This window comes from Pongo abelii, chromosome 18 (assembly GCF_028885655.2).
Source record: "Pongo abelii isolate AG06213 chromosome 18, NHGRI_mPonAbe1-v2.0_pri, whole genome shotgun sequence".
Taxonomy (NCBI): Eukaryota; Metazoa; Chordata; class Mammalia; order Primates; family Hominidae; genus Pongo; species Pongo abelii.
The window spans coordinates 33,443,980-33,565,875 of record NC_072003.2 but is presented as its reverse complement, the minus strand read 5'-3'; the positions used below and the strand labels follow the sequence as shown (position 1 = coordinate 33,565,875).

The 121,896-nt window shown below is 43.9% G+C and overlaps 1 protein-coding gene and 1 pseudogene across 1 annotated transcript; one reads left to right on the top strand and one right to left on the bottom strand.

Annotated features, from left to right (window-relative positions):
- Positions 1 to 13,510: 13,510 nt before the first annotated feature.
- Positions 13,511 to 91,672, bottom strand: ITGAM (integrin subunit alpha M). The gene is made up of 30 exons (XM_024233586.2): positions 91,559 to 91,672; positions 89,809 to 89,914; positions 85,902 to 86,005; positions 85,518 to 85,588; positions 85,252 to 85,369; positions 80,245 to 80,375; positions 79,337 to 79,482; positions 77,860 to 78,013; positions 75,650 to 75,800; positions 74,594 to 74,667; positions 74,290 to 74,419; positions 73,233 to 73,375; positions 49,523 to 49,663; positions 49,223 to 49,435; positions 24,854 to 24,984; positions 24,598 to 24,761; positions 21,744 to 21,898; positions 21,518 to 21,649; positions 21,269 to 21,342; positions 20,899 to 21,040; positions 20,681 to 20,803; positions 19,366 to 19,445; positions 18,052 to 18,135; positions 17,028 to 17,103; positions 16,426 to 16,533; positions 16,167 to 16,250; positions 15,910 to 16,023; positions 15,726 to 15,827; positions 15,096 to 15,206; positions 13,511 to 14,732 (listed from the first exon to the last, which is right to left on the bottom strand). Exons 1-30 carry the CDS (start codon positions 91,584 to 91,586, stop codon positions 14,661 to 14,663), a joined length of 3,462 nt encoding a protein of 1,153 aa, XP_024089354.1. The 5' UTR covers positions 91,587 to 91,672; the 3' UTR covers positions 13,511 to 14,660.
- Positions 83,888 to 83,943, top strand: LOC112129458 (U7 small nuclear RNA; annotated as a pseudogene).
- Positions 91,673 to 121,896: the final 30,224 nt, after the last annotated feature.

Below are 121,896 nucleotides of genomic sequence, written 5' to 3'. Positions count from 1 at the left end.
AGCAATCCTTCCACCTCAGCCTCCTGAGTAGCTGAGACCGCAGGTGTGCACCAGCACACCTGGCTAATTATTCTTATTTTTTTTTAAGATGGAGTCTCACTCTTGTTGCCCAAGCTAGAGTACAATGGTGTGATCTTGGCTCACTACAGCCCCCGCCTCCTGGGTTCAAGCGATGCTTCTGCTTCAGCCTTCTGAGTAGCTGGGATTACAGACACCCGCCACCACTCCCAGCTAATTTTTTGTATTTTTAGTGGAGACAAGGTTTTGACATGTTGGCCAGGCTGGTCTAGAACTCCTGACCTCAGGTGATCCACCAGCCTCAGCCTCCCAAAGTGCTGGGATTACAGGTGTGAGCCACTGAACTTGGCCTTTTTTTTTTTTTTTTTTTTTTTTTTTTAAGAGACAGGTCTTGCTATGTTGCTTAGGCTGGTCTAGAATTCCTGGGCTCAAGCAATCTGCCCCTCTTGGCCTCGCAAATGCTGGGATTACAGAACTGCACCACTGTGACTGCCCTCCAATTTTTCTTTTTTTATTATTATTATTATACTTTAAGTATTAGGGTACACGTGCACAACGTGCAAGTTTGTTACATATGTATACATGTGCCATGTTGGTGTGCTGCACCCATTAACTCGTCATTTAGCATTAGGTATATCATCTAATGCTATCCCTCCCCCCTCCCCCCACCCCATAACAGTCCCTGGTGTGTGATGTTCCCCGTCCTGTGTCCATGTGTTCTCATTGTTCAGTTCCCACCTATGAGTGAGAACGTGTGGTATTTGGTTTTTTGTCCTTGCGATAGTTTGCTGAGAATGATGGTTTCCAGCTTCATCCATGACCCTACAAAGGACATGAACTCATCATTTTCTATGGCTGCATAGTATTCCAGGGTGTATATGTGCCACATTTGGTTAATCCAGTCTATCATTGTTGGACATTTGGGTTGGTTCCAAGTCTTTGCTATTGTGAATAGTGCCGCAATAAACATACGTGTGCATGTGTCTTTATAGCAGTATGATTTATAATCCTTTGGCTGGGTCAAATGGTATTTCTAGTTCTAGATCCCTGAGGAATCACCACACTGACTTCCACAATGGTTGAACTAGTTTACAGTCCCACCAACAATGTAAAAGTGTTCCTATTTCTCCACTTCCTCTCCAGCACCTGTTGTTTCCTGACTTTTTAATGATCGCCATTCTAACTGGTGTGAGATGGTATCTCATTGTGGTTTTGATTTGCATTTCTCTGATGGCCAGTGATGATGAGCATTTTTTCATGTGTCTTTTGGCTGCATAAATGTCTTCTTTTGAGAAGTGTCTGTTCATATCCTTCACCCACTTTTTAATGGGGTTGTTTGTTTTTTTCTTGTAAATTTGTTTGAGTTCTTTGTAGATTCTGGATATTAGCCCTTTGTCAGAGAAGTAGGTTGCAAAAATTTTCTCCCATTCTGTAGGTTGCCTGTTCACTCTGATGGTGGTTTCTTTTGCTGTGCAGAAGCTCCTTAGTTTAATTAGATCCCATTTGTCAATTTTGGCTTTTGTTGCCATTGCTTTCGGTGTTTTAGACATGAAGTCGTTGCCCATGCCTATGTCCTGAATGGTATTGCCTAGGATTTCTTCTAGGGTTTTTATGGTTTTAGGTCTAACATGTAAGTCTTTAGTCCATCTTGAATTAATTTTTGTATAAGGTGTAAGGAAGGGATCCAGTTTCAGCTTTCTACATATGGCTAGCCAGTTTTCCCAGCACCATTTGCTAAATAGGGAATCCTTTCCCCATTTCTTGTTTTTGTCAGGTTTGTCAAAGATCAGATAGTTGTAGATATGCGGCATTATTTCTGAGGGCTCTGTTCTGTTCCATTGGTCTATATCTCTGTTTTGGTACCAGTACCATGCTGTTTTGGTTACTGTAGCCTGGCAGTACAGTTTGTTTGTTTTTGTTTTTGTTTTTTATCTTTTGAGATTTTATTTATTTATTTATTTATTTTTTGTCAGACAGCTTGATGTTGGGTTTTGTTTTGTTTTGTTTTGTTTTTTAAGTATTTATTGATCATTCTTGGGTGTTTCTCGGAGAGGGAGATATGGCAGGGTCATAGGATAATAGTGGAGAGAAGGTCAGCAGATAAACACATGAACAAAGGTCTCTGGTTTTCCTAGGCAGAGGTCCCTGCGGCCTTCTGCAGTGTTTGTGTCCCTGGGTACTTGAGATTAGGGAGTGGTGATGACTCTTAAAGAGCATGCTGCCTTCAAGCATCTGTTTAACAAAGCACATTTTGCACCGCCCTTAATCCATTTAACCCTGAGTTGACACAGCACATGTTTCAGAGAGCACGGGGTTGGGGAAAAGGCCATAGATCAACAGCATCCCAAGGCAGAAGAATTTCTCCTAGTACAGAACAAAATGGAGTCTCCTATGCCTACTTCTTTCTACACAGACACAGTAACAATCTGATCTCTCTTTCTTTTCCCCACATTTCCCCCTTTTCTTTTCAACAAAACTGCCATCATCCTCATGGCCTGTTCTCGATGGTTGCTGTCTCTTCGGAGCTATTGGGTACACCTCCTAGACGGGGCGGCCAGGCAGAGGCGCTCCTCACTTCCCAGACGGGGCAGCCAGGCAGAGGTGCTCCTCATCTCCCAGGGGGCGGCCGGGCAGAGGCGCTTCTCACTTCCTCCCAGACGGGGTGGCGGCCGGGCAGAGGCGCTCCTCACCTCCCAGACGGGGTGGCTGGGCAGAGGCGCTCCTCACTTCCCGGACATTGGGAGGCCGGGCAGAGGTGCTCCTCACCTCCCAGACGGGGCGACCGGGCAGAGGTGCTCCTCACTTCCCAGACGGGGCAGCCGGGCAGAGGCGCTCCTCACATCCCAGACGATGGGCGGCCGGGCAGAGACGCTCCTCACGTCCTATACAGGATGGCGGCCGGGCAGAGGCGCTCCTCACTTCCCAGATGGTGCCGCCGGGCAGAGGGACTCCTCACATCCCAGACGATGGGCGATGGGCGGCCAGGCAGAGACGCTCCTCACTTCCTAGACGGGGTGGCGGCGGGGCAGAGGCTGTAATCTTAGCACTTTGGGAGGCCAAGGCAGGCGGCTGGGAGGTGAAGGTTGTAGCGAGCCGAGATCACGCCACTGCACTCCAGCCTGAGCAACATTGAGCATTGAGTGAGCGAGACTCCGTCTGTAATCCCAGCACCTCGGGAGGCCGAGGCGGGCAGATCACTCGGGGCCAGGAGCTGGAGACCAGCCGGGTCAACAGGGCGAAACCACATCTCCACCAAAAATACAAAAACCAGTCAGGCGTGGCGGCCCGCGCCTGCAATCCCAGGCACTCGGCAGGCCGAGGCAGGAGAATCCCGGGAGCCCGAGGCAGGGAGGTTGCAGCGAGCTGAGATCACGGCAGTACAGTCCAGCTTCGGCAACAGAGGGAGACCGAAGAGAGAAGGAGAGGGAGACCGGAGAGGGAGACCAGAGAGGGAGAGGGAGAGGGGGAGGGGGAGGGGGAGGGGGAGGGGGAGGGGGAGGGGCCTGGTAGTATAGTTTGAAGTCAGGTAGCGTGATGCCTCCAGCTTTGTTCTTTTGGCTTAGGATTGACTTGGCAATGCGGGCTCTTTTTTGGTTCCATATGAACTTTAAAGTAGTTTTTTCCAATTCTGTGAAGAAAGTCATTGGTAGCTTGATGGGGATGGCATGGAATCTATAAATTACCTTGGGCAGTATAGCCATTTTCACATTTATTCTTCCTACCCATGAGCATGGAATGTCCTTCCATTTGTTTATATCCTGTTTTATTTCATTGAGCAGTGGTTTGTAGTTCTCCTTGAAGAGGTCCTTCACATCCCTTGTAAGTTGGATTCCTAGGTATTTTATTCTCTTTGAAGCAATTGTGAATGGGAGTTCACTCATGATTTGGCTCTCTGTTTGTCTGTTATTGATGTATAAGAATACTTGTGATTTTTGCACATTGATTTTGTATCCTGAGACTTTGCTGAAGTTGCTTATCAGCTTAAGGAGATTTTGGGCTGAGACAATGGGGTTTTCTAGGTATACAATCATGTCATCTGCAAACAGGGACAATTTGACTTCCTCTTTTCCTAATTGAATGCCCCTTACTTCCTTCTCCTGCCTGATTGCCCTGGCCAGAACTTCCAACACTATGTTGAATAGGAGTGGTGAGAGAGGGCATCCCTGTCTTGTGCCAGTTTTCAAAGGGAATGCTTCCAGTTTTTGTCCATTCAGTATGATATTGGCTGTGGGTTTGTCATAGATAGCTCTTATTATTTTGAGATACGTCCCATCAATACCTAATTTATTGAGAGTTTTTAGCATGAAGGGTTGTTGAATTTTGTCAAAGGCCTTTTCTGCATCTATTGAGATAATCATGTGGTTTTTGTCTTTGGTTCTGTTTATATGCTGGATTACGTTTATTGATTTTCATATGTTGAACCAGCCTTGCATCCCAGGGATGAAGCCAACTTGATCATGGTGGATAAGCTTTTTGACGTGTTGCCGGAATCGGTTTGCCAGTATTTTATTGAGGATTTTTGCATCAATGTTCATCAAGGATATTGGTCTAAAATTCTCTTTTTTGGTTGTGTCTCTGCCAGGCTTTGGTATCAGGATGATGCTGGCCTCGTAAAATGAGTTAGGGAGGATTCCCTCTTTTTCTATTGATTGGAATAGTTTCAGAAGGTATGGTATCAGCTCCTCCTTGTACCTCTGGTAGAATTCAGCTGTGAATCCATCTGGTCCTGGACTTTTTTTGGTTGGTAAGCTATTAATTATTGCCTCAATTTCAGAGCCTGTTATTGGTCTATTCAGAGATTCAACTTCTTCCTGGTTTAGTCTTGGGAGAGTGTATGTGTCGAGGAATTTATCCATTTCTTCTAGATTTTCTAGTTTATTTGCGGAGAGGTGTTTATGGTATTCTCTGATGGTAGTTTGTATTTCTGTGGGATCGGTGGTGATATCCCCTTTGTCATTTTTTATTGCGTCTATTTGATTCTTCTCTCTTTTCTTCTTTATTAATCTTGCTAGCAGTCTATCAATTTTGTTGATCTTTTCAAAAAACCAGCTCCTGGATTCATTGATTTTTTGAAGGGTTTTTTGTGTCTCTATTTCCTTCAGTTCTGCTCTGATCTTAGTTATTTCTTGCTATCTGCTAGCTTTTGAATGTGTTTGCTCTTGCTTCTATAGTTCTTTTAATTGTGATGTTAGGGTGTCAATTTTAGATCTTTCCTGCTTTCTCTTGTGAGCATTTAGTGCTATAAATTTCCCTCTACACACTGCTTTAAATGTATCTCAGGATTCTGGTATGTTGTGTTTTTGTTCTCATTGGTTTCAAAGAACATCTTTATTTCTGCCCTCATTTTGTTATGTATCCAGTAGTCATTCAGGAGCAGGTTGTTCAGTTTCCATGTAGTTGAGCGGTTTTGAGTGAGTTTCTTAATCCTGAGTTCTAGTTTGATTGCACTGTGGTCTGAGAGACAGTTTGTTATAATTTCTGTTCTTTTACATTTGCTGAGGAGTGCTTTACTTCCAACTATGTGGTCAGTTTTGGAATAGGTGTGGTGTGGTGCTGAAAAGAATGTATATTCTGTTGATTTGGGGTGGAGAGTTCTGTAGATGTCTATTAGGTCTGCTTGGTGTAGAGCTGAGTTCAATTCCTGGACATCCTTGTTAACTTTCTGTCTCGTTGATCTATCTAATGTTGACAGTGGGGTGCTAAAGTCTCCCATTGTTATTGTGTGGGAGTCTAAGTCTCTTTGCACGTCACTAAGGACTTGCTTTATGAATCTGGGTGTTCCTGTATTGGGTGCATATATATTTAGGATAGTTAGTTCTTCTTGTTGAATTGATCCCTTTACCATTATGTAATGGCCTTCTTTGTCTCTTTTGATCTTTGTTGGTTTAAAGTCTGTTTCATCCAAGACTAGGATTGCAACCCCTGCCTTTTTTTGTTTTCCATTTGCTTGGTAGATCTTCCTCCATCCCTTTATTTTGAGCCTATGTGTGTCTCTGCACGTGAGATGGGCGCAGAGAATGCAGCACACTGATGGGTCTTGACTCTTTATCCAATTTGCCAGTCTGTGTCTTTTAATTGGAGCATTTAGTCCATTTACATTTAAAGTTAATATTGTTATGTGTGAATTTGATCCTGTCATTATGATGTTAGCTGGTTATTTTGCTCGTTAGTTGATGCAGTTTCTTCCTAGCCTTGATGGTCTTTACAATTTGGCATGATTTTGCAGTGGCTGGTACCGGTTGTTCCTTTCCATGTTTAGTGCTTCCTTCAGGAGCTCTTGTAGGGCAGGCCTGGTGGTGACAAACTCTCTCAGCATTTGCTTGTCTGTAAAGTATTTTATTTCTCCTTCACTTATGAAGCTTAGTTTGGCTGGATATGAAATTCTGGTTGAAAATTCTTTTCTTTAAGAAGGTTGAATATTGGCCCCCACTCTCTTCTGGTTTGTAGAGTTTCTGCCAAGAGATCAGCTGCTAGTCTGATGGGCTTCCCTTTGTGGGTAACCTGACCTTTCTCTCTGGCTGCGCTTAACATTTTTTCCTTCATTTCAACTTTGGTGAATCTGACAATTATGTGTATTGGAGTTGCTCTTCTCGAGGAGTATCTTTGTGGCATTCTCTGTATTTCCTGAATTTGAATGTTGGCCTGCCTTGCTAGATTGGGGAAGTTCTCCTGGATAATATCCTGCAGAGTGTTTTCCAACTTGGTTCCACTCTCCCCGTCACTTTCAGGTACACCAGTGAGATGTAGATTTGATCTTTTCACATAGTCCCATACTTCTTGGAGGCTTTGTCCATTTCTTTTTATTCTTTTTTCTCTAAACTTCTCTTCACACTTCATTTCATTCATTTCATCTTCCATTGCTGATACCCTTTCTTCCAGTTGATCACATCGGTTACTGAGGCTTGTGCATTTGTCACGTAGTTCTCGTGCCATGGTTTTCAGCTCCATCAGGTCCTTTAAGGACTTCTCTGCATTGCTTATTCTAGTTATCCATTCGTCTAATTTTTTTTCAAAGTTTTTAACTTCTTTGCCATTGGTTTGGACTTCCTCATTTAGTTCGGAGTAGTTTGATCTTCTGAAGCCTTCTCTCAACTCGTCAAAGTCATTCTCCATCCAGCTTTGTTCCATTGCTGTGAGGAGCTGCATTCCTTTGGAGGAGGAGAGGTGCTCTGATTTTTAGAGTTTCCAGTTTTTCTGCTCTGTTTTTTCCTCATCTTTGTGGTTTTATCTACCTTTGGTCTTTGATGATGGTGACATACAGATGGGTTTTTGGTGTGGATGTCCTTTCTGTTTGTTAGTTTTCCTTGTAACAGTCAGGACCCTCAGCTGCAGGTCTGTTGGAGTTTACTGGAGGTCCACCCCAGACCCTGTTTGCCTGGGTATCAGCAACGGTGGCTGCAGAACAGCAGATATTGGTGAACTGCAAATGCTGCTGCCTGATTGTTCCTCTGGAAGTTTTATCTCAGAGGAGTACCCAGCCGTGTGAGGTGTCAGTCCGTCCCTACTTGGGGGTGCCTCCCAGTTAGGCTACTCGGGGGTCAGGGACCCACTTGAGGAGGCAGTCTGCCCATTCTCAGATCTCAAGCTGCGTGCTGGGACAACCACTACTCTCTTTAAAGCTGTCAGACAGGGACATTTAAGTCTGCAGAGGTTATTGCTGTCTTTTGTTTGTCTGTGCCCTGCCCCCAGAGATGGAGCCTACAGAGGCAGGCAGGCCTCCTTGAGCTGTGGTGGGCTCCACCCAGTTCAAGCTTCCTGGCTGCTTTGTTTACCTACTCATGCCTGAGCAATGGTGGGTGTCCCTCCCCCAGCCTGGCTGCCACCTTGCAGTTTGATCTCAAGACTGCTGTGCTAGCAATGAGCAAGGCTCTGTGGGCGTAGGACCCTCCGAGCCAGGTGCGGGATATAATCTCTTGGTGTGCCATTTGATAAGCCCATTGGAAAAGCGCAGTATTAGGGTGGGAGTGACCCGATTTTCCAGGTGCCATCTGTCACCCCTTTCTTTTACTAGGAAAGGGAATTCCCTGACCCCTTGCACTTCCTGGGTGAGGTGATGCCTCACCCTGCTTTGGCTCATGCACGGTGTGCTGCACCCACTGTCCTGCACCCACTGTCTGGCATTCCCCAGTGAGATGAACACGGTACCTCAGTTGGAAATGCAGAAGTCACCCGTCTTCTGCGTCACTCACGCTGGGAGCTGTAGACTGGAGCTGTTCGTATTCGGCCATCTTGGCTCCACCCCCCACTGGCCTCCAATTTTTCAAGAAAAGCTATAAATACAGATTTCTCTCAGAAATCTCTCAATTTTAAAATGTCAGCAACTAATCAAAAACAAACAAGCAAAACCACGTGGGTCAAATAAGACCTGACAGCTGGATTTGGCCCAAAGGCTGCAAGTTTGGAATCTCTTTTCTGAATTGGAAGTGATTACAAGCTAAGAATCTCCAAAAACAAAGCCTGTGTGTTTTCCCTGGGAAATGGAAATCCACACCATCTGGGCACACGTCTCTCGGGAATCACTCCAGAGAGGGAGGGAAGCACCTTTCCAGTAGCTTTCTCATGCATCTGCACGGGGACAAGTCACAGCCTATTTCTCTATCAGGTCATCCTGCCACCACGTGGGAAGGAATGAAGGGAGAGGACCCACCCCACAGTGCTCTCAGAGGTGGAGGGTCAATCCCTAGAGACCAAGCCACATGGGCTTATCAAGAAAGGTCCTACACATGGAGAAAACATAACTGCACCTGTGACCATCTTGGGGACCCTCTATTTTGAGTTCTGGCCTTATCATGAATAGTGATAAGAGGAAAGGAATTGAAATGCTAGGAGCTGGGGTAGCTGCACCATCAAGAGGCCTTCAGAGGCCAGGAGTGGCAGCTCACACCTGTCATCCCAGTGCTTTGAGAGGCCAAGAAGGAAGGATCACCTGAGACCAGGAATTCAAGACCAGTTTGGGTAACATAGCAAGACCCCGTCTCTACAAAAAGAAAATAAAACAATCAGCCAGGCATGGTGGCACATGCCTGTAGTTAGTTCCACCTACTCGGGAGGCTGAGGTGGGAGATCACTTGAGCCCAGGAGCCCAAGGTTGCAGTGAGCTGTGATCACACCACTGCACTCCAGCTTTGGCAACAGAGTGAGACACTGTCTGAAAAAAGAAAAAGAAGAAGAAGAAGACTTCAGGCTTTACCGCAAGTAGGAGAACAGAATCTTTGGGAAGGTGGTGATATTAGTTACAAAACAGATAAACTGCTGTATCGGAGGCTCTGAGTGATAGTGTTTTCAACAAGACCAGTGTTCTCATCTCTCTCCTATAATGGCATGAGAATATGGACTCCAGGGCTGACATGGTGCCTCCGCAGAGGCGGGACCCAGCCTCCTCTGTTCCACTCTTGAGTTCTTCGATGTCAAACTCATCTTCAAGGTCCCAAATGGTGCACCGTGATGCCAACACTCCAGCCAGCGGGAAGATGGTGAAAAGAAAGGACACTTCTTCCCTCAAAGGACCTGGCTCCAAAGTTGCCCACTTCACTGCTGCTCACATCCCATCAGCAAGAACCTTGCCAGGCAGCCACGCCAGCTGCACAGGAGGTGGGGAGACGCGCCCTTTAACTAAGGGGCTATACGCAATATCCACTGGAGCATAACAAACCACCACACAAGACTGAGACATCAGCAATTGATTATTTCTCACAGTTGCATGAGGTGACAATCCAGGCAGTTCTGTGGGACTCTCCAGTGGCTGCAGGTGTTGGACAGCTGGATGGAAGAACCACAGTGGCCTCATGCATGCACAGTGGCAGTGGCCTCCGCTGTCTCCTCCATGAGGCCACTCATTCTCCAGTGTGCCGTATGGATCACGGCGTGGTGGCCTCAGTGTTCCGAGGGGTGCAGGGCAGGAGCTGCTGTGCTCCTAAAGGTCTAGGCTCCAGAACTCACATGACCACACTCCTACTGTATTCTATTAATCAAAGCAAACCACAGGACCAGCCCAGATTCAAGGAGATAGACAGGCGGCACCATGTGACGTCAGGGGCAGCAATGTCACACTGCAAGGGTGTGGGGCTGGGAAGCACAATTCACTGGGAGTCAGAACTGTAACCATCTCCCATGTGGCCCAAATTAAGATTCTACTCTAAGTAGGAAAAGGAGAGGGGATACTGAAGGGATTCATTTATTCTGAAGTGAGAAATCCCCAAAAATAAAAGCAAGCAGACGTTCCTGGACTTGGCCACTTATCACCAGATTTATGGTCCTGTTTATTAGTCACTTTGTGGTCATGCTAGGGAAATTTGTCGCTTGAAATGATTTACTTTTCTAACCTGTCATAAAGCTCCTATCTGGCTGAATTCAACACAAGCTTCCATTTGAAGATGCGGAGGTGAACTCTGAGCTCACAGGACTTCAACTGCCCTGCAAGGATGGCAGCTGCAGGCATGGAGCCTGCAAGGACAGGCAACTACAGGTATGGAGCCTGCCAGGACAAGCAACTAGGTACGAAGGCTGCAAGGACCAGCATGGAGGCTGCAAGGACAGGCGACTAGGTACAGAGGCTGCAAGGACAGGCGACTAGGTACAGAGGCTGCAAGGACAGGCGACTAGGTACAGAGGCTGCAAGGACAGGCGACTAGGTACAGAGGCTGCAAGGACAGGCGACTAGGTACAGAGGCTGCAAGGACAGGCGACTAGGTACAGAGGCTGCAAGGACAGGCGACTAGGTACAGAGGCTGCAAGGACAGGCGACTAGGTACAGAGGCTGCAAGGACAGGCGACTAGGTACAGAGGCTGCAAGGACAGGCGACTAGGTACAGAGGCTGCAAGGACAGGCGACTAGGTACAGAGGCTGCAAGGACAGGCGACTAGGTACAGAGGCTGCAAGGACAGGTGGCCACAGACATGGAGGGTGAAAGGACAGGTGACTAGAGGTATGGAGCTCTCTCTGTTCCTGGAGCAATTCAGGACTTCTGCAGATATTGGGGACTTTTATCTTTCAACATAAGGAAACAGAGAAATTCTTAACAGAATTTATTTAAGTCAGGAGAGGAAATAGCAAAGAACCGTCTGAAGGTGACTGTGTTTTGTGTCACCCCCACAGATACAAAGGGCCATTGTCTCATCAGCCACCTTTTGAGGGCATCTCACTTCACTTTGAGTGAAATTGAAACTACTTGCTCTGGCTTACAAAGCACTCGTGCCCAAGCCCTGCCCACTCTCCCAGCCTCCCCGCCCTCCTTTCTGCCTGGAGGGCTTCTGGCCCTGCTTCAGTCAGGTGTCACCTCCCTTGGGGACCCTTCCTTCACCTCCCTAAGGAGTAAGCCCTCTCTCCTCCTGCCACATGTGAAACAAGTGTCCCTCTAAGCCATGATTTTCTTGTATTTCAATGAAGATCATGAAATTACCATTTTTTGGCCGGGCACAGTGACTCACACCTGTAATCCCAGCACTTTGGGAGGCTGAGGCAGATGGATCACCTGAGGTCAGGAGTTCAAGACCAGTCTGGCCAACATGGTGGAACCCCATCTCTACCAAAAATACAAAAAAAAAAAAAAATTAGCTAAACATTGTGGTGCACGCCTGCAATCCCAGCTACTCAGGAGGCTGAGGCAAGATAATCACTTGAACCCTGGAGGGAGAGGTTGCAGTGAGCTGAGATCACACCATTGCACTCCAGTCTGGGTGACAGAGTGAGACTCCATGAAAAAGAGGAAAGAAAGAAAGAAAGAGAGAAAAAGAGAAAGAGAGAAAGAGAGAGAGAGAGAGAAAGAAAGAAAGAAAGAAAGAAAGAAAGAAAGAAAGAAAGAAAGAAAGAAAGAAAGAGAAAGAAAGAAAGAAGGAAAGAAAGAAAGAGAGAGAGAGAGAAAGAAAGAAAGAGAAAGAAAGAGAAAGAAAGAAAGAGAGAAAAAGAGAGAAAGAAAGAAAGAGAAAGAGAGAAAGAAAGAAAAAAGAGAGAGAGAGAAAGAAAAGAACAAACCATTTTTGTCCAAAAACATGTCATCAATTTCACATGCTTTAACCCAATATCATAACAGTTAAATAACAGCCACCCTCTCCCCACACTCCCTCATGCCTGTTCTGGGGCCATGAGGCTGTCAGGACAGTAAAAGAGAAAACTTTAGAGCTAGGCAGAGCTGGGATTAACTCCTAGCTCCATTCCTTCCCAGCTGTATGACCTCAGGCAACTGGTATGATCTATCTAAGCCTCGGTCTCCTCATAAGTGAAATTCATATAAATACCAAGGACTGGTGTGAGGATTAGAGAGGATGTATATTCAGGCCAGGGTAGTGTTTACTGTGTTTGCAAAGTACGAGGGACAGGCACTGGGCGTCCTCTCTCTGAGGAAACAGACACCAAAATGTCACCTGCACACACCTTGGCAGCAAGTGCTCCTGGTGCCCTGACCTGAACCAAAGAGGCCGTGTCAGGGGCTGTGTTCACCTGTCAAACATCCAGCCAGCAGCACTGGTATCACTTTCTCTGGCCACTAGAGCCCGCTCTCCCCACACTCAGGGCAGGCCAAAAGTGGTAGGAAATTAACACTCTCTCCCTACCAAGAGCAGCCCTCATCCAATAGCTAAGTGGAATCGGTGTCTACCCGCTCCAGCCTTCTCCCCTGGGTGGGGTGATACTGAGGTGCGTGTTCTGCACTGCCTCCCAGAACCGCCCAGTGGGATGAAGCTCCAGGAACTCACAGCAGCTTCTCTGTGGATGATACACCTGTTATTGGCAGCCTTCCCTTCCTCGGTATTTCCTGGAGCCATCTCTTTATTTTATTTTATTTATAATTTTTTTAAAGATGGGGTCCTGCTCTGTCGCCCAGGCTAGAGTGCAGTGATGCAATCATATCTCACTGCAACCTCTACCTCTCAGGTTAAAGCAATTCTCCTTCCTCAGCCTCCCAAGTAGCTGAGATTACAGGTGCCTGCCAGCATGCATGGCTAATTTTTTTGTATTTTTAGTAGAGACGGGGTTTCACCAAGTTCGACAGGCTGGTCTCAAACTCTTGACATCAGGTGATCCACCTGCCTCGGCCTCCCAAAGTTCTGGGATTACAGAGGTGTGAGCCACCATGCCCGGCCTTCATTTTATTATTTTATTTTTGAGACAGGATCTCACTCTGTCACCCAGGCTGGAGTGCAGTGGTGCGATCATGGCTCACTGCAGTCTAGACCTCCTGGGCTCAAGTAATCCTCCTGCCTCAGCCTCCGGAGTAGCTGTGACTACAGGCACGTAACACCAGGCCTGGCTAAATTTTTTTAATTTTTCGTGGAGACAGGTTCTCAATATGTTGCCCAGGCTAGTCTCAAACTCCTGAGCTCAAGCAATCTTCACACCTTCACCTCCTAAAATGCTGGGATTTCAGGTGTGAGCCACCGTGCCTAGGCTGCCACCTCTTAAATACGCTTGTTTCACCCAAATTCTTGGGTTTGCTTCTGGGAGAACCCAAACTTCCAGGAACATATCCTATAAATTATCCTTGCATATATGCAAAAATGACATATATTTGATTTATTAACTCAGCATTGATGCAATAACAAGAGATTAAAAATAATACATCAAAAGAAGACGGGTTAAATACATTGTGATACACTCACATAATGGAATACTATGCAGTGGTATAAAAGAATGAAAAAGTAATTTATGTCTTAATATGAACCGATGTCTGAGAACTATTAGTGGGAAAAAAGCAAGATACAGACCAATATAAAGCATGCTACCATTTGTGTAAAAAAGCTTGTGTGTGTGTATGTGTGGTGTGTGTATGTGCACACGTGCATACATTTGCACATCGCCTGGAATCTGTCTGAAGGAAACCTCAAAACACAATCTTGACTACCTTTAAGGAGATGACTTGAATATCTGGAAAGGGAGACTTTTCACTGTACACTCTTGAATGCCTTGTGATTTTTGTACCGTAGACAGGCTTATCCATCCAAAAAATTAAAGTCACAATGAAATAATAAATGAATCCATAAAGGAAAATTCATCATTCCTCAGTGGGCATCTTTATTGGGCATCAGCGCTGGTGTGGAGGAGGCTCCTGGTTCCACCCACGGCTTCTCACGGAGTCTCCATCCAAGCTGCGCAGGCTCCACCAGGCCGCAGGCTCGCAGGCGACGGGAAGTCCCACTTCCTTCAGTGGAGAGGAGCTGCTGCGTTTCCCTCTGTGTTCACCCACAGGATTGACCGTCCCCTCTCCCGGAGGAAAACCCAACAGCCGCTTCACCCACGCACAAGGGAGCCCAGGTAGTTCCCTTCTGCCGGAGAGGCTGCGCTGCCGTCACCTACCCACACGCCAGAGACATCTGAGTCACACACGTGAGCCATACGCCCGTGAGCACACACATGCACACATGCACACACTTACACACACTTGCACACACGGACACACGCACACGCACACTTGGACACACATACTTGCACACACTCACACATGAACGCGTGCGTGCACATGCACGCACACACTTGCACACACACACACATGCACATACACACTTGCACACACACAAATGGAAGCCCAAGCCCGTCCTGTCTGGGGGAGACTTTGCTGTCCGACGTGTGCAGCAGCCTGGGGGCTGCGTGTGGTCTGCGTGTGCCAGAGTCCTGCTGGCCACGGAGAGGCAGCTCTGTCGGGAACGAGCCGCTACTGGGGTTCGGCCCCCGGGGGACCCCCTTCACTCATCATGTCCTTGTACTGCCGCTTGAAGAAGCCGAGCTGCGGGGCAGAGAAGGGCAGTGAGAACGACAGCAGCCAGGGAGCGGGCGGCTCCGCAGACCAGGGGGAGGGGGCGGGAGGGCCGGCGGAGACAGAAGGGACCCAGGAGGGCGGGGCGGGAGGGGAGTGACATCCGCGTCGGGGCCTGGAGAGAAACAGAAACTACAACAAGGAGGGCGAGTCGTTCTCAGCGCGCCTCGCGCATGAACCCGGCCACCCTCCCTAAGAGACTGAGGCGCAGAGAGGCTCCCGGACTCGCCCCAGCCACACAGCTGGCAGCCCCGCCGGGGAAACCGAGGCACGGAGCTGCAGCGCGAGGCCTGAGAGGATGAAGGGAGGGGGTGGGGGAGCGGCGAGGAGCACCTTGTACAGCGCGGCAGTGATGAGGGCCAGGAGCATCAGCCCCCCGACAGAGCTGCCCACGATGAGCGGCAGGGGGTTGGGGACCTCGAACGGCTCCACTTTGGTCTCCGTCTGGGGGAGGAAGGAGGGGCGTCAGGGGAGACGACTCTGGATTTCTGGGGGTTCCCCATTAACACCGTGTGCACCCCTGAATCAAGTGGGGAACCCCTCCTCATGTCCCCCAGAACCCCAGCCCTCAGTCCTCTTCCCCCACCTCTTCTCCCTCCTCTCCCTCCTCCGTTTCTCTGTCCTCTATCTCTCTATCTCTTTCTGCCTCTCTCTGTCTCTCTATCTCCATCACTCACTGTCTCTGTCTCTGTCGCGCTCTGTATCTCTCTATCTCTATCTCTCTATCTCCATCTCTCACTGTCTCTGTCTCTGTCTCTCCTTTGTGTCTGTCTCTATCTGTTTCTCCCTCTGTCTCTATCTCTCTGTCTCTGTCTGTCTCTCTCCTTACGTCTCTGTATCTCTGTCTCTCTGTCGCTTTGTCTCTCTCTCCCTCTCTCTTTGTGTCTCTCTCTCCTCCCCCAGAAATCTCCACAAGCCCAGCCCCTCTCCCTCCAATAGTTCCTCAGCGCCCAAGACAGGTACCTGGGACCTCACAAACGCCCCCTGTCCCGGCAGCAGGGTGAACACGGAAACGTTAAACAAGATCTCAGCTGTGCTCACGACCAGGAGGTGGTTATGCGAAGTCTGTGGAAGACAGCGGGTGGGCACTGCACCTGGCCCCTGAGCACCACGCCTGTGCCCGGCGAAGCCTCAGGACCCCACACACCTTGATGTACCAGTCAAACGAGAGGTTGCCTTTGAGGGTAGCATTGAATTCTTCCCGGATGCCAAAGAACGGGATGTCACACTGGATTCTCTGGCAGACAGCGATGGAGCAGTTCTGGGGAACGCAGGAGGGGAGGGGACGGGTAAGGAGGCCGAAGGCAGAGAACACCCCTCCCCGTTTGCTCAGAGACCATACAGGTTCCAGCAGGGAAGCACTCTGGGTCTCTGTGTGGCCCTGGGGCTGACTTAGCTTCTCACCACCACGGGGGCCTTCCGAAGCTCAGGCAGAAAGTCGGGGTGAGCGGGCAAGCGCTCCGTGGTGTTGCACGTACTCGAGAGGTTCTGAGAAAAGAGACGCACTGAGAAGGGGCAGATATGAAGGCTCCAGAGCCTCATCTCAGGAGGTGAGATGGCCTGGGTCCAGGAGAGGGGCGGAGCGGCTCCAAAACCCAACAGCATTAACAGAGGTGAGAGGAAGGCGCAGGGCCATGCAGGAGTCAGGTCCAGCTCCGCTCACCTCGGAGAAGGTGACCTGGGGGCGGTCCCATATGATAGCCTGGTTCAGCCGGACGGGCACCAAGAACACCAGGCTGATGGGGAGGCTCCTCTGCCCCAGGTTGCTGACCTGCACCGGGGAGGGCGGGATCAGGGCTCTGGCCTTCCTCCCCCACCAGCCTGGAGAATCAGCCTCCCCTCCCCACGGGGCAGGCCATAGGCCCGGGCGTCCTGCCCCTTCCTGTTTGAGAGAGTAGAGTGTACACCTAATACACATTCCAGTGCCACACGGCCTGGTCTCCAGTCCTAGCTCTCCCACTTACTCGGTGGGAGACCTCGGACTTGTTCTGTAAACCTCTCTGAGCCTCAGTGTCTTCATCTGTAAACTGGGGATCATGTCAGTGCCCCACAGAGTCGTTACGAAGGTAACACAAGATAATTACGTGCGTGCATGTCACATACATACGTGCGCGTATGTGTGCATACTGAGTGATAGCAGCGTGGAACCAAGCCTGGCACACCACAGGTGCCTTGCGCACATTTCCCATCCCTGTTTCTGCATTTTCTACCATCGATTTTCCTCCCCAGCCTCCTTCTCAGGACTCAGACGTCCCAGCTCCCCACCTGATATTGATGCTGCATGACCCGACTGGTATTCTCTGAGGCCGTGAAGTTGAGATATTTAGTGGAAACCTCATGGCTGAAGGGAGAAAAAAGGGACAGGAGGTGACAAAACATGAGGGGTGCCCTGGGAGGGTGTCTCAGGCTAAGTGTGTAAGGAGCGAACAGGCACATGGGTAATAGGTATGAAGGCCTGGGGGGTGGAGATGGGGTGGGGTGCAGGGGGATGGGGGAAGCAATGTGTGCTGGACACACAGTGCGTGCCCATTTGGGCCACTCACACACACGTGCACAAATGCACGCCCATGAGCACATACACACATGCACACAGACCCTCAGACACACACACGCACAAATACACACCCATGCACACACACATGCACACAGACCCTCACACACACATGCACAAATACACACCCATGTGCACACATGTACATAGACCCTCAGACATACACACGCACAAATACACACCCATGCACACATACATGTACATAGATACTCATACACACATGCACAAACACCCATGCACACATACACATGCACATAGATCCTCAGACACACACACATGCACACATACCCATGCACAGACACACATGCACATAGATCCTCACCCACACATGCATAAATACACACCCATGCACACACACATGCACATAGATCCTCACACACACGCACAAATACACACCCATGCACAAGGATCCTCACACACATGCACAAATACACACCCATGCACACACACGCGCACATAGATCACACTCACATGCACAAATACACTCCCATGCACACATACACACATGCAGATAGATCCTCACACACATGCACAAATACACATCTATGCACACAAACATGCACATAGATCATCACACTCACACACCCATGCCCAAATACACACCCATGCACACATACATGCACATAGATCCTCAGACTCACACACACACAAACATGCACAGACTCATGCACACAGATACACAATCAGCCATGTCCAGCCCAGAAGTGGAGGCTCAGCTAAAGTCCTGGAAGCCAGCACCTGGTGACCACCATGTAGACAGCGTATTTCACCGGCAGCTCCAGTTGGAATTCGGTTTTGTTGGTTCTGGGCATGTTGTTCTCACTGGAGAGAAAGAAAGAGCTCCAGCCGGCTCTTGAGAACTGACAGTTAGTCTTTCCTCCTCCCTCTCCCTCACTCCCTGCCTCCAATCAGCCACCAAGTTCTGTTATCTCTGCATCTGAAACCCCACTGTTCTCCAACCCCTGCCCCCGCCTAGCCCAGGCCCATCCCTCTCTACCTGGGTGTCTGCAACCACCTTCTTCTAACTGGTCCCCTGAGTTCACACCTGCTCCCACCCCAATCGCCAGCCCTCCTGAAGAGTGATCATTCTGACATGCAAATATGATTATGTCACTCCCAGAGGCAAAACTGCAAATCCCAAACAACACCCGTCAGTCATTTTGGGACATGGCCTGAATCTAACCACCACCAACTCCTTCAACCCTGCAGTTCATGCTGAGGCCACGCTTCTTAAACACACCCTGATCTTCCCATCCCTGTTATCTGCTTCCTGCCTTCTGTCTTCACGCCCGCCCTCAGTTCGTGCCTTTGCTTTGTCTAAATAGACTTTCTTTTTTTCCCTTTTTTTTAATTATTATTATTATTATTTTGAGACTAGGTCTCACTCTGTTGCCCAGGCTGGAGTGTAGTGGCACAATCTCAGCTCACTGCAGCCTCAATCTTCCAGGCTCAAGCAATTCTCGTGCCTCAGCCTCCTGAGTAGCTGGGATTACAGGCATGCACCACCATGCCTGGCTAATTTTTGCTTTTTTTTTTTTTTTTTTTTGTAGAAACAGGGTATTGATATGTTGTCCAGGCTGATTTTGAACTCCTGGGTTCGAGCAATTGTTTTGCCTCAGCCTCCCAAAGTGCTGGGATTGCAGGCTTGAGCCAGCACGCCCAGCTCCTAAATATATTTTCTTTAGGAATCTTCTCTGAACACCAAACTCCCAAGAACACTGGCCATCCCCCATCTAATCTTGCATCTCATACTGGATTTGAGATGCAAGATTAATGGCTAGTTTTCTTTGTCTGTCTTTGCCACTAATTTATCATCTCCGAGAGGGCAGGAACCACCATCGACTGATCCACCACCGTCCCACCAGCACTCAGCACAAGGCCCAGCAAGTGGTGGGTGGTCAGTGAGCATTTGCTGAGTGAACAAATGAGTTGAAGGGAGAACCAGTGGGCAAAGGGCAAAGGCCCACCATGGGCCAGGGGCTGGGGCCTCAGATGGGCAACTGCCTGCGGAAGCCGGGCAACTGCCTGCGGAAGCCTGGCAGCAGAGAGCACCTGGTCACATTGGCCTTGAGGAGCAGTTTGTTTCCAAGGGAAGCCTTAGAGTCTACATCAAACGTGATATTAAAGGTGACCTGGAGTGAGAGAAAGGAGAGACAATGACAGAAATAGGAGATAGGAAATAACCCAAATGCCCGTCATCTGACTAATGGAAACATGAAATATGGCCCATCCATGCAACAGGATATTGTTCACCAAATAAAAAGCAATGAAGGCCAAGTGCGGTGGCTCACACTTGTAATCCCAGCACTTTGGGAGGCTGAGGCAGGTGGATCACCTGAGGTCAGGAGTTCGAGACCAGCCTGGCCAACATGGCAAAACCCTGTATCTACTAAAAATACAAAAATTAGCTGGGTGTGGTGGCAGGCACATGTAACCCCAGCCACTTGGGAGAGTGAGGCACAAGAATCGCTTAAACCTGGGAGGCAGAGGTTGCAGCGAGCCAAGATTGCACCACTGCACTCCAGCCTGGGCAATGAAGTGAGACTCCATCTCAAAAAAATATATAAAAAATTTAAAAACAATTTGTTTAAAGCAATGAGGTACTGACATATACTACGACATGAATGATCCTTGCTAAGTCCTTGCTTAATATTATGCTAGGGAAAGGATCACGTACGGGATTATTTCATTTATATGAAATGTCCAGAATAGGCAAATCTACAGACACAAAGTAGATTAGTGGTTGCGCAGGGCTGGGGGATATGGGAGGATTGGGGCTGAGGGCCAACGGGAACAGAGGCTCTTTGTGAGGTAATGAAAATGTTCCAAAATGGATCATGATGACGGATGCAAGACCCTGTGAATTCACTCAAAGCCACTGAACTGTATACTTTATTTTATTTTATTTCATTTTATTTATTTTAGAGACAGGGTCTCACTCTGTCGCCCAGGCTAGAGTGCAGTGGTGTGATCATAGCTCACTGCAGCCTCAACCTCCCAGGCTCAGACGATCCTCCCACCCTAGCCTCCCGAGTAGCTGGGACTACAGGTGTGCACCACCACACCCAGCTAATTTTTACATTTTTTGTAGAGACAGGGTCTCGCCATGTCACCCAGGCTGGTTTCAAACTCTCGGGCTCAAGCGATCTTCCTGCCTCGACCTCCTAAAGTGCTATGATTACAAGCATGAGCCACTGTGCCGGGCTTGAAATGTATGCTTTAAATAGGTGAATTGGATGGTATGTGAATTATATCTCAATAAAGCTGCTTTGTACAAAAAGGAACCACTACTAAAGAAGAGAAGAAGAAGAAAAGAATCCCCAAAGAAATCAAAGAGAAAAGGAGGGGAGGAGCCCGGAGTTCTGACCTCTGAGTTTTCCGGGAAGATGGGGTGGTTTATGCTGCAGCTGGCACTCTTCAAGGCTCCAGACACTTCGGTGGAGGAGGCAGACTCACAGGCCAGGCGCCAGGATCGCCGTGAGTACTGGTTCTGGAAGGCAGGGGAGGCAAAGGCGGTGATATCCACCTCTAGCCATGAGGATGGGGAAGCAAAGGTCAGATAGAGCCTGAGAAGGATGTGGCTACCTGGAGCCTGGACACCTTCCGGTAGGACAGGCCAAGTGGGAAGAAGAAGGTGACCTGTGTCCTGTAGGAGTCCTCACCATCATTTCTCACAGTCACTGTCACGTTGAACTCCCGGGGCCCACCCACCACGAGGCAGTCCAGGCTGTGGGAAGAAGAAGACAGGCCAGGGGATGGGGCGCTGGGCTTCCCTGTGGCAAGCCTGCTCCAGCAGAACAGAGATGCAGGCACTTGATGAAGAGACAACAGTAGAGGGGCAGCCACACCAGACCTTATAGCCCAGGAACACCCGGCTCCCTTGGGGGCCAGGAGAACAGAGCGGGTCATGGTACGGGTCCTTCTCTGGAGGAGATGAGGAGGAAAGGAAACTCACCTCATGAAACTGAAAGTGATGCTGAGGTCATCCTGGCAGATGTTGTCATTGCCACAATTCTTCTCAAAGGGAAACTTTTAAAAAATAAATATGATCAAATGAAAGGAAAGGAAATAACCAAGTATTGTGAAATTAAACAATAAAATCAAATGTTGAAGTAAAATTAGATGCAATCAAATAAAATGAGTTTCAACCACCTTGGTCTCTGGTCTCTTCCACACCCACGCAGGACCCCAACTCCAGACTCACCAAGGCTGTGAAGAGTCTCTGAGCATCCTCAGCCAGCACTGGCTGGAGGTTCCCAAAAGCAGACAAGGGCGTTCCCACCAGAGAGAAGTTCAGGCGCAGCACAATGGGGCTCACTGGGTCCTCGATGCAATTCTAAGAGATAGCCGGGATTTGGGGATCTGCCCTCAGCTCCCCAAGCCCACTCCATGCTTGGAGGACCCAAGGGTCTGGCCACTAGCCTGCTCACCGGCAACTGTAATTTCAGGGTCTCACAAGTCTGGGTCAGCCCCAAGACCTCTGTCCGTCTGCGTGTGCTGTTCTTTGTCTCACTGAAGACGGCACGGGAACGTGGGCGACCGGAATCCAGAGCCAGGTCATAAGTCACAACACTCTGGATCTGCCCTGAAGGGACAGGGTGGCACAGCGGTGAGGGGTCTGAGCCTCTGAGCCCAGCAGATGGGAGTTCGAGGCCCAGCTCCTCTGCTTCTCAGCTGTGCGACTTGGGGTATGTTATCTGACCTCTTTGAGTCTCCCTTCCTTCCTTTTTCTTTCTTTCCTTGCTCCCTTCCTCCCTTTCCTTCCTTCCTTCCTTTCTTTTTTCCTTTCCTTTCCTTCCCTCCTTTTCTTCCTTCCTTTCCTTCCTTCCCTTCTTCCTTCCTTTCTTTTTATTCTTTATTTTCTTTTTTGAGACAGAATCTCGCTCTGTTGCCCAGGCTGGAGTGCAGTGGTGCAATCTCAGCTCACTGCAACCTCTGCCTCCAAGGTTCAAGCATTTCTCCTGCCTCAGCCTCCCGAGTAGCTGGGATTACAGGCACGTGCCACCACGCCCTGCTAATTTTTGTATTTTTAGTAGAGATGGGGTTTCACCATGTTGGCCAGGCTGGTCTCAAACTAATCCACCTGCCTCAGCCTCCCAAAGCGCTGGGATAAAAGGCGTGAGCCACTGCGCCTGGCCTCCATTCTTTATTTTTAAAGTGAGGATAATAATGATAATAATGATAACCTCCCAATGGTAAAAAGGAAATGAAATAATGCTTATCAAGTATTTAGCACAGTGTCTTTTATACAATAAGTGCTCAATAAATGGTAGCTATTCTGTTACTCACTAAAAAATTTATTGTATTTTTCTGACTACTTTAAATTTTTTTCTCTTTGTCTTTGGTCTTCAGCAGTTTGATTATAATGTACATTGATATAATGTCCTTCATATTTATCCTGCTTTGATTTTGTAAAGAATCTTGATGTCTTTCATCAGTTTGGGGAAATTTTTTTTTTTTTCAATGGAGGTTCGCTCTTGTCACCCAGGCTGGAGTGCAATGGGGCGATCTCAGCTCACTGCAACCTCCGCCTCCCAGGTTCAAGCAATTCTCCTGCTTCAGCCTCCTGAGTAGCTGGGATTATAGACGCACACCACCACACCTGCTAATTTTGTATTTTTAGTAGAGATGGGGTTTTACCATGTTGGCCAGGCTGGTCTCAAACTCCTGACCTCAGGTGATCCACTTGCCTCGGCCTCCCAAAGTGCTGGGATTACAGGCGTGAGCCACCATGACTGGCCAGTTTGGGGAAATTCTTTAACTACTGCATCTTTCCTATTCCATCCTATTCCATCTTTCCTATTCCATCTTTCCTATTTTCTTTCTCTGGCTCCCTCTCTCTCTCTCTCCCCTCCCCCACCACCACTTTCTGTAATTCCAATTACGTGTGTTAGATCTTTCACCATATCCCACACATCTTTTATGATGTTTTTCTGTATTTTTCATTCTTTTTATCGCTTATTTATCCAGATACTTTCAAATGACTTGTCTTCTTGTTCACTAATTCTCTGTTCTGCTTCTAATCTGCTGTAAATCTATTTACTGAATTCTTCATTTCAGTCATTGCGATTTTTGGTTCTAGAGTTTCCATTTGACTCTATTTTATGAATTCCAGGTTTTCGCTGAAGTTCTCATCCTTTCCCTTTTTTCTTGAAGATATTAATTATAGTTACCTTTTAAAAATTCCTATCCAATCACTCCAATTTCTGAATCACCTGTGGGTCTATTTTTATTGTATATTGTTTCTCTTGGTTGCTAGTCAGTTGTCTCAATAGTAAGACCAAGGTATTTACCAAGGCCTCTCAAATCTCTGTCTCCCCAGCACTGAGGAGCTGCTGAATTCTCTGATCAGCTCTTTGGCTTTTCAGTTGCTGTTTGCTACTGGGTTTCTTGGAGTACTGACCTAGGCATTCGTGTCTTAGGAGTCAGCCAAAGAGTAGAGGGGGACTTCTGTGTAGGTTTGAGGGTACCTTTTCTTCAATTCCCTACTCTCTAACATTTTGCTCTTAATTTCTAGCCATGCTGGCTGCTCTCATATCTGGAATGCTATCTCCTCAGCACAGGAAAACTGTTCCTAGAAAGGTAATCATTTTTTAGGGATGGGTCTTGCTATGTTGCCCAGGCTGGCCTCAACCTCCTGGGCTCAAGTGATCCTCCCATTTCAGCCTCTCAAGTAGCTGAGACTACAAGAACATGCCATCATGCCCAGCTAATAATTTTACCTTTAAAGAGGATACAATTCTTTCTAGTACTGTTATTACTAGAGACAGTTATTCCTAGTGCTGTCATTACTAGAGACAGTTATTCTTAGTGCTGTCACTACTAGAGACAGTTATTCTTAGTACTGTCATTATTATTCTCCCACCCCAAACACAGTTCTACTCTTTGAGAATAGGAACAAGAGAAGTCGTCACTGGTGATAAAATGCATATGTGAGTGCTTTGTAAATCTCTGTTTAGCTTCATCAATTCAATCTCCCCAAATAGATTTTCTCTCCATTTATTAAAAAACAAAAACATGGTTTGTTCACAGGCATGGGGCCTTCAGTTCTCTGCAGAACTGAGGGAGTAAGGAAGTGCCACATGCTCACCTCTTTAGGGAGGTCCACTGGACTTCCCTACCCAGCAGGGCGATAGCCTGCTCACTCAGGTAAGGCTTGGAGAAGGTTGTCAGAGCCTGTGAGAACTCAGTTCAGGACAGCCAGAAGGCTGGGCAGAGTGGGTTGCAGCACCCATTCATGTCCTCGGTCGTTTAACTTCTTGAGACTCACCCACCAAGCCTCACCTTCTCTTAGCCGATCCCGTGTGCTTTTCTGGACATGGAGGCAGACTCTGACTTCCCCGGCTTCCTTGCCTTTCACCACCTGATCATTACACTCAAATACATTCCTTGCCACTTCCCTGGGATTGAACTCCATGATTGCCTTGACTCTCAGTACTGGCTGGGACCTGCAGGGACACCAGAAAACCATCAGGGACCTTCAAACAAGAAACATTCCTTCAAGGGAGAATGTCTGGTTGACTCCAAAAGGCATTCTCACCTGAGCAGCAGCACATGCCCCTGGGCTCCTACAGTCAGGTCCACTAGTCCATCCATTGTGAGGTCCTGGCCCCCACTCAGTGACTGACCAAAATACTGGAGCCTGGGAGAGAGCTTGGAGCCTGCTATCCGCTGAGGGTAAAAATGAGGTGGAGAGAGAAGGGGGTAGGAAAGACAGAAGATGTATAACTCAGTCATCCAGCATGGCCCAGACAGAGGTTCTCTAAGCTCTACTCAAGTCTCATCTCTTGCAACTAACCAAGGAACTAGGACAGCTTAGAACTTATCAAGGAATTATTCACCTTTAGACCACAACCTCAAGAGGGTACCTACAATTTCTTTTTTTAAAACACTTTTAAAATAAAAACAGGGTCTCACTTTGTGGCCCAGGCTGGTCTTGAACTCCTGGGCTCAAGCAATTCTGCCCTATCAGCCTCTCAAGTGCTAGGATTATGGGTGTGAGCTACCATGCCCAACCCCAAGTTTCTATTAATTACCTGCATTTCCCTGGGTACAGGGAAAAGTAAAAGTATATTATTTGGATCAGCTGAATTTCATTTACATAGTCAGAATAATGCAAACACTGAATGTTGATCTAACCAAAATGATCACATAAACATGAGGAGTGAATGGGGGGTAAAAGAGTGCTACTATGTGGCAAAAGGAAAACTGAAAGAGAGATCAATTTCCACCTTCCATGGTGGGAAGTCAGTGGTAAAACAAAAATCAAAAAGTAGCAAAATTATTATTATGTAATTTGAACAAATAGAGAATTGAAAGAGCTGAAAGTGGTTCCCTCAAGAGCAAGGGAAATGAAGCCAAAACCATACTGTATGTGGAAATTGTTTTTTTACAGTGAGCTTTTTGGAACTATTTTGACTCTTTAAAGTATGTGCAAGAGTAATATTGAAAAAAATGTCTGGGAAGTGAGGAGCGCCTCTGCCCGGCCGCCCACTCTGGGAGGTGAGGAGGGCCTCTGCCTGGCCACTCCGTCTGGGAAGGGAGGAGCGCCTCTGCCCGGCCGCCCCGTCTGGGAGGTGAGGAGCGCCTCTGCCCGGCCGCCACCCCATCTGGGAGGAAGTGAGGAGCACCTCTGCCCGGCCGCCCCGTCTGGGAGGTGAGGAGCACCTCTGCCTGGCCGCCACCCCGTCTGGGAGGAAGTGAGGAGCGCCTCTGCCTGGCTGCCCCATCTGGGAAGTGAGGAGCGCCTCTGCCCGGCCGCCCACTCTGGGAGGTGAGGAGCGCCTCTGCCTGGCCACTCCGTCTGGGAAGGGAGGAGCGCCTCTGCCCGGCCGCCCCGTCTGGGAGGTGAGAAGCGCCTCTGCCCGGCCGCCACCCCGTCTGGGTGGAAGTGAGGAGCACCTCTGCCCGGCCGCCCCGTCTGGGAAGTGAGGAGCGCCTCTGCCTGGCCGCCACCCCGTCTGGGAGGAAGTGAGGAGCGCCTCTGCCTGGCTGCCCCATCTGGGAAGTGAGGAGCGCCTCTGCCCAGCCGCCACACCGTCTGGGAAGTGAGGAGCGCCTCTGCCCGGCCACCCCGTCTAGGACGTGAGGAGCGCCTCTGCCCGGCCGCCCAGTCTGGGAAGTGAGGAGTGCCTCTGCCCGGCCGCCCAGTCTGGGAAGTGAGGAGTGCCTCTGCCCGGCCGCCCTGTCTGGGAGGTGAGGAGCGCCTCTGCCTGGCCGCCACCCCGTCTGGGAGGAAGTGAGGAGCGTCTCTGCCCGGCCGCCCCGTCTGGGAAGTGAGGAGCGCCTCTGCCCGGGCGGCCCCGTCTGGGAAGTGAGGAGCGCCTCTGCCCGGGCGGCCCCGTCTGGGAAACGAGGAGCGCCTCTGCCCGGGCGGCCCCGTCTGGGAAGCGAGGAGCGCCTCTGCCCGGGCGGCTCCGTCGGGGAAGTGAGGAGCGCCTCTGCCCGGCCGCCCCGTCTGGGAGGAGAGGAGCGCCTCTGCCCGGCTGCCCTGTCTGGGAGGTGTACCCGACAGCTCCGAAGAGACAGCGACCATCGGGAGCGGGCCATGAGGATGATGGCGGTTTTGTTGAAGAGAAGGGGAGGAAGTGTGGGGAAAGGAAGGAGAGATCAGATTGTCGCTGTGTCTGTGTAGAAAGGGGTGGGCATAGGAGACTCCATTTTGTTCTGACTAGGAGAAGTTCTTCTGCCTTGGGATGCTGTTGATCTATGGCCTTTCCCCCAGCCCCATGCTCTCTGAAACATGTGCTGTGTCAACTCAGGGTTAAATGGATTAAGGGCGGTGCAAGATGTGCTTTGTTAAACAGGTGCTTGAAGGCAGCATGCTCTTTAAGAGTCATCACCACTCCCTAATCTCAAGTACCCAGGGGCACAAACACTGCAGAAGGCCGCAGGGTCCTCTGCCTAGGAAAACCAGAGACCTTTGTTCATGTGTTTATCTCCTGACCTTCTCTCCACTATCATCCTATGACCCTCCCATATCCCCCTCTCCGAGAAACACCCAAGAATCATCAATAAATACTTCATAAATTAAAAAAAAAAAAAAAAAGAAAAAAAAGAAAAAAATGACAGCCAAATAATAAATTTTAAAGAAATTTTAAAAGTGATTTTGTCATGTCCTTAATGCCAGTGAATTGGACACTTTTAATTATGGTATAAAAGTTATAAGACAAAGATAGTAAAAATAACTATAGCTAAAATTATGTTACTGGATGCACAATATAAATAACTGTAAATTGTGAATCAATAACATAAAACGTGTAGGGGGGAATAAAAGTATAGAGTGCATGTGATTTAAGTTCAGTTGTTATCAGCTTAAAATAGACCATGATAATTATGAGATGTTTTGTGGAAACCACAAAGAAAATACCTTTAAAAGTTATATACACAAAAAAAGGGCCTGATGTGGTGGCTCAAACCTGTAATCCCAGCACTCTGGGAGGCCGAGGCGGGCGGATCATGAGGTCAGGAGATCGAGACCATCCTGGCTAACGTGGTGAAACCCGCTCTCTACTAAAAATACAAAAAATTAGCCGGGAGAGGTGGTGGGCACCAGCTACTCGGGAGGCTGAGGCAGGAGAATGGCCTGAACCCGGGAGGCAGAGCTTGCAGTGAGCCGAGATCGCTCCACTGCACTCCAGCCTGGGCGACAGAGTGAGACTCCGTCTCAAAAAAAAAAGTACAAAAAGAGAACAGAAGGAAGCATATTAATACAAAAATTAACAACAATAAAACACAAAGGAAGACAGCAAGAGAAGAAAAGAGGGACAAAAGACCTACATGACTAACAGAAAACAATTAACAAAATGGCAGTAGTAAATCCTTCTCTGTCAATAATTACTTTAAATGTAAACAGAAGTAAACTCTCAAAACAGAGTGGCAGAATTAATAAAAATACAAAATCCAATTATATGCTATCTACAAGATACCCACTTTGTATTTACTGACACATAGGCTAAAAGTAAAGGAGTAGAAAATGCTATTCCATGAAAATGGTAACCAAAAGAGAGCAGGATGACATGCTAATATCAGACAAAATAGACTTTAAGTCAAAAAACAAATAATGATATTATATAATGATGAAATGGCCATTTCACCAGGAGTTACAACAATTAATTATATACACACCCATCAGACATCTAAATATATAAAGCTAATAATGACAGAACTGAAGGGAGAAATAGACAGCAATTTAATAGTAAGGAACTTCAAAATCCTTTCAATAGCAAATAGAACAACTAGACAAAAAAAACAAGAGAGAATGGACCAAATGGACTTAACAGACATATACAAAATACACAAGCCAACTACTGCAGAATATACATTCTTCTCAAGTGCACATGGACCATTCCCCAGGACAGACCACATGTTAGGTCACAAAACAAGTCTTAACAAATTTAAAATGATTTAAATTATATCAAGAATCTTTTCCAACCACAATGGAATGAAACTAAAAATCGATACCAGAAGAAAAACTGGAAAAAACATACATATGTAAAAATTAAACAATACACCCTTGAACAACTAATGGATAAAAAAAGAAATTAGAAAATAACATGAGATAAATGAAAACAAAAACGCAATATACCAAACTTAATGGGAGGCAGCAAAAGCAGTACTAAAGGGAAGTTCAGAGTGATAAACACTTAATTTTAAAACAAAAAGAAAAATTTCAATTACAAAACCTAACTTTACACCTCAAGAAATGAGAAATAAAAGAACAAACTAAACCTAAAGTTAATAGAAGGAAGAAAATAATAAAGATTACAGGAAAATAAATCAAATAGAGAATAGAAAAAAAAATCAATGAAATTAAGTTGATTTTTTGAAAAGATAGAATTGACAAGCTTTGGCCAGGTGCGGTGGCTCACGCCTGCAATCCCAGCACTTTGGGATGTCGAGGCAAGTGGATCACCTGAGATGAGGAGTTCAAAACCAGCCTGGCCAACATGGCGAAACCCTGTCTCTACTAAAAATACGAAAATCAGCCAGGTGTGGTGGCATGTGCTTGTAATGCCAGCCTGAGGCAGGAGAATCACTTGAACCTGGGAGGTGGAGAATGCAGTGAGCTGTGATCATGCCACTGCACTCCAGCCTGGGCAACAGAGTGAGACTCCATCTCAGAAAAAAAAAAAAAAAAAAAAAAGAACTGACAAGCTTTTAGGTAGACCAAGGAAAAAGGGAGAAAAAACAGAAACAACAGATAAGTAAAATTATAAATGAAAGAACGTACAACAGATGCCATAGCAATAAAAAGGATCATAAGAGACTACTATGAACAATTATATGTTAACAAACTTGATAACCTTGAAGGAATGGATAAATTCCTAGAAATATACAACCTACCAAGCCTGAATCATAAGGCAATAGAAAGTTTAAACAGATCTATAATGAGTAAGGAAATTGAATCAGTAATCAAAGACCTCCTAACAAAGAAAAGCCCAGGACCTGATGGCTTCTCAGGCAAATTCTACCAACCAAACATTTAAATAAGAATTAATATGAATTCTTCTCAAACTCGTCCAAAAAATTGAAGAGGAGGGAATACTTCTAAACTTGTTGTATGAGGCAAGCACTATCCTGACACTAAATCCCAACAAACACACCATGAGAAAAGATCACTACATACCAATTTCTCTATTGAACATAGATCCAAAATCCTAAATAAAATACTAGCAAACTGAATTCAATAGCACAAAAGGATCATACACCATGACCATGTGGGCTTTATTCCTGGCATGCAAGGATGGCTCAACACATGCAAATCAATAAATGTGATGCACCACATTAACAGAATAAGGAATAAAAATAACATGATCATATCAATAAGAAAAGAAAGCATTTAACAAAATTAAACATCTGTCTTAGCTTATTTGGTATAACAAATAACACAGACTGGATGGGTTATAAGCAATAGAAATTTATTTCTCATAGTTCTGAAGACTTGTGACATCCAAAACCAAGGGGCGAGCAGATTCAATATCTGGTGAGAGCCTATTTTCTGGTTCATAGGCAACAATCATTTTGCTTTTGTCTAAGGGCACTAATCCTATTAATGAGGGCCACACTCTCATGACCTAAACACCTTCCAAAGGTCCCATCTACAAATACCATCACACAAGGAATTAGGCTTCAATATATGAATCTGGGGAGGACACAAACATTCAGGCCGCAGGAATAGCCACTCATGATTAAAAACCCCCAACAAACTAGAAATACAGGGAAATTACATCAACATGATAAAGAACATAAAAAAAAGTGTCTAGTTAACATCATACCCAGTGGTGAAAAATTGATTTTACCACTAAAATTAGGAACAAGGCAAGGATGCCCACACTCACCACTTCTATTCAACACAGTACTGAAAGTCCTAGCCAGAGCAATTGGGCAAGAAAAAGATAAGAAATGCATCCACGTTAGAAATAAAGAAAAAAAATTGTCCCTGTTTGCAATTGACATGATCTTATATATAAGAAACTTGTTATAAATACTCTACAAAAAAGTTATCAAATTTAATAAACAAATTTAGTAAAGTTGTGGAATACAAAATGAACATACAAAAATTATTTGTGTTTCTATATACTAACAACAAACTATCTGAAAAAGAAATTAATCCCATTTACAATGGCATCAAAAAATAAAATGCTTACGAGTTAATTTAACCAAGAAGGTGAAAAATATACACATTAAAACTATAAAACATTGATGAAAGAAAGTTAAGACAAAAATCAATGGAAACATATCCCATATTATGGATTGAAAGAATATTTTTTAAAAGTCCATACTACTCAAAGTGATCTATAGAGTCAATGTAATTCCTACCAAAATCCCAATGGCATTTCTTACAGAAATAGAAAAAACAATACTAAAATTAATATGAAGTCACAAAAGATCTCAAATATCCAAGACAATCTTGAGCATAAACAACAAAGGTAGAGGTATCACACTACCTGACATCAAAATACACTACAAAGGTATAGTCAGCAAAACAGCATGACACTGGCATAAAAACAGAGACATTGACCAGTGGAACAGAATACAGAGCTCAGAAATGAACCCATGCATTTACAATCAACTAATTTTCTTTTCTTTTTTTTTTTTTTTCGAGACAGAGTCTTGCTCTGTCACCCAGGCTGGAGTGCAGTGGCATGATCTAGGCTCACTGCAACCTCTTCCTCCCAGATTCCCCCATTCTCCTGCCTCAGCCTCCTGAGTAGCTGGGACTACAGGTGCCTGCCACCATGCCTGGATAATTTTTTTTGTATTTTTAGTAGAGACGGGGTCTCACCATGTTAGCCAGGATGGTCTCGATTTCCTGACCTCACGATCCGCCCGCCTCGGCCTTCCAAAGTACTGGGATTACAGGTGTGAGCCACTGCACCCAGCTAACAATCAACTAATTTTCAACAAAGGTGCCAAGGGCATACAATGGGGAAAGGACAGTCTTTTTAACAAATGGTGTTAAGAACATTGGATATCCACAGGCAGAAGAATGAAACTGAGCCTTTATCTCAAACCAAATACAAAAATCAGAAGTGTTGGGCCGGGTGCAGTGGCTCACGCCTGTAATCCCAGCACTTTAGGAGACTAAGGCAGGTGGATTACCTTAGATCAGGAGTTCAAGACCAGCCTGGCCAACATAGTGTGACCCCATCTCTATTAAATATACAAAAAATATTAGCCAGGCGTGATGGCAGAGGCCTGTAATCCCAGCTACTTGGGAGGCTGAGGCAGGAGAATTGCTTGGACCCAGGAGGCAGAGGTTGCAGTGAGCCGAGATCGTGCCACTGCACTCCAGCCTGGGCAATACAGTGAGACTCCATCTAAAATAAAATTAAATTTAAAAATTTAAAAAATTAAAAAGTGAGTTAAAGGCTTAAATGTAAGATCTAACACTATAAACTATTAGAAGGAAACATAGAGGGAAAGCTTCGTGACATTGGTCTGGGCAATGAATTTTTTATATGATCCTGAAAGCACAAGCAACAAAAACAAAAACAGACAAATGGAATTGCATCAAACTAAAAAGCTTCTGCACAATAAAGGAATAATTAACAGAGTGAAGAGACAACCTACAGACTGGGAGAAAATATTTGCAAACCACACAACTGATAAATGGTTAATATCCATAACACATAAAGAACTCAACAGCAAGAGAATAAATAACCCAATTTAAAAATGGGCAAAGAGGGCAAGGTTCAGTGACTCATACCTGTAATCCCAACACTTTGGGAGGCTGAGGCAGGTGAATCACTTGAGATCAGGAGCTTGAGACCAGCCTGGCCAACATGGTGAAATGCCATCTCTACTAAAAATACAAAAATTAGCTGGGTGTGGTAGTGGGCACCTGTAATCCCAGCTACTCAGGAGGCTGAGGCAGGAGAATCACCTGAACCCGGAGGCAGAGGTTGCAGTGAGCTGAGTTCATGCCACTGCACTCCAGCCTGGGTGACAGACTGAGACTCCATCTCAAAAAAAAAAAAAAAAAAAAAATGGCCCCTACTACCACAGGAGGACCAGCCTAACCATTTGCTGCAAAAGTTGGCTGTAGTCAATCTTGTGAAAGCTACTTTAAATTTCATATGCAGCCAAAAAAGAGCCCATATAGCCAAGACAATCCTAAGTAAAAGAACAAAGCTGGAGCCATCACACTACCTGACTTCAAACTATACTACAAGGCTACAGTAACCAAAACAGCATGGTACTGATACCAAAACAGGTATATAGACCAATGAAACAGAACAGAGGCCTCAGAAATAACACCACACATCTACAACCATCTGATCTTCAACAAACCTGACATAAACAAGAAATGGGGAAAGGATTCCCTATTTAATAAATGGTTCTGGGAAAACTGGCTAGCCATATGCAAAAAACTGAAACTAGATCCCTTCCTTACACCTTATACAAAAATTAACTCAAGATGGATTAAAGACTTAAATGTAAAATCTACAACCATAAAAACCCTAGAATAAAACCTAGGCAATACCATTCAGGACATAGGCATGGGCAAAATCTTCCTTACTAAAACACCAAAAGCAATTGCAACAAAAGCCAAAATTGACAAATGGGATCTAATTAAACTAAAGAGCTTCTGCACAGCAAAAGAAACTATCATCAGAGTGAACAGGCAACCTACAGAATGAGAGAACATTTTTGCAATCTATCCATCTGACAAAGGTCTAATATCCAGAATCTACAAGGAGCATAAACAAATTTACAAGAAAAAAACAAACAACCCCATCAAAAAATGGGCAAAGGATATGAACAGACACTTCTCAAAAGAAGACACTTATGCAGCCAACAAACATATGAAAAAAAAAGCTCATCATCACTGGTCATTAGAGAAATGCAAATCAAAACCACAATGAGATACCATCATTTAACTATGCCAGTTAAAATGATGAACATTAAAAAGTCACGAAACAACAGATGCTGGAGAGGATGTAGAGAAATAGGAACACTTTTACACTGTTAGTGGGAGTGTAAATCAGTTCAACCATTGTAGAAGACAGTGTGGCGATTCCTCAAGGATCTAAAACCAGAAACCATTTGACCCAGCAATCCCATTACTGGGTATATACCCAAAGGATTATAAATCATTCTACTATAAAGACACATGCACGTGCATGTTTACTGAAGCACTATTTACAATAGCAAAGACTTGGAACCAACCCAAATGCCCATCAATGATAGACTGGATAAAGAAAATGTGGCACATATACACCATGGAATACTATGCAGCCATAAAAGAGGATGAGTTCATGTCCTTTGCAGGGACATGGATGAAACTGGAAACCATCATTCTCAGCAAACTAACACAAGGACAGAAAACCAAACACCACATACTCTCACTCATAAGTGGGAATTGAACAATGAGAACACATGGACACGGGGAGGGGAACATCACTGGAGCCTGTTGAGGGGTGGGTATCAAGTGGGAGGGAGAGCATTAGGACAAATACCTAATGCATGTGAGGCTTAAAACCTAGACGATGGGTTGATGGGTGCAGCAAACCACCATGGCACTTGTATACCTAGATAACAAACCTGCACGTTCCGCACATGTATCACAGAACTTAACATATAATTTTTTTTTTTTTGAGACGGAGTCTCGCTCTGTTACCAGGCTGGCGTGCAGTGGTACAGTCTTGGCTCACTGCAACCTCTGCCTCCCAGATTCAAGCAATTCTCCTGCCTCAGCCTCCCAAGTAGCTGGGATTACAGGCACGCGCCGCCAAGCCCAGCTAATTTTTGAATTTTTAGTAGAGATGGGGTTTCACCATGTTGGCCAGGCTGGTCTTGAACTCCTGACTTCGTGATCCACCTGCCTCAGCCTCCCAAAGTGCTGGGATTACAGGCATGAGCCACCGTGCCTGGCCCAATGTATAATTTAAAAAAGAAAAAATAAATAAAAACATGAAGATTTAAAAAAAAAAAAAAGACTGCCCCCTACTACCACAGGAGGACCAGCCTAAGCATTCACTGCAAAAGATGGCTATAATCGACCTTGTGAAAGCATTACTGAGCAGATCAAGATCTCTGGGAATGAACACTAAAGATGTTCTGAATAAATTGTAGTCTGGCTGAATGCAGTGGCTCACACCAGTAGTCCCAGCACTTTGGGAGACCAAGGTGGGAAGATCACTTGAGCCCAGGAGTTGGAGACCAGCCTGGGAAACATAGACAGACCCTGTCACTACAAAAGAAATTTAAAAATTAGCCAGGTATGGTGGCATACACCTGCAGTCAAAGACACTCAGGAGGCTGAGGCAGGAGGATCACATGAGCCTGGGAGGTCAAGGCTGCAGTGAGCCATGATTGCACCACTTCACTCCAGCCTGCGTGACAGACCAAGACCCTGTCTCAAAAATAATAATAATAAATATATTTTAATCCAGTGGCATTTTAGTGTCTTTTTTGAAAACAAAAATTACATGTAATGTTACATTCTTGCATATTCTTTGTTGATAGCATTAATTGATCCATTGGATTTCTTTTCTTTTTTTCTTTTTTTAATTATTATACTTTAAGTTTTAGGGTACATGTGCACAATGTGCAGGTTTGTTACATATGTATACATGTGCCATGTTGGTGTGCTGCACCCATTAACTCGTCATTTAGCATTAGGTATATCTCCTAATGCTATCCCTCCCCCCTCCCCCCAACCCACATAAGTCCCCGGTGTGTGATATTCCCCTTCCTGTGTCCATGTGTTCTCATTGTTCAATTCCCACCTATGAGTGAGAACATGCGGTGTTTGGTTTTTTGTCCTTGCGATAGTTTGTTGAGAATGATGGTTTCCAGCTTCATCCATGTCCCTGCAAAGGACATGAACTCATCCTTTTTTATGGCTGCATAGTATTCCATGGTGTATATGTGCCACATTTGGTTAATCCAGTCTATCATTGTTGGACATTTGGGCTGGTTCCAAGTCTTTGCTACTGTGAATAGTGCCGCAATAAACATACGTGTGCATGTGTCTTTATAGCAGCATGATTTATAATCCTTTGGGTATATACCCAGTAATGGGATGGCTGGGTCAAATGGTATTTCTAGTTCTAGATCCTTGAGGAATTGCCACACCGACTTCCACAATGGTTGAACTAGTTTACATTCCCACCAACAGTGTAAAAGTGTTCCTATTTCTCCACATCCTCTCCAGCACCTGTTGTTTCCTGACTTTTTAATGATCACCTTTCTAACTGGTGTGAGATGGTATCTCATTGTGGTTTTGATTTGCATTTTTCTGATGGCCAGTGATGATGAGCATTTTTTCATGTGTTTTTTGGCTGCATAAATGTCTTCTTTTGAGAAGTGTCTGTTCATATCCTTTGCCCACTTTTTGATGGGTTTGTTTTTTCTTGTAAATTTGTTTGAGTTCATTGCAGATTCTGGATATTAGCCCTTTGTCAGATGAGTAGGTTGCAAAAATTTTCTCCCATTCTGTAGGTTGCCTGGTTACTCTGATGGTGGTTTCTTTTGCTGTGCAGAAGCTCTTTAGTTTAATTAGATCCCATTTGTCAATTTTGGCTTTTGTTGCCATTGCTTTTGGTGTTTTAGACATGAAGTCCTTGCCCATGCCTATGTCCTGAATAGTATTGCCTAGATTTTCTTCTAGAGTTTTTATGATTTTAGGTCTAACATGTAAGTCTTTAATCCATCCTGAATTAATTTTTGTATAAGGTGTAAGGAAGGGATCCAGTTTCAGCTTTCTCCATATGGCTAGCCAGTTTTCCCAGCACCATTTATTAAATAAGGAATCCTTTCCCCATTTCTTCTTTTTGTCAAGTTGGTCAAAGATCAAATAGTTGTAGATATGCAGCATTATTTCTGAGGGCTCTGTTCTGTTCCATTGGTCTATATCTCCTGCAGCTGAGGGTCCTGACTGTTAGAAGGAAAACTAACAAACAGAAAGGACATCCACACCAAAAACCCATCTGTATGTCACCATCATCAAAGACCAAAGGTAGATAAAACCACAAAGATGGGGAAAAAACAGAGCAGAAAAACCGGAAACTCTAAAAATCAGAGCGCCTCTCCTCCTCCAGAGGAATGCAGCTCCTCACCAGCAACGGAACACAGCTAGACGGAGAATCACTTTGACGAGTTGAGAGAGGAAGGCTTCAGAAGATCAAACTACTCTGAGCTAAAGGAGGAAGTTCGAACCAATGGCAAAGAAGTTAAAAACTTTGAAAAAAAATTAGAGTAATGGATAACTAGAATAATCAATGCAGAGAAGTCCTTAAAGGATCTGATGGAGCTGAAAACCACGGCACGAGAACTACGTGACGAATGCACGAGCCTCAGTAACCGATGCGATCAACTGGAAGAAAGGGTATCAGTGATGGAAGATCAAATGAATGAAATGAAGCGTGAACAGAAGTTTAGAGAAAAAAGAATAAAAAGAAACGAACAAAGCCTCCAAGAAATATGGGACTATGTGAAAAGACCAAATCTACATCTCATTGGTGTACCTGAAAGTGACAGGGAGAATGGAACCAAGTTGGAAAACACTCTGCAGGGTATTATCCAGGAGAACTTCTCCAATCTAGCAAGGAAGGCCAACATTTAAATTCAGGAAATACAGAGAACACCACAAAGATACTCCTCGAGAAGAGCAACTCCAATACACATAATTGTCAGATTCACCAAAGTTGAAATGAAGGAAAAAATGTTAAGGGCAGCCAGAGAGAAAGGTCGGGTTACCCTCAAAGGGAAGCCCATCAGACTAGCAGCTGATCTCTTGGAAGAAACTCTACAAGCCAGAAGAGAGTGGGGGCCAATATTCAACCTTCTTAAAGAAAAGAATTTTCAACCAGAATTTCATATCCAGCCAAACTAAGCTTCATAAGTGAAGGAGAAATAAAATACTTTACAGACAAGCAAATGCTGAGAGATTTTATCACCACCAGGCCTGCCCTACAAGAGCTCCTGAAGGAAGCAATAAACATGGAAAGGAACAACCGGTACCAGCCACTGCAAAAACATGCCATATTGTAAAGATCATCAAGGCTAGGAAGAAACTGCATCAACTAACGAGCAAAATAACCAGCTAACATCATAATGACAGGATCAAATTCACACATAACAATACTAACCTTAAATGTAAATGGGCTCAATGCTTCAATTAAAAGACACAGACTCGCAAATTGGATAAAGAGTCAAGACCCATCAGTGTGCTGTATTCAGGAAACCCATCTCACGTGCAGAGACACACAGAGGCTCAAAATAAAGGGATGGAGGAAGATCTACTAAGCAAATGGAAAACAAAAAAAGGCAGGGGTTGCAGTCCTAGCCTCGGATGAAACAGTCTTTAAACCAACAAAGATCAAAAGAGACAAAGAAGGCCATTACATAATGGTAAAGGGATCAATTCAACAAGAAGAACTAACTATCCTAAATATATATGCACCCAATACAAGAGCACCCAGATTCATAAAGCAAGTCCTTAGTGACCTACAAAGAGACTTAGACTCCCACACAATAATAATGGGAGACTTTAACACCCCACTGTCAACATTAGACAGATCAACGAGACAGAAAGTTAACAAGGATATCCAGGAATTGAACTCAGCTCTGCACCAAGCGGACCTAATAGACACCTGCAGAACTCTCCACCCAAAATCAACAGAATATACATTCTTTTCAGCACCACACCACACCTATTCCAAAATTGACCACATAGTTGGAAGTAAAGCACTCCTCAGCAAATGTAAAAGAACAGAAATTATAACAAACTGTCTCTCAGACCACAGTGCAATCAAACTAGAACTCAGGATTAAGAAACTCACTCAAAACCACTCAACTACATGGAAACTGAACAACCTGCTCCTGAATCACTACTGGATACATAACAAAATGAAGACAGAAATAAAGATGTTCTTTGAAACCAATGAGAACAAAGACACAACATACCAAAATCTCTGGGACACATTCAAAGTAGTATGTAGAGGGAAATTTATAGCACTAAATGCCCACCAGAGAAAGCAGGAAAGATCTAAAATTGACACCCTAACATCACAATTAAAAGAACTAGAGAAGCAAGAACAAACACATTCAAAAGCTAGCAGAAGGCAAGAAATAATTAAGATCAGAGCAGAACTGAAGGAAATAGAGACACAAAAACCCTTCAAAAAATCAATGAATCCAGGAGCTGGTTTTTTGAAAAGATCAACAAAATTGATAGACCACTAGCAAGACTAATAAAGAAGAAAAGAGAGAAGAATCAAATAGACGCAATAAAAAATGACAAAGGGGATATCACCACCGATCCCACAGAAATATAAACTACCATCAGAGAATACTATAAACACTTCTACGCAAATAAACTAGAAAATCTAGAAGAAGTGGATAAATTCCTCGACACATACACTCTCCCAAGACTAAACCAGGAAGAAGTTGAATCTCTGAATAGACCAATAACAGGCTCTGAAATTGTGGCAATAATTAATAGCTTACCAACCAAAAAATGTCCAGGACCAGATGGATTCACAGCCGAATTCTACCAGAGGTACAAGGAGGAGCTGGTACCATTCCTTCTGAAACTATTCCAATCAATAGAAAAAGAGGGAATCCTCCCTAACTCATTTTATGAGGCCAGCATCATCCTGAGACCAAAGCCTGGCAGACACACAACAAAAAAAGAGAATTTTAGACCAATATCCTTGATAAACATTGATCCAAAAATCCTCAATAGAATACTGGCAAACCGAATCCAGCAGCACATCAAAAAGCTTATCCACCATGATCAAGTGGGCTTCATCCCTGGGATGCAAGGCTGGTTCAACATACGAAAATCAATAAACGTAATCCAGCATATAAACAGAACCAAAGACAAAAACCACATGATTATCTCAATAGATGCAGAAAAGGCCTTTGACAAAATTCAACAACCCTTCATGCTAAAAACTCTCAATAAATTAGGTACTGATGGGACGTATCTCAAAATAATAAGAGCTATCTATGACAAACCCACAGCCAATATCATACTGAATGGACAAAAACTGGAAGCATTCCCTTTGAAAACTGGCACAAGACAGGGATGCCCTCTCTCACCACTCCTATTCAACATAGTGTTGGAAGTTCTCAACAGGGTAATCAGGCAGCAGAAGGGAATAAAGTGCATTCAATTAGGAAAAGAGGAAGTCAAATTGTCCCTGTTTGCAGATGACATGATTGTATTTTAGAAAACCCCATTGTCTCAGCCCAAAATCTCCTTAAGCTGATAAGCAACTTCAGCAAAGTCTCAGGATACAAAATCAATGTGCAAAAATCTCAAGCATTCCTATACACCAATAACAGACAAACAGAGAGCCAAATCATGAGTGAACTCCCATTCACAATTGCTTCAAAGAGAATAAAATACCTAGGAATCCAACCTATAAGGGATGGGAAGGACCTCTTCAAGGAGAACTACAAACCACTGCTCAATGAAATAAAAGAGGATACAAACAAATGGAAGGACATTCCATGCTCATGGGTAGGAAGAATCAATATCGTGAAAATGGCCATACTGCTCAAGCTAATTTATAGATTCAATGCCATCCCCAACAAGCTATCAATGACTTTCTTCACAGAATTGGAAAAAACTACTTTAAAGTTCATATGGAACCAAAAAAGAGCCCGCATCGCCAAGTCAATCCTAAGCCAAAAGAACAAAGCTAGAGGCATCACGCTACCTGACTTCAAACTATACTACCAGGCTACAGTAACCAAAACAGCATGGTACTGCTCTTTTCTTTTTTTTCTTTTGTGACACAGCTTTTAATCTCACTTGCATTTATGTGTGTTTTTCAGACAACAATTAATAATTATATTGAAAATGTAGCAGCAATTGTCTTGAAGGATGTTCACATATTATTGGACACTAACACTAACTACATTGGACTGACTTGTGTAAACTCTCTGTTAAACATGATTTAAAAGCCATTAAGAGTACTTTGCGGCCAGACATGGCGGCTCATGACTGTAATCCCAGCACTTTGGGATGCTGAGATGGGCAGATCACAAGGTCAGTAGTTTGAGACCAGACTGGCCAACATGGTGAAACCCCATCTCTACTAAAAATACAAAAATTAGCTGGGCATGGTGGTGCACGCCTATAATCCCAGCTACTCAGGAGGCTGAGGCAAAAGAATCTCTTGCCCAGGAGGCAGAGGTTGCAGTAAGCCAAGATCATGCCACTGTACTCCAGCATGGGCAACAGGGCAAAATTCTCCATCTCAAAAAGAAAAAAAAGAGTACCTTGCCTTAGCACTCTTAAAAATGCTAATAGACATTGCCATTAGCTGTGAAGCTTTGAGTTTTATATGTCTGCACTGATATTCTTATCAAAAATTTCTACATTAGCTTCAAATATTCAGTTTAAAACTCAAACTTTGAGATTTTTGTAGCTTTTAGTTGGTTAATTTTGAAAATTTAATATGTTGTTGGAAGTTTTAAATTATCATCATTATTTTACAAAATGATGGAGGAGGAGCTAAAATTCCTTGTTAAGAGAATTATGAAGCATCAAAAAAATTCCTCATTAGGACACAAGGAAAAAGGATGGCCTGCTAAATCATTCAAAAACGCTTTTTGGTACCTTGGATTAATCATATAATAGCTATAGCAAGAAATAGATACCATGAACAGACCAATAACAAGCAGCGAGATCGAATCAGAAGGAGCCCAGGACCAGCAGGTTTCACAGCTGAATTTTAACAGACGTTCAAAGAGTTGGTACTAATGCTATGATGCTATTCCAAAACATAGAGAAAGAGGTAATCCTCCCTAAATCATTCTATAAAGCCAGTATCACACTAATATCAAAACCAGAAAAGGACATAACAAAAAAAAAGAAAACTACAGAACAGTATCCCTGATGAATATAGAAGCAAAAATCCTTAACAAAATACTAGCTAACCAAATCCAACGGTACATCAAAGAGATAATACATCATGATCAAGTCTATTTCATCCCAAGGACTCAGGAGTGGTTTAATATACGCAAGTCAATAAATGTGATACATCACATAAACAGAATTAAAGAAGAAAACTACATAATCATCTCAACAGATGCAGAGCAAGCATTTGATAAAATCCAGCATCCTTTTATGATAAAAAAAAAGGCTTTCAATAAATTAGACATAGAAGGGGCTTATCTCAAAATAATAAAAGCCATATCTGACAAACGCACAGCCAACTTCATATTGAAGGGGGAAAAGTTGAAAGCATTCTCACTAAGAACTGGAACAAGACAAGAATGCCCACTTTCAGCACTTGTATTCAACACAGTACTGAAAGTCCCAGCCAAATCAATCAGGCAAGAGAAAGAAATAAAGGAGTCCAAATTGGAAAAGAGGAAGTCAAACTAGAGCTGTTTGCCAACGATATGATCGTTTACCTAGAAAATCCTAAAGGCTCATCCAAAAGATTCCTAGATCTGATAAACAATTTCAGTAGTCTCAGGTTACAAAATCAATGTATGCAAATCAGTAGCACTGCTATACACCAACAACGACAAAGCTGAGAATCAAATCAAGAACTCAATCCCTTTTATAACAGCTACAAAAATAAAATAAAACGCCTAGGAATATAGTTAACCAAGGAGGTGAAGCTCCCTACAAGGAAAACTACAAAACACTGCTGAAATAAATTATAGATGACACAAACAAATGGAAATATATCCCATGCTCATGGATAGGAAGAATCAATATTCTGAAAATGACCATACTGCCCAATCTACAGATTCAATGCAATTCCCATCAAAATACCAACATCATTTTTCACATAACTAGAATAAAACAATCCTAAAACTCATATGGAACAAAAAAAAAAAGAGCCCAAATAGCCAAAGCAATACTAAGCAAAAAGAACAAATCTGGAGGCATCACAGTACCAGACTTCAAATTATACTACAAGGCTATAGTTACCAAAACAGCATGGTACTCATATAAAAATAGGCACTTAGACCCATGGAACAAAATAAAGAACCCAGAAATAAAACCAAATACTTACAGTCAACTGATCTTTTACAAAGCATACAAAAACATAAATTGGGAAAAGGACACCCTATTCAGTAAATGGTGCTGGGAAAACAGGCAAATCACACGTGGAAGAATGAAACCAGATTCCCTTTTCTCAACTTATACAAAAATCAACTCAAGATGGATCAAAGACTGAAATCTAAGACCTGAAACCATAACAATTCTACAAGATAACATTGGAAAAACTCTTCTGGACATTGGCCTAGGCAAAGAATTCATGACCAAGACCCCAAAAGCAAATGCAACAAAACCAATAAATGGGACCTAATTAAACCAAAAAGCTTCTGCACAGCAAAAGAAATAATCATCAGAGCAAACAGACAACCCACAGAATACAAGAAAATATTTGCCAACTATGCATCTGACAAAGGACTACTATCCAGAATCTACAAGAAACTCAAACAAATCGGCAAGGAAAAAACAAATAATTCCATCAAAAAGTGGGCAAAGGATATGAATAGACAATTCTCAAAAGAAGATATACAAATGGCCAATAAATATATGAAAAAAATGCTCAACATCACTAATCATCAAGTAAATGCAAATTAAAACCACAATAAAATACCACCTTACTCCTGCAAGAATGGCCATAACTAAAAAGTCAAAAAACAATAGATCTGGCATGGATGTGATGAAAAGGGGACACTTTTACACTGCTGGTGGGAATGTAAATTAGCACAACCTCTATGGAAAACAGTATGGAGATTCCTTAAATAACTAACAGTAGATCTACCATTTGATTCAGTAATCCCACTACTGGGTATCTACCCAAAGGAAAAGAAGTCATTATATGAAAAAGATACATGAACATGCATGTTTATAGCAGCACAATTCACAATTGCAAAGATATGGAACCAATCTGTGGTACCCGTCGACCAATGAGTGGATAAAAAAAGTTATATATATATGTGTGTGTATATATACATATACATATGTGTGTGTATATATATATATATATATATATACACACACACCACAGAGTCCTACCCAGCCATAAAAAGGAACAAAATAATGTATTTTGCAGCAACTTGGATAGAACTGGAGGCCATTACTGAAGTAACACAGGAATGGAAAACTAAATATATGTTTTCATTTATAAGTGGGAACTAAACTATAAGGATGCAAAGACAAGAGTGATATAACAGACTTTGAGGACTTGGGGAAGGGGAGTCTGGGAGGAGGTAAGAGACAAAAGACTATATATTTGGTACAGTGTATGCTGCTTTGATGACAGGTGCACTAAAATCTCAGAATTCACCACTATAGAATTCATTCATGTAACCAAAAAGCATTTGTACCCCAAAAGCTACTGAAAATTTTTTAAAAATCATATAATGATTATAGTCCACTCAGTACTTGCTTAAATTTTAGATAATAACTATAGGCCATTCAGTACTTTCTTAAATTTTAGAAAAGCTATATAAATTACTGGTACATAACTTAAAGACTGCTTTGGCTGGGTGCAGTGGCTCACATCTGTAATCCTAACACTTTGAGAGGCCGAGGCAGGAGGATGGCTTAAGGCCAGAAGACCAGCCTGGCCAACATAGTGAGACTTCATCTCTACAAAAAATTGAAAAATTAGCCAAGTGTGGGGGTGCACACCTATAGTCTCAGCTACTTGGGTGGCTGAGAAGGGAGAATTGCTTGAGCCTGGGTGTCAAGACTGCAGTGAGCCATGATCTCGTCACTGCACTCCAGCCTGGGCAACAGAGGGAGACCCTGTCTCAAAAAAATAAAAAGAAAGAGAAAGAGAAAGAAACAGAGAGAAAGAAAGAAGGAATGAAGGAAGGAAAGAAAGAATGAAAGAGAAAGAAAGAAAGAAAGAGAGAGAGAGAGAGAAAGAAAGAAAGAAAGAAAGAGAGAAAGAAAGAAAGAAAGAAAGGAAAGAAAGAAAAGAAAGGGAGAGAGAGAGAAAGAAAGAAAGAAAGAAAGGAAAGAAAGAAAAGAAAGGGAGAGAGAGAGAAAGAAAGAAAAAAGAAAAAGAAAGAAAGAAGGAAAAAGAAAGAAAGAAAAGAAAAGAAAGAAAAAAAGAAAAGATTGTTCTTCCTTTGGCTAATTAAGTAATGCCTTCACAGCACTAGATTGCACGGTGCACTTACTGGATAAACTCAATAGTGCCTCTAGTTGGGTTGATTGAGGATGTCTGAAAAGCACTCACAGAGCCCGATGCCTGCTATTGCACAACAGATGAGCCTTTTCCTTTCTACACTGAGAATTTTCTTCTGTTTTTAGTGTGGTTTATTTTTGGCTCAGAAATAGTTGCTATGATGAAAATATTCCTTTGTTAGAAAAGACAGTAGCTACAACATCATTTTGAAAGAACCATGAGCATGAGCTATTTTTAAAAGCCAAAAGAAGTGGTTTATTTATTTGTCAGGGTTAATTCTTGATTATGTTAACACTGTTTTATGATAAGGTGACTTTTTTAGATTAAAGTCAAAGAGGTTCTATATTTTTATCATTACAGATCATAGTTACAACATAGTGAGTTCTGCATACTGATTCATGTAGTGAAACCTTAAATAAGTTAGTAAGAAAAGCAATAGTTTTCTGAAGCCATGATATGGGTGATACACAGTTCATACTCAAATTATAATAAAACTCTTCATATTTGTGAATTATAGAACACTACTTTTTATAAAGCCATATTTTTAGGGAAATTTAGGAGTGATATAGAACTGGTAAATTAGTAAAATAAGTTTCACTGGATTTTTGTACATAATCATCTCTAGTACTCTGGAAATTGAGGATTCATTGTGCCGCGATCAACTTCAAATATTTTTTAGTTCCAAATATATGAGCTAATAAGCCTTGCTTTTACAAGTATGTGCCAAATTGGGCAACATCAATGGATTTTCTAAAACTAATATGTGTCTTTCATTTAATGTTATTTGACTCTAATAAAATGCAGGATTATATATATAAATGACAAAGTTATAGTACTTAAAATAGTATGGTACTAGCATAAAGATAGACATATAGACAAATGGAACAGAATACAGAGCCCAGAAATAAACCCATCCATATGGGTCCAACTGATTCTCCTAAATAATGCCAAGAATACACAATGGGTAAAGGATACTCTCTTAGACAAATGGTATTGGGAAACTGGATATACAAATGCAAGAGAATGCAACTTGACTCTTATACCATACACAAAAATCAATTCAAAATGAATTAAAGACTTCAATGAAAAAGTAAAACATCTAGAATAAAACTCAGGGGAGAAGCTATAAAGATGGTGGTTTGAGCAATGAGTTTATGGCTATGACACCAAAAGTACAGGTGACAAAAATAACCAAGCCTGACTGCATCAAACCAAGTGAGACTTCTACACAGCAAAGGCAAGAATAAGCAGAGTAAAATATAACCTACAGAATGGGAGAGAGTATTTGCAAACCATGTATCTGATAAGGCGTTAATCTCCAAAATATATAGTGAACTTATACAACTCAATAGCAAAAAATCTAACAACTTTTCTCTTTTTTTGAGACAAGATCTCCGTCTGTCTCCCAGGCTGGAGTGCAGTGGCACAATCTCGGCTCACTGCAACCTCCGCCTCACGGGTTCAAGTGATTCTCCCGTCTCAGCTTCTGGAATAGCTGGGATTACAGGCATGCACCACCACAGCCCGGCTAATTTTTGTATTTTTAGTAGAGATGAAGTTTCACCCTGTTGGCCAGGCTGGTCTTGAACTCCCAGCCTCAGGTGATATGCCCGCCTCGGCTTCCCAAAGTGCTGGGATTACAGGCATGAGCTGCTGCGCCCGGCCTTAATAACCTGATTTAAAAATAAGCTTAAGGGCTTGAAGAGACATTTTTTTCAGACACAAAAATGCCCAATACATACATGAAAAGATGCTCAGCATCACTAATCATCAGGGAAATGCAAATCAAAGCCACAATGAAATATCACTTGCACACCTGCTAGCTTGGCTATTGTCAAAAAAACAAAAGACACGTGTTCGTAAACACATGGAAAAATCAGAACCTTTGCACACTGTTGGCGAGAATGCAAAATGGTGCAGCTCCTAGGGAAAACAGTATGGAAGTTCCTCAAAAAATTAGAAATAGAACTACCATATGATTTAATAATCCCACTTCTGGTTATTTATCCAGAGGAACTGGGATTATGATCTTAAAGAGATATGAACATGCCCATGTTCATTGCAGCACTATTCACAATAGCCAGGATGTGAAAACAACCTAAATGCCTATCAACAGATGAGGGATTTTTCCTTCCCTCTCTACCAGGAAATGATGGATTTTTTTAAATGTGGTATATACATACAGTGGGATATTATTCAGCCTTAAAAAAGAAAGACATCAGCCTGGGCAACATAGGGAGACCCCATCTCTACAAAAAATAAAAATAAATTAGACAGGCATGGTGGCATGGGCCCACAGTCCCAGCTACTCAGGAGACTGAGGTGGGAGGGTCGCTTGAGCCCAGGAGGTTAAGGCTTCCGGAAGCCATGTTTGCACCACTGCCCTCCAGCCTGTGTGACAGAACAAGACTTTGTCAAAAAAAAAGAAGAAGAAGGAGGAGGAGGAGGAGGAGAGGAGGAGGAGGAGGAGGAGGGTGAGGAGGAAGGGGGGGGAGGAGGAGGAGGAGGAGAAGAAGAAGAAAGATATTCTTTCATTTGTGACAACATGGATGAACCTGGAGGACATTATTCTAAGTGAAATAAGCCAGTCACCAAAGGTTGAATATGGTGTGGTTTCACTTATATGAGTTATGTAAAATAGCCAAACTGGCGGGGTGTGGTGGCTCACACCTTTAATCCCAGCACTTTGGGAGGCCAAGGCAGGTGGATCACTTGAGCCCGGAAGCTCAAGACCAGCCTGGACAACATGGCAAAACCCAGTCTCTACAAAAAATACAAAAATTAGCCAGGCATGGTGGTGCAGGCTTGTAATCCCAGCCACTTGGGAGGCTGAGAGAGGAGAATTGCTTGAACCCAGGAGGTAGAGGTTGCAGTGAGCCGAGATTGTGCCACTGCACTCCAGCCTGGGCGACAGACTGAAACTTTGTCTCAAAAACTAAAAAAAAATAAAATAGCCAAACTCATTGAAGCAAAGAATATAATGGTGGCTGCCAGAGGCTGGAGAACAATGAGGAGTTGCTAATCAATGGGTATACATTTTCAATATGCAAGATGAAGTTCAAGAGGTCCGCTGTACAACACTGCACCAATAGATGACAGTATTACATTGTACATTTTAAAATCTGTTAAAAGGATAGGTCTCATGTTAAGTGCTCTTACCACAATAAAAAAATTCTTAAACATAAAGAAAGAAAAATGTAAGGCTGGTAAAAACCCAGAGACCAGAGGCCAGAAGACTAGATGGTCTCAGGTGGCTATGGTGGGAAAGAATATGACACAGGGAAGATGGAACCAGACTGTGAGGGTCCCTCCAGACAGTGGGCTCCACCTGGCAGAAGACAGAAAGCCAACTTACAGAGGAAAACAGTTGTCAGGGCCAGAATATAAGGTGACAAGTCATCAGGATAGGCTCCATGCTTTGCAAAACCCAGTGCAAAAAAATGTAGGACCCCTTGTTGAAAAATTACTAAGAATTGAAGACGGCAATAGCAGAGCATTAAGCCAAGCACAGGGCCCTTCTGAGAGAGGGGCGCGTGTGACTGCACAATTCCACATCTGTGAAGTGTGCAATCCCGTAAGGTGGCCAACCGCATAGGTTTCCCAGGATGTGGAATTTCAGTGCTAAATCTGGGACAGAGCTAGGAAAACTAGAGCTCTTGGTCACCTTACCAGGACCGAGATTCAGAAGAAAGGAATGCCTGCATCCCAATACTGCTAGCTTGCCATTTGCCATCGCTGGGCCTGGATCTACTCATCTGTAAAGTGGGGGTGATGAGGCTATCATGCACTTTCTATTGCTGTAGAAATAATCAATCTGGAACTAAGAGTCTTTGAGATTTCTGTGAAGTGTGTGTGTGTGTGCACGTGCGCGCATGCATGTGCAAGTCTGACTCTGTCACTCTGGCTGCAGTGAGTACCCAGGCTCAAGCAATCCTCCAGCCTCAGCCTCCACCAGAGTAGCTGGGACCATGGGTGTGTGCCACCACACCTGGCTAATTTTTTTTTTTTTTTTTTTTTTGGAGAGATGGGTTCTCACTATGTTGCCCTGACTGGTCTTGAACTCCTGGGCTTAAACAATCCTCCCAACTCAGCCTTCCAAAGTGCTGGGATTACAGGCGTGAGCCACCAGGCCCAGCCACATGTTATCATTTTTGAAGGTTCTGAAAGGAGTACTGTGAGAACTTATCTGGCAGCTGTGGGCACACTGAATTAGAAGGAGAAAGATCAACAAAGAGGCTGCTGTCATGACAAGGACAGTGACCAGGTCTCACCTGGCTATGGGAGGGGCTGATGCCAAATCCTGAGGTTCCATGAAACAGGTAAACAGCACCCCGGTTGTCCTCCTCTCCTGGGGCCCCAATGGCCACGTCCGTCAGCTTGTCCCCATTCACGTCCCCCAGCACTGTTAGGGCTGCCCCAAAGCGGCCCCAGGGTTGGCCCTGCTCCCCGTAGAGAACAGCATCACACTGCCACCGAGCCCTCTGCTAAACACAAACAGTATCAGGCCCCAGCCCAAGTGACCCCTCCACCCACACCGGGCCCCACCCAGCCCAGGTCCCATCTCCACTCACCCCCCTGGGCAAGGGGCACACGGACACCTGGCCCCCTCGGGTCTGCTCGTAGTAATGGGGGGCCCCGATGAGGACCAGGTCGGTGCTGCCGTTGCTGTCCACGTCCACGGAGCAGAGGGAGGCCCCGAAGTAGGCGCCGATCTGAAAGAGACAGGACCATAATCACACACCTCTTCCCACCTAAAGCAGATGTGGGGGTTTTCTCTCTCTGAAGAAAAGTTATGCCTGCTGGGGGAATCCCTCTGGAGCAGATGTGATCTTCTATATGGTTCATGATAAATTATCATTGAATGTGCTGCCAGATGAAGGAACCTATATAATAGGCCTGGCAGAATGGTTTCTGCCTGTAATCCCAGCTACTCGGGGGGCTGAAGTGGGAGGATCCCTTGAGCCAAGGAGTTTAAGGCTGCAGTGAGCTTTGTCACCACTGCACTCCAGCCTGTGCAACAGAGCAAGACTCCAATCTCTAAGTGTATATATTTTTTTAAATAATTTAAAAGATAAAAAATAAAGAAGCCTATAGTAGAGTCAGTAGGCAGTGAGTGAGGATTTACCCCAGATGGTATTTCTGGGAGATTATTAAGGCAGCAAAGAAGGATTTGGGTTGGAAAATACAGATAGAAAATTCTAGAAGAGAAGACAGAATACCACCCTTTCAATATATTGGGAATCTTTAGGGAGGTAAAAAGTCAAAGTTGGCACTCTAATAAGGCTAATAACTGGTTTAGATTTAAAATAACTTTGTTATTTGTTATTTGAATATTTGTTGTGATATTAAGAAATATCTTCAAGGTCAATATGTAGAATTCATCCATAAAATTCACCAATTTAATCACCCATTCATTTATTCATTTATTCATTCATTCAACAAACAAGTGTTTCTTATTGCTAAGCACACGGCTGGGTAGTAGAGACACAGTGCCTTTCAGGGCCCTCAGTGCAGCCAGGTGGAGGGGAGGAGAGTAATTGATGGATTAACAGGGAGATGTGTATAGCAATTTCAAACTGGGACAAGTTCTAGGAAGGGAATGTGCAGGGGACATAATGCCACGGCTCTGCAACATGATTTCTGCCTCATACACCATTGAGGGAAGACTCATTGATAACTCATACAGGCATTTAAGCTTTATCCTAAAGTCAACAGAATTTGGTTGTTTTTTAGGTCAGATTTATTGGGGAAGAGTTTACATACAATAAAATTCAGCCTTTTAGTACATAGTTTTATGAGTTTTGACAAACATATAAAGTCATATAACCGGCCAGATGCAGTGGCTCATGCCTGTAATCCCAGCACTTTGGGAGGCCAGGGCGGGTGGATCACCTGAGGTCAGGAGTTCGAGACCAGCCTGGAAATCATGGTGAAACCCCATCTCTACTAAAAATACAAAAATTAGCTGGGCGTGGTGGCAAGGGCCAGCTACTTGGGAGGCTGAGGCAGGAGAATCACTTGAACCCAGGAGGTGGAGGTTGCAGTGAGCTGAGATCATGCCACTGCACTCCAGCCTGGGCGACAGAGCAAGACTCTGTTGCAAAAACAATAAATAAAGTCATATAACCAACACCACAGCCAAAAAAGAAAATAGTTTCATCATCCCCAAAATATTCCCTCATGCCCCATCATAGTCTATCTCTCCCCTCCAACTACCAACATCTGGCAACCACTCAACTGTTTTCTGCCCTTATTGGCTTTTCTGCAATGTCATATAAATGGAATTATATTGTATGTGGCCTTTTTAATTCGGCTTCTTTCACCTACAATAATGCTTTTAAGATTCATCTGTGTTGTCGCACGTATTAGTAATTTGCTCTCTTTTATTGCTGATTAGTATTCCCATTGTATGGGTGTGCCACAGTTGGTTTATCCATTCCTTAGTTGAAGGACATTTTGGATTTTTTTCTAAGGGGTGATTATTAATAGAGCGACCAGAAACGTTTGCATACAGGTTTTCATGTGGACATCTGTTTTCATTTCTCTTAAGTAAAGGCTTAGGAGGCCGGGCGCAGTGGCTCACGCCTGTAATTCCAGCACTTTGGGAGGCTGATCACGAGGTCAGGAGTTCGACATCCTGGCTAATACGGTGAAACTCTGTCTCTACTAAATATAGAAAAATTAGCCAGGCCTGGTGGCTGGCGCCTGTAGTCCCAGCTACTCGGAAGGCTGAGGCAGGAGAATGGCGTGAACCCAGTAGGCGGAGCTTGCAGTGAGCCGAGATCGCGCCACTGCACCCCAGCCTGGGCAACAGAGTGAGACTCCGTCTCAAAAAAAAAAAAAAAAAAAAAAAAGGCTTAGGAGTGGAATTTCTGGTATGGTAACTGTATGTTAAACTTTTTAAGAAATTGCTTATTTTGAACTAATTTTTACATGGCATAAGGTATGAATGGAGGTTTATTTTTATTTTTTTACTATGAATGTCCAAATGTTCCAGAATCATTGGGTGAAAAACTCTTAAACTTTATCTTTGCACCTTTAATGCAAATTAACTGGTAAAGTGTGACATTAATGTAAAATGTGTGGGGAGGAGAAGTTAAAGGGTCAAGTTTTCGTATGTGGTCAAAGTTGTTATTAGCTTGGCATAGACTGTTATAACTATAAGATGTTTTATGTAAGCTTCATGGTATCCACGAAGAAAAGAAAAACTGTGGTAGATACACCAAACATAGAAAAAGGAATCAAAACATATCACTACAAAAAAAAAATCAAATAACAAAGGAAGACAGCAAGAGAGGAAGAATGGAACAAAGGAATTATAAAGCAGTCAGAAATCAATAAACAAAATAGCAATAATAGTCCCTACCTGCCAATCATTACTTTATATGTAAATGGATTAGATTCGCCAGTCAAAAGACATAGAGTGGCTGAATGGATTTTTTAAAATCCAACTATATGCTGCCTATAAGAAACTCAATTTAGATTTAAGATCACACATAGGCTGAAAGTGGAAGGATGGAAAAATATATTCCATGCAAATGATAACCAAGGGAGATCAGGGAGGACTATGCTTATATCAGAAAAAACAGACCTTATGTTAAAACTTCCACAAGAGACAAAGAAAGTCATCATATAATGATAAATAAGTCAATTAACCAAGAGAATGTAACAATTGTGAATATATATGCACCCAACATCAGGGCACCTAAATACATAAAGCAAATATTACCAGAACTAAAGGGAGAAGTAGGCAGCAATACAATAATAGTATTACCATTATTATATTCTAATAATAGTAGGGAACTTCAATATCCCACTTTCAACAATAGTTAGATCATCCAGACAGAAAATCAACAAGGAAACAGCAGACTTGGATAATACTATAGACCAGATGGATCTAACAGACATGTACAGAACTTTCCATTCAATAGCGGCAGAATACACAGTATTTTCAAGCACATGTGGAACATTTTCTAAGTAGATCATATGTTAGGCCACAAAACAAGTCTTAAGAAATTCAAGATTTAAATCATATCAAGTATTGGCCAGGCACAGCGGCTCACACCTGTAATCCCAGCACTCTGGGAGGCCAAGGTGGACAGATCACTTGAGGTCAGGTGTTCAAGACCAGCCTGACCAATGTGGTGAAACCCCATCTCTACTAAAAATACAAAAATTAGCCAGACTTGGTGGCGGCCACCTGTAATCCCAGCTATTCAGAAGGCTGAGGCAGGAGAATTGCTTGAACCCGGGAGGCAGAGGTTGCAGTGAACCAAGACTAAGCCACTGCACTCCAGCCTGGGTGACAGAGCAAGACTCCATCTCAAATAAATAAATAAATAAATAAATAAATAAATAAATAAATCATATCAAGTATTTTTTCTGACCCAATGGTTATGACACTAGAAATCAACAAGAGGAAAATTTAAAAAGTCAAAAACAGGTGAAAATTAAACAACACATTACCGAACATCCAGTGGGTCAAAGAAGAAATCAAAAGAGAAATCAAAAAAATCTTAAGAAAAATGATGATGAAAACACAACATACCAAAACTTATTGGGTGCAGAAAAAGCAGATTTAAGAGGGAATTTCATAGAGTTAAACACCTACATTAAAAATCACCTAAATATTGATTGATCATTTCTAGTGGTATGGAAATTTTTTCTTTTATTCTTATAATATGTTTGTGTTTTCTGATTTCTACATGATGTTGCATTCCATTTATAATAAAAATAAAAACACAACTTTAATTTTGATAGGAAGGAAGGAGGGAAGGAAGGAAGGAAGAAAGGGAGGAGAGAAGGAAGAAAGGAAGGAAGGAAAGAAACAACCTAACTTTACACATCAAGAAAATAGAAAAAGAAAAGAAAAAAAGCTAAGCTCAAAGTCAGCATGAGAAATAAAATGATAAAGATCAAACCAGAAATAAATCAAATAGAGGCTAGAAAAACAATAGAAAATGTCAATAAAACTAAGAGTTGCTTTTTTATCTATTTTTATAAAGGTGGAGTCTCACTATGTTGCCCAGGCTGGTCTCAAACTTCTGGGTTCAAACGATCCCCCCACCTCAGCCTCCAAAGAGCTGGGATTACAGGTGTGAGCCACCACACCCAGCCAGAGTTGCTTTTTTAAAAAGATAAATGAAATTGACAAACCTTTAGCTAAACTAAAGAAAAAAAACTCAAGTAAATAAAATCAGAAATGAAAGAGGAGGCGTTACAACTGATGCCACCAAAATACAAAGGATCATGGGAGATAACTATGAACATTTAATGCCAAAAAATTAGATACACTGGAAGAAATGGATAAAATCCTAGAAAAATACAACCTACCAGGACTGAGTCAAGAAGAAATTTAAAAATCTGAAAAGACCAGTAATAAGTAAGGAGATTGAACCAGTAATCCAAAACCTCCCAACAAAGAAAAGCCCAGGACCCGATGTTTCATAGGTGAATGCAAACATTTAAATAATTAATGTTGCCAGGCGCAGTGGCTCATGCCTGTAATCCCAGCACTTTGGGAGGCCAAGGTGGGTGGATCACTTAAGGTCAGAAGTTTGAGACCAGCCTGGCCAACATGGTGAAACACTGTCTCTACTAAAAATACAAAAATTAGTCGGGTGTGGTGGTGAGCACCTGTAATACCAGTTACTTGGGAGGCTGAGGCAGGAGAATCACTTGAACCCAGGAGGCAGAGGTTGCAGTGAGCCGAGATTGTGCCATTGCACTCCAGCCTGGGCGACAAGAGCAAAACTCCATCTCAAAAAAAAAAAATGAATTAATGTCAATCCTTTTCAAACTCATGTAAAAAAAACTGAAGAGCAAGGAACACTTCCAAATTTATTTTGAGTCCAGCATTACCCTGATACCAAAGCCAGACAAAAATTCTACAAGATATAATTATAGGTCAATATCGCTGATAAACATAGATGCACAAGTCTTCAACAAAATACTAGCAAACTGAATTTAATAGCACATTAAAAAGATAATAACCAGCCAGGTGTGGTGGCTCACACCTGTAATCCCAGCACTTTGGGAGGCTGAGATGGGTGGATCATGAGGTCAGGAGATCAAGACCATCCTGGCTAACATGGTGAAACCCCATCTCTACTAAAAATACAAAAAAAAAAAAATTAGCAGGGCGTGGTGGTGGGCGCCTATAGTCTCAGCTACTCAGGAGGCTGAGGCAGGAGAATGGCATGAACCTGGGAGGTGGAGCTTGCAGTGAGCCGAGATAATGCCACTGCACTCCAGCCTGGGCGACAGAGTGAGACTCTGTTAAAAAAAAAAAAAAAAAAAAAAGGTAAAAAGATAATAACCATGATCAAGTGTGATTTATCCCTGGGATGCAAGATGCAAGGATGAGTCCACATATGCAAATCAATTAATGTGACATATCAGATTAACAGAATGAAGGACTAAAACCACATGATCATCTCAATATACGCAAAAAAAAAGCATTTGACAAAATTCAACATTCTTTTATAATAAAAACTCTCAATAAATTCGCTACAGAAGGAATGTACCTCAATATGATAAAGGCCATATATGACAAGCCCACAACAAACATTATACTCAATGGTGAAAAATTGAAAGCTTTACCACTAAAATGAGGAAAAAGGCAAGGATGCCCACTCTCACTACTTCTATGTAACATAGTACCGGAAGTCCTGGTCACAGCAATTAGGCAAGAAAAATAAATGAAAGAGACCCAAATCAGATATAAAAAAGGAAATTTGTCTCTGTTTACACTTAAAATGATACAAATATAAGAACATATATATATATATATATATATATATTTTAAAAACCCTAAAGACTCCACCAAAAAATAACTACTAGAACTAATGAATAAATTCAGTAAAGTTACGGGTTACAAAATCAGTGTAAAAAATCAATAGTGCTTCTATACACTAACAATGAACTATCTGAAAAAGAAATCAAGAAACAATCTCATTTACAATAGCATCAAAAAAAATACCTAAGAGTAAATTTAACCAGACAGGTGAAAAACATTTACACTGAAACTATAAAACATTGATTAAGGAAGTTAAGACAAAAATAAATGGAAAGATATGCTATGTTCATGGATTGGAGTATTAATGCAATCTTCTGATTCAGTACAATCCTTATCAAAATCCCAATGACTTTTTTTTTTACAAAAATAGAAAAAAATACTAAAATTTATATAGAACCACAAAAGTCCCCAAATAGCCAAAGCAATCCTCAAGAAAAAAATACTAGAGGCATCATAATTCCTGATCTCAAAACATACCGTGTCAAGAAAGCTCTAGTAATCATAACAGCAAGGTGGTGGCATAAAAACAGACACATCAACCAATGGAACAGAACAGGGAGGCTAGAAATAAAACTATGCATTTATGGTCAATTGATCTTCAATAAAGGTGCCAAGAATATGCAAAGGAGAAAGGACATTCTCTTCAACAAATGGTGTGGGGAGAACTCGATATTCATATTCAAAAGGATTAAATTAGGCCTTTATCCCAAACCATACACAAAATCAACTTAAAATGGATTAAAAACTTAAACACAAGACCTGAAACTGTAAAACTACTAGAAGAAAACAAAGGGAAAAGCTTCTTGACAATTAAGCTTCTGAGCAATGATTTTTTGGATATGACCCCAAAAGCACAGGCAACAAAAGCAAACCAGACAAATGGGGTGGCATCAAACTAAAAAGTGTCAGCTTAACAAAAAAAGAAAATGTCAGGCCAATATTCTTGATGAACACTAATGCAAAAATCCTCAACACAATACCTGCAAAACAAATCCAGCAGCACATCAAAAATCTAATCCACCATGATCAGGTAGGCTTCATCCCGGGCTGCAAAGTTGGTTCAACACATGCAAATCAATAAATATGATTCATCACATAAACAAAACTAAAGACAAAAACCACATGATTATCTCAATAGATGAAGAAAAGGCTTTAATAAAATCAACACCCCTTTATGTTAAAAATTCTCAATAAACTAGGTATTGAAGGAACATACCTCAAAATAATAAGAGCCATCTACAACAAACCCACAGCCAACATCATACTGGATGGGCAAAAGCATTCCCCTTGAAAGCCAGCACAAAACAAGGATGCCTTTGCTCACTAATCCTATTAAACATAGTATTGGAAGTTCTAGCCAGAGCAATCAGGCAAAAGAAAGAAAAAAGGGCATACAAATAGGAAGAAAGGAAGTCAAAAAGTCAAACTATCCCTGTTTGCAGACAACATGATTCTATATTTAGAAAACCCCATAGTCTTGGCCGAGGAGTTCCTTCAGCTGATAAATAACTTCAACAAAGTTTCAGGATACGAAATCAATGTACAAAAATCACCAGCACTCCTATACACCAACAAGAGCTGGGAGCCAAATCAGGAAGGCAATCCTATTCACGATTGCCACAAAAAGAATAAAACAACTAGGAATACAGCTAACCAGGGAGGTGAAAGATCTGTACAGTGAGAATTATAAAACACTGTTCAAAGAAATCAGAGATGACACCAAAAAAACGGTAAAACATCTCATGCTCATGGATAGGAAGAATAAATATCATTAAAATGGACACACTTCCCAAAGCAATTTATAGATTCAGTGCTATTACTATTAAGCTACCAATGACATTCTTCACAGAACTAGGAAAAACTATTTTAAAATTCATATGGAATCAAAAAAGAACCTGAATAACCAAGGCAATCCTAAGCAAAAAGAACACAGAAGGAGGCATCACGTTACCTGACTTCAAACTATACTACAGGGCTACAGTAACCAAAACAGCATGGTACTGGTACAAAAACAGGCACATAGACCAATGGAACAGAATAGAGAGCCCAGAAATAAGGCCATACACCTATGACCATCTGATCTTCGACAAAAATAAGCAATGGGGAAAAGAATTCCTATTCAACAAATGGTGCTAGGATAACTGGCTAGCCATCTGCAGAAGATTGAAGCCGGACCCCTTCCTTACACCATATACAAAAATCAACTCAAGATAGACTAAAGACTTAAAGGTAAAACCCAAAACTATAAGAACCCTGGAAGACAACCTAGGCAACACCATCCTAGACACAGGAATAGGCAAAGATTTCCTGACAAAGACACCAAAAGCAATCTCAACAAAAGCAAAAATTGACAAATGGGATCTAATTAAATGCAAGAGCTTCTGCACAGCAAAAGAAACTATCGAGAGTAAACAGACAACCTACAGAATGAAAGAAAATATTCACAAACTATGCATCCAACAAAGGTCTAATATCCAACATCTACAGGGAACTTAAACAAATTTACAAGAGAAAAACAACCCCATTAAAAGGTGGGAAAAGGAAATGAACAGACACTTTTCGAAAGAAGACATACATGCAGCCAACAAGCATATAAAAAAAGCTCAATATCATTATCATTATCTCACACCAGTTAGAATGGCTATTAGTAAAAGTTAAAAAATAGATGCTGGTGAGGTTGTGGAGAAAAGGGAACACTTATACTGTTGGTGGGAGTGGTAAATCAGTTCAACCACTTGGGGAAAGCAGTATGGCAACTCCTCAAAGAGCTAAAAGCAGAACTACCATTCAACCCAGCAATCCCATTACTGGGGATATACCCAGAGGAATATATATCATCCTACCATAAAGACACATGCACATGAATATTTATTGCAGTACTAGTTGCAATAGCAAAACATGGAATCAACCTGAATGCCCACCAATAACAAATAGGATTTTTAAAAATGTGGTACATATACACCATGGAATACTATGCAGCCATAAAAAATAGTAAGATCATGTCTTTTGTGGGAACATGGATGGAGCTGGAGGCCATTATCCTTAGCAAACTAACACAGGAACAGAAAAACAAATACTGCATGTTCTCACTTATTAGTGGGAGCTAAGCAATAAAGAACTTATGAACACAAAGAAGGAAACAACAGACACTGGGGTCTACTTGAGGGTGGAGGTTGGGAGGAGGCAGGAGCAGAAAAAATAACCATTGGGTACTAGGCTTAATACCTGGGTGATGAAATACTCTGTACAACAAACTCCCATGACACGAGTTTACTTATATAACAAACTTTCATGTGTACCCTCAAACCTAAAGTAAAAGTTAAAAAATAATAAAATATCAATCTAATTTTTTAAAATTAAATAAATAAATAAAAAGTGACAGCTACTTAATGGTATGTATCAAGATTCTTTTCAAAATTATTTTGGATACTCTACTTTTTTATTTTTTATATAAATTTTAGAATTGGCTAAATTCTGCAAAATATACTTCCAGGATTTTTACTTTTTTATGAATACATAATAATTGCACATATTTATAGGGAATATGTGATATTTTGATACAAGCATACAATGTGTGATAATCAAATCAGGGTAACTGGGATATCCATTGCCTCAAGTATTTATCATTTCTTTTGCTGGGAACATTCCAATTCCATTCCTGTAGTTATTTTGAAATACACAATAAATTATTGTTAACTATAGTCACCCTACTGTGCTACCAAACACTAGGTCTTATTTTTCCTAACTGTATTTTTGTACCCATTAACCATCCCCTCTTTACCCCATCCTCCTTGCTACCCTTCCCAGTCTCTAGTAACCCATCATTCTACTCTCTACCTCCATGAGATCCATTTTTTTTTAGCTCCTACACATGAATGAGAACATGCAATATTTGTTTTTCTGTGCCCGGGTTGTTTTACTTAACATAATGTCCTCTAGTTCCAATCCTGTTATTGCAAATCACAAGATTCATTCATCTTATGGCTGAATAATATTCCTTTGTGTATCAGAAAAATGCAAATGAAAACCACAATGAGATATCATCTCATTCCAGTTAAAAGGGCTTTTATCGAAAAGACAAACAATGATGGATGCTGGCAAAGATGCAGAGAAAGAGGAACCCTCATGCACTGTTAGTGGGAATGTAAATTAGTAAAGCCACTATAGAGAACAATATGGAGGCTCCTCAAGGAAACTAAAAATGGAACTACCATATGATCCAGCAATCCCAGTGCTGGGTATATTGCCAAAGGAAAGGAAATCAGTATACTGAAAAGATAACTGCACTCCCATGTTTATCGCAGCACTATTCACAATAGCCAAGATATAGAATCAACTTAAGTGTCTATCAACAGATGAATGGATAAAGAAAATGTGGTACATGTGCACAGTGGAATATTATCCAGGATTTTTACTGCATTGAATCTGTAGATCAACTCAGGGAGAATTGACATCTTAACAATATTGGAACTCCAATATTCGAATCCATGACCACAGTGTATCTCTCCATTTATTTAGGTCTTTTATTTCTCTCATTAGTGTTTTGCACTTTTCAGCATAAAATTATTGTACATGTTTAGTTTGATTTATACCTAAATATTTCATGGTATTTTATGCTATTGTAAATGGTACTTTTTAATTTAAATTTCCAATTGTTCAGTTATATTATAGAAATACAACTGATTTTTATACGTTGCTCTTATATCCTGAGAACTTACTGAAAAAACCTATTATCATAGCTTTTTTATAGATTCTTTGGAATTTTCCATGCAATTGTATCATCTGCAAATAGCAAGGGTTTTATTTCTTCCTTTCCTCTTTGTATTTTTTTTTCTTCTTTTTCTTGCTTTATTGCATTGGCTAGGTCAATGTTGAATAGCAATTATAAAAGTAGATATTCTCGTCTTGTTTCCAATTTTAGGTGAAAAGCATTCTCTTTCACTTTTAAGTATAATGTCTGGTAGAGATTTTTTGTAAATTCTCTTTTTCAGGTTGAGGAAGTTCCCTTTAGTTCCTAGTTGGCTGAGAGTATTTTTAATCATGAAACGATGTTGTATGTTGTCAAATTATAGTTCTATATCTGTTCAGGTGGTTACATGTTTTTTCTTCTTTAATCTGCTGTTATGGTGAATCACATTGTTTTCTTCAAAGTGGCTTTTATAATTTAGATTAAATGTATAGGCCATAAAATTTACCATTTTAAAGTATAAAGTTAACTGGGTTTTAGTACATTCACAATGTTGTGTAGTCATCACCACTATCTCCAGAACATTTCCATCTTCCCAGAAAGAAATTCTGTATCTGTTAGCAGTATTTCCAATCCCCAATCCAACCCCCAGACCCTGGAAACCACTAATTTACTTTCTGGCTTTATGGCTTTGTAAGTTTTGAATTGGAAAGTGTGAACCCTCCAACTTTGTTCCCCTTTTCTAAGATTGTTTTGGATACAAGATCAATATGTAAGAATCAGTTGTATTTCTTTCTTTTTTTTTTTTACATGGAGTTTCACACTTGTTGCCCAGGCTGGAGTGCAATGGCATGATCTCGGCTCACCATAACCTCTGCCTCCCGGATTCAAGCGATTCTCCTGCCTCAGCCTCCCAAGTAGCTGAGATTACAGGCATGTGCCACCACGCCTGGCTAATTTTGTATTTTTAGTAGCGACAGGGTTTCTCCATGTTGGTCAGGCTGATCTCAAACTCCTGACCTCAGGTGATCAACCTGCCTTGGCCTCCCAAAGTGCTAGGATTACAGGTGTGAGCCACTGGGCCCGGCCAGTTGTATTTCTATATCACTAAACAATCGGAAATTTATTTTTTTTATTATACTTTAAGTTCTAGGGTACATGTGCACAACATGTAGGTTTGTTACATATGTATACATGTGCCATGTTGGTGTGCTGCACCCATTAACTCGTCATCTACATTAGGTATATCTGCTAATGCTATCCCTCCCCCCTCCCTCCAGCCCACAACAGGCCCCGGTGTGTGATGTTCCCTACCCAGTGTCCAAGTGTTCTCATTGTTCAATTCCCACCTATGAATGAGAACATGTGGTGTTTGGTTTTCTGTGCTTGCAACAGTTTGCTCAGAATGATGGTTTCCAGCTTCATCCATGTCCCTACAAAGGACAAGAACTCATCCTTTTTTATGGCTGCATAGTATTCCATGGTGTATATGTGCCACATTTTCTTAATCCAGTCTATCATTGATGGACATTTGGGTTGGTTCCAAGTCTTTGCTATTGTGAATAGTGCTGCAATAAACATTCGTGTGCATGTGCCTTTATAGCAGCATGATTTATAATCCTTTGGGTATATACCCAGTAACGGGATGGCTGGGTCAAATGGTATTTCTAGTTCTAGATCCTTGAGGAATCGCCACGCTGTCTTCCACAATGGTTAAACTAGTTTACATTCCCACCAACAGTGTAAAAGTGTTCCTATTTCTCCACATCCTCTCCAGCACCTGTTTTTTCCTGACTTTTTAATGATCACCATTCTAACTGGTGTGAAATGGTATCTCATTGTGATTTTGATTTGCATTTCTCTGATGGCCAGTGATGATAAGCATTTTTTCATGTGTCTGTTGGCTGCATAAAAGTCTTCTTTTGAGAAGTGTCTGTTCATATCCTTCACCCACTTGTTGATGGGGTTGTTTTTTTCTTGTAAATTTGTTTGAGTTCTTTGTAGATTCTGGATATTAGCCCTTTGTCAGATGAGTAGATTGCAAAAATTTTCTCCCATTCTGTAGGTTGCCTGTTCACTCTGATGGTAGTTTCTTTTGCTTTGCAGAAGCTCCTTAGTTTAATTAGATCCCATTTGTCAATTTTGGCTTTTGTTGCCATTGCAACATGGTGTTTTAGACATGAAGTCCTTGACCATGCCTATGTCCTCAGTGGTATTGCCTAGGTTTTCTTCTAGGGTTTTTATGGTTTTAGGTCTAACATTTAAGTCTTTAATCCATCTTGAATTAATTTTTGTATAAGGTGTAAGGAAGGGATCCAGTTTCAGCTTTCTCCATATGGCTAGCCAGTTTTCCCAGCACCATTTATTAAATAGGGAATCCTTTCCCCATTTCTTGTTTTTGTCAGGTTTGTCAAAGATCAGATGGTTGTAGATGTGTGGAATTATTTCTGAGGGCTCTGTTCTGTTCCAACAATTGGAAATTTAAATTTAAAAACCAGTACAATTTACAATAGTGCCAAAGGCCATGAAATATTTAGGTATAAGTCTAATATATTGATCCCTTCTGTTTCCATATGGACTTCAGGATCAGCTTGTCCATTTCTGCAATATTGATATTTGGGATGTTGAACAAGCCCTGCATCTTTGGGATAAGCCACACCTACCCTTCTTTCCCATTTTCTCCCACCACTCCTCCCACCCCCATATACGCATATTCTGACCCTCCATTCCATTCTCTCTCCCTCCTCTTGCCCCTTGCTTCCCCACACCCCTTTTCACTTCTCTTGTGCTTCCACTTCAGGCCTTGGCTTAGCTGCCACTTCCACCAGGAAGGCTTCCATACTGCCTTTCTGTGGGTGCCCCTTCCATTTGCTCTCATAACTCCCAGACTGTCCCACTTTAAGCATCTATCACCCTTGATGGTAATGTGCGTGTACTTGTGTGGGGTGTGGGAGTTGACCAGCCAGCCTTCCTCATGTGGTCCTGACCACACACCCAAAACAGAGAAGTGGCATCCAATCCACACTTGACTTCCCGTAATTCCTCTACACTTTTTTCCCCACCCCATCCCTTATACATGTCAGGCATTGACACCATCAATGGCCAGTATGTGTTTAGAGAGACCACGTGAAGAATTTGACTATTGGCAAAGAATTATGACAAGCTGTTCAGGTATCAGGAGAAACTGGTTTCATCTCCATACAATGCATTAATTACAAGTCAAAGAGAACCACTGACAAAAATTTTAAAAACACACAGAACTACAGGCAGACACGAAAAATGAAGTACCTGGGAACACAGCTAACCAAGGAGGTAAAAGGTCTCTACAAAGAGAAATACACTGTTGAAAGAAATCAGAGACGACACAAATAAGCGGAAAGTATTCCATGCTCATGGATTGGAAGAATCAATATTGTTAAAATGGCCACACTGCTCAAAGCAATTTGCAGATTCAATGCTATTTGTATCAAACTACCAATGCCATTGTTCACAGATAGAAAAAAACTATTCTAAAATTAATATGGAACAAAAAAAGAGCCTAAGTAGCCAAAGCAATCCTAAGCAAAAATAACAAAGCTGGAGGCATCACACTATCCGAATATGAGGCTATAGTAACCAAAACAGTATGTTACTGGTAGAAAAACAGATACATAGACCAATGGAATAGAACAGAGAGCCCAGAAATAAAGCCACCCACCTATAACCACCTGATCTTCAATAAAGACTATGAAGCAAGCAAGGGGAAAGAACTCCCTATTCAATAAATAGTATGGAGATAATTGGCTATCCATATGCAGAAGAATGAAACTGAACCCCTTCCTTACACCTTATACAAAAATCAACTCAAGGTGTATTAAAGATTTAAATGTGATTAAAGACTTAAATCACATGGATTAAAGATTTAAATGTGAGCCCTCAAACTATTAAAATCATAGAAGGAAAACCCAGGAAATACTTTCTCAACAGCAGCCTTGGCAAAGAAATTTGGCTAAGTCCTCAAAAGCAACTGCAACAAAAACAAAAATCAAGTGGGAACTAATTAAAGAGTTTCTGTAGAGCAAAAGAAACTATCAACAGAGTAAACAGAAAACTTACAGAATGGGAGAAAATATTTGCAAACCACATCTGACAAAGGTCGGAAATCCAGAATCTATAAGGAACTTCAACAAATCGACAAGCAAGAAACAAATAACCCCATTAAAAAGTGGGTAAAAGACATAAACAGACACTTCGCAAAGGAAGACATACAAGTAGCCAAAAAACATTTGAAAAAGAAAGTTCATTATCACTAATCACCAGAGAAATGCAAATCATAAACCGCAATGAGATACCATCTCACACCAGTCAGAATGCTATTATTAAAAAGACAATAACAGATGCTGGTGAGGCAATGAAGGAAAAGGAAGGCTTATACATTGTTGGACAGTGGGAATGTAAATTAGTCCAGCCACTGTGGAAAGCAGTTTGAAGATTTCTCAAAGAATATAAAGCAGGGCTACTATTCAGCCCAGCAATCCCATTACTGGCCACATATCCAAAAGAAAATAAGCTGTTCTACCAAAAAGATACATGCTCGTATGTTCATCACAGCACTATTCACAATAGAAATACATGGAATCAACCTAGGTGTCTATCAATGGTGGATTGGATAAGAAAATGTGGTACATATACACCATCAAATACTACGCCGCCATAAAAAAGAATGAATCACGTCCTTTGCAGCAACATGGATGCAGCTGGAGGCTATAATCCTAAGTGAATTGACACAGGAACAGAAAATCAAACACTGCATGTTCTCACTTATAAGTGGGAGCTAAACATTGCGTATACATAGACATAAAGATGGGAACAATAGATATTGCAGACTACCAGATGGAGGAGCAGGAGGTGTGGGTTGAAAAACCACCTATTGGGCCAAGCTCAGTGGCTCACCCTTGTAATCTCAGCATTTTGGGAGGCCAAGGCAGGAGGATTGCTTGAGCTCAGGAGTTCAAAACCAGCCTGGGCAGCATTGCTTGAACTCAGGTGTTCAAAACCAGCCTGGGCAACATAGTGAGACCCTGTCTCTAAAAAAAAAAAAAAAGAGAGAGAGAGAGAGAAAAGAAAAGAAAAAGAAAAAAGAAAAACCACCACAGGTACTATGCTCACTACCTGTGTGATGGGATCTGCAGCCCAAACCTCAGCAACATGCAATGTATGCATGTAACAAGCCTATACATGTACCCCGAATCTAAAAGTTGAAATTTTTTTTTTTAATTGAGATGAAGTCTCGCCCTGTCACCCAGGCTGGAGTGCAGTGGCACGATCCCAGCTCACTGCAACCTCCACCTCCCGGGTTCAAGTGATTCTTCTGCCTCAGCCTCCCAAGTAGCTGGGATTACAGGCACACGCCACCACGTTTGGCTAATTTTTTTATATATTTTTTATTTTTAGTAGAGACAAAGTTTCACCATATTGGCCAGGCTCGTCTCAAACTCCTGACCTCAGGTGATCCACCTGCCTCAGCCTTCCAAAGTGCTGGTAAGGGAGGAGACCACCCCTCATGTTGTCTTATGCCCAGTTTCTGCCTCCAAAGAAAGAGGAAGTAAAAACTAAAAAGCAGAAATGAAATCTACAGGCAGACAGCCCGGCGCCACACCCTGGGTCTGATTAAAGATCAACTCCTGACCTAACCAGTTATGTTATCTATAGATTCAAGACATGGTATGGAAAAGCATTGTGAAAATCCCTGTCCTGTTCTGTTCCGTTCTGTTTACTGGTGCATGCAGCCCTCAGTCATGTATCTCCTGCTTGCTCAATCGATCATGACCCCCTCACGTGGACCCATTTAGAGTTTTAAGCCTTTAAAAGGACAGGAATTGCTCACTCGGGGAGCTCAGTTTATGGAGATATGAGTCTTGCTGTAGCTCCTGGCTGAATAAAGCCCTTCCTTCTTTAACTCAGTGTCTGAGGGGTTTTGTCTGCAGCTTGTCCTGCTACACTGGGATTGCAGGCATGAGCCAACATGCCCTGCCTGAAATTTTTTTTTTAAAGAACTATAGGCAGAGGAGGTTCCAAGATGGCCGAATTGGAACAGCTCCAGTCTACAGCTCCAAGCATGAGCGACGCAGAAGACGAGTGATTTCTGCATTTCCAACTGAGGTACTGGGTTCATCTCACTGGGGCTTGTAGGACAGTGAGTGCAGCCCACAGAGTATGAGCCAAAGCAGGGTGGGGCATCGCCTCACCTGGGAAGTGCAAGGGGTCGGGGAATTCTCTTTCCTAGCCAAGGGAAGCCGTGACAGAGAGTATGTGGAAAATTGGGACACTCCCACCCTAATACTGCACTTTTCCAATGGTCTTAGCAAACGGCACACCAGGGGATTATATCCCACGCCTGGCTCAGAGGGTCCCACGCCCACAGAGCCTTGCTCACTGCTAGCACAGCAGTTTGAGATCAAGCTGCAAGGTGGCAGTGAGGCTGGCGGAGGGGCGTCTGCCATTGCTGAGGCTTGAGTAGGTAAACAAAGCAGCCAGGAAGTTCGAACTGGGTGGAGCCCACCGCAGCTCAAGGAAGCCTGCCTGCCTCTGTAGACTCCACCTCTGGGGGCAGGGCATAGCTGAACAAAAGGCAGCAGAAACTTCTGCAGACTTAAACATCCCTGTCTGACAGCTTTGAAGAGAGTAGTGGTTCTCCCAGGACGGAGTTTGAGATCTGAGAACAGACAGGCTGCCTCCTCAAGTGGGTCCCTGACCCCCGAGTAGCCTAACTGGGGGGCACCTCCCAGTAGAAGCCGACTTACACCTCATACGGCTGGGTGCCCCTCTGTGGCAAAGCTTCCAGAGGAAGGATCAGAGAGCAACATTTGCAGTTTTGCAATATTTGCTGTTCTGCAGCCTCCACTGGTGAAACCCAGGAAAACAGGGTCTGGAGTGGAACTCCAGCAAACTCCAACAGACCTGCAGCTGATGGTCCTGACTGTTAGAAGGAAAACTAACAAACAGAAAGGACATCCACACCAAAACCCCATCTGTACGTCACCATCATCAAAGACCAAAGGTAGATAAAACCACAAAGATGGGGAGAAACCAGAGCAGAAAAGCTGAAAATTTTAAAAATCAGAGCACCTCTTCTCCTCCAAAGGAACGCAGCTCCTCACACCAGCAATGGAACAAAGCTGGATGGAGAATGACTTTAATGAGTTGAGAGAAGAAGGCTTCAGATGATCGGTAATAAAAAACTTCTCCGAGCTAAAGGAGGATGTTCGAACCCATCACAAAGAAGCTAAAAACCTTGAAAAAAGATTAGACGAATGGCTAACTAGAATAAACAGCATAGAGAAGACCTTAAATGACCTGATGGAGCTGAAAACCATGGCATGAGAACTACGTGATGCATGCACAAGCTTCAGTAGCCAATTCGATCAAGTGGAGAAAGGGTATCAGTGATTGAAGATCAAATGAATGAAATGAAGCAAGAAGAGAAGTTCAGAGAAAAAAAGAGTAAAAAGAAATGAACAAAGCCTCCAAGAAATATGAGACTATGTGAAAAGACCAAATCTACATCTGACTGGTGTACCTGAAAGTAACAGGGAGAATGGAACCAAGTTGGAAAACACTCTACAGGATATTATCCAGGAGAACTTCCCCAATCTAGCAAGGCAGGCCAACATTCAAATTCAGGAAATACAGAGAATGCCACAAAGATACTCCTCGAGAAGAGCAACTCCAAGACACATAATTGTCAGATTCACCAAAGTTGAAATGAAGGAAAAAATGTTAAGGACAGCCAGAGAGAAAGGTCAGGTTACCCACAAAGGGAAGCCCATCAGACTAGCAGCTGATCTCTCAGCAGAAACTCTACAAGCCAGAAGAGAGTGGGGGCCAATATTCAACCTTCTTAAAGAAAAGAATTTTCAACCAGAATTTTATATCCAGCCAAACTAAGCTTCATAAGTGAAGGAGAAATAAAATCCTTTACAGACAAGCAAATGCTGAGAGAGTTTGTCACCACCAGGCCTGCCTTACAAGAGCTCCTGAAGGAAGCACTAAACATGGAAAGGAACAACCGGTACCAGCCACTGCAAAATCATGCCAAATTGTAAAGACCATCAAGGCTAGGAAGAAACTGCATCAACTAATGAGCAAAATAACCAGCTAACATCATAATAACAGGATCAAATTCACATATAACAATACTAACCTTAAATGTAAATGGGCTAAATGTTCCAATTAAAAGACACAGACTGGCAAATTGGATAAAGAGTCAAGACCTATCAGTGTGCTGTATTCAGGAGACCCATCTCACGTGCAGAGACACACAGAGACTCAAAATAAAGGGATGGAGGAAGATCTACTAAGCAAATGGAAAACAAAAAAAAGCAGGGGTTGCAATCCTAGTCTCTGATAAAACAGACTTTAAACCAACAAAGATCAAAAGAGACAAAGAAGGCCATTACATAATGGTAAAGGGATCAATTCAACAAGAAGAGCCAACTATCCTAAATATATATGCATCCAATACAGGAGCACCCAGATTCATACAGCTAGTCCTTAGAGATCTGCAAAGAGACTTAGACTCCCACACAATAATAATGGGAGACTTTAACACCCCACTGTCAACATTAGACAGATCAACGAGACAGAAAGTTAACAAGGATATCCAGGAATTGAACTCAGCTCTGCACCAAGCGGACCTAATAGACATCTACAGAACTCTCCACCCCAAATCAATAGAATATACATTCTCTTCAGCACCACACCACACCTATTCCCAAATTGACCACATAGTTGGAAGTAAAGCACTCAGCAAATGTAAAAGAACAGAAATTAAAACAAACTGTCTCTCAGACCACAGTGCAATCAAACTAGAACTCAGGATTAAGAAACTCACTCAAAACCGCTCAGCTACATGGAAACTGAACAACCTGCTCCTGAATCACTACTGGATACATAACAAAATGAAGGCAGAAATAAAGATGTTCTTTGAAACCAATGAGAACAAAAACACAACATACCAGAATCCTGAGACACATTTAAAGCAGTGTGTAAAGGGAAATTTATAGCACTAAATGCCCACAAGAGAAAGCAGGAAAGATCTAAAATTGACACCCTAACATCACAATTAAAAGAACTATAGAAGCAAGAGCAAACACATTCAAAAGCTAGCAGAAGGCAAGAAATAACTAAGATCAGAGCAGAACTGAAGGAAATAGAGACACAAAAAACCCTTCAAAAAATCAATGAATCCAGGAGCTGGTTTTTTGAAAAGGTCAACAAAATTGATAGACTGCTAGCAAGACTAGTAAAGAAGAAAAGAGAGAAGAATCAAATAGACGCAATAAAAAATGACAAACGGGATATCACCACTGATCCCACAGAAATACAAACTACCATCAGAGAATACCATAAACACCTCTCCGCAAATAAACTAGAAAATCTAGAAGAAATGGATAAATTCCTCGACACATGCACTCTCCCAAGACTAAACCAGGAAGAAGTTGAATCTCTGAATAGACCAATAACAGGCTCTGAAATTGAGGCAATAATTAATAGTCTACCAACCAAAAAAAGTCCAGGACCAGATGGAGTCACAGCTGAATTCTACCAGAGGTACAAAGAGGAGCTAATACCATTCCTTCTGAACTATCCAAATCAATAGAAGAAGAGGGAATCCTCCCTAACTCATTTTTTGAGGCCAGCATCATCCTGATACCAAAGCCTGGCAGAGACACAACAAAATAAAAGAGAATTTTAGACCAATATCCCTGATGAACATCAATGCAAAAATCCTCAATAAAATACTGGCAAACTGAATCCAGCAGCACATCAAAAAGCTTATCCACCATGATCAAGTGGGCTTCATCCCTGGGATGCAAGGCTGGATCAACATACGCAAATCAATAAACATAATTCATCATATAAACGAACCAAAGACAAAAACCACATGATTATCTCAACAGATGCAGAAAAGGCCTTTAACAAAATTCAACAGCCATTCATGCTGAAACCTCTCAATAAACTAGGTATGGATGGGACGTATCTCAAATTAATAAGAGCTATTTATGACAAACCCATAGCCAATATCATACTGAATGGGCAAAAACTGGAAGCATTCCCTTTGAAAACTGGCACAAGACAGGGATGCCCTCTCTCACCACTCCTATTCAACATAGTGTTGGAAGTTCTGGCCAGGGAAATCAGGCAGAAGAAAGAAATAAAGGGTATTCAAATTGTCCCTGTTTGCAGATGACATGATTGTATATTTAGAAAACCCCATTGTCTCAACCCAAAATGTTCTTAAGCTGATAAGCAACTTCAGCAAAGTCTCAGGATACAAAATCAGTGTGCAAAAATCACAACCATTCCTATACACCAATAACAGACAAACAGAGAGCTAAATCATGAGTGAACTCCCATTCACAATTGCTTCAAAGAGAATAAAATACCTAGGAATCCAACTTACAAGGGATGTGAAGGACCTCTTCAAGGAGAACTACAAACCACTGCTCAAGGAAATAAAAGAGGACAAAAACAAATGGAAGAACATTCCATGTTCATGGATAGGAAGAATCAATATCGTGAAAATGGCCATACTGCCCAAGGTAAATTACAGATTCAATGCCTTCCCCATCAAGCTACCAATGACTTTCTTCACAGAATTGGAAAAAACTACTTTAAAGTTCATATGGAACCAAAAAAGAGCCCGCGTTGCCAAGTCAATCCTAAGCCAAAAGAACAAAGCTGGAGGCATCACACTACCTGACTTCAAACTATATTACAAGGCTACAGTAACCAAAACAGCATGGTACTGGTACCAAAACAGAAATATAGACCAATGGAACAGAACAGAGCCCTCAGAAATAATACCACACATCTACAACCATCTGATCTTTGACAAACCTGACAAAAACAAGAAATGGGGAAAGGATTCCCTATTTAATAAATGGTGCTGGGAAAACTGGCTAGCCATATGTAGAAAGCTGAAACTGGATCCCTTCCTTACACCTTATACAAAAATTAATTCAAGATGGATTAAAGACTTAAATGTTAGACCTAAAACCATAAAAACCCTAGAAGGAAACCTAGGCAATACCACTCAGGACATAAGCATGGGCAAGGACTTCATGACTAAAGCACCAAAAGCAATGGCAACAAAAGCCAAAATTGACAAATGGGATCTAATTAAACTAAAGAGCTTCTGCACAGCAAAAGAAACCACCATCAGAGTGAACAGGCAACCTACAGAATGGGAGAAAATTTTTACAATCTACCCATCTGACAAAGGGCTAATATCCAGAATCTACAAAGAACTCAAACAAATTTACAAGAAAAAATCAAACTACCCCATCAAAAACTGGGCGAAGGACATGAACAGACACTTCTCAAAAGAAGACTTTTATGCAGCCAACAGACACATGAAAAAATGCTCATCATCACTGGCCATCAGAGAAATGCAAATCAAAACTACAATGAGATACCATCTCACACCAGTTAGAATTGTGATCATTAAAAAGTCAGGAAACAACAGGTGCTGGAGAGGATGTGGAGAAATAGGAACACTTTTACACTGTTGGTGGGACTGTAAACTAGTTTAACCATTGTGGAAGACAGTGTGGTGATTCCTCAAGGATCTAGAACTAGAAATACCATTTGACCCAGCCATCCCATTACTGGGTATATACCCAAAGGATTATAAATCATGCTGCTATAAAGGCACATGCACACAAATGTTTATTGCAGCACTATTCACAATAGCAAAGACTTGGAACCAACCCAAATGTCCATCAATGATAGACTGGATTAAGAAAATGTGGCACATATACACCATGGAATACTATGCAGCCATAAAAAAGGATGAGTTCATGTCCTTTGTACGGACATGGATGAAGCTGGAAACCATCATTCTGAGCAAACTGTTGCAAGCACAGAAAACCAAACACCACATGTTCTCATTCATAGGTGGGAATTGAACAATGAGAACACTTGGACACTGGGTAGGGAACATCACGCACCGGGGCCTGTCGTGGGCTGGAGGGAGGGGGGAGGGATAGCATTAGCAGATATACCTAATGTAGATGACGAGTTAATGGGTGCAGCACACCAACACGGCACATGTATACATATGTAACAAACCTGCATGTTGTGCACATGTACCCTAGAACTTAAAGTATAATAAAATAAAAATAAAATAAAGAACTATAGGCACCATATCATGGGTGCAGTCCTATTTCAGGAATTTGCAAGAATGATTTTGACTAGAGAGTTTTGCCTCACTCACTAGTTCCCACATAATATGTGACCATGCTGCTTTTGCAGTGGTGATATTCAAAATAATGAACAGCTGAAGCTGCACAGGTACTGAGCAGGGGCGTGGCTGGAGCAGATCCTAGAGGGTCTGTGAAGTGTCCTGCCTGACCTCATAGTTGCTGGATCATGGGGAAGCCCACAGAGACTGGGGAAGCACCAGAGTGCATGGGTGAGGGGGAATCCACCATTTATCAATGAATACGGAATTATTTCAATATTTTATTAACTAACATGGCTATCCTGGTTATATACGGGTTGAATACCAGCTCTGAGTACAGAAAGACCCATAGAGAGCTCTGTACAGGCAAGCATTGTTATTTATCATTGTTAAAAAAGCTGAGGACACAGCATGCTCAAATGCTAAGCTGATCCCACAACTCCCCAGCTCATAGCCCCCAAAGGCTCCTTTACAAGAGGGCCATGCATGTCATCTGAATGCCCCTCCTGGAATCTCTATGCCCCCAGGGCGCCTCTGTTTGCACATTCATGCTCCACAAACCGCACTCACCTGGGTGCCCTTGACATTAGCGTTGGACTCCCACATGCCAGCGTTCTGCCTGAACATCACTACCAGGCCGATGTGCTGATATCGAGGTGCCCCCAGAACCAGGCTTTGCACCCGGTTCCGCAAGATGATAGCGGCAGCATAACCTGAAGGTGGGGGTCTGAGAGGTGAAGTGCATTCCCTGCCCCCTCCTCCACCTTGCAGACCCACCCCTTGAGTAGGGGCACTGGGGCAGCCCCACGCTTGCTGTGTTGGGGTAACTGATGCCTACGCTATATTTCTCTTTATGAACATAATTATAATTTAATTTAGAAGTTTCTGGCCGGGTGCGGTGGCTCACACCTATAATCCCAGCACTTTGAGAGTCTGAGGCAGGCGGATCACCTGAGGTCAGGAGTTCCAGACCAGCCTGGCCAACATGGTGAAACCCAGTCTCTACTAAAAATACAAAAAAAGACCGGGCACAGTGGCTCACGCCTGTAATTCCAGCACTTTGGGAGGCCGAGGCAGGTGGATCACCTGAGGTTGGGAGTTCGCGACCAGCCTGACCGACATGGAGAAATCCCATCTCTACTAAAAATACAAAATTAGCCGGGCGTGGTGGCACATGCCTGTAATTCCAGCTACTCAGGAGGCTGAGGGAGGAGAATCACTTGAACCTGGGAGGCGGAAGTTGTGGCGAGCCAAGATCACGCCATTGCACTCCAGCCTGGGCAACAAGAGTGAAACCCCATTTCAAAAAAAAAAAAAATTAGCCAGGGGTGGTGGTGCATTCTTGTAATACCAGCTACTCGGGAGGCTGAGGTAGGAGAATCACTTGAGCGCAGGAGGCAGATGTTGTAGTGAGCCGAGTGCCATTGCACTACAGCCTGGGCGACAAGAAAGTAACTCCACCTCAAAAAAAAAATTGAAGTTTCTGTCTTTAAAGCTATCCCAAGAGCCTCATAACTGGTGTCCCATACATATGTATCCCATTCATTCAAGACCCAGACATCTATGCTAGTTGACTTATGTCAAATCCTGACCCCTTCTTAGAGTAATTCTTGCCCTCCCCACTTACCCAAGTAAGCATCATTCATGTCTGAATCCACTCTGGTCATGTTGATGAAGGTGCTTTTCTCCTTTGATGTATATAGAAAGGCTCCACCAGCCCAGTCATAGCTCCCCACAGTGCTCAGCAAGGGGCCATTCTGGGAAAGATGTAGAACAGGGTTGATGAGGAAGGAAGAAGGGACCACCGCTGCCCCTCACAGAGCTACTTCCCAAGTACCTATCACAGAGAAGAGTCCCCAAACCCCCACATCTCTCCTATCTCTTCTTGCTACCCCTGCCCCACCCCTGCAATTTAATGAAGGGCCACTTACAGAGGTGATGGCAGCGCTGAAGCCTTCCTGAGACATCTCATGCTCAAAGGAGCTGCTACTTCCTGTCTGAGTACCTGTGAAGAGGAGAAGTTTCTACATTAAAGAAAGCAGAAGGTCGGGCATGGTGGTTCACGCCTGTAATCCCAACATTTTGGGAGCCTGAGATGGGCAGATCACTTGAGGTCAGGAGTTAGAGACCAGTCTGGCGAACATGGTGAAACCCCGTCTCTACCAAAAATACAAAAATTAGCTGGGCGTGGTGGTATGTGCCTGTAATCCCAGCTACTCGGGAGGCTGAGGCAGGAGAATCACTTGAACCTGGGAGGCAGAGGTTGCGGTGAGCCAAGATCACACCACTGCACTCCAGCCTGGGCAATACAGCGAGACTCAGTCTCAAAAAAAAAAGAAAAAGAAAAGAAAAGAAAGCAGAAGAACCTAGAACAGGTACTGAAAACCCAAATGCTCTGGTGGCCACAGACAAAGGAGACTCCGACGGGATCTGTGTCAAGCTGGACAGCATACGTCCCTCTTAGAAGGGTGGCAGCCATTCACCTCCAGCCACTTCCTGCCAAGTGGGAATGCGGTCTTCAAGGTCTTCAAGGTGTCTAATCTTCCAGCTTTTCAAGATAAGCCATAAACCCAGACTGTATATGAAATCCCCCAATTTCTAAATTCCTTTTATTCAACAAACATTTATTGAGCACCTTCTGAGTACCAGGCACTATTCTAGGCAATTGGGATACAACAGAGAACCAAACAGACTACTGCTGGCAACACATCCAATTTTTGTTAAAATACTGGGTGGGATTTGACTCCCCCATACTCCAATTTACCAGCCTATAGCCAAGATTTGCAAAATTACAGGTAAAAGTATGGATTCTTTGACTTCAAAGGAATTGACCAAGTGAGGCTGGGAGTGGGAGCTGAAGGAAGTGGAGAGAGTTGATGCTGGGGGATACCAAGGGTTAGGAAGGTCTGGATTCTAGAGGGGACTATGTGTTCTGGGGTGGGGGGCTGCCTCTGGAGCTGCTCTGGGAACACAGATGACTGACTCACCCTCGATCGCAAAGATCTTCTCCCGAAGCTGGTTCTGAATGGTCTTCAGAGCCTCGAAGTTATTCACCCGGAACACGTGATCACGAGCCGGCTTGGATGCGATGGTATTAAGCTCTTGGCGGGATTTCTCACTGCGGAAGGCATCTCCCACCTGTTACCAAGGAACAGAGGCCAAATCATGGTCTGAGGCTAGCAGTATCACCTGGCAAAGACAATTCTGCAGGAAACTGGTCTGAACCATTATTTATCAAGTGAGGAAATGCATCAGAAGGTCCCTAGGACAGGGTTGCCAGGTATAGTTGGGCAGGTCGTACACTGCACAAGGCACTGTGCCAAGGAAGTAAGTTGGGGCAGAAACCCAGCTGCTGATCCATCTGCTGTGCCACATCTCCTGGTATGGAGCTGACCTCCCCCTAGAGGAAGGGGAGCCTTTTTCTTTATATGAAAGTATGTCCTACGTGCCAAGGCATGTATCCATGGTGATATCGCTTTCTGTGTCATGCAGGTGCTGTAGTAGTTTGATTACACTGATGATCCTGACTCCTTGCCTCTTCCTGTATCCAAGCCCTTTCCCCCGGCGCTCTGCTCTGCCCTCCTGCTCTTGGTGGAGTCATTTGCCCCCTTCATTGCCTCTGGGCTCAGGCATGAGTCTTGCTTTAGCCCATTGTATACAGAGCACCCTTGACATAACTGACTCCATCTTAGAAAAAGTCTCCATTCTATATTTCACAGGGTGCTTTGCCAACAAGGATAAGGTTGTTTTAAACAAATTTTTAAAATAGGCCAGGTGCAGTGACTCATGCCTATAATCCCACACTTTGGAAGGCCAAGGTGGGTGGATCACTTGAGGTCAGGAGTTCAAGACCAACCTGGCCAACATGGTGAAACCCCGTCTCTACTAACAACAGAAAAAAAAAAAATTAGCCAGGCATGGTGGTGCATGCCTGTAGTCCCAGCTACTCAGGAGGCTGAGGCCCAAGAACTGCTTGAACTCGGGAAGTGGAGATTGCAGTGAGCCAAGATCATGCCACTGCACTCCAGCCTGAGCGATAGAGCAAGACTCAGTCTCAAAATAAATAAATAAATAAATAAATAAATAAATAAATAAATAAACAAATAAATAAATAAAATGACAAATAAAGACTACATCCAACCAGATAAGGATGCAAACAAGCACATGCTTCTCTGTCTGTTCTCACCAGACAGCTCTGTGACTAGAAGAGATCAGGCCTTCAGCAGCTCAAAGCAGCCGTTGGAACTCACACCTCGCAGTCGCTCATGATGAGAGCCTGGCATTTGCTGCCGAGGGCTCCGCTGCATCAGAGACTCTGCCTTGCAGGACTAATGGGACCAGGACCCTTGGGCCCAGACCAGGAGTCCTTTTCATTCATCCTTTCTCCTCTTTCTTTTTCTTCTGATGTTAAATGTTACTTTGTTTGCTGTGGAATGTTTAACCTATAACTTTTATATATTGATTAAGTATACTATTATATATGGTTTGCAATATTGACTGACTTGTGGGTGGCTTGAGCCAGAGTGTCTGAGGGAACAGGATGCACTAAGGAGAACTGCCTCCTTGGGAATTCCATGCAGCTCGTGGCATTTGTGATTGAAATAGCATCAACGAAAGTTGTTGTGGAAAGACACAAACCTGCATGGACCTGGTTATCGCTAACCTTGCACCGCTCATGACATCCATTGATGTTATCAAACATGATGCAGAGGCATGAAAAAGCACTTGCAACATCTCCACTGTTCTCTTGCTCTCCTGCCTTCACCATGAGGACATACCCAGGCTAGCCCTGGAGAATGAGAGCCAGGTTGCCAAAGGGCCAAGTCACCCCAGTGGTTCCACCCAAGGCCATCTGGTCCAGCAGATGACATAGCTGGCAACCCTCAGAAACAGAGAGAGCTTGGCCAAGATCAGCAGAGCAGCCTGCCAACCTGCAGCTAATGACAGTGAGGAAGGCCATTGAGACCAGAACTCTTGGCCGGCTGACCCACGGGCTTACTTATTATTTTAAGCTGCTGAATTTTGGGATAGTTTATTACACAGCATTGATGTGGCAACAGATAGCTGATACGGTGTATATGAGCTAGCATTAGCTCTCATGTCACTTTGATTTTAATAATATTTGCAAATTGAAGGGAGGATGGATCCACATAGAAACCCTACACAGAAGCATCACCCTGAGAGCTGCATTCCATACCCCAATGACGTAGCGAATGACTCCCTCTCTGTCTGCCTCAGGGATGACATCCTCATATCCCAAGGGATCGCCAAACTTTTCTCCATCTGTGATGACAACTAGGATCTTAAAGGCATTCTTTCGGGCTCCGTGGGTGATGTTAAACAGCTCTCGTCTGTGCAGGAAACAGGAGGGACAAAGTCAAATGCAAGTAGATGACACGCTATTTTTTTTTTTTTTTAAGAAATAGACACTCACTCTGTTATCCAGGCTGGAGTGCAGAGACACAATCATAGCTCACTGCAGACTTGAACTCCTGGGCTCAAGTGATTCTCCTGCCTCAGCCTCCTGAGTAGCTGGGACTACAGGCATGTACCACCACACTTGGTTTATTTTTTTATCTCTTTAGAGATAGAGTCTCACTATGTTGTCAATTGGTCTCGAACTCCTGGCCTCAAGTGATCCTCCCACCTCGGCCTCCTAAAGTGCTGACATTGCTGGTGTGAGCCCCTGCACCTAGCCAGAGATGCTATTAGCATCAGAAAGGAAATGTCAGCAGAGTCCCAGACACAGATACAGCTAGGCGAGGTCTCGGAGGGGCTCCATCTCCCCTGAGACTTAGCACTGAGACACAACTGCCCCGAGACCTGGAAAAGCAGCAGGGAAGGGAAAGGAAGCCTTCACGGTTTTTGTTTTTATACTTTCGCATAATTTGGGTTTTTTAACTGAGTATTATTACTTTTGAATTTTAAAAATATATATATTTATGGCTGACACCTGTAATCCCAGCACTATGGGAAGCTGAGTCGGGTGAATCACCTGAGGTCAGGAGTTCAAGACCAGCCAGGTCAACATGGTGAAACCCTGTCTCTACTAAAAATACAAAAATCAGCTGATGGTGGTGGACGGCGCATGTAATCCTAGCTACTCAGGAGGCTGAGGCAGGAGAATTGCTTGAACCCGGGAGGTGGAGGTTGCAGTGAGCCGAGATCAGGCCACTGCACTCCAGCCTGGGTGACAGAGTGAGACTCCGTCTCAAAAAATAAATAAATACATATATATATATAAACTTAATTGGCCTTCAGGAAACCTCTCCCAGAGCACTGCACCAGCTCCCCAGCCCCTCTAGGACTCTCCAGTGCTTCTTGTACTTCTGTTCCAACCCCATCCTTGCCTCTACACACACCTCAAAATCAGAGTGAACTTCCCAAAATGAGACATGGCGATATCTCACCACGGGCTGTAAAGCTGCCTTTGGTCCCCTGGCCTGAGCTGATCTTTGTAGCTTCCCTCCAGACACCTTTCCCTCACTTCCCCACTCCACTCCCACCTTTCACTCACGACTTGTCCTTTGACGAACACACCACACACAGCCTCCCCACCTCTGCCGGTGGGGAAGCATCCTCTACCACCCCTGTCTGAACGGTTCCCTTCATCCATCAAAGCCCAGCTAAGTGTCTCCTCCTCCCTCCATCCTAAGTGAAAAGGGGAAGCTTACACCACTTTGCGGATGCCTGTGGCCGTGTGTGTCCGCCCCAACAGCTGCACTATTGGCTTCACCAGTGATCTCGGGTTAGGGTTTTTCTGGAACTCTTTGAAGGTAAAGTGAATCCGAAATTCTTCAGAGTACTGCATCAAAGAGAACTGCGGAGGGGGCAGCTGGTGTGATGCTGGAGAAGGTGCCCCCACCCCTCAGACATCTCCCAGCAAGCGCCACAAAGATCTTAAACACTCCAGTCTCCAAATTCCTCCTCTGTGCTGCCCCTAATCCCCTGCCTCACCAGGACAGAGAGCTGCCAGCAACTCCCATCTCTCCTCAATACTAGAACACGGCCAGCGGCCGGGAGGAGTGGCTCACACCTGTAATCCCAGCACTTTGGGAAGCCGAGGTGGGTGGATCACCTGAGGTCAGGAGTTCGAGACTAGCCTGGCCAAAATGGTGAAACCCCGTCTCTACTAAAAATACAAAAACTAGCCGGGCATGGTGGCATGTGCCTGTGATCCCCGCTACTCGGGAGGCTGAGGCAAGAGAATTGCTTGAACCCGGGAGGCGGAGGTTGCAGTGAGCCGAGATCATGCCACTGCACTCCAGCCTGAGTGAAAGAGTGAGATTCTGTCTCAAAAATATAAGAAATAAAAATGAAAATAGAACTCAGCCAGCAATGACACATGGGCTTCATCTCCCATGCCAACCTTAACAATTAGAGCTGCCCGCTTTATAAAAGGCTGAAAGAATGCCGAGGCTGCCTCCAACAGAGCAGAAAAGGGACTCAGGAAGGCAAACCATAATCAATTGCCAATTTGGCAATGTCTGCAGTTGAACTGGGAGGAGAATGTGGTGGCCCGGTTGCCATGTATCTTCCAGCCCCGTGTGGGCTCTTCCCTAACCTACCCATGGGCCCTCACCAAGGTTTTGGACTTTTTTAATTGCTCCATCACAGTTGAGACAAACTCCTTCATCTGCCGAAAGTCATTTGGGTTGATGCTACCAGAGCCATCAATCAAGAAGGCGATGTCACTATCCACTTGAGGACACCCTGGGGAAGGGGAAAAAGAGTATGAATCAAGTAATTCGACACTTGGTGTTTTGGGTTTTTTTGCATGTCAGCCCTCTGCTGAACAATGAGAATATAGGACCCCGTCTCTATAAAAAAAATATGTTAAATATATATAAAAATTATATATAATATATAATTTTTAACATATATATGTGTATATATATTACATATATATATATGTAATATATATACACGTTAAAAATTAGCCAGGCACGGTGGCACATGCCTGTAGTCCCAGCTCCTCAGGAGGCTTAGGGTGGGGGATCACTTCAGCCCAAAAGGTTGAGGCTTCAGTGAGCTATGATCACGCCATTGCACTCCAGCCTGGGCCACAGAGAAAGACCCTGTCTCTAAAAAATAAATAAATAAGTAAATAAACGAGGACAAAGTGGTATGGAAAATTTTCGTTAATTCTGCCCAAGGGAATCAGGGAACATGGTGATGTTTGACTGGATCTTGAAGAACAGGAAATAATTTGCCCAGCTGGGCGAGGTGGCTCACACCTGTAATCCCAGCACTTTGGGAGGCTGAGGTAGGTGGATCACTTGAAATCAGGAGTTTGAGACCAGCCTGGCCGACATGGTGAAACCCCATCTCTATTAAAAATACAAAAAGTAGCTGAGATCGCACCACTGCACTACAGCCTGGGTCACAGAGCAAGACTTCGAAGAAAAGGAAGAAAGGAAGAAAAGGAAAGGAAAGGAAAGGAAAGGAAAGGAAAGGAAAGGAAAGGAAAGGAAAGAGGAAAGGAAAGGAAAGAGGAAAGGAAAGGAAAGGAAAGGAAAGGAAGGGAAAGGAAGGGAAAGGAAGGGAAAGGAAGGGAAAGGAAGGGAAAGGAAAGGAAAGGAAAGGAAAGGAAAGGAAAGGAAAGGAAAGGAAAGGAAAGGAAAGGAAAGGAAAGGGAAGGAAAGGAAAGGAGGAAGGAAGGATTTGCCAGATATACAAAAGGTGTAGATCCTAGAAAAGGGAATGGCGCACACATATAAAGTGCTGTGGAATGTGCTCCTCTGCCTTCTGCCCCATCCCCAAATCCACTTTCTACCCATCGCCACTCAGCTCTGTGGCCTGGGAGGTCAACCTGCAGGGACCCCATCACCAGGACTCTGTTGCCCTCTGGATTCCCACTGGATTTGGTGGATGAGGGGGCTCAACAGAAGACTGGAGGGAGGAGGGCAGTGAGGTCCTGGTGTTCTCTCATTGAGGTTGCTTGGGGACAGCTATGTCCTTCACAAAAGACCAACTGTTCCTCAGAAGGAGGCCAGCTCCACATGACTCTCTCCAGACCCTGGTGAGCTCTCCCTCTCCTCAACCCATAAACCCAGGAGTGGCAACAGACCTGCTTGCCCAGGGCTTGGAAAGTCCCTGATGGCTCCCTTAGGCCTGTCACAGCTTTATAATTACTCCCTTTATAAATAAACCCCCCTCTTTGTAAATAAATCTTACTGAAACCGCCTTTGCAAAATTATGACTGAGACAGTGAAAGAGATCTAACTTAACTGACTCCATCTTGCTTCTAACCTCCAAGCTGTCTGTGTTCATTCCTGGGCGTAGGCTGAACTAACTTTGGGAGAAACTTAGTTTATAGTTTATAGTTTAAACAAAGAGTAACAGCCCTTTCCCAAAGCAGACCTCCTTCTTGCCTGGGGACTAGATTGCCTTTGTAGGACTAACATTAGCCACAAAATGAGAAATTATGATTTAGGAGTCATGCAGCTGGAGGCTACAAGATTCTGACCCTCCCTAAACTGCTCCTAAAATCAGCGCTGGAGTTATTTTGCAGACCTTGCACTTGATGGATTAGCTGGCACTGCCCAGATCAATAAACTGGTTCATCCGATCTTGCGGCCCCCACCCAGGAACCGATTGAACACAAGAAGACAGCTCCAACTCCCGATGATTTCATCCCTGACCAATCAGCACTCCCAGCTCACTGGCTTCCCCCGCGACCTACAAAGTTATCCTTAAAAACTCTACTCCTCAAATGCTCGGGGACACTGATTCGAGTGATAATAAAACTCTGGTCCCCTGCACAGCCGGCTCTGTGTGAATTACTCTTTCTCTATTGCAATTCTGCTGTCTTGATGAATCAGCCCTGTCTAGGCAGCAGGCAAGGTGAACCCCTTGGGCAGTTACATTACTGGAATGTGCTTTTGGTCCCAGTTGAGACTCCTACTGATACATGGGACAAGGGCCTCAAAAGGATTCTGGCAGAATCCAGGATGCCGTTTGATGGAAACAGCACTACAGGGACAAACGTATGTGATAGCAATGGAGACACAGCAGTGGCATTAAGCAAAGAACAGTGGGCAAGGGCCTCTCTACTCCAATAAGGAGCTCGACTTTATCTGTAGGCAATGGGGAGCCACGGAAGGTTCTTAGAAAAGGAAGTGAGGTGATTTGTTTTGTATTTTAGAAAGACTGGCAGGGCACAGTGGCTCATGCCTGTAACCCCAGCACTTTGGGAGGCCTCCTGAATAGCTAAGACCACAAGCACGTGCCACCATGCCTGGCTAATTGTGTTTTTTGTAGAGATGGGGTGTCATTATGTTGTCTAGGCTGGTCCCAAACTCCTGGCCTCAAACAATCCTCCTGCCTTGACCTCCCAAAGTGCTGGAATTACAGGTGTGAGCTACCGCACCCTTTCGAATTTTGAACCAAGTGTATGTATTATATATTTTTTAATAAATGAAAACTTTTTTAAAGAAGTAGTCTTGAACCCTGAGAGTGAGGTCTAAAGAGGGAGAGGTAGAAGTGTTAGCTGAAGCCACAGAACTGGGTGCTTTCAGGAAAGAAGAACACGTGGGTGAAAAGAGAACCCGGAACCCAGTGCCCCTAGGTGGAGAATGCACTCAGGAAGCTTGGGTGGTGAGGGTGAGGAGAGATGGCAGGAGATGAGGAGGAGACTGGAAGAGAGAAGATTGTTTTCATGGCTATCGATTGTGGTGGTTGATCGCTTTTCAGATACAGACAGAATGAGAGTGTTTACAGCCAGAGGAAGGGAGAAGTTAAATGTCCTAGAGAGAAAACGAGTGATTCAAGAGATGCTGGGCCAGGCGCAGTGGCTCACACCTGTGATCCCAGCACTGTGGGAGGCTGAGGTGGAAAGATCTCTTGAGCCCAGGAATTCGAGACCAGCCTGGGCAAAAAGGTGAAACCCCATCTCTACAAAAAATACAAAAATCAGTATATGCACACCTGTGATCCCAGCTACTCTGGAGACTGAGGCACAAGAATTTCTTGAGCACAGGAGGCAGAGGCTGCAGTGAGCCGAGATTGTGCCACTGAACTCCAGCTTAGGTGACAGAGTGAGACCCTGTCTCAAAAAAAAAAAAAAGATAGGTGATCACTTTAATTGGTACATGAGAGATTCTCAAAAGCCCAGATGGAAGATTTTAGTCATGGGACAGAGGAGAAACAGGTCTTCCTCTAAAACCAGTGAGTCACTGCCAGGAGTGCTGTCATTATGGAAATTTGAGAAAAAGGAGAAAGTGCGGTGTTACAGCTCTTTTAGAATTTGTCTAACAAATTCCAGTGAAGACTGGAACACCGCTTATTAAGATAAAATAAGAGAAGGGAAAGTGGAGGGAGTCCATGCCTGAAGCTTTTGTTTTCTCTGTGGAGGAAGGAGGATTGTCTGTGGAGGGTGAACTATAGAGGAACAGGGCTTGAGAAAGAAAAAAAACGCAAGGGAGAAACATTCGCCTGTGGTGGCAGAATCAACATGAAGACAAGCAAAAAGATAGCAGAGCCATTGAACAAAGCAGTGGGAAAAAGCAGCTTGAAGGATCCATGCATTCTGGCCAGGCATGGGGGCTCATGCCCACACTCATTCCCTGGCTCATTCCCAGCACTTTGGGAGGCCGAGGTGGGCAGATCACCAGAGCTCGGGAGTTTGAGATCAGCCTGGCCAACATGGTGAAACCCCGTCTCTGCTAAAAATACAAAAATTAGCCGGGCGTGGTGGCGGGCACCTGTAATCCCAGCTACTTGGGAAGATGGGGCAGGAGAATCACTTGAACCCGGGAGGCAGAGGTTGCAGTAAGCCGAGATTGTGCCACTGCACTCCAGCCTGTGTGACAGAGCGAGACTCTGCCTCAAAAAAAAAAAAAAAAAAAAAAAAAAATCCATACAGTCACTCAGAATCTCAATCAATGGAGGTTTGGGGAACAGGGTTGTGGAAGGCAGCCCCCCAAGATGGTCCTCAAGATTCCCACTTCCTGCCAATGACACCTTGCACCATCCCCTCCTCTGCAGTGTGACCTGGACTTATTTTTTAAAGACAGGATCTTGCTCTGTCACCCAGGTTGGAGTACAGTGATGCAATCATAGCTTGCTGCAGCTTCAACTTCCCATGCTCAAGTGATCCTCCTGAGAAGCTGGGACTACAGGTGTGTGCCACCACACCTGGCTAATTTTTTTTTTTTTTTTTTTTTTTGGAGAGACGGGGGGGTCTCCCTATGTTGCCCAGGCTTGTCTTGAACTCATCGCCTCAAGCAATCTTCCCACCTTGGCCTCCAAATAGCTAAGACTACAGGTGGTCATCACCACACTCAGCTAATTTTTTTTTTTTTTTTTTTTTTTTTTTTTTAGAGACAGGGTCTCACTACGTTGCCCGGGCTGATAAACCCCTGGGCTCCCAAAGTGTTGGTATTGCAGGTGTGAGCCACTGTGCCTAGCCAAGGAGCTTTCCTAAAGTACGAGACCCTAGCACCTCCCTAGCTTCTCTCTCTAATGGGACCCAGTTCCCCCACCCTTCTGCACCCAGAGCCCAGACCTTGAGCAGATGTCACCTCAGTCCTGCCCCCTCCCCTGGCCTTTTGCTGCCCGTCTGTTCCCTCTGCCAAAGGCAACCCACCTCGGAGGGCCTCTGGGAGCTTCTGGGGCTGCTGCCGCAGGTTGGATCCAAACAGGAAGCAGAGCCCTTTCACATACGTGTTCTCACTGCAAGTCTGGTGCACGGTGGGGCCGCAGGCCTAGGGGGCAGGAGCCAGTGGAAGGGGCTGCCCCTGCTTCCTGTCCTTGTACCCCAGCACCTCCACCCTCCACAAGACCCCCAGCCCCACCATGTGTGGGCCCCCAAACACCCCCATTAGGAAGCTCCTCTGATCCAGCCCCACTCACCAGCAGCTGGGGGGGGCTGGTGGTGGCTGCCAGGGACAGGCCCAGAGACATGTTCACGGCCTCCACAGGGACTGCGGGGACAGATATGGGCATGGTCACCCTCGGCGGGGGACAGAGAAGGCTGTGGAAGAGCTGGGCAGGGGTCACCTCCATGCGGGAGACAAGGAGGTCTGACGGTGAAGGGGGATCCTAAATCTTGGGAAAGAAAGGAACACAGAGGGATTGCCTGGGGATGTCTAGGGTAGAGACTGCAGGCAGAGGAGAGGGTAGGGAGGCAGACACCTGTGTCCCCACCACAGATTCCCAGGACACAGGAGTGCCTGGCAAGTCTCTATGTGTTCACAGTGGGAATCCCAGTCCTGGCCCGGCGGGGCAGTGACTCACCCTGCAGGCGAATGGGCTCGCATGAGCCTGTGCTGTAGTCGCACTGGTAGAGGCTGCCCCTTTGGTTGGCAGCCACTATCTCCTGGGGGGCTCCAACCACCACCCTGTGGGGAGAAGTGGGAATAGAGAAAACTCCGACATGTGGGGAGAGAAGGAGACCACAGAGGAAGTTCTGCCACCCAGAGGAAGGTGGGGGCCCATACCTGGATTCCTAAATTCCTATGACTAGGAGGAAGAATTAGCAAAGAAAAAAATGGGAAAATATTAAGACTCAGAATGAGAAAAGGTCTTCCTAAGAATGACACAAAAACCAGAAGTCATTTAAAAATAGGACCAGGCACAGTGACTCATGCTTATAATCCTAGCACTTTGGGAGGCCAAGGGGGCAGATTGCCTGAGCTCAGGAGTTCAAGATCGGCCTGGGCAACATGGTGAAACCCCGTCTCTACTAAAAATACAAAAAATTAGCCAGGCATGGTGGTGCGTACCTGTAATCCCAGCTAAACGGGAGGCTGAGGCAAGAGAATTGCTTGAACCCGGGAGGCAGAGGTTGCAGTGAGCCGAGATAGCACCACTGCACTCCAGCCTGGGAGATAGGGCAAGACTTTGTCCAAAAAAATAAATGAATAAATTTTAAAAATAAAAATAGGTCAATTCAAGCTGGGCACCATGGCTCATGCCTTTAATCCCAGCACCTTGGAAGGTTGAGGCAGGAGCATCATTTGAGGCCAGGAGTTTGAAACTAGCCTGGGCGACATAGCCAGACCCCATCTCTACAAAAAATGTTTTTTGGTTTTTTTTTTAATTTTTTTTTTATTATTATACTTTAAGTTTTAGGGTGCATGTGCACCATGTGCAGGTTAGTTACATATGTATACATGTGCCATGCTGGTGTGCTGCACCCATTAACTCATCATTTAGCATTAGGTATATCTCCTAATGCTATCCCTACCCCCTACCCCCAAAAAATGTTTTTAAAAATTAGCCAGGTGTGGTGGTACACACCTGTAGTCCCAGGCCAACCTTTTTTTTTTTTTTTTTTGAGACAGGGTCTCACCCTGTTGCCCAAGATGGAGTCCAGTGGCATAATCATAGCTCACTGCAACCTCTGCTTCCTGGGCTCAAGCAATCCTTCCACCTCAGTCTCCCAAAGTGCTAGAATTACAGGCATGAGCCACTGGACCCGGCCCACAGTCATTTTATTTATTTTTATTTTTATTTATTTTCTTTCTTTGAGACAGATTCTCACTCCATCACCCAGGCTGGAGTACAGTGGTGCGATCTCGGCTCACTGCTGCAACCTCTGCCTCCCCGGTTCAAGCATTCCTCCTGCCTCAACCTCCTGAGTAGCTGGGATTACAGGTGTGTGCCACCATGCTTGGCTAATTTGTGTATTTTTAGTAGAGATGAGGTTTCCTTATGTTGGCCAGGGTAGTCTCGAACTCCTGGCTTCAAGCTACCAGCCCAGCTCAGCCTCCCGAAATGCTGGGATTACAGGCGTGAGTCCCTGTACCCGGCCTCCACACAGTCATTTTCAATAAATTTCTGGGCCAGGCTCAGTGGCTCACACCTGTAATCCCTGCACTTTGGGAGGCTGAGGCAAGTGGATCACGAGGTCAGGAGATCGAGACCATCCTGGCTAACATGGTGAAACCCCATCTCTACTAAAAATACAAAAAAATTAGCCAGGCGTGGTGGCACACACCTGTAGTCCCAGCTACTCGGGAGGCTGAGGCAGGAGAATCGCTTGAACCCAGGAGGCAGAGGTTGCAGTGAGCCAAGATCACTCCACTGCACTCCAGCCTGGGTGACAGAGCGAGACTCCGTCTCAATAAATAAATAAATAAATATATATATATAAATAAATAAATAAATAAATAAATAAATAAATAAATTTCTATATGTGATAAACTACCATAAGCATACTCAAAAGAAAAATAATACACAAGGGAGAGAGATTCACAACTCATACCCCAGACTACTTTCCTCAGTGTACTCAAAGCTTATACAAACTAGTAAAAAAAAAAAAAAGAAAGAAAAGTGGCCAACAGATAAGAAAAACATGTTCACAAAGTGCCTCTCTCATAAAAAAAAAAAAAAGAAGCAATTTAAAGCTAAATTAAGATACCACTTCTCACCTACTCGATTTGCAGAGATCAGTAAGCTTGATAGCACACTGAGTTGGCAAATGAGTGAGGGAGTATGAGGAAGTAGGTATTTTCATGAATTTCTGGTGTGAGTGTAAATTGCTGCCACCACTGTAGAGGGTGATCTGGAAAAATCTATTAAAATTGCACGTGCTCATGTACCCCTGGATACCACAATCCCAGTCCTAGCCTTTACTTCCAAATAGGCTTGCACATGTGCAAAATGACAGCATTGTTCATAGAGCAAAAGTTTGGGAACAATCTAAATGTTCATTAACAAGAGATCTAATGTAACGTAAAAGGAGATTACAAGCCAGGCGTGGTGGCTCAAGCCTGTAATCCCAGCACTTTGGGAGGCCGAGGCAGGTGGATCACCTGAGCTCAGGAGTTCGAGACCAACCTGGCCAACATGGTGAAACCCTGTCTCTACAAAAATACAAAAATTAGCCAGGCGTGGTGGCAGGCACCTGCAATCCAAGCTACTCAGGAGGCTGAGGCAGGAGAATTGCTTGAACCCAGGAGGCGGAAGTTGCAGTGAGCCAAGATCATGCCACTGCACTCCAGCCTGGGCGACAGAGCGAGTCTCTAAAAAAAATAAAAATAATAAATAAATAAATAAATAAATAAATTATAGTATCTCCCAATTATGGCATGCAATGCAAGCATAACATGGGATTAATGGACTCAAATCACTGGGCTGTATTATGGGAGATAAAGCAAAGAGCAGAGACCAGCCCCCTTCTTCTGGAAAGGTACTATCACCTCCACAAATACTGTTTCTGTAAAGGTAAATGTTTTAGGCTTCATGGTCCATACAACCTCTATCACAGCTCCTGAATTCTGCCATTACAGCTCAAAAGTGGCCATAGCCAGGCACAGTGGTTTACGCCTATCATCCCAGCAAGTTGGGAGGCCCAAGCAAGAGGATGACTTGAGGCCAGGAGTTTGAGACCAGATTGGGCAACAGAGTGAGACCTCGTCTACACAAAAAAATCAAAAAATTAGCCAGGTGTGGTGGCACACGTCTGTAGTCCCAGCTACTCAGGAGGCTAAGGTGGGAGGATTGCTTGAGCCCAGGAGTTTGAGTCTACAGTGAGCTATGATTGCACTCGTGCACTCCAGGCTGAATGACAGAACAAGACCGTGTCAGAAAGGAAAGGAATAAAGAAATGGAAGGAAGGAAGGAAGAAGGAAGAAAGGAAGGAAGGAAGGAAGGGAGGGAGGGAGGGAAGGAAAGGAGAGAAGGAGGGAAAGAGGGAAGCAGGGAATGAGAGAGAGAGGAAGGAAGCGAGGGAGGGAGGAAGGGAGGGAGGGAGGGAGGGATGGAGAGGCAATAAACAGTAAGTGACAAGTGGACGGGGTTGTTTTCAATAAAATTTACTCACAAAAATAGGCGGCAGCCTGCAGGCAGGCCTTAATTTCAGTACAATGTGTGCTACACATGGTGTGTTGGCTGAGGGAGGGAACGTGTATGTGTTATGTACACACAGAGTCTCCCCGAAGGAACACACAAGAAACCATTCGTCAGGTCCCTCCTGGGAAGGGAACTAGGGGAAGGGAGTAAGGAAGAGATTTTTACTCTTACATCCTTTTGCATCTTTTGAATTTAGAACACTGTAAATTCAAAAGATGAATTTGTTGTATATTTTGAATTGATTTATCTATTGAAAAAATCACTCAATGAAATCGCTGATATTTTTCAGGTATGTAAGTCTTGGAGAGAAAGCACTGAGAAAGGGGGCTCCATCTGAGGGTCTCACCTGGATCCCTGAAGCTGGACCACGCTCTGCCCGAAGCCCCTTGCATTCTCTTGGAAGGTCATTGTGTTTTCAGTGTCCAAGTTGAATCCATGACATAAGGTCAAGGCTAAAGGGAGAATGGGGGAAGGGTCAAGCAGAGGAAAGTAGCATGCCAGCTAGGGGCTGTAGTCCTAGCACTTTGGAAGGCTGAGGCAGGAGGATTACTTGAGCCCAGGAAGTTGAGGCTGCAGTGAGCCCTGATTGTGCCACTGCACTCCAGCCTGAGCAACAGAGAGAGATCCTATCTCAAAATTAAACACACACAAAAAAAACAAAAACTAATAATAATTTAAAAGAAAGCAATGCCTGGGTGTGGTGGCTCAGGCCTGTTATCCCAATAATTTAAGAGGCTGACATGGGAGAATCACCTGGGCTCAGGAGTTTAAGACCAGCCTAGGCAACACAGTGAGACCCCATCTCTACAAAAAATAAAAAATTAGCCGGGTGTAGTGGTACATGTCTGTAGTCCCAGCTACTCAGGAGGCTGAGGTGGGAGGATTGCTTGAACCCAGGAGGTCAAGGCTGCAGTGAACCATGATCATGCCACTGCACTGCAGCCTGGGCAACAGAGCAAGACCCCGTATCAAAAAAAAAAAAAAAAAAAAGATAGCAGCATGTCTTCCTGCTCCATTCCCTTTCCCATCCATTCGGTCACCCTAACTAACCCAGCATCCAGATGTCTGCCTCCCAGGTCCAGCTCTGATAGCCTGGGGCAGGGATTAGCACACTTTTTCTATAAACAGCCAGATAGTAAATTTTAGGTTTTGCAGACCAAGAGACTGATAGAATATGTTGCACAAGTACTTATATAACAAGACAGAAAATACTTTTCTACAAATTTGTCATTAGGGAAATTCCAAACATAATGATTGAGTACAATTTGTTTGTAATACAGGTTTACAAATGAGACAAATAGAATTCTTTGGGGGTGGTGCTCCCTATCATCAAATTGATTATCAGTGTTCATCTTCAATCTCTGGCTGGCAAGTTGTGCAAAAACAGGTGGTGGGCCATATCGGGCCCCCAGGCCACTGTTTGCTGACTCCTGACCTAAGAACCACCGTCGTGGGGCACATCCAGTCCTGCTCTGAATTCCAGCCTCCCTTCTGAGCACCCAAATGGCTTCTTCCCCCGGTGTCACCACAATGATTTGCCCAACAATGAAGTTTCTATACATTCTTAATTAGATAATTTCCTTCCTATGCAGCTCTCAAATATTTCCTTCCCTTTTGAGGAGAATTTCATTTTCCACAACAAAGAAGCATAAAAGGAAACAAACTCAAACCATTTTCATTCATCAGTCATTCAACAAACATTTGCACCTGGGACCTTTGAAAATAGAACCGGAGGCAAAGTGGAGATGGTGAGAGGTGATCCAGGAGGAAGCACTCAGGAAGGGGGTCTCACACCTGCTGTGCACCCTGGGCCATGTCACTTCTCCTCCCTGGGCCTCCGTCTCCTCATATGTGAAGCAAGGGGACTGGCAAGCAGCCTTGCACAGTCCATGAATGTGGTCATTCAACCAGGCTTCCCTGGCCAGCCTGTCTGGGTCTAGCTGTTCTCCCTGCTTCTTCTTGAACCCTTTCTCCTTCCCCAAATCCCCTTTGCCTCTCCCCAGACTGACTCCTACATATTCTGGGCCCTCTATTTATGACAGACCCAAAAGTTCCCCTCCTCCCCAACCAGAGTCCCCTGCCCCACCCCCATGCACCTGTTAACAGAAGGCCTCTGAGAGCCATGGCTGGAAGGAGCCAGAACCTGGAAGGAGGTGAACCGGGGGTTGCAGGCACCACTGAGGAACCCCAAGGAAGCCACCAAAGCAAGGAAGGGCAGAAAAGGAGAAGTAGGAGGCAGAAGTCTATCAGAAATTCAAAGGAAGAGGGCGGAGGCTCAGTGAGCACATAGCCCTGCCTGGTCTTCCTCCCAGGACTGCCCACAGCCTGCCTACCCTTCCTCCCCAGCTTCCTGGCCCAAACCCTCAAAGTCAATACCACTATCCAAAAGGTGCCATTTGTCACCCACTTGTTTCTTGGGTTGGCCCAAGCATATGAACAATCTGAATAGACTTAGCCTGCCTCCTGGAATTCGTGTTCTAAACATTAATACGGGCCAGGCACAGTGGCTCACGCCTGTAATGCCAGCACTTTGGGAGGCCAAGGCAGGAGGATTGCTTGAGCCTGGGAGTTTGAAACCAGCCTGGGCAACATAGAGAGACCCTGTCTCTACAAAAAAATATTTTTAATTAGCTGGGCATGGTGGTGCGTGCCTGTAGCCCCTGCTACTCAAGAGGCTGAGGTGTGAGAGTTACTTGAGCCCGAGGTCCAGGCTGCAGTGAGCTATGATCATACCACTGCACTCCAGCCTGGGCAACATAGGGAGACCCCGTCTCTACAAAAAAATACATTTAAAAAATGAGCCAAGCATGGTGGCACATGCCTGTAGTCCTAGCTACTCCGGAGTCTGAGGCAGGAGGATTGTTTGAGCTCAGGAGTCTGAAACTGCAATAAGCCTCAATAATGCCACTGCACTCCAGCCCAGGTGACAGAGTGAGACCCTGTCTCAAAAAAAAAATTAAATAAATAAATAAGCAAACATTAATACAGATCAAACAAGTGTAGGAGGTAAAACTCTGTGTCTTCCTGAAAACACACTTTGCAAAATGTCCCTCCTTCAGCCCATGGAAATGGGAGCGCCCTTCAGCCAGAGCTGTCCTCATTTGTAGTCATCAACAAGGACAACTCAAGTACAGGCATACCTGGTGCTTTTTAAGTATTATTTTGTGCTTTTTTTAGAGACAGAGTCTAGCTCTGTTCCCAGGCTGGAGTGCAGTGGTGTAATCACAGCTCACTGCAGCTTCAATCAACCTCCTGGGCTCAAGCGATCCTCCTACCTCAGCCTTCCGAGTAGCTGGTACTACAGGCACGTGCTGCCATAGCCAGCTAATTTTTTTTAATTTTTTGTAGAGACAAGATCTTGCTATGTTGTTCAGGCTATTCTCAACCTCCTGGACTCGAGTGATCCTCCTTCCTCAGCCTCCCAAAGTGCTGAGATTACAGGTGTGAGCCACTGCATCCAGCCTATTTTGTGTGTGTGTGTGTGTGTGTGTGTGCGTGTGTTTAAAGGCCCCAAGCTCTTCACCCAAGAATTTTCACTTCTAGTAATTTATCCTAAGAATAGTTAAGAAGTGTAGTCAAAAATATATGTACAAGCTTGGCTGGGCACAGTGGCTCATGCCTGTAATCCTAGCATTTTGAGAGGCTGAGGCGGGTGGATCACTTGAGGTCAGCAATTGAAACCAGCCTGCCCAACATGGTGAAACCTCATCTGTACTAAAAAGACAAAAAAATTAGCCAGGCGTGGTGGCAGTCACCTGTAATCCCACCTGGGAGGCTGAGGCAGCAGAATCACTTGAACCCTGGAGGCGGAGGTTGCAGTGAGCAGAGATTGTGCCACTGCACCCCGGCCTAGGCGACAGAGCAAGACTCTATCTCTAAAAAAAAATAAATAAATAAATAAAAAATATATATATATATATTTGCAAGCTTGTTCGTTGCAGCATTATTGTTAATAGTGAAAAGCTAAAAAAAACCTGAATATTCAACAGAGGAATGGTTCAATGATACTTCACTCTGTGATATATCCTTACCCTCCCCTGTGTCTGTCACTTTTAATTCTGTTTTCAAAGGCACAGGAAAATAGGTATCCTTCCACACATACATGGAACACAAACCTCACCTTTATGTGACCGCCAATGTGATTCTCAAGCCAATGATTTTGTTCACTCTTTCTCAACACATTTTCTTTTTTTTTTTTTTTTGTGAAACGGAGTCTCCCTCTGTCGCCCAGGCTGGAGTGCAGTGGCGTGATCTCGGCTCACTGCAACCTCTGCCTCTCGGGTTCAAGTGATTCTCCTGCCTCAGCCTCCCAAGTAGCTGGGATTACAGGCGCATGCCACCACGCCTGGCTAATTTTTTGTATTTTCAGTAGAGACAGGGTTTCACCGTTCAACACATTTTCTTTTGCCTCTAGTTCTACTTTCCCGATGACTAGATGGAAAAAAATGCTTGCCGGCTGAAAAAAAGAAAAAGCAATTAAAATTATGTACATTTGGTTAAAAATTATCTGTTTATAATTTTTATATATAGCCAGGTATGGTGACTCCTGCTTGTAATCTCAGCACTTTGGGAGGCCAAGGCAGAGGGATCATTTGAGCTCAGGAACTCAAGACCAGCCTGGGCAACACAGCAAGACCCTGACTCTACAAAAAAATTTTAAAAAATTAGCTGGGCATAGTGATGCACACCTGTGGTCCCAGCTACTCAAGAGGCTGAGGTGGGAGGATCGCTTGAGCCAAGGAGGTTGAGGCTGCAGTGAGATATGATTGCACCACTGCACTCCAGCCTGGAAAACAGAGCCAGACCCTGTCTCTAAAATATATATAGGCAGGGCATGGTGGCTCACGCCAGTAATCCCAGCACTTTGGGAGGCCGAGGTGGGAGGATCACCTGAGGTTAGGAGTTTGAGACCAGCCTGGCCAACGTGGTGAAACCCCATCTCTACTAAAACTACAACAATTAGCCAGGCGTGGTAGCGGGCACCTGTAATCCTAGTTACTTGGGAGGCTGAGGCAGGAGAATCACTTGAACCTGGGAGGTGGAGGTTGCAGTGAGCTGAGATTGCACGATTGCACTCCAGCCTGGGCAATAGAGCTTGACTCAGTCTCAAAAAATAAAAAATTAAAATTAAATAAGTACATACATACAAAAATTTTATATATATATATGCAGGAAAACCAAATGTTAATAGTCGTTATCTCCAAGATGGAAGGATTACAGGTATGTTCCAGTATCTATTGCTGCAGAGTGAGCTACTCCAAAACTTCGTAGTTAAAAACAGCAGCGTATTATAATCTCTTGCGTATCTGTGAATCACCTGGCCTCAGCAGTTCTCAGCGGGGTCTCTCACATGATTGCAGTCGGATCATGACCAGGGCTAAAGTAATCCAAAGCTCAATTGGGCTGGGCTCCCTAAATGGGTTACTCCCACAGCTGGCAGTTGGCCGTGGGCTAGGAGCTCAGTTGGGGCTGTCACCTGGGCACCCCCACGTGCCCTCTCCATGTGGCTTGGGCTTCTCGCAGCATGGTGGCTGGACTTCAAGAGCAAGTGTTCCAACAGACAGGAAGCAGAAATTTCCAGGCTACTAAGGTCTTGATCTGGAAACCGGTGCCAAGTCATCTGCACCACGTTCCATTGATCAGGCAGTCACAGAGCTCATCCACATTCAAGCAAAGGGGACACAGATCCCACCTCCCAATGGGAGGAATTTGTGGTTGTATTCAATCTGCTACAAGATGACTTTAATATTCTTTTCTATATTATTTGTACTTAAAACATTTATACAGGCTGGGTGCAGTGGCTCATGCCTGTGATCCCAATGCTTTGGGAGGCCAAGGCAAGAGGATCACTTGAGCCCAGGAGTTTGAGGCTACAGCGAGCTATGACCTCAACACTGCACTCCAGCCTGGGCAACAGAGCAAGACCATGTCCCAAAGAGAACAAAAAGAAAGAAGACCTTTATACAAAAAAAAAGACTCATAAAAAATACCAATAGATAATTTAAAACAACAGGTTACCTGTATTTGTTAGCAGGTAAAGAGGCTGAGGAAAGGAAGAATGAAGTCATGAGCCCAAGATGAGAAGATACCAACCAGGGTGCCGGGGGGGGAGTTTAGTAGATCAGCTGGGTTTGCTTTGGGAAAAGTTTTCACACTCTGGCCACTATGGGGGCTGCTTGAACTCAGACGTGGAGGCCCCTCCTTGCCCTGAACAGTGGCCAAGGGTCCACTCTCTGTAAACATATAGGCAAGATCTCAGACTGGCTGTCCAACCTGCAGAGGCTTTCTCAATGAGCCACCACCAAGTGTGCACCTGACCTGGTGACCGTGGGTGGGGACATATCTATAAGCTGTTGGCTGTTCCCGCCTACCTGTCCCCCATCCCTACTCTTGATAAAATCTTAGCTTGATTTCCCCTGTAAGTGGACTCTGAGACAAGGCTTCAAGTGTAAGTAATTTATCTGGAAGGTGATTCCGGAAACATTGGTGGGAAAGTGAGGAAAAGAAGGAGCTAATGCCAGGCACAATGGCTCATTGCCTGTAATCCCAGCACTTTGGGAGTCCAGAGTGGGAGGATTGCTTGAGCCCAGGAATTCAAGACCAACCTGGGCAACATAGGAAGATTCTGTCTCTTAAAAAAAATTTTCTTTTAATTATCAGCTACTCAGGAAGCTGAGGCAGGAGGACCACTTGCACTCAAGGGGTCGAGGTTGCAGTGAGCTATGATCATGCCACCATACACTGTACTCTAGCCTGGGCAACATAATAAGACCCCATCTCTTAAATTTTTTTAATTAAATAATTAAATAATTAATTAATTAATTATTAATATGTATCAAACAGGTGTGGGAAATCAAACTATCTCCCTGAAAACGCACTTCACAAAATGTCCCTTGAACATTTTGAGCCCAAGTGTTGGAGGCTGCAGTGAGCCATGATCACACTACTGCACTCCAGCCTGGGCAACAGAGTGAGACCTTGTCTCAAAAAAAAAAAAAGGAAGAAAGAAAGAGCTTATAAAAGATATGTAATTAAACAAATTACTGGCCGGGCATGATGGCTCACGTTTCTAATCCCAGCACTTTGGGAGGCTGAGGCGGGTGGATCACCTGAGGTCAGGAGTTTGAGACCAGCCTGGCCAACATGGCAAAGCCCGTCTCTGCTAAAAAATACAAAAATTAGCCAGACATGGTGGCGTGCGCCTGTAGTCCCAGCTACTTGGGTGGCTGAGAAAGGAGAATCGCTTGAACCCGGGAGGTGGAGGTTGCAGTGAGCCGAGATCATGCCACTGCACTCCAGCCTGGGCAACAGAGCGAGACTTTGTCCTCAAAAAAAAAAAAAAAAGATTATTGACCTGGTGCAGTAGCTCACTCCTGTAATCCTAGCACTTTGGGAGGCTGAAATGGGGGGATCACTTGAGGCCAGGAGTTTGAGACCAGCCTGGCCAACATGGTGAAATCCCATCTCTACAAAAAATACAAAAATTAGCTGGGCATCATGGTGCATGCCTGTAATCCCAGCTGCTCGGGAGGCTGAGGCATGAGAATGGCTTGTACCCGGGAGGCAGGGGTTTCAGTGAACTGAGATTGTGCCACCACACTCCAGCCTGGGCAACAGAGCAACACCCCATCTCAAAAAAAAAAAAAAAAAAAAAGAATAGAGAGCTATGTCATCTTCATGGATGACAAGACTACAGGTGTCAGTACAGATGTTGGTTCTCCATTTATACTCAAACTCATTATAATCTCACCCAGCAGAATTTTTCTAGAATTTGATGTGCTGATTCAAAAATTGACTGGACTAGAAAACACACAGGAATAGCCTATAAAGCAATGGGACCTACCTTACAATGTCATGTTATTCCATAACGAATACCCTATCAAAGCAATATTCTAAAGCCACAGTAGGTAAAAGTACAGTATTGGCTCTGGAATAAGTATATAAGACCCTCAGAAAGAATACAAAATACGTATATAGAAATTTGGTGTTCCCATCAGAAAAAATTCATTTCTCCTACTGAAAAAGCAAACAAGCCTTTCTTTGATTCCACTCCCCTCATCAACCACTGCCCATTTTTTACTTCCCTTTTGCAAAACTTCTCCAAAGTAGTTGTCTGGGTTGTCTGCACCCTGTTCTACTGCTCACATCCTCCCTTAATCCCATTCCAACCAAGGCTGTGCTCCAACCCGGCACCTACTCCACCTAAACTATTTTTATCAAGGTCACCAAAGCTGCCTGAGTGACTCCAGTGATGAGTTCTGTCTTCATCTTGAGTGACTCAGCAGCAGCTTCCGACACTCAGCCCTCGCTTCCTGGAACCGATTTCTACATCTGTCCTCTGACCCCACATGCTCCTGCTTCCCGCCTACCACCCTGGACCCTCCTTCTCAGTTTCTCTTGCTGATTCTCCTCTTCTCCCAACCTCTTCAGAAGGATCTCAGAGCTCAGTCCTTTGACTGCCTTTTTTTTTTTTTTTCCAACTCCTGGGTTCAAATGATCCTCCTACCTCAGCCTCCTAAATAGCTGGTACTACAGGCAGGCACCCCCATGTCCAGGTAATTTTTCAATCTTTTTGTAGAGACGGGGTCTCACCAAGTTGCCCAGGCTGGTCTCAAACTCCTAGCCTCAAGCCATCCTCCAACCTCAGCCTCCCAAAGTGCTGGGATTACATGTGTGAGCCACCGTGCCCAGCCAAAGTCAATTTTCAGTACAGCAGTCAGAGGGATTGTTTCAAAACACAAGACATATCATGCCACTCCTCTGCTCAAAACCTTGCAAAGGCTCCCACGTTACTGATAGTAAAAGCCAGTCCTTTCTACAACCTACAAGGACCTGCGTGACCTGTCATCCCAGCCCCCAATCCTTACCTCTCTGAGCTTACTTCATTTTCTGGGGCAGCAGCCACCCTGGTCTCCTTGCCGTTCCTCAAACCTGCCAGGCACACCACCACCTGAAGGCCATGGCACTGGCTGTTCCCTCTGATGGGACCACTCTTCCCCCAGGGATTGGCAGGCTCACTGGCCCACCTCCTTCAAACAAGTGGGTTTTGCATCACATGACCCTCTATACTCAACTTCGCAAACCTTCTTTGCCACATTCTTCAACATTTTCCAGCTTTGCTCTCAGGGGAATGAAGGTATCAGGTCTTCATCTTCCCTTTTCCTGCACAGCACCAAGGGTCACCGCTTCTCTCTTCCCAACAAAATCTCCCAGTCCCACCTCTCCAAATTTCTTTCCTTGTCTACACAGACAAATTATCTCTGTCTGAGCTCCTCCAATTTGCTTCGCTCACCACACTCGAAGAAACTTGCTACAAGATCCACCCTCCTGAGAAAGTTGTGGGAAGAACAAGAACAAAATACTGTTTTTCCATTGCACTGGACTGTCAAGAAAAGTTCCTGTGATCCTGTCAGGCCTCTGAGCCCAAGCTAAGCCACCATATCCCCTGTGACCTGCACGTATACATCCAGATGGCCTGAAGCAACTGAAGATCCACAAAAGAAGTGAAAATAGCCTTAACTGATGACATTCCACCATTGTGATTTGTTTCTGCCCCACTCTAACTGATCAATGTACTTTGTAATCTCCCCCACCCTTAAGAAGGCTCTTTGTAATTCTCCCCACCCTTGAGAATGTACTTTGTGAGATCCACCCCCTGCCCGCAAAACATTGCTCCTAACTCCACTGCCTATCCCAAAACCTATAAGAACTAATGATAAGGGGGAGGAGCCAAGATGGCTGAATAGGAACAGCTCTGGTCTACAGCTCCCAGCGTGAGCGACGCAGAAGACAGGTGATTTCTGCATTTCCATCTGAGGTACTGTGTTCATCTCACTAGGGAGTGCCAGACAGTGGGCGCAGGTCAGTGGGTGAGTGCACCGTGCGCCAGCTGAAGCAGGGGTGAGGCATTGCCTCACTCGGGAAGCACAAGGGGTCAGGGAGTTCCCTTTCCAGGGGTGACAGACGGCACCTGGAAAATCGGGCCACTCCCACCCAAATACTGTGCTTTTCTGAGGGGCTTAGGAAATGGTGCACCAGGAGATTATAGCCCGCAACTGGCTCAGAGGGTCCTACGCCCACGGAGTCTCGCTGATTGCTAGCACAGCAGTCTGAGATCAAACAGCAAGGTGGCAGCGAGGCTGGGGGAGGGGCGCCTGCCATTGCCCAGGCTCGCTTAGGTAAACAAAGCAGCCTGGAAGCTTGAACTGGGTGGAGCCCACCACAGCTCAAGGAGGCCTGCCTGCCTCTGTAGGCTCCACCTCTGGGGGCAAGGCACAGACAAACAAAAAGACAGCAGTAACCTCTGCAGACTTAAATGTCCCTGTCTGACAGCTTTGAGGAGAGCAGTGGTTCTCCCAGCACGCAGCTGGAGATCTGAGAACAGGCAGACTGCCTCCTCAAGTGGGTCCCTGACCCCTGACCCCTGAGCAGCCTGATTGGGAGCACCCTCCAGCAGGGGCAGACTGACACCTCACACAGCCGGCCAGGTACTCCAACAGACCTGCAGCTGAGGGTCCTGTCTGTTAGAAGGAAAACTAACAGAAAGGACATCCACACCAAAAACCCATCTGTACATCACCATCATCAAAGACCAAAAGTAGATGAAACCACAAAGATGGGGAAAAAACAGAGCAGAAAAACTGGAAACTCTAAAAAGCAGAGTACCTCTCCTCCTCCAAAGGAACGCAGTTCCTCACCAGCAACGGAACAAAGCTGGACGGAGAATGACTTTGACGAGCTGAGAGAAGAAGGCTTCAGACAATCAAATTACTCCGAGCTATGGGAGGATATTCAAACCAAAGGCAAAGAAGTTGAAAACTTTGAAAAAAATTTAGAAGAATGTATAACTAGAATAACCAATACAGAGAAGTGCTTAAAGGAGCTGATGGAGCTGAAAACCAAGGCTCGAGAACTACGTGAAGAATGCAGAAGCCTCAGGAGCCGATGCGATCAAATGGAAGAAAGGGTATCAGCCATGGAAGATGACATGAATGAAATGAAGTGAGAAGGGAAGTTTAGAGAAAAAAGAATAAAAAGAAATGAGCAAAACCTTCAAGAAATGTGGGACTATGTGAAAAGACCAAATCTACGTCTGATTGGTGTACCTGAAAGTGACGGGGAGAATGGAACCAAGTTGGAAAACACTCTGCAGGATATTATCCAGGAGAACTTCCCCAATCTAGCAAGGCAGGCCAACATTCAGATTCAGGAAATACAGAGAACGCCACAAAGATACTCCTGGAGAAGAGCAACTCCAAGACACATAATTGTCAGATTCACCAAAGTTGAAATGAAGGAAAAAATGTTAAGGGCAGCCAGAGAGAAAGGTCGGGTTACCCTCAAAGGGAAGCCCATCAGACTAACAGCAGATCTCTTGGCAGAAACCCTATAAGCCAGAAGAGAGTGGGGGCCAATATTCAACATTCTTAAAGAAAAGAATTTTCAACCCAGAATTTCATATCCAGCCAAACTAAGCTTCATAAGTGAAGGAGAAATAAAATACTTTACAGACAAGCAAATGCTGAGAGATTTTGTCACCACCAGGCCTGCCCTAAAAGAGCTCCTGAAGGAAGCGCTAAACATGGAAAGGCACAACTGGTACCAGCCACTGCAAAATCATGCCAAAATGTAAAGACCATCGAGACTGGGAAGAGACTGCATCAACTAACGAGCAAAATAACCAGCTAACATCATAATGACAGGATCAAATTCACACATAACAATATTAACTTTAAATGTAAATGGACTAAATGCTCCAATTAAAAGACACAGACTGGCAAATTGGATAGACTCAAGACCCATCAGTGTGCTGTATTCAGGAAACCCATCTCACATGCAGAGACACACATAGGCTCAAAATAAAAGGATGGAGGAAGATCTACCAAGCAAATGGAAAACAAAAAAAGGCAGGGATTGCAATCCTAGTCTCTGATAAAACAGACTTTAAACCAACAAAGATCAAAAGAGACAAAGAAGGCCATTACATAATGGTAAAGGGATTAATTCAACAAGAAGAGCTAACTATCCTAAATATATATGCACCCAATACAGGAGCACCCAGATTCATAAAGCAAGTCCTGAGTGACCTACAAAGAGACTTAACTCCCACACATTAATAATGGGAAACTTTAACACCCCACTGCCAACATTAGACAGATCAAGGAGACAGAAAGTCAACAAGGATACCCAGGAATTGAACTCAGCTCTGCACCAAGCAGACCTAATAGACATCTACAGAACTCTCCACCCCAAATCAACAGAATATACATTTTTTTCAGCACCACACCACACCTATTCCAAAATTGACCACATACTTGGAAGTAAAGCTCTCCTCAGTAAATGTAAAAGAACAGAAATTATAACAAACTATCTCTCAGATCACAGTGCAATCAAGCTAGAACTCAGGATTAAGAATCTCACTCAAAACCGCTCAACTACACGGAAACTGAACAACCTGCTCCTGAATGACTACTGGGTACATAACGAAATGAAGGCAGAAATAAAGATGTTCTTTGAAACCAATGAGAACCAAGACACAACATACCAGAATCTCTGGGATGCATTCAAAGCAGTGTGTAGAGGGAAATTTATAGCACTAAATGCCCATAAGAGAAACTAGGAAAGATCCAAAATTGACACCCTAACATCACAATTAAAAGAACTAGAAAAGCAAGAGCAAACACATTCAAAAGCTAGCAGAAGGCAAGAAATAACTAAAATCAGAGCAGAACTGAAGGAAATAGAGACACAAAAAACCCTTCAAAAAATTAACAAATCCAGGAGCTGGTTTTTTGAAAGGATCAACAAAATTGATAGACCGCTAGCAAGATTAATAAAGAAAAAAAGAGAGAAGAATCAAATAGATGCAATAAAAAATGATAAAGGGGATATCACCACCGATCCCACAGAAATACAAACTACCATCAGAGAATACTACAAACACCTCTATGCAAATAAACTACAAAATCTAGAAGAAATGGATAAATTCCTCAACACATACACCCTCCCAAGACTAAACCAGGAAGAAGTTAAATCTCTGAATAGACCAATAACAGGAGCTGAAATTGTGGCAATAATCAATAGCTTACCAACAAAAAAATCCAGAACCAGATGGGTTCACAGCTGAATTCTACCAGAGGTACAAGGAGGAGCTGGTACCATTCCTTCTGAAACTATTCCAATCAATAGAAAAAGAGGGAATCCTCCCTAACTCATTTTATGAGGCCAGCATCATCCTGAGACCAAAGCCGGGCAGAGACACAACCAAAAAAGAGAATTTTAGGCCAATATCCTTGATGAACATTGATGCAAAAATCCTCAATAAAATACTGGCAAACCGAATCCAGCAGCACATCAAAAAGCTTATCCACCATGATCAAGTGGGCTTCATCCCTGGGATGCAAGGCTGGATTAACATATGCAAATCAATAAACATAATTCATTGTATAAACGAACCAAAGACAAAAACCACATGATTATCTCAATAGATGCAGAAAAGGCCTTTAACAAAATTCAACAGCCCTTCAGGCTAAAAACTCTCAATAAATTAGGTATTGATGGGACGTATCTCAAAATAATAAGAGCTATCTATGACAAACCCACAGCCAATATCATACTGAATGGGCAAAAACTAGAAGCATTCCCTTTGAAAACTGGCACAAGACAGGGATGCCCTCTCTCACCACTTCTATTCAACATAGTGTTGGAAGTTCTGGCCAGGGCAATTAGGCAGGAGAAGGAAATAAAGGGTATTCAATTAGGAAAAGAGGAAGTCAAATTGTCCCTGTTTGCAGACGACATCATTGTATATCTAGAAAACCCCATTGTCTCAGCCCAAAATCTCCTTAAGCTGATAAGCAACTTCAGCAAAGTCTCAGGATACAAAATCAATGTGCAAAAATCACAAGCATTCTTATACACCAATAACAGACAAACAGAGAGCCAAATCATGAGTGAACTCCCATTCACAATTGCTTCAAAGAGAATAAAATACCTAGGAATCCAACTTACAAGGGATGTGAAGGACCTCTTCAAGGAGAACTACAAACCACTGCTCAAGGAAATAAAAGAGGATACAAACAAATGGAAGAACATTCCATGCTCATGGATAGGAAGAATCAATATCGTAAAAATGGCCATACGGCCCAAGGTAATTTATAGATTCAATGCCATCCCCATCAAGCTACCAATGACTTTCTTCACAGAATTGGAAAAAACTACTTTAAAGTTCATATGGAACCAAAAAAGAGCCAGCATCGCCAAGTCAATCCTAAGCCAAAAGAACAAAGCTGGAGGCATCACACTACCTGACTTCAAACTATACTACGAGGCTACAGTAACCAAAACAGCATGGTACTGGTACCAAAACAGAGATATAGATCAATGGAACAGAACAGAGCCCTCAGAAATAACGCCACATATCTACAACTATCTGATCTTTGACAAACCTGACAAAAACAAGAAATGGGGAAAGGATTCCCTATTTAATAAATGGTGCTGGGAAAACTGGCTAGCCATATGGAGAAAGCTGAAACTGGATCCCTTCCTTACACCTTATACAAAAATCAATTCAAGATGGATTAAAGACTTAAATGTTAGACCTAAACCATAAAAACCCTAGAAGAAAACCTAGGCATTACCATTCAGGACATAGGCATGGGCAAGGACTTCATGTCTAAAACACCAAAAGCAATGGCAACAAAAGCCAAAATTGCCAAATGGGATCTAATTAAACTAAAGAGCTTCTGCACAGCAAAAGAAACTACCATGAGAGTGAACAGGCAACCTACAAAATGGGAGAAAATTTTCGCAACCTACTCATCTGACAAAGGGCTAATATCCAGAATCTACAATGAACTCCAACAAATTTACAAGAAAAAAACAAACAACCCCATCAAAAAGTGGGCGAAGGACATGAACAGACACTTCTCAAAAGAAGACATTTATGCAGCCAAAAAACACATGAAAAAATGCTCACCATCACTGGCCATCAGAGAAATGCAAATCAAAACCACAATGAGATACCATCTCACACCAGTTAGAATGGCAATCATTAAAAAGTCAGGAAACGACAGGTGCTGGAGAGGATGTAGAGAAATAGGAACACTTACACTGTTGGTGGGACTGTAAACTAGTTCAACCCTTGTGGAAGTCAGTGTGGTGATTCCTCAGGGATCTAGAACTAGAAATTCCATTTGACCCAGCCATCCCATTATTGGGTATATACCCAAAGGACTATAAATCATGCTGCTATAAAGACACATGCACACGTATGTTTATTGCGGCATTATTCACAATAGCAAAGACTTGGAACCAACCCAAATGTCCAACAATGATAGACTGGATTAAGAAAATGTGGCACATATACACCATGGAATACTATGCAGCCATAAAAAATGATGAGTTCATGTCCTTTGTACGGACATGGATGAAATTGGAAATCATCATTCTCAGTAAACTATCGCAAGAACAAAAAACCAAACACCACATATTCTCACTCATAGGTGGGAATTGAACGATGAGAACACATGGACACAGGAAGGGGAACATCACACTTCAGGGACTGTTGTGGGGTGGGGGGAGGGGGGAGGGATAGCATTGGGAGATATACCTAATGCTAGATGACGAGTTAGTGGGTGCAGCGCACCAGCATGGCACATGTATACATATGTAACTAACCTGCACATTGCGCACATGTACCATAAAACCTAAAGTATAATAATAAAAAATAAAATAAAATAAATAAATAAATAAATAAGAACTAATGATAATCCACCACCCTTTGCTGACTCTCTTTTTGGACTCAGCCCGCCTGCACCCAGGTGAAATAAACAGCCTTGTTGCTCACATGAAGCCTGTTTGGTGGTCTCTTCACATGGACACGTGAGACAACCCCAGCTACCCAGGAGGCTGGGGTGGGAGAATCACTTGAGCCCAGGAGATTGAGGCTGCAGTGAGCTATGATTGCACCACTGCACTCCAGCTTGGGCAACACAGCAAGACCCTGTCTTTAAAAAAAAAAAAAAGAAAGAAAGAAAGAAAAAAATTCCACCCGAATGTCATCCTCAGCCATCTTGTTAAGCCTTTGGGTCTGGAATCAGACTAAGGGCACTAAAATCCTAGGTCTATGCCGGGCGCGGTGGCTAACACCTGTAATCCCAGCACTTTGGGAGACTAAGGCAGGTGGATCACCTGAAGTCAGAAGTTTGAAACCAGCCTGGACAATATAGCGAAACCCTGTCTCTACTAAAAATACAAAAATTAGCCGGGAATGGTGGCACACGCCTGTAATCCCAGCTACTCAGGAGGCTGAGGCAAGAAAATCACTTGAACCCAGGAGGTGGAGATTGCAATGAGCCAAGATCACACCACTGCCCTCCAGCCTGGGCAACAGAGCAAGATCTCATCTCAAAAAAATAAAATAAAATAAAATAAGAATAAAAATATCCTAGGTCTATAAGTATGCCCTTGAACAACTTACTCTCTGGACCTCACTGTCCTCATCTGGAAAATGGGGGCAATAATTGTACTAACATCTTGGGGTGATTGTGATAGTTAAATGAGATAATAATAGATGCCAAAGTACATGTAGTCAACATTCGCTGTAATCATTCTACCAACTGCGTTGGGTTGATGGATGACCTGGCCAGCGCACCCTCGATGACACACAGAGGTTGGTGGCTGAAAGCTGCCTGTCGCTCAGTGGGAAGCATTCTGGATGCTTCCCTTGCTGCCTCAGTTGCCCACGCAGCAGGCCAAATATCTGGCAGGCCAAGGAAATTGTTCTACCACAGGCTTTGTGAGTCCCAGGTGTTTCGACCAAGGTCACACAAAGAGCATGGTTGGCCGGAGGTGACTTGCAGGGCAGTGACAGCCATTTCACCATCTCTAAAATAGTTGCTCTTGCCTCCCAACCTTGAAAGCAGGAGTTGCTCAGGGCCTAACCTGAGCAGGGCAGGAAACAACACTACTAATTCCTGGAATAGGCTACTTGGTACTCAGTAAATCTCATGTTCTACTTGTTCTGTTGTTTTTCCCCAAAAGGCCCTAACTGATGTGTGACTTAACAGAGTTTTTGTAAGGGTTAAATTAAATAATGCATGTGAAAAGCTTAGCACAGTGCCTGGCATGTAAGATGTGCCCCCCACCGGCAAAGATGATTATTTGTATTGGTGGAGACTAAGGTTCAACTGCTGTAATAAGACCCAAAATCACAGAGGCTTAGCCCAGACTGTCCTTTGATGGCCCCAGCATCAGCATTTGGGGGTTACAGAGGCTCCATTGTGTTGGAGATCCAGGCTCCCTACAGCAGGTTGCTCTGTCATCCTGAGGGTTTTGTCTTCATCTGCCTGGTCAAAGACGGCCCACCGCCAAGTCCACCCTCGGGCTGACAGGAAGGATAAAAAGAAGTGGTGCCTGGCAGGGAGTGGTGGCTCATGCTTGTAATCCCAGCACTTTGGGAGGCCGAGGCAGGCAGATCACCTGAGGTCAGGAGTTCAAGACCAGCCTGACCAACATGGTGAAACCCCATCTCTACTAAAAATACAAAAATTAGCTGGGTGTGGTGGCACATGCCTGCAATCCCAGCTACTCGGGAGGCTGAGGCAGGAGAATCACTTGAACCCAGGAGGCAGAGGTTGCAGTGAGCCGAGCTCAAGCCACTGTATTACAGCCTGGGCAACACTGTATTACAGCCTTACAGTACAAGCCACTGTATTACAGCCTGTATTACAACACTGTATTACAGCCTGGGCAACACTGTATTACAGCCTTACAGAGTGAGACTCTGTCTCAAAAAAAAAAAAAAAGAATTGAGGCCAGGCACGTTGGCGTATGTCTGTAATCCCAGCACTTTAGAAGGCCGAGGCAGGCAGATCACTTGAGCCCACGAGTTCAAGACCAGCCCAGCAACGTGACACAACCTTGTCTCTATAAAAATTACAAAAAAAAAACTAGCTGGGCATGGTGGCATGTGCCTGTGGTCTCTGCTACTTGGGAGGCTGAGGTGGGAGGATCACCTGAGCCTGGGAGGTCAAGGCTGCAGTGAGCCAAGATTGCACCACTTTACTCCAGCCTGGGTAACAGAGCAAGAATCTGTATCAAAAAAAAAAAGCCAGGCACACTGGCTCACACCTGTAATCCCAGCATTTTGGGAGGTCGAAGTGGGTTAACATGAGGTCAGGAGTTCAAGACCAGCCTGGCAAACATGGTGAAACCCCACCTTTACTAAAAATACAAAAATTAGCCAGCCATTGTGGCGGGCGCTTATAGTCCCAGCTCCTTGGGAGGCTGAGGCAGGAGAATCGCTTGAACCTGGAAGGCAGAGGTTGGTTGCAGTAAGCCAAGAGCATGACACTGCACTCCAGCCTGGGTGACAGAGTGAGACTCTGTCTCATAACAAAGAAAAAAAATGGTGGGAAGGCCCCTTTCCTTTAAAGGTGACACCAAATGTTGCACACATCATTTCCTTCACATCTCATTGGCCAGGACTTAGTCACATGGCCACACACAACTGCAGTGGTGACTGGGAAATGTAGTGTTATCCTAAGTATCTGTGTGCCAATTAATGGGGTTGCATTACTAAAGGAAGAAGAGGAAAGCACATGGAGGCAACTAGCTCTCTCTGCCACATATCATTATCATTACCCTAAGCACGCTCTGGATGAAACATCTTGTACAATTTGACAAAGTAACCATGGTCCTTAGGCATCTTTGACCTGATATAAGTATCATTACTGTCACATTCAGCTCAGGGCCTCTGTATTCAGAGCTTTACAGGCCTTGGGGTTTGGGGAGAGGCTGCAGATTCAACAAGAGCTTTCCTCCAGAAAAGTTTCATATGCTTAAATAAAGTGGGGAAATTGAGGGAGACAGGGGCTTCCTGGTTCCACATGAAGGAACACAGAAGTTGGAGAAAGGGTGGAGGCAAAGCCCTGAGGGGAGGCAGGCGTCTCTCACTCCAAGGGGCTCCTCAGCAGAGAAGAGAGCTATGGTAAAGCTAAATAGCACCCCCAGGAACACCTCAGCTGTACTTCAGCTACTGGGGACCACAAGCAAGAGATGGACCCAGCTTGGAGTCTACAGAGAGTCAGGGCATTTCCAACCACAAATGGGTACCAGGCATGTGGAACCCCTGCCATCCCTCCAGTTCTTTCCTCTCAATCTCTCACCCTGGGGGAGCCACAAACAGAAGGAAGAGAAGAAGGAGGAGAAGTAAAAGCGTGGATCACACCCCCTGGCCCCTCAAAGTCCCTAGAGCTAGCATTAAACTGTATATGGTGTGATGACTTGTAGATTATGCCCATCTTTCCACTAGACTCTTCATTCAACAGGTATTAACTATGTGCCAGGTGCTGCTCCAGGCTCAGGGAAATGGATGTGAACAAGAGAGGAAACCTCCCTACCTTTAAGGAGCTTATATTCTTGGGGAGTGATAAACAATGGCTGCCTTGAGAGCAGTGACTATGTCCTGCTCATGGCTTTATCCCAGGACCCAGCAACTTATCTGGCTGGGGCTCACTGAATGTTGCTTAGATGAACCACATCACAATTGATTTTGTGTTGGACACTTGTGGTTATCTCCCCAGCATCCAGTTTCCCCCTTCCCAGCGACTCCCAATTTCCACTTGGAGGACTATGGGGTTTGGGAAGAATTGACTTTGTCCCAGGTCTGAGGGTGGATCATGTGAACTACACTAAGACAATCCAACTATTCTATTGCTCTGACATAAGTCGTTGGTTAAAGTGTGGGCATGCATCTGATCAAAGTGGATCTCAGGACAAAGGTGTTTTTTCTCCTCCTAGTGTGATGTAAAACCTGGAACCACTGCAGCTATTTTTGCTACTGTGGTGCTGGGATTACAGATGTGAGCCACTGCACCCAGCCAAAAATTTTTTAAAATTTAAGAAAAGAAATCAAGGGAGATAAGAAATAATTACTGTTGTTTTAAACCTCTAAGCTTAGGGTCATTTGTCATGCAGTTTCAGATCATTATTAGGTGGGTGCAAATGTAATTAAAGTCATGGCCAAAATTGCAATTACGTTTGCACAAACTAATAGTACAATTGACTGTTGGGTGTGTCTGGAATACCATCCTTCTGCTTCTTTTTGTTTTCCTTAGAAACTCCTACTTGCTCTCCAAGGGCCAACTCAAGTTGTCACCTCTTCTGAGAAGCCTGCCCTAATTTTCCTGCTTAGCCCCAAGCTCTGTTACACATAACTCTATTAGCAGTCCTCACAGTGTAATCTTATTGTTTATGAGGTTATTTCTCTCACTATAGCTTTTTGAAGGCAACAATTTTGAATTATCCAAATGCGTACTCCCAAGATTGAGCATGGTTATGTGCTACATTAAAAGGAGTTTGATGCAGTTTGGTTGAATAAATAAATAATGGAAACTTTAGCTGTGGACAAGACAAAGAATGCTGGCAGGGTGCGGTGGCTCACGCCTGTAATCCCAGCACTTTGGGATGCTGAGGCAGGAGGATCACAAGATCAAGAGATCGAGACCATCCTGGCCAACATGGTGAAACCCCATCTCTACTAAAACATACAAAAATTAGCCGGGCATGGTGGCGAGCGCCTGTAGTCCCAGCTACTTTGGAGGCTGAGGCAGGAGAATCACTTGAACCCAGGAGGCAGAGGTTGCAGTGAGCTGAGATCGTGCCATTGCACTCTAGCCTGGCGATACAGCGAGACTCTGTCCAAAAAAAAAAAAAAAAAAGACAAAGAATGCCTTCCACTGGTTTTGGGAGTAAAGCAGAGGTAATAAAGAAAAAAAGAAAGAATGGAGAGAAGGGTTGAAGATATTATTGATCTAGCTCCTAGCTCTTTAGCTCACATTGAAAACCCCTTTCCCTGGTCATAAAAATGCCAACTAAGGCTACATAAGCTATAGTGGGTGGTTCCATAATATCTTTTGCCCTCAAAAAATTAGTCTAAGGATAGGAAAAGATGAGAACCATTTCAAAATAGAACTGGAGCCAATGGCTGGATGTGTTGACTCATGCCTGTAATCCCAGCACTTTGGGAGGCCGAGGCACACAGATCACTTAAGGTCAGGAGTTTGAGACCAGCCTGGCCAACATGGTGAAACCTCATCTCCACTAAAAATACAAAAATTAGCCAGATATGGTAGCACACACTTGTAGTTCTAGCTACTCGGGAGGCTGAGGTGGGAGGATCACCCATGCTCTGGAGGATCAAGGCTGCAGTGAGCTATGATCACCCCACTGCACTCCAGCCTGGATGACAGAGCAATACCCTGTCTTTAAAAAAAAAGAAAAGAAAAGAAAAGCAATAATGTGGTCCAAAGCCGAGTGTCAAGGTCATGACAGGGAAACATAAGGAGGCTGAATCTTGACCATATCTAGAAATAACATCTGGTTTCAGGCACTTCCTGCTCACAGACAGAGCAAGGGGAAATGTGGCTTAATACAGGACTCACCAGGGAGCTAGAAGAGCCATGGGTTGAATATCTTTTTCCAGAATATTGATGATGAAAATGATTTGGAGGGTAGAGAGTGGGAAGGTCTCACAGGTAAGACACTAAGCCTAAAAACAAACAGGAATTTGAGAAGAGGTTGGAATAATAAATACCCAGTTCAAACACAGAAAGGAGAAGTGGATATTGCAAAGATTTAGAAAGTAGAAAAGAGAGGACAGGCTGGGCACAGTGGCTCATGCCTATAGTCTCAGCACTTTGGGAGGCCAAGGTGGGCAGATGACTTGAGGTCAGGAGTTCCACACCAGCCTGGTCAACATGGTGAAACCCCGTCTCTACTAAAAATACAAAAATTAGCCGGGTGTGGTGGGCATCTATAGTCCCAGCTACTTGGGAGGCTGAGGCAGAAGAATCACTTGAACCCAGGAGGTGGAGGTTGCAGTGAGCTGAGATCATGTCACTGCACTCCAGCCTGGGGGACAAAGCAAGACTCCGTCAAAAAAAAGACAGAGACCACAAATTCAGATGTAGTTATAGACATGCAAATTAACTGGTTGATCTGAATGACACAGCTAATAAGGTAGCATTACTAGATGTATGTCATGCCTGTAGTGCCAACTACTTGGAGAGTCAAGGGCAGGAGGATGGCTTGAGCTTAGGAGTTCAAGGTTGCAGTGAGCTATGATGTACTGCACTCCTGCACTCCAGCCTGGGCAAAAGAGCAAGATCCTGTCTTTAAAAAAAAGATGAATAGGCTGTGTGTGGGTGTGTGGTGGCTCACACCTGTAATCCCAGCACTTTGGGAGGCCAGGGCGGATGGATCACTTGAGGCCAGGAGTTTGAGACCAGCCTGGCCAACATGGCGAAACCCCATCTCCACTAAAAATACAAAAATTAGCCAGGCATGGTGGCACATGCCTTTAAGTAATCCCAGCTACTTGGGAGGCTGAGGCATTAGAATCGCTTGAGCCTGGGAGGCAGAGGTTTCAGTGAGCCGAGATCGCACCACTGCACTCCAGCCTGGGCGACAGAGCAACACTCTGTCTCAAAAAAATAAATAAATAAAATAAAATAAAAAATATGAATAAAACATAGCTTTTTAAGCACTAAAACACATTTCACAAATGCCATTCCGATTTCATGCCACAGAAAGGCAGAAATGATACATACCACATCCCTGATTAAGGTAAAATCAGAAATGATAGATTAAGGTAAAAACAGAAAATATGGAAAATATAACTAAAAGTGCCTAATTCTTGAAAATTGAAAATGTAGAACAAATAGTCAATACATACTATAATGACATACTGTATTTTATAATAATAATAATAATACATAATAAAAATTGACACTGATTGAGAATTTACTCAGTGCCAGACATGGTTCTAAGTGATTAGCATGTGTTCACTCACTGACCCTTCATAGAAACCCTATGAAGAAGGTATTCTAGCCCCATTTTGCAGATGAAGAAACTGAGGCACATGGAATTTATGTAACTAGGCTGGGTGCAGTGGCTCACGCCTATAATCCCAGGACTTCGTGGGGCTGAGGTGGGAGGATCACTTGAAGCTAGGAGTTCGAGACCGATAACATAGCAAGACATCATCTGTTGCGGGAAGCCAGGAACCCCAAATGGAGGGATCGGCTGAAGCCATGGCAGAAGAACATAAATTGTGAAGATTTCATGGACATTTATTAGTTCCCCAAATTAATACTTTTATAATTTCTTACGCCTGTCTTTACTGCAGTCTCTGAACATAAATTGTGAAGATTTCATGGACACTTATCACTTCCCCAATCAATACCCTTGTGATTTCCTATGCCTGTCTTTACTTTAATCTCTTAATCCTGTCATCTCGTAAGCCGAGGAGGATGTATGTTGCCTCAGGACCCGGTGACGATTGCGTTAAGTGCACAAATTGTTTGTAGAGCATGTGTGTTTGAACAACATGAAATCTGGGCACCTTGAAAAAGAACAGAATAACAGCAATGTTCAGGGAACAAAACAGATAACCTTAAACTCTGACTGCCGGTGAGCCAGGCGGAACAGAGCCATATTTCTCTTCTTTCAAAAGCAAATGGGAGAAATATTGCTGAATTCTTTTTCTCAGCAAGGAACATCCCTGAGAAAGAGAATGCGTCTCTGAGGGGAGGCCTCTGAAATGGCCGCTTCGGGGGGTGGCCGTCATTTATGGTCAAAGCTGTAGGGATGAGATAAGCCCCAGTCTCCTGTAGTGCTCCCAGGCTTATTAGGATGAGGAAATTCCCGCCTAATAAATTTTGGTCAGACCGGTTGTCTGCTCTCAAACTCTGGCTTCTGATAAGATGTTATCAATGACAATGCATTCCCGAAACTTCATTAGCAATTTGAATTTTGCACCGGTCCTGTGGTCCAGTGATCTCGCCCTGCCTCCGTTTGCCTTGTGACATCTTATTACCTTGTGAAGCATGTGAGCTCTGTGACCCACACCCTATTCATACACTCCCTCCCCTTTTGAAAATCACTAATAAAAACTTGCTGGTTTTACGGCTCAGGGGGCATCACCGAACCTGCTGACATGTGATGTCTCCCCTGGACACCCAGCTTGAAAATTTCTCACTTTTGTACTCTGTCCCTTTATTTCTCAGACTGGCCAGCACTTAGGGAAAATAGAAAAGAACCTACGTGAAACATCAGGGGTGAATTTCTCCCGATATCTGGCTGAATTTCCCCTGATATCTGGCACCCACGTGGTCTTTCTTTTTTCCTAAGTGCATGAGGGAACCCGATTCCCTTTGGTAGGTGTGGAGAAACATCATCGGTTTGGTCCACAGATACGCATGTTCAACTCCCTGACGAGTGGTGAGTAGTCTGTGTATGGTCCGCGTTAACTATGGGTCACATGGAGTATAAAAATTATACCTATCTCTTCTATATTAAACTCTGGTTAAAACAGAAAAGGGTTTGAGTGCCCATGGAAAATATGGTCACTCTATTCAGGGCGGTAGGAAAATACTGTCCTTGGTTTCCTAAAAAATGAACCGTATATGTAAAACTATGTGATTGTGTTGGTACAGCATTCCGGAAACTGGTCTCAACAGGGAATTTTGTTCCTGTCACTGTTTGGGGTGGTTGGGCCTTGGTGCATGCCGTCTTAGTGGCGTGCAGATCCCGTGACCCCCAGCAGTTGCTGCAGTTTTGTGCCTTTTCCTCAGTTTCACGGACTCTCCCTTCAGCTACTCCTCCCCCACCTAATGATGCTGAAAATTCAATGTCTAACTCTGGTGACTTTGGCTTAACACTACCCCCTACTCATCTTACTTCTTTTCATGAAGAGCCGGTAATTGAAACTCCCACGGCCACGATTCACACAGCCTGGGACCATAAGTATGCTAATTCTTTTCTCTTCAAACCTCTGGCATCAGCTAATGGCTCCAGGACCAAACTACAATTTATCTATAATTCTCCAGGCCCTCCCCGATCACTACAGCCCCTCAACCTCCTGTCATTTCAGTTCCTCAACCAGTCTGCGTCGATATGCACCGTTCAATCTTACTTTTTTAAAACAATTTAAGGATGCTTGTACTCAGTTCAGTATGGTCCTATTTTTCCTTATGTTAAAATGGTATTGAAAATTTTTGTACTTAGGTTGTTTTGCTTCCTTTAGACTGTGACCTTTTGACAAAAAGCTGTTCTAACCCCATCTCAGCCTGGTGGGCAAAGGAGGCCCGTCTGCAGGCTCAGCTAAATCAAACTATTGGCATTCTAGCTACTCAAGCTCACAGGCTCCAATAGTTTCTCTGATACTTACGCCCAATTAGGCTTTGATACTCTTACCACAAAACAAGTAACAAAGGTGTGTATGAGACCTTGGTATAAATTACACTCCCCAGGCCAAGCTCCTGTTTCTTTTACTACTGTTAAACAAGCTCAATTGCTTTTACTACCTAATATCGTTTTAAACAAAGGATATAAGACACGTGGCCAGGGGATGGGCTCCAGCGGTGAAAAGGCCGCTTATTGGATTAATGTAATTTCTAAACAACGGTGCACCTGCACCATACACATTCAAGGAATGAAGTTTGAGAGCCTAGTAAATACTGAGGCTGAAATTAATATTCTACATAACTCTTACAGTGCTCCCAGTCAGCATATGATGGAAAACATGGGGTTTGTTCCTGGACTCAGTCTCGGTCCAAAGCATGAAGGGATTATTAAACCCCTCCCAGTTACTATAAAAGAAGACAGGGCTGGTTTAGGTTATCCTTTTTAGTGGCGGCCACTGCCACGCCTCCTGATCCTATCCCTTTGCAGTGGAAATCTGACACACCCGTTTGGATTCATCAGTGGCCACTTTCTAAAGAAAAACTGGAGGCTTTAACTCAATTGATTTCTGAACAGTTACAACTTGGAAATGTGGAACCTTCTCTTTTCCCCTGGAATTCTCCTGTGTTTCTAATAGAAAAGAAATCAGGCAAATGGCAGATGATAACTGATTTAAAGGCCATTAACACTGTAATTAAACCTATGGGGGCTGTCCAACCTGGCATGCCTGCCCCTGCTCTAATACCTAAAAATTGGCCTCTCATAGTTATTGATCTTAAAGATTGCTTTTTTCATATTGCTTTACATAAATCAGATTGTGAAAAATTTGCTTTTACTGTACCATCTATTAATAATCAGGAGCCTGCAGCTCATTATCAATAGAAAGTACTTCCTCAGGAAATGCTGAATAGCCCTACAATCTGCCAGCTTTATATTGGACAAGTGTTTCACTAGTTCAAGCCCACTTTCCTGAGGCCTATATTCATCATTATACTGATGATATTTTAATTGCTGCCCCCACTGATAAAAAATTAGTTGACAGTTATCAAATTTTGAACTGCCATGTTACAGAGGCTGGATTACACATCACTCAGGATAAAATTCAACAGACCACTCCTGTTCAATATTTAGGAACGGTGGTCGATAAACAACGTATACAACCTCAAAAACTTCAAATTAGGAGAGATTCTTTAAAAACTTTAAATGACTTCCAAAAACTTTGGATAATATTAATTATTTAAGACCTACAGACAAACTTATTTCTACCTCTTATACCTCTGCTCAAAAGGCAGAATTTTTTGCTGTAATTACTGCCTTACAGGATTTTCCCAAACTTTTAAATATTGTCTCTTATTCTACTTAACGTGGGAAACAGGATATGCTTGTGTTTCACCAAGAGATCATCAAAAGAAAACCACAGAGAAAAGACACCTGTGTCAGAGACTGCCCTCAGACATGGTGAGATCTGTGCGGATTCCTCAGAAACAGGCACACCAAATCACAATGGGTCTGATTCAGTCCTCCCTGATGGCAATGGAGACCCATCTAACTAATCCCACTTCTAATTACCTTTCTTTTTCTCCTTGTAAACCTAAAAATCTCACCATTTCTATTAGCCTTAAAATGACATCCCTCTGTTCTCTTCCTCCTTCAACACTCAATCTTGCTTACAATAGGTTTTATTTAATGATTTTCCTCCTTATACTTTCTGTCTCACCAGTTTCCTCTCACACTGATTTACCTACTACACATAATTATTCTTGTTGGGCTTACGTGCCTTTTCCTCCACTTATTCAACCTCTCACCTGGATTGATGCTTCTGCAGAAATCTCCACTAATGATAGTGTGTGGATGCCTGGAGCTACAGATGACCATTGCCCTGCTCAAGCAGGAGAAGAAGGCACTGCATTTAATGTTACCATGGGTTATAAATACCCCCCTCTGTGCCTCAGACATGCACCTGGTTGTACCCATCTAGAAACTCAAGTCTGGGCTGCTTATCTTCTGGAAAGATCAGCTACAGATAAACTGGGACATTTGGTCTCTGGCCTCTCCCTTTCTCTTTTAAAACAAATGAAATGGGGAGTAATGGGAGATACCCCATACTTTCAGTATAAACCTGCAGGAAAACCATGCCCTAAAAATTTTGAGGGCCCATCTAAAACTTTAATTTGGGAAGATTGTGTTAACTCACATGCAGTAATATTAAAAAATGACTCATATGGTTTAGTAACAGACTGGGCACCAAAGGGCTATTTAAAAAACAATTGCTCCTCTGGCGGAAGGGAATGCCTGGAGGCCACTTATTTTATTTCTTATCAGGAGAACAAGAATCATCATTCTACTTTGCATAAGAGGTTCAGCTCATTCTTTCCCTTAAAATGGGAAGATAAAGGCATTACCTCCCTCCCAGGCCTCGTATGATACTCCCCATTCTGAGCCCAGAACACCCAGAACTTTGGAAATTGGCTATTGCCATGTCTGGACTGTGAGTATGGGAAGGGAAAACTATTCTGTCTGTTGTCCCCACTACCGTCCCACTTTCTTAGTATTAACGTAGATCCAGACATTCTGCTTTACTTACCTCTAACCTGACTGTTCCCATACAGAGTTGTGTTAAGCCTCCTTACATGCTGTTAGTGGGAAATATCAAAATTTGGATGAACAATCAAACTGTCCAATGCATTAATTGTCATTTATACACTTGTATTAACTCTCATTTTGACTCCAGGAAAAGTGTAATGTTGGTTGGAGCTTGAGAAGGAATCTGGATTCCAGTAACTTTGCCCAGACCTTGGGAATCATCCCCCTCAATACATTTAATTAATGAAGTGTTACAGCAAATTCTAAAAAAGATCTAAGAGGTTTCTTTTCACTTTAATCGCTGTTATCATGGGCCTAATTACAGTCACTGCAATGGCCACCACTGGTGGAATGGCACTACACCAATCCATTCAAACGGCTCATTTTGTTAATGATTGGAAAGCCAATTCCACCCAAATGTGGAATTCTCAACAAGGCATCGATCAAAAATTGGCAAATCAAATTAATGATTTAAGACAATCTGTTATTTGGCTTGGACATCGGGTGGTGAGTCTCGAACACCGCATGCAAATGCAGTGCAATTGGAATACTTCAGATTTCTGTATCACCCCCATATTCCTATAAGGAGACTGATCATTCATGGGAAATGGTCAAAGACACCTTCTGGGTACGGAAGAAAATTTATCATTGGACATAACTAAATTAAAGAAACAAATTTTTGAAGCCTCTCAAGTTCACTTATCCATTGTGCCTGGAGCTGAGGTGTTAGATCAGGTGGCATAAAATCTTTATGGATTAAGTCCCATGACTTGGATTAAGTCTATGGGGGGGGTGCTCCACTGTAGTAAATTTTGGAATTATGTTTCTCTGTTTAATCGGCTTGTTTTTAGTGCGCCAAACCAGTCAAAGAATTCTGTGTCAAAATCGAGAGAACGAACAAGCCTTCATCACCATGGCACTTTTATATAAAAAGAAAAGGAGAGATGTTGCGGGAAGCCAGGAACCCCAAATGGAGGGACCAGCTGAAGCCATGGCAGAAGAACATAAATTGTGAAGATTTCATGGACATTTATTAGTTCCCCAAATTAATACTTTTATAATTTCTTACGCCTGTCTTTACTGCAATCTCTGAACATAAATTGTGAAGATTTCATGGACACTTATCACTTCCCCAATCAATACTCTTGTGATTTCCTATGCCTGTCTTTACTTTAATCTCTTAATCCTGTCATCTCGTAAGCCGAGGAGGATGTATGTTGCCTCAGGACCTGGTGATGATTGCGTTAACTGCACAAATTGTTTGTAGAGCATGTGTGTTTGAACAATATGAAATCTAGGCAACTTGAAAAAAGAACAGGATAACAGCAATGTTCAGGGAACAAGACAGATAACCTTAAAGTCTGACTGTCGGTGAGCCAGGTGGAAGAGCCATATTTCTCTTCTTTCAAAAGCAAATGGGAGAAATATCACTGAATTCTTTTTCTCAGCAAGGAACATCCCTGAGAAAGAGAATGCGTCTCTGAGGGGAGGCCTCTGAAATGGCCGCTTCGGGGGGTGGCCGTCATTTATGGTCAAAGCTGTAGGGATGAGATAAGCCCCAGTCTCCTGTAGTGCTCCCAGGCTTATTAGGATGAGGAAATTCCCGCCTAATAAATTTTGGTCAGACCGGTTGTCTGCTCTCAAACTCTGGCTTCTGATAAGATGTTATCAATGACAATGCATTCCCGAAACTTCATTAGCAATTTGAATTTCGCCCTGTCCTGTGGTCCAGTGAATTCGCCCTGCCTCCATTTGCCTTGTGACATCTTATTACCTTGTGAAGCATGTGAGCTCTGTGACCCACACCCTATTCGTACACTCCCTCCCCTTTTGAAAATCACTAATAAAAACTTGCTGGTTTTACGGCTCAGGGGGCATCACCGAACCTGCTGACATGTGATGTCTCCCCTGGACACCCAGCTTGAAAATTTCTCTCTTTTGTACTCTGTCCCTTTATTTCTCAGACTGGCTGACACTTAGGGAAAATAGAAAAAAATATTCTATGTGAGATATCAGGGGTGAATTTCTCCCGATATCTGGCTGAATTTCCCCCAATACTCATCTCTGCAAAAAAATTTAAAATTCACACCACTGCATTCCAGCCTGGGCAATAGAACAAGAGACTCTGTCTTTAAAAAAAGAAAAGAAAAAAAAAGGCCAGGCACAGTGGCTCACGCCTGTAATCCCAGCACTTTGGGAGGCCAAGGGGAGTGGATCACCTGAGGTCGGGAGTTTGAGACCAGCCTGACCAACATGGAGAAACCCCGTCTCTACTAAAAATACAAAATTAGCCAGGCATGGTGGCACATGCCTGTAATCCCAGCTACTCGGGAGGCTGAGGCAGGAGGATCACTTGAGCCCAGGAGGTCAAGACTGCAATGAGCCACAGTCATGCCACTGCACTCCAGCCTCGGCAACAGAGTGAGACCCAGTCCCTAAAAAAAAAAAAAAAAGTTATGTGATTATACGCCAAGTATTTACAACAGAGATTATGTCTGTTGGGATGCTTTGAGCTACAAATAATAGAGATCAAAACTTAAACAATAGCCCATGAATCCTATCACAGAAAGAGGCCAGACAGGGGCTCCAGGGCAGGGTAATCAGAAGCTCAGCAGTGTCCGTTAAAGACTGAGTGATTTTATCTCACATCACTGGATTCCGCAAGGCTGAACTGAATTGCTGTCAGGTTCATCTTTGCTGCTCTGAAGTTTCTCCTCACTTCCCCTTTTTCCATTGAGGAGTGAGGCTCCCTTACCTAATGTGTTTCACTTCCCCGGTGTCTACAACTACAATTTATTGGGCTTCCTGCTGGACTCTTACAAATGAAGCAATGAATTCCTCACTTATTCATTTACTCATTAAAATATATAAATTCAAGATAAACTCAAGAGACTGAGGCAAGAGGATCTCTTGAGCCCAGGAGTGCAAGGCTGCAGTGAGCTATGATCGCGCTACTGCACTCCAACCTGGGCAACAGGGTAAGACCCTATCTCTTTTAAAAAAAAAAAGTATCTCTCTCTCTTTTTTTTTTTTTTTTTCTCTTCTTGAGATGGAATTTCGCTCGTGTTGCCCAGGCTGGAGTGCAATGGCGAGGTCTCAGCTCACTGCAACTGCTGCCTCCCAGGTTCAAGCAATTCTCCTGCCTCAGCCTCCCCAGTAGCTGGAATTACAGGTGCCTGTCACCATGCCCGGCTAATTTTTGTATTTTTAGTAGAGACAGGATTTCACCATGTTGGCCAAGCTGGTCTTGAACTCCTGACCTCAAGTGATCTGCCCACCTCGGCCTCCCAAAATGCTGGGATTACAGGCATGAGCCACCATGCCCAGCTTGCTCTATCTCTCTTTCTCTATATATATATCTATATAGAGAGAGATAATGTGTGTGTGTATATATATATCTATATATATAATGTGTACATATATATAATGTGTATGTGTGTATATATATAGAGAGAGAGAGAATGAGAGAGAAACAACTATGTACCAGGCATCAGGGACCTACAAATAAGGAAAACACACAAGGTCCCTTCCCTCACAGAGCTTTTCTTTCTTTCTTTCTTTTCTTTTTAGTAGAGGTGGGTCTCACTATATTGCTCAGGCTAGTCATGAACTCCTGGCCTTAAGTGCCTTATCCTCTGAGAGTGCTGGGATTACAGGTGTGAGCCACAGTGACTGGCCCAAACACAAATTTTTCTGTCTTTCTTTCTTTCTTTTTTTCTTTTTTTTTCCAAGGCAGAGTCTCGCTCTGTCACCCAAGCTGGAGTGCTGTGGTGCAATCTTGGCTCACTGCAACCTCCATCTCCTGGGCTCAAATGATTCTCATGCCTCAGACTCCCAAGTAGCTGGGATTACAGGCACACACCACTACATCTGGTTAATTTTTTTTATTTCTCATAGAAATGGGGCCTCACTGTGTTGCCCAGGCTGGTCTCAAACTCCTGGCCTCAAGCATTCCTCTCTCCTCAGCCTCCCAAAGTTCTGGGATTACAGGCATGAGCTTTCACACCTGGCCTCGCTTGTCTTTTTTTCTTTCAGAGAATTTGTTTCTCATAATTGCAACCATAGTGGATTTATCCTTTGATGTGATTGTTGTCTCTTATGAGTGTTGCTTATTTCATTAAAAAACTCTTTGATATTAGATCTCACACTATTTGACTCGCAAAGTTGCGAATCATGGTTTCACAAAGTTGCGAAAGATGGTTTAAGGGTGAAGGAAAAGCATTCATTCACAGCGAAACCCATTTCTATCCATTCATCCAGGCCTTGGGCAACTGAACAGTGGGCATTTCCTGGCTCTTGAGTCCTTTCCTGAAACACCCAGCTCCACCCAAGCCTTGCTAAATTCTCTGCTCTGTCTCAACTCCGGGACAAAAGCCAGAAAAACAGTAGCAGCAGTTTAGATTGGCCATGACTACTTTCAACTTTACTAATACAAGCCTCACTTCTGAGGATCTTAGAGTCACGTTCTAACCCCATCGCCACCCCCAGGCAAACGCTCAGAATTCTTTCAGGATGGGGATTAACTAATAACCGCCTGGGGAAGAGAAGCCAAGATTGAGAGATAGATCAGGCTCCTGGGCCGACACCATCACTATTGCTGTTG

Coding starts and splice junctions, on each gene's coding strand:
- ITGAM (XM_024233586.2), bottom strand. CDS start 91,586: ATGGCTCTCAGAGGCCTTCTGTTAACAG. Junction 85,589..85,901: donor CGAGCCCATTCGCCTGCAGG/GTGAGTCACTGC, acceptor CTGTCCCCGCAG/TCCCTGTGGAGGCCGTGAAC. Junction 21,343..21,517: donor AGAGACTCTTCACAGCCTTG/GTGAGTCTGGAG, acceptor ATTTTTTAAAAG/TTTCCCTTTGAGAAGAATTG.